We start from the raw sequence: 126,758 nt of genomic DNA on the forward strand, positions 1-126,758 counted from the left end.
TGAGCCGTTGAACTTTGAAGAAGCCTCTAAAGACAATAATTGGAAGAAATCAATGGATGAGAAGATTCATGCCATTGAGAAGAATGACACATGGGAGCTGACAGATTTACCAGCAGATAAGAAGCTGATTGGAATAAAGTGGGTTTACAAGACTAAGTACAAATCCAGTGGTGAAGTTGATCGTTTCAAAGCAAGATTAGTTGCTAAGGGATACAAACAAAAGCCAGGTATCAATTATTTTGAAGTATTTGCTCCTGTTTCTAGATTAGATACTATTCATATGATTATTTCACTCTCGGCTCAAAATAAGTGGAAGATATATCGAATGGATATTAAGTCTGCATTTCTAAATGACACTTTAGAAGAAGAAGTGTATGTTGAGCAACCTGCAGGATATGAAGTTCTTGGAAAAGAAGATAAAGTTTACAAATTGAAGAAAGCTTTGTATGAGTTAAAGCAAGCACCAAGAGCGTGGTACAAGAAGATTGATTTTTATTTCATTGAGAATGGTTTCAGAAGATGTCCATTTGAACATACTCTTTATATCAAGTTCGTTGAACCTGGAGATATCTTGATCGAATGTCTTTATGTTGACGATTTGATCTTTACTGGCAACAATTTGAAAATAATTACAGAATTCAGGGAGGCTATGATAAAGCACTTCGAAATGACGGATATGGGCTTGATGTCTTACTTTCTTGGCATTGAAGTGGTTCAAAAAGGTGATGAAATTTTCATTTCTCAGAAGAAATATGCAAATGATATTTTGAAGAATTTTCAAATGGAGCACTCAAAACTAATTTCTACTCCAGTCGAAGAGAAGTTCAAGTTACTAAGAGAAGATAAAGAAAGAGCAGTAAATCCTACATATTACAAAAGCTTGATTGGAAGTCTAAGGTACTTGACTGTGACTAGACCAGATATTGTGTTTGGAATTGGTTCGCTTAGCAGATTTATGGAGGAACCTTGTACCAACCATTTACAAGCGGCAAAAAGGATTCTTCAATATATCAAAGGTACTTTAAATGATGATATTTATTATGAAAATACTAATGAAGTGAATCTTGTCTATTACACTGACAGTGATTGGGCTGGAGATATAGAAACAAGAAAAAGTACTTCACAATTTGTATTTTATCTTGGTTCTGGTGCAATTTCATGATCATCAAAGAATCAACTAGTAGTAGCACTTTCTACAGCAGAAGCAGAATATATAGCAGCAGCAAATTGTGCAACGCAAGCAGTTTGGCTAATAAGAATTATTGAGAAATTGAACGAGAAACAAAATACTCCAACAACAATATTTTGTGATAACAAATTAGCTATTGCACTTTGCAAAAATCCAGTATTCCATGGAAGATCGAAGCATATTGATATTCGATTTCACAAAATTAGAGAGTTGGTGAATGAAAAAGAAGTTTTTATTGAGTACTGTCCCACTGAAGACCAAGTTGCAGTTATCTTTACCAAACCGTTGAAGACAGAGTCATTTTACAAGTTGAAGAAGAAGTTTGGAATGATAAATTCTACAAGCTTGATTTAAGGGAGGCAATGTTAGAAAATTAAATCAAGAATATTTAAGAAAGTAGTACAACTACAACATACTAGAACATTGAAGAAGTTCAAATCAAATTGAATTGGAATTGAATACAAGTTGCACTCATCATCTCCATATTAGAAGAACGAAGAATTATGAATTGGAAGCTTCAAGATTAATGATTAAGAATTTGAAGCAAAATTGAATAAGGAATTGACTAGTCAAAGTTTCTACATGTTTCTTGAATTATTACAACTAGTGCTTAGTTGTTATAAGAATTATTATTTTATTATGAAGATTTGCCAATATAAAGGCTTCATATGTATATGTTGTTATCCATCTCTCCATAAATCAAAATATTTAGTGTTTGTTTCAAAAATTCTCTCCTTATTATTATGAGTGTTAGTGAATTTAAAATATGAAAAATATAATAGCATCATTTATATGAGTGAATAATCTTAGAACCAATTAAGTGTGGGTATTATACTTGCAGAAAAATTCTTAAAGTAGCTTATGCACAATTCATATTTTCATTTGGCATTTCCATCAAGAATATCATCAACAGACAACCTCAAATAAACTTGCAACTACGTAAGGAGGTCAACAAATCCGGCTACATCTAACAGCATATTTAAGATACCTATTTTACATAAGCGCGAATAAGTAGAGATAAAGATGATATGGCACCGATGTTGTCCCATATCCGCAGTATGTAGTTGTTGTTGGTTGACACTTGAAAGTAGCTAGCTTCACTTGGAAGCGAGGGTAACTAGTTAAGATTAATTAAGGGGATACGCAGGATGAACTTAGAGCTAGCTAGCTTAGCATTGCTATGTTGGACGGTGAAACTTAATGTAATGACATTATCCAAAGAAATAAAGGAAAAAGCATTGCTTTATAATTCTACAAGATAGACAGGCATTAATTAACACATTGTTGAAACTTTTTTTTTTGTCTTTATGATCTTTTTCTTTTTTGTTAATATATTGACTTGATAAGCTAAGCTATTCTAAAAAAAGTCGAAATGGAACAGGGTATATCTAATTAATATCAACTTTGGTTGATGACGAATTAAAAAAAAATCTAAAATTTTAAAAATCGAATCGGTAATTGAACTGCTCTAATTAAAATAGATAAAGCCAAGTTTATTTATAAATGAAAAGGTATTGGATACCAAGAATTTATCTGTCAATTTTTTACAATAATAATTAATTTTAAATTTTTTAAATTTAAATTTAAAAATTAATTAAGTAAACCAAATAAAAAAATATAAAAACATCCCCCTTCTCTCCCACATAAACCACCCCCAACAACACATAGAGACCCTCTTCTTTACCGTAGTGCCGTCCACCATTGCAGAGCCATTCTCATCATGATTCACAGCGCCGCCGACCACCACAACGCTCTCCTCGTCGTGATTTGTAGCCCTGCCACCACCGCATTGCCGGTCTCGTCGTGATTTACCACTACCGTCGCAGCCCTCCTCTCCTCGCGATTCACAATTCACTGCCGTTACCATGCAGCCGCACAGACTGATCAAAGACACTTCCACTAGAAGACACATCCAGGAGACACATTCACAAAGACACTTCCATTAGACACAACCATAAAAAAGACACCTCCATTAGAAGTTCAGCCCAGCGTGCGTGGAGGCCAAGCAGGTGAGCACGGGGGAGGTGGCGTCAGGTGGCACTACAAGGAAAACACCCATTCAGCCACACTTTTTTTAAGCTACATTTGAAGTAGGCTACGCTTTTTTCTGTGTTACCATTTTATAGGAGAATAGGAAACATAGTTGTGGCATTACTTGAAAAGTGTCTCCTTAGATATTATAAAGATCGCTTATAAAGCGAAGCCTTTTCTTAATATCTATAGGTACACTTTTTTCACCAAAGAAAACGCTTTTCAAGAGTAGTCTAATTGTTAAGTTTTGGGTACGCAGCGTTTCCTATTGCAAGAACGCCAAATACACATACGACACTTGGTGAAAATTTTGTTTTCTTTTCACCAAATCACATAGCCCGCGCCACTCACCCGTTCGAAGAAAGGTTTCCCCCCTCACCACTTCGCCACTCACCTTCGTCCTTCTCCACTCACCATCGCTCCTCTTCCCCACTCACCACTCACTACTTCCCCTTCGCCACCACTCGTCGCTACCACCGGTCCTCATCCGCTTCACCTGCGTTCACCTACCATTGTACTCATTGTCGCCGCACCTTCGTAGTCTCTGCGCTCACCATCGCGGTCACCGTCGTCGTATCTGCGCTCACTGTTGCCGCTCAACCTCGTCGTCTCTGCGCTCACCGTTGCCTTTCACCTTTGTCATTTCTTTGCCGACCGTCGCCGCACGCTTAGCATCATCGTCTCTGCGTTCAGCATCGTCCTCTCTGCGCTCACCATCGTCAAGAAGGTATGTATTGATTTTCATTTGGTTCTGAAATTTGAGAGGTTTAGGGTTCCGATTTTAGGATTTTTAATATGGGGGTTTGGTACACTAATTGCCTGTTATCAGTGAAATCTGAAGTTTGGTTTAGTTCAAGTGATTCGGTTATTGTTTACTGAAATCTAAATTGAGTAGAGGTCGCTTGTAGTTCTAAACCATATTTTTTTGGATCATAGAAAACTGAAATCCAGTCACTGCCATCACATGAAACTAATTGGTTATGATTTTTTATTGCTTCCTTAATTGCCTCTAGTAAGACAAGAAGATCGAGATTCCTTAATATATTTCTGTCACGAATAATTCTATGAATCAAGGTTGCTTCTGTATAGAAAAAACCATTGAATAGTTCTTCTCTTACTATATAGAAACTAAAATGATTAGATGATTATGTCACCTCACTCAAGTGATGATGGAAATTGTAAATTAAATAAGAAGTGAGATGCTCTGAAAAATAGGACGATCGAGAAGATTTGTCATGTATGGAGGGACCAAATCCAGTTTCAAGTGCACAAGGAAGCATGCCAGGAAATTCAGGTTTATTCTTATCTTTAGTTGCTGGCTCAGTTCATTAGGCATCTTTTGCATCCCAACAGAGATCAGCAGGTCATAATTTTTTTCTTGATTAATTTTTTTCTTTGATTTTTCATTCATTTTTTTTCTTCTCTTCTTAATTTCCATTTCTACTGATGTTCTTATGCGTTACAACAATTTTTTGCTATTTCAATTTATTGTAATTTCTGTCCAAAAATTAAAAGAACTTTTGTTATTTGTTCTTATCATAAGTTGACCCCTTTATTGTATAATAGGACATGGTTTACCTGTTCTGAATAAAGAAGGTAATCTGGCATCTCTAGATACTGATGAAGGAGGTTAGATCTTCGATTCTTCATCTTCTGAGGTACAAATGTCACATCAAGTTATCCTATATTCCTTGCATCTACTGGTTTTATGGAGTATTAAATGGAATTGATTTCGAAAAATGATCTTGAATTGGTAAATAATTCTGGTATGACAGTGTTACAATACGCTGCTTATAGTTGGGATGAGAATATTAACATCAAGATTGCAAAATGTTGTGTTTGTAATTGAGAGGGAGTTAACTTTTCGATTCTGATTTCTTTTGTATATAATAGGTTCAATATCCTGGAGTTCAGGATATCATAATGACAGATATCCATAACTTGCAAGCATTTGCTTTGTACATGCAAAAGACAGATATCAAATTTGATCTATGTTCAATAACAAAAGAAATGGAAACACAGGTGAACTTCCTTTTCTGATTATATTGACACTTTGTTGGTTCACACCTCATATATATTCCACACATCGACAAAACTCTGCATTTTATCTTAGAATATTATAGAATTTCATTCGAGAGGTTGATTTAACTGGAAATTATCTATGTCAAATTTTTCTTTAACTTGGATTCTCCTTGGTCATTCAGATTTCTTTAAAGACTTGAAACCGATTCAGCAACTGTGAAAAAAAATTAGACAAGCGATTGACAACTAAACTGAAGTTACTGTACAACTCATTAATTATACAAAGACCAATAAGCAAGTCTAATGTTTCTGCATAGAAAACTACTTTAATATCTAGGCAAAGTTAATATAAAATGATAGGAAATGTTAGCAATTTTTCCCTTATTAGCACTATTTAGTTGATTAAAAGGAAACAAAATACTAAGAAGTATTGCCTACAAAATTTTCTAATCTCAATTGTCTTTCCTCTATCAATTGCTCATTGTTCAGATGAAGGTGCTGTAAATGGAGGAGGAGGAGCTATTTCAATAGCTCTTGTCCTGAATCAAAATGCTGCCAAGGTAGCTGTGGCTATTACTTTCACTGTCCACAAAAAAAATTATATATTAGCATTAAAAGTGGTTTGTTAGTCAAGCTGGATTTTTTTAGTGTAATCATTGATGCGTATATGCTTTATCATGCAGTTCTTTGCAAGGGAATGCCATCACAGAAAATATACTAAAAGAATTAGGAAATCTGACAAACTTGCATTGGGCAGGTTGGATTTGGAAAATAATAGATTAACTGGCCAAATACCATCTTCCCTTGGCAATCTAAATAAGCTCCAATTCTTGTATGACAATCTCTAATTACTAGGTTTTACTTTACATAGATATAACGAGTCTTAGCATATTACTGTGCGCTGCTTAATCATTTTATTCCTGCCCGAAAACCAGGACACTAAGTAAAAACAATCTCAATGGCACTATACCAGAGTCACTTGGCAATCTCCCAAGCTTGATCAATGTGTATGTGAAATAATTCTTTATACAATTTTGAGGTTACTGCTAAGTATATATTGTTATTTTATTAGCTGACTGGTTGTTCAAACTTCTGTTTGGCAGCATGTTCGATTCAAATGATCTTAGTGGTGAAATCTGGGAGCAGTTGTTCAAAGTAACTATGTACAAGTAAGTTCCAGAAAATCAAGTTTAATTCTTGTAGTTTGACTACTTTACATAATCTTGTTGCTTACTACTTAATGGAGCAATGTCTCATTCACTTTCCTAATTTAATTTTTTTGTACTTATTTTTCTATATAATTATGCAGGATAATTTTGGGGATGTTAGTGAAGATTAAGATGTTTATTATGATGGTTTGTTGGCAAAGATCGAGTAGTGTTGAAAATTAAAAGATGTATGGTTGATTAATGACTTTTATTAGAAGATACTTATATAGGATATATTTTAATTTTTGTAGTTTATTAGTAGTAAACTCTAAGTGGTCTTAAGTATATTTTCATGAGTTTGTTTAATTTAGTGTAAGATGTATGGATATTCAAAATTATGATCATCTTAATATTTTTGGTTTATTATAAATATATTTTGTTAAAAGATCTTTTTTATTATTTAAAGAAATTATTTAGTATTATTATGTATTTATTTTTATTTTATAATATTTAACTTATTTAATTAAAAATACAAAATTATATATGTAATCATATTACTAAATATTATGTTGTACAAAAAATTATTAGAATATTATATATATATATATATATAACAATGAGGGACCTAAGGCTACACTTATATAGAGTAGCTATGATATACAATGTGGCTACGCTTTAAAGGTGATGCAGTAGCAAGGATAAGTGTAGCCTATTCTGGTAAGCATGGAAGCTGAAAAGCGTAGCCTTTGGTCTTGAACAACATTACTTAAAAAACGCACCCTATTCTCAAAAGCCAAAAGCATAGCATTTGATACAGAAAAGCGTAGCCTTTGGGAATAGGCAACACTAGTATAGGCATCCCCACAAAAGCGTCTCCGAAGCCTAAAAAGCGTAGCCTTTGCCTAAGGCATCATTTTTTTAATTTTTGGCTACACTTTTCAAGTGTACCTGAATGAATATTTTTCTTGTAGTGTGGTCTAACAGAGAAGGTGACCCGTGAAAAAAAACATGGATACAGGACTCATGTTGGGAGGGTGGCAGTGCAACGACGAACAGCTCGGCAAGGATGAAAGTCGGCAACGACTTGGGACAGGGACGCCACCCAGAACGTGTGTGGATGCATCGGCCAAGGCGACGCCTAGAACTGGGTGGAATGATGGACTCCTCGGCGCAACGTTGACGAGGACGCGGAAGTCGCTCGGAGCGGCAACAACGACGTTGATCAGAATAGAGCTTGCGAATGGTAGCTATGGCAGTGGAAGCGTCGGTACTGGTGACCATTCCATGTCGTCGGTGACTTCACCAGTGGATGACGGCGATGCAGTAAGACCAGCAAGTGCGAGAGGAACAAGAAGGGTTCTATGGTGATTTTTTGAAATTTCTTGAAAGGTTAGGTTAAGGTAATTGGAAATGAGTGTTTGAGTGTTTTTTTTTTTAAATTGAATTTTTTTGTTATGGAATCCATTTAAATTGGCTGGTAGTGAGCAGATATTAAATTGATTACCTAGCAAGATTCTTTATAAAAGTACAAGTTCAACCTCAGAGATGTTCCTATAGCCTCCTACTTATTGGAACTAAATCATGGCCTTTTAACTACATTTATGAAAATCTTGTAAACATACATGCCCATACATGACATGAAAAGATTAATTATGTATTCATTGTTTTCATTTTATATAGATAACAATTTCCATATAACTGTCCGGAGATATGTGTTATTTGAATAATTGTAATAAAAGTTGTCAATGGATAGTAATTAATAATTTTTGTGTAAATAGTTATTAGCAATTATAATGTCTAATAATAATTCTTGTCATGTACATAAATTATTTTCAATCAATATTATTATATACTTTAGAATAAATAACACATAAGATTAAGGGTTAACCACCAAAAATGCTCCCGAATTATTCAAACGCTGACAGAAATGCATCCGAATTTTACTATTGACAAAAATACCTTTAAATAATTTAAAAACATAACAACAATATCCAACAGTAAATATATATTTTCAAAAAATGCCTTAGAGATTGAATTTTGATGTGATTTTTTACAAGAATAATTAAAAAAATGAGATATTATTATTCTTAAAATTTGATAATATTTTTCTGAGGATATATTTTTTTGTGATTTTTTAAATGTATTATTAGTTGTTAACAAAAAAATTACAAAAAATATATACACAACAAAAAATTACCAAATTTTAAGGATACTAATATCTCATTTTCTTAATCATGCTTGCAAAAAATTGTATCAAAATTCAATCTCTAATATATTTTTTGAAAAATACATATTTAATGTTAGATAATCTTGCAAAAAAACTAACATTAAATATATATTTCTCAAAATATACATTAGAAATTGAATTTTGATACAATTTTTTGCAAGCATAATTAAAAAAATGAGATATTATTATTCTTAAAATTTGGTGATTTTTTGTTAAGTATATATTATTTTGTAATTTTTTAAAAGTATTATTGGTTGTTAAAAAAATAATTATAAAAAATTATATACTTAACAAAAAATTATCAATTTTTATGTATAATAATATATTGTTTTTATAATCATGCTTGCAAAAAATTGCATCAAAATTCAATTTCTAAGGTATTTTTTGAAAATATATATTTACTGTTGGGTATTGTTGTTGTGTTTTTAAATTATTTGAAGACATTTTTGTTGATAGTAAAATTCGGGTGTATTTTTGTTAGCATTTGAATAATTCGGGAGCGTTTTTGGTGGTTAATCCTAAGATTAATTAATAATTTAATAAAAAAAAGACCATTATAATCTCTCAAAATAAATTTCATAATATTTAACAATGTAAAAATAATCATCATAGTTGTGATGATATTATACTAACATAATTCAATAAAGATAATTTTATATTTTTTATAAATTGTTTTATAGTCAAAAGTAATATAACAAAATTTTTTATAATAATTCATATTTGTTTTCTTCTATGAAATCTGGACCTCAACATATTTTTATCGTAAAAAAATTTTCATATAAATTTATTGGGAGGTGAAATTTCCAAAATTTGAAAATTGTTGGTGATTTTTAAAAAGAGAAATGTTAGGAAGTTATTATAATTTATTATTTTTTGTCATCACTTAACCATCAACTCAATTTATTTAGTTTAGTAATCCAACAATATCTTTATCACATACTTTTAAATATTGATGATTAATTGATAACTAAAAACGATAAATTTTAATGGTACTCTAATATTCATTTAAAAAATGAGATGTAAAAAAACTCGTCTTCGGCGGTAAATTATAAATTTAATTTAAATTTTTAAAAAGATAATTTGCGGATGCTCAGCGAATTTTTTTTTAATATTTTAGAAGTACAGTTTGCTGAGACAAATTATTTTTTATTTTTTAAAAATACAATACGTCAATAACAAATTCTGATCCCCATATTTTAATACATAACAATATTATATTACTCTTCTAAAAATCACAAACCCTAGAATTATATACAAATTAAAAAGTGATTTTTATCGTCTTTTAGGATTGGTGTAATAATCCATGCAATGTGCAAAAATGTTATTTTAATTATTGGTATGTAATAATGTCATGTATGTCCTAGAAGTTTGATAAGTAAATGCCTTAATGTACTTAGCTAGAAATACTTAAGCAATTAATGTTAAGATGGTGTTGCGGGTAATCTATATATACACGTAATAAAAAAAATGCTCTACATATATAATAAATCAATCTATGTATATTTTTATATTTAATTATTTATATATATTTTACGTATATTTTTTAACATAATAACTTAACTATAAAAAAATAAAATATTTTATAATAAAACAATCAAACCATTTCACAACACAATAATCAAATTTTTCAAAATACAAATAGTTAACTATAACAAATTCGGTAGATAGTGGCAGAAATTTTGCGGCGATTTTATAAAACCGCCGTCAAATGACATATTGCGGCGCATATCGCGGCGGTTAGAGACGAGGCTGCAATCAGGATTGTATTTAGCGGCGGTTTTTTTGAACCGCCGCCAAATGACATATTGCGGCGCATATCGCGGCGGTTAGCGATGATACTTCAATCAGGATTGTATTTAGCGGCGGTTTTTCAGCAAACCGCCGCTATCTGTAACGTCGAGTGATTCATCATGTTACATTTTGCGGCGGTTTTTACTCCAACCGCCGCAAAATGCGTATAGCGACATATTTCATTGGTTTCCTTTAATAACAACCATCTGGATATAATCTAGTTTATTTAAGACTACTATTTTAGCCTAAATATGGTTTAATCATTGTTACTTAATTTCGTAACACTTTTTTTAGATCCGTTTTACGTAAAAAATTTTACAAATTAAATAAGCTATATATGTTAACTCATGTGAACAAATTTACCAATAAGATTTCCTCATTTACTTTATTGTCATTTAAATTTGCATTCAAACATAAATGTAAAATAAGAAAATATAGTCATAGGCTGATTTTATAAAGTTAAAATAAAGTTGTAACGAGCATATATCAAAGTTACTCCTCTTTGAAGTTTTGCCTTACTAAACATAAATCAGAAAACTCTAAGAGTAGATAAACATGTAAACCTGCGACCCAAATCATTAAATTAAGGGAATCAACGTAACTCTTATAATAAAAAAATCAAAATTTCTCTCCAACATCGTATTGACCTGGCAAAAAATTAATAATTAAAAATATTTTCTACAAGTCATTAAAAATTCAAAACTTTATAATTTTACAAAATTATAATTTTAAATTTTAAATTTTTTTAATGATTGGTTGAGCATTTATTAAAATAAAAAATAAAAAATTTTTTTAATAACAATCTTAACTTGTATTCTTAGATATAAGAATTCATAATAACTAAATTCAAAATTAATTAATATTTTATCAAAATTAAATACTAAATAGAATAAAAATATTTTTATATGAAAACCAGTCAATCATTTGTATATTATCGCGGTTAATAGATTCAATAATGCTAACTGACTAACAAAATATAATATTTTTGGTAAATATTTCACTAATTTTAAATATTAAAGACTAAATTCTAAATCTTAATAAATATTTTTAGAAAATATTTGATTTTTAATAATTTATAAAAAAATTATTTATAATTATTATTTTTTTATTTATGATTGAATGCATTATAAATATTATTAAATGTACTCTTTATTGTACTCTTTGTATATGCTTGGGTCATATATAAATAGATGTAAATTAATACGATCTACTATGGTCCAAATTTCATTCGAAGTAGACCCATTCGAATTACTAGGGACGTCCTAGCGTGCATAATTTGAATCACCCTGATTCGAACTACCCTAAGACTACATGCAAGCATAATTCAAATTGGACAAATTCGAATTACAAGCATTACTACTACTTCGAATAGGACTAATTTAAATTAGTGTTCGTTTGTCTAATTCGAATGAGACTTATTTGAATTACATAAGAATATGCTTTTGGGAGATCCTGGTAATGTTTTTCAATTTGGTAGAATTGTGTAATTTGGTCTTCCATTTGATTTAATTGTGCATTTTACCCAATATATAAGGTGCCTATAATAACTATGATCAGATATAAAGTATACAACAAAAAATTGTGTGGCAATTAAATGTGTTCATATGATATATATCATTATTAGCGCTATATACATCGAAGAGTCATTTGGCTTGGTGGTAACATGACATTGTTAAAGCTTTTCCTTCTTCCAATTTCAGGTTAGGGCTCTTCTTTTATTTGCTATTTGCTATTTTCGTTTATTTGCTATTTAGCGGCTTTAGCGGCGGTTATTCTAGCGGTTGAATGAAACCACCGCTATCTGTTTAGCCGCGCCCCATCTTCCGGCGTTTCATTAAACCGCCGCAAAATATTTTGCGGCGGTTCAAAACCGCCGCTAAACGGCTCTAGGAACCGCCGCTAAGTGCCGCTTTTGTCGTTAGCCACCTTTGTATTTTTTATTTTTGTTTATATATATTTTAATTATAAGTATAAATAAAAAAGGTTTATCTAACATGTGTCCTGACACATGATAAATTTAATATTAATAAAAAATTTTAAATATTTTTATTTAATGAATGCAAAACAAATGCATTAAAAATTTAAATTTTTTATATTTTTAATGAAAACTTTCTTAACTTATAAACTTAACACGTGCCCTTAGAACACAAGATAAATATATCTTAAATATTATAGTTGTAAAAATTGAACTGGACCGAACTAATTCGACCAAAAAATTAGTGAACGGGACTTCCAATTGGTCCGGTCCAATTTAAGACCGTTTAATAATAAGAACTGGTCAAAGTCGGTCAAAACTGATAAAAAACCGATTCAACCAAACCGTTCGAAATAAAATTCAAAAATTAATGAAGATGTGATATGAACACGAGTCCTTTTTATTATTGCATGCTCCCCTTGCCACTAAATTAGTTATTCCTAGTTATTTTATATGTTAATTATTAATTATATAGTAAAATTACAAAATAATTTTTTTAGATATTATTTTAATTTTATACTCACTTATATTTAAATTAATTATATTTTTTATTATTCATAATTATTAATATAAATATTATTAAACATGTATAAATAAAAAATTAAATATTTTTATTAATTATAATATAATTATTTTTTAGATATTTATTAATATTATTTTTCAATAAATACATATAATATATAACAATATAATAAATATAAAAATAAAATTAAAAATTTTTTATTATAAAAAAATACTAAAATTTTATATACTTATTTAATAATAATCGGATTATAATTTGTTGATTTTAATTTGTTAAAACTTGATTATTTTTAAAATATTACTGAATATATGTATTTTAAATTTTAATTTTAAGTTTTTAATTGTTTTATATTTTTTATTTACATGAAACTAGTTTCTATCAATTCAACTAATGATTTATTTATTGGTTGAATTAATGGATTAATAAACTAGTAGTCTCACTAATTCAACAACCAACTTAGTTTTAACAACTATGCTAAATATAAATATAATTTGACCATATAACTTATAACATTTAATTATATTGTCTATAAAATTTGATTCTAAAAAATGTAAACTTATTAGAGATAAATTTACTACCGTGTAATAAACAAATGAAATTATCACGAGACCTAAAAATAATAATTGATAATAGTAAATTGTAATTACACTTTTGATTATTTCTATATTTAAGCGGTTCTATTTTGGATGAAAAATTAAATGAGTAAAGGTCAGCATATTATTAATTACCTCTTAATTAATTATAGATAGATAAATTATTTACAGTTTCGCTACGCATTCAATTTTTTTTTTTTACAATCAAGGGCAATTGAATTGGTTCAATCTCAATAAAATTTATTTTCATAATATGCGCATGAAATTACGTTGTTTTTATTCGTGTTCTTTTTTTTTTTTTATATATTTTTTCACTACAAGACACACGGCAGATAGTAGCGCTTTATTAGAGTCGGTTTTAAAAACAGCCACTAACTGCAGTTTAGCGGCCATTTTCATGGCAGATTTGAGAGAAACTGCTATTTGCTTTCTTTTCAGGGTTCAATTAGATACCCCTCTTTCTCAGATCTCTATCTCAATTCTCATTCTGATTTTCTTCTCATTCACTAGTTACAACACAGTTCTCTTCTCTCCAACTTCCATCATCATCTCTGCACCTCTCCAAAATTTCTACGTTGTGCTAGCTCTTCTGCTTCTTCTGCTTCCTCCTCTGTTCTGCCAGATCTACTAGCTATCTCATCCACGTAGTGTTGTGCGCGGTTCGAATCTGCGGTAGCGACACGAGCATCCTGTCACCGTCACCTCCACCACACCCGTTGTGGGTTCTTCTCCTTCTTCCTTTATTTCTTTATTTGGATTGTCATTTATTTATCTTCTTTTTTCTGCTAGATTTTCACGTTTTTACAAGAGGATAAGTGCCCCTCACCCATAGCAAAAGGGATCTTCTGTCCCAGATCTGCTCGCTGCTCGTGCCTCCTTCCTTCTGCTTTGCACCTTTACTTCTAGTTTACTCTTTATAGTTTTTTTTTTCTAATTTTTTGTGCATTCTAAATCCTGGTTCTGATTTTATTCTTAGGTTTTTCTACTAATTAAATTGATTGTTTTGCTTTATCGAAGAAGAAGAGAAAGCTCAATAGAAAATCTTTTTAGCATATTCAATTCAATATCTAAATCAATTTGTAAATTACAATGTGAGAATAATTTTTAGAAATATTTTTATTTGTCAGAATCAAGTGATACCTTTTGAGTTTGGAAAGGGGAGCTTAGAGGATAGGTCATGAATCTTGGTTGATATTGTGACTATTAAGCCTACTCATATTTTTAATGTTGATGATTTTACTAGTGAATTTAATTTGAAGTGGTTTGAGGCTAACAAAACAGAATCTATTGGTGTTGATGTTGTTGGTGTCCTAACATTGGCAAGTGCTTGTAAGGGCCATAGTCTCCCCATGATGAATTATGCATTTAGTGGTAATTTTGAACATAAACTAAATACTAATGTTAATTAGTTAAAGGTCTCATTGTGTCATGGGGTTCAAGGGAAGAGAGACGAAGAGCCTGGGACAAATGGACAAGAAAAAGAAAATTCATGTATTTTTTAGTTCAGAGGTGTCCTAGGTTTCTCGCTTTCTTCTATCAGCGAAGCTTGTTGTCAGGAAAGCATGGTGAGATTACTAAGTGGCTGTCATTGTCTCTGGGAAAGAGGGTAAGAAAAGCTTTGCTCATCCATTTTTGTCTTGTGGTCAACACAAATGTGTTTAGTATCAATATCAAAAGATCTACACTTTCATGTGATGTCCATGTTATGTTTGTCTTTCACTTGCATTCCAGTAACTTGGATTAAGCATATCCCCTCACGAAAGGTTCCTTGCAGGATAAAGCATTGATGGAAGATCCAATCTATGAGGAATTCTGGCAAAAGGATGTGGAAGAATCAATTAGGCAAGGAAATGCAAAGGAAGCTGCTCTACAGGTCTCAAACTGGGGTTTCAGCCTGTTGGACCTCAAGTTGCAGAAGAAAAAATAGAGTGGAAGTGCTGATTTGCTCATTTGGCTGAAGTAAATGTTCATTAAAGTTCAAGAGGAATACATAGGTTTTCTTGGCCCAATACATATATGGCAAGTGAGTGCATCAATGTTTAGAGTACTACACTACCCTCTTTGCAAGCTTCATTTACTAAAGCATTCACTCTTATTTGATAAAAATCTTCTGCAAGCATTCTTCTAAGGACTTTTCCCCCCAAAGCCTTATGAGCAATGGTGAAATACTGGGACGATATAATATTGTTTATATTATGAATAAACAGTACATTTTTATCTCAAGAAGCTTTAAATGTTTTGAATGGTTTAAATGTGATTTAGTCCGTTTTAATTTTTAAACAATTGAAAACCAATTAGGACAATTTCTAGCCAATAATTTGAAAAATTAAAGTTGTGATACCAGTGCATGCATACAATATCTGAAGTGGATCGGATCCAAGTATGGTGGACAATTTTTGGAGTATCATCTTTACTTTAGCATAATTATTCTTAACTTTGATTCATGATTTTTTAGTTTTAATTTTCATAAGCATTCTTCTTGTCAATAATGTGTTAGTGGGTCAAAATGCCCAAACCATTTTAGGCAAACTATCCTCATTTATTGTTATCAAAGCAAATCACTATGTGGTAAAGTTTATCAAAAGGTTACCACCATTACATGATAATTATAATCCATATGCTATATATATCTGTCTATCTTGGCCAACACAGACTTACATGTCTGTCTAATTGTATATTTATAAAGTGATAGTTGAAATTTATACATATATGCTTAACTTGTTCTTATACCATTTTTTGAACTGTTTGTTTGTAAGGGACATAATATTTTATATTGTACTATATCTTAATTAATGTTTATGGTATTCTTGCGTGTCATATTTAGGACCAATCTTGTATCCAGAGGCTTAAGGTTTGTATAGATGATTCCAAAACCTTGAGATAAGCTGCTCACTAGATCAAGAAAAGTTGAAGAGTTAATTGAATTAGCCCAACAAAAAAGCATGGAGATAGGTAAGAATTGTCTTTCAATTTTCTTTCATTTTTTCATTTAGAAAAATCCTCACTAAGTTAGTGTACTTGTTTGGTTAGATTTAATTACGTAGTTACTGCTCACAAAGTTGGTGTACTTGCGTGGTTAGATTCAATTTTATTTCCATATATTTTATATTCATCCTTTTGTGTTTTTAGGAGTTCCTTGTTTCACTTATTCGTTCCACAAGTTATTTTTTATTTCTTTTCAGGTTTGGCGGTGGTTCCATAAATTATGTGAAGAGATGAGTCATGACCCATGATCTGATTGGTCATTTATATATCAAGTAAATTTTTTGTACTTTTTGATCAATTGAACCATGTTTATTTGTAAGTAGTGCAGTTAAGTTTTAATTTGATTTATATATTATATTTTTTTTCTAAGATTGAGCAGTATTACCCTGAGAAAGGATTACACTAGAAAAGTTTTTTTTTCAACGGTGTTTTTCACTGGTCCTTTATATTAGAGGCGGTTTTGTGGTAAATATAAAGTGTTGAGTTATTTATTATAACTACTATAAAGGGGTTGAATGATTTGGTGCTTCTTTCCATTTGAACTACTACTTTGGTATGAGTTTATAAATGCGGTTGTTTTTTTTAAAAGCTCATGTATGAAATTGCGGCGGTTCAAAACCGTCGCATTTTTTTAAAAAGACTCACATAAATTTGTGGCGGTTTCAAAACTGTTGTAGATTTTTTTAATCCATTAAGCAAAATAGCGGCGGTTCTGCAACCGCCGCAAAATTGAATATCTGATTTGTTGTTTTTGTACCAACGGTTTCTCAAGACCGCCGCAAAATCAAATCTCCACCCCTTAATAGGCAACGCTTGTAGAACCGCTGGAATTTCGTTTCACGGCAGTTTTAAACCGCCGCAAATCCATAACAAACCTGTCGCTATTCGGCGTGTCTCTTGTAGAGTTTGTACACCTCATTTTTTTATTGGTGCTGTTGTTGTGTTTTATTTTTTTTCTCCCATCTTCCTCATTTGATATTGTCTTTTTTGTTTAATTTTTTTTATTTCTCTTAAGAGAGTAAAATAAGAAGAATTATGAGAAATAAAATAAAAAAAGATGAAAATAAAAGCAGCAGAAGATGTGGAGGAGGAAGAGGAAGAGTTTTGAGTTATACAGAGTTTATCAGAACGAAAAATATCGAAATTTTTTAATAATAACATGTAAATTTCTAAGTTTTGACTCCGAAATTTTGCTAGAAATACAAAAATATCTTCTTTTAATGCTGTATTTTTTTCTTTTTATTCTTCTTTCTTACTTATTTTTGTTTTTTATTGCTCTTATTTATTCTTTTAGGAGCATTGCTTCTCATATTATACTTTAATGAACATGTATGTATTATATTGTAATATTATATTGTAATCTTATTTAATTGAATAAATGTAGATTCTTCCTCTTCCTACTAATTTTGTAGTATTATGTATTTTTTTTTCTTCTTCTTTTGATTTTTTTTTGTTTTTATTCTTATTAAAAGAGTAAAATAAGAAGAATCATGAGAAGGTAAAATAAGAAGGAGAAGATGAACAAAAAAAGATGACGATGATAATGAAGAAGGAGACAGAGAACGAGGAGTTTTGAGTTATCATTAAGTAAATTGTGGTTGTTTTGAATTGAGTTTGTTTGTGTGTCGTCATCATTAAGTAATTTCGGTAAATTTTGGATTTAATTTTGGTGTATTTTGGATTCAATTTTAGTGTATTCTGGATTTAATTTCGGTGCACTTTTGGTCTAAACTTATTTTGAACTAAGTTTGTTTGTGTGTCGTCATCATTAAGGAACATTTTGGATTTGAACTGTTATACATATAAGAATAAGAAGACGTTAATGACCATAACGATAACGATGATGAAGATAATCATGATGTAGGAGGAGCCGAGGAAAAAGAATGAGGAGATCGAAAAAATTCAAATAAGAAGAGGAGGAGGAGGAAGAGAAGAAAGCGATGGAAGTTTTGGTGTGGTGGTGAGGAAGACTATTACGAAAAAGAAAGATGAGGAAAAAAGAGGAAAAGAAGGAGGAGAAGATGTAGCAACATAGTTGAGAGAGAAAGAACAATGCAGAAAAAAAAAAGAACACGAAGTAGAAGGAGAAAAAAAAAAAAAAAACGCGTGATATGAAAAACGGTTATAACAATTTGATTGGATTTAGTTAAATATTTTGCTAAAAAAAAACGTATATTAATTACATTATACATTTCAAAAGTTTGCTTTTTTTTTTTATGATAACTTGTATGTCTTTAAAATCTGGAAATCTTTTTCAGATAGGCATTAATAAATTATTTTTTTCTGTATTCCCTATTTGAAAGCGCATCAAAAGTTAAGATGGTAAATTGAGTTTGATTTTCTTATGTACTATTTAAGTATTTATTAGATGCTTGTATTGCATTTGGGTAATTGGAGTTGCAGTATTTGAGTAGTCCGTACGCATTGTTTTCGGACAAGACCAAAAGATAGAAGAGTCTTATAAGAAAATTCGAGTAATCTTATAAAAAAATCTATATTTTTTTCTAGAAGTAATCTTAATATAAATAAGGAGTAGAATAAATTTTCCGAAAGCTTGTACGCACTTGTGTGTATGTGGTCATTTTTTCTGACAAATACATTAGGCGAAATCTATAATATTTTTATTTCAATATTTAAGTTGTTTAATTTTTTTTAATAAAAAATTAAATATACTTGGGAGTGCACCCATAATTTCGTTCAGAAGTTTTGTCTGCTTTCTTCCGCCACTTGTTGATTCCTTTTTCATCGTAATCATTCATATCAATTTCATATAGAACTAGTGCAAATTACATGCCCTTTATCTAACATTTGATAATATTATTAGAAAATTTTCAACCGTTCTGGTATAACTATTGATTTTAATTAATATATATTATATATATTTTTTATATATAATTAAATTATTAAAATATTAATATTATAGAAATATTTAAAATTTTTCTAATATTATATACTAATATTTTTTAATGGTAATATTACTATAAATATGGGATTCAAGTAACACCAAAATTTATAACATTTTAAAATCATTTTTTTAGTTTTAGATAATGATTTTTTAAAATATTATTATTGGAGTTTAATTTTTCACTACATTATAACAATAAAATAAAACCATTCTCTTTGTCTATTTTAAGGAACGATTTTATAACTGTACAATGATTTGTTTAGGCAACGGTTTTTTATTGTTGTTTAAATATTTGTACAAAGGATACACATAAAAACCATTGCCAATATTGTAACACTTTAAAACCGATATATTAGATGTAACACTCTAACTTTTAGCACGTCATGATCGTACTAAAGATAAGGTATTACTAATCTACTTTCCTCGTTTACTATTTAATATTAAGCCTTTAATTCGATATTGCGTTTCAATTTTTAAGAAAATACCTGAAAAGTTTGCTTTTATTAATTAAAATCATATATCAAAGATCCTCAAGCAATACTAATCACATAGTTATTAATAATAATAAATATCATACAACATAATTCAAATAAAACTCAGTTACAACTCCTATCCCTCTATATAAAATAAAATCTTAAATAACAAGGGTGAGAGAATTCTATGAAAGCAACTCAACACATAAATTCAACTCAAATATGGCTAATATTCGCCCGCAACTTCAAACTGAATCTTCGAACATGTGTCACTGAAAGGGTGGAAGATTTTGGGGTGAGAACAAACCACACATTCTCAGTAGGGAATGGGAATGTCGAAAGAGTAATGAAATAGATTGCAAATAATTAACTTTACTCAATAAAACTATATTTTTATCAAACCTTTTGAAAATACTTTTTACTATTACTTTATATAATTAATTACCTTCTTTAGATTTTTGAACTTAAGACAAATCTCAATCAGAACCTCAGTTCTCAATCACCTCAATACACAAACTAACAGCACAGAAAACAGATCAACACACAAACAAATAGCAATAAGACAAACAGCACAATCACAGAGAGACAAAATAAGCAAACACAATCAAATGCAAATGTGCAAACAATGATGATGCATGTCTAGCCCTATCGTAGGTAATGAGCTCATTTGTCGATTTTGACCCGCACCCGACGCAATCCGACTCGCAAGTCAGATAAGACATTCCAGCGACATAACCTCTGCAAGTTTCTACTTCTTGTAGGCGCTAATTCTCCAGCTGAAGTATGCCGAATATGACTTCTGCAAGTACTTGCAGGCGCTGATTCTCCAGTTGAAGCATGTGCCACTTTCTCCTGGAAGCCATTCCATACACACGGGCATCCCTGCACAATCATTCACACATAAAGCCCACGGCTTAACGATCTCACATTGGCACCCTAGCTAGTTACTTTCCGTCACCCTCTCGTGACCTTTTATTCATTTCATAATCACACGTGTCGTGTTCTCTTTCCTCTTTCCTTCTTTCTCTTAACAAACCAAACTCAAATAATAACTTGAAACAAAATCTATTCTAAAAAAAACTGAATTGTAAAACCTTATACTTTCTTAATAAATCAAGCTAAAAATAAAACTTTTTGTAATAAATCGAAATCAAATAGTTTTTAGTAATTAAAACGTTTTCTTTGAAGCTAAGACACTTTCTATTTTAATAAAATTCAGACCTTTCAAATCTTATGTTATTGAGTCAAACTAATAATTTTTAATAAATCAAATCAATAATGTTTTAAAATAAGCTTATAAATCAGATTTTAAAAATGAAATCACTTTTTGTATATTTTTACAAAAATTGGACAGCATCTCCCTTTAAAATTGGATTTCACCACCCTTTTCGGGTTCCAACCAAACCATTCTCAACCTCTTTTCAAATATTTCCAAAATCAGAAATCATTTTCAAATCTCAGTTTAATACCAACAAATTAAATCGACTTTCCAACTCAATAATCAAGAAATCAAATACATTTCATCACATTCAGTCATAAATGCAATTCAAAATTATCATTCAGTGATTTCAAATAATCATAAATTATTTGTAAATATCCACTAGACTTTCATGGCATTCATAAATTAAAACAGTTAATTTCAACACGAAATCTCTTACCTTTGTACGAAATCAGAATCAACGAAAGCTCCAGAAAAACTTTCTGACCGAGTTGCTGAAGAAGAAAACGTCAGAAATTATCTGTGCCTCCGAGAACTCCAATTGACTAAACTCAAGGGTAAGAAAACTACGTCACTGTCAACTTCTGCCGATCAAAAGTGACGCCAACATGTAGAGGAAGAGGATACAAACACTTTTATCGGATTAGATTTTTTATCAAAGTTACGGATCTAAAAAAAATCGAAGCCAAAATCCAAAGAAGTGTCACGGCTCTCCTTCAAGAACACTCGGTCTCTCACTTCATTCCCTTTCCCAGTTTTGATTTCGGTGATGATATTGAATATAATGAAAGGCATGATGATGATTAATGAATAAGATTATGTGTCATGATAATATATATGTATATAAGCATTGCAAGCCACGTTGCCAATTCTTTCTTTTCTTTTGCCTTAATGGCTTTGGCCAAGTAAATGAATCCAAGTTAAAAAAATATGATTATATATATATATATATGTATAAGGCATATGAGCCATGTTTCAAATTTTCTTTCTTTACTCCCTTAAAGGCTTCGGCCAAATTTCTCTCTTTTCTTTTTTTTTTCTTAAATTTTATTATTAATAATAATAATAATAATAATAATAATAATAATAATAATAATAATAATAATAATAATAGTTTAATATTATTAATAATAATAATGATAGTAATAATAATAATTATAACAATGATAATAATAATAGTAATAATAATAATAATAATAACAATAAAAATAAACTTAATTCTTGTTTTATCAAATTATTTTTTTATAAATAATTCAAATTTAATAGAATAAATAATAATTAAATTAAACTTTGATAATTATAAAATTTTATTTAATTATTTTTTGTTAAAAATAGTTTTTTTAAAAAACTACGTCTCAATATAATATATTTATTCATAAATAGTTAATTATTTAATTTTCAAAAATCCGAGGTCTTATATTAGATGGTCTTAGAGAACGGTTTTTACAATGTTGCTGTTAAAGTTCAATTTTTCGTTACGTTATAGCAACAAAATAAAACCGTTCTCTTTGACCATTTTAAAGAATGGTTTTATAATCATTACATCAATTTTTTTATTAAAAAATAATTTTTAATATTGTTTAAATAATTTAACAAATATTATTTATAGAAAAAATAAATTTAAAACAAATATTAGTTTTTGTTTCATTCAATTTTCGCTCTAAAATTTAACATATAATATTTTTTTTACACCTAAAGAAAAATCCAAAAAAATAATCAGAGCCCTACCACAGACTTCCTGCTCGTTCTTTTTTCCTCCCTCTAGCAAGCCCTAACCCACCACCATAACCCACCATTCATCATCTTACATTAGCCATCATCCTAGAACTTCACGCAACCTTCACCGTACCATCGAGCCCCAACCCACCGTCGAAGGAAGCAGTTCGTGGTGCGTCGTCACTGCGTCTCTGACTCTCTCTTCGCCGCGCATACGTGGGTCATCTCTGCGTCTCTCCTCGCCATGTACATGGGTCATGTCTACCTCTCTCCTCGCCGTGTATGTGGGTCGTCTCTGCCTCTCTCCTTTTCTCGGCGTGCGTCATCGTTGTTGGTTCTCTCCTGGCCGTCGCTGCTCCTCCGCTCCTCGTAGTGCGTGGTCTGCCCCTGTCATCGTTGCTGCTTCTGAATCGCGCCTTGTCTCGCGATCCTCTATCTCCTCAGCTCGTTGTCACTACTACATTTTGAACATTTGGTAACATTTATTGCTTAATATTTGTTAAAGTGTTAGTGATTATTATAAAATTATATATAAAGTAAGATTTATAATGAAATGTTAGTAAAAATATATAATTTTTTAAAAAACTTCAAAAATGTTACCTATTCCTACAACACACTTGAAATAAAAATCGGAGACCTAACCTAATGGTTGGGAAGGAAGAAAGATCGGAGAACCTGCTAGCGCTCTCAATCTCACTCCAAATTCCATTCTCCTTCGCACTCTCTCTCTTTCAATCTCACTGGCGCTCTCGATCGTGCTTCTCCGCTCCTTGAATCTCTCTCTCGTTTCAACAAATTCTAGGGTTGGATTTGTTATTCTCTGTTTTAAGGTGAGTCTAATGGAGGAGAAGAAGAACCTCCTTTCGTGTTATTTCTTCTCTAATTTTCACTGCAGGATTGGGGAACCTACTAGCGCTCTCAATCTCACTCCAAATCTTGTTCTCCTTTGCACTCTCACTCTCAATCTCACTGGCGCTCTCGATCATGCTCCTCCGTTCCTTGAATCTCTCTCTCGTTTCAACAAATTCTAGGGTTGGATTTATAGTTCTCTGTTTTGAGGTGAGTCTAATGGAGGAGAAGAAGAACCTCCTTTCGTATTCTTTCTTCTCTAATTTTCACTGCTTCATTATTATTCTCTACAATATTTTTAAGTATTTTGTATATATTTGTTAAGATTTGATGGCCATGAATCGATTGAAGTCCTAATGTTAAGATCTAGAACAGAGAGAAGCAAAGTGTTAGTAGTTAGCAACTAGAATGAGAGAAGCAAGACTTGGATATGATGTGATATGTTATGACTATTGTGACATGATATTGTCATGCATGTTTTGTTTCTGTTTGTAAACTTAGCTAACTTGTAATTTCATTGCAGAGGATTTCTCAACTATTGGACCAAATTGGACAAATGAACGAATTACTTATATTCTACTTTATGTAGACATTATGATAAACCGATAGTATCCCTATTTCTACTAAGTTGCTCATTGTTGTAACTTAATGTTTATTTCACTTTATTTTCCAGGTTTCATCTTTATACTTTAATTGCAGAAGCCTGAATTTGAGCCTCTAGTAAATGTGACTATGTGAGTCTCAATTCTTCTATGACTTAAATTTGCTGTGAAGCACATAATAACCTCTAAATTCATTGAAGCTATAGAACTAGACTTATATACAGAGACATTATAACTCATGTTCTCCTCACAATTACTATTATCCTCACCACGAGTTACTAATTCACTATTTACCAACATCTTCACTCTTGACTAGCGTTGATTTGATTTCCGATTCTCCATTGGTAGGTATCAATAAAAAAATAGTGATGATGTTGCATTCTTCATACATCTAAGAAGACTTCAACTATATGCATGTTTATTGTTGACTACCATATTAAGTCTCATCTTCATTCTAAAGCTGATATTCTGGAATTTAACTCCTTTTAAATTTACTTATAGAAGGAGAAAAAATACGTAACTGATTGAAATTTCAAATTATTGTTATTCCACATGTTTAGGGAAGTAGTTAGGATATGGATATTATAAATAAGAAAGCTGAAAAGCTTTTAAGCAAGGGAATAAGTGGAGTGACTATTTAGTGGAGAGTTTGGCCTCTCGAATGCCAAGTGAATCTTCTTTCATTACTCATTCTTCTTCCTTCTTTTCTAAATAATATTTTCTTGAGAGTATCACCTTGATACCTCAACCTTTCTCTATCCTATCTTCTACCTCTCACCTCCTATTACTCTAATTGCTAATTATCTGCTACTGTACCTCTTGATATTCTGGAGTTAGTAAGAAAACCCTTAACAATTAGTTGTGCACTGATGTGATAGCCAATGCTGAAGGATCTGATATTTTTGTTGTCACCTTGCCTAGTAACTTCTTTAATTTTTTTTTGAACCTGTGAGTATGTGGAGGAAATACCACCAGTGTTGTAAAAATCGGACCGGACCGGCCAGTTCGACCAAAAATCGGTGAACCTGATCCTAAGCCGGTCCGGTCTGCTAATTGAACTGAACAAGGTAGAGAACCAGTACGAACCGGTCAAACCCAGAGTGAACTGATAAAAACCGGTCAAACTCGATAAAATCGGTCCGACCAAACCGTTGGATATTAAAATTTTTCAAATTCGGTAGGGTGGGTTTCGAACCCCTGTCCTCAATGTAAAAGGAGTAAGTCACAACCACCAGGTTGTCACAATTCTAGTTAATATATTTACAAATTATATTATATATAGATATCTTTTATCAAATAATTTACTTCTATTTAATTTATTTTAATTTTAATTATAAACTCACTTATTTTTAAATTAATTATATTTTTATTTAACAATAACTATAAATTTACTTATTTTTTCTTTTCATAATTATATAATATCTATTAATATTATTTTTTAATAAATACTTGTAGTATATAATAGTATAATAGATATAAATTAATTAATAAATTATTAAATTTTAAAAATAATTATTATTTTAATATAAAAACAAAATAAAATATTTATGATAGAGTAAAATTAACAAAATACTTATTATTCCTGTTTCATATTATTTTAGAATAGCTAGATATTCTTAAAATGCTAGTAAAAATATGTATTTTAAATTTTAATTTTAAATTTTTGACTATTTTTATTTTTTATTTACATAGGACCGGGTTAACCGATTCAACCAGTGACCCACCGGTTGAACCAATGACCCAGTAACCCAGTAACTTGACCGGTTCGATCACCGGTTCGGTTCTGACAACTATGAATACCACCCAAAGGATAAAAGATAAATTTAACTAACTACCACTCTCACGCTCACTCTGGCTCATTCCTTTGCATTACAAATTGTTTATGTCTAGTTCTGATAAGATGCGAATGCTTCCTTTGTTGGATTTGGATATTTTAATATGAAAACTGCAATAGCAATTTTGAGTTCCTCTATCTGCATTATCATGTAACTCAGTTTAGTGGAATAATTACAGGTTTCCGTTTGATTCTGGCCTTGTTCAACTAAAAGATTCAGGAAGCAATCGTGATGCTTTTGCACTTCTTGATGAGGTTAGTTGCTTCTTGTACCACATCTTTGGTATGAATTTCCCATAAAAGAGGATTTGTATGTTTCAAATTGAGGTTTCTTCTCTGTCTGCAAGTTGATATGCTCCAGGAAGAGAATAAAAGCATACTTGATAAGGTATTTTAATATTATCTATTTCTCCTTTTTGATGCTGATAGTACCAACCTTGGTTGAAACTGATACACACAGCTCAGAGTTGAGAAAGAGAGATGCAAGGAAGTAGAGGCCAGAGTTAGAAAGCTTGAGAAATGGGTACTTTCTTTATTTCTTTCTTGGTATATGATTGAGGTTTAATAGTATATATGACACAACTGCATTATGACATTGCAGAAAGGAAGCAGCATTGCGCCAAAGAGAGGTAATGTGGGAATAACTTGAAGTGTATATGCGTGTATCATAAAAGAAGTATGTATAACCAAATAGTAGCATGTACCATCTGTTGTTGGATACAGGTTGCACTTAAAAATGCCAAAGACTCTAAGGATGGAATTGATAAGGAAATCACATCTTTGGCCAAGGTGGGTAAGTTGTTTCTCCCATCAGATTTTGTGATTCTTGACATGAGAGACGATGAAAATGCCTCCATAATCCTAGGAAGACCATTCCTAGTCACTGGGAGAGCTCTAATTGATATAGAAGTGGGTGAATTAGTACTTAGAGTGCATGATGAGCAACTGGTCTTTCATGTCTTTAAAAATATGCATTCATCAGGTGAAGAGGAAAAGTGCATGCAAACTGAGCTTATTGTTCCAACCCTTCAAAAACCTCCTAATAATGCACAACGAGGTTTACAGCTCAAGCCTCCTTTGGTGACTATCAACAAAATTTCTCCTGACATCAAACCTAAGTTTGGTGTTGCGAATACATCATCCATTAAGGAGGAGAAAAAGAGGGAGATTGAATACGTCCCAGCTAGGCATGTAGACAATCATTTTCCAGTCACTCTTGACACACATCCAACATTACCTAAGGCTCCTGAGTACAAGTCTAAGATGCCATATCCTCAGAGACTTCAAAAGGAGACCAAGGACAAGCAGTTTTTAAAGTTCTTGGAAATTTTCAAAAAGTTACAAATTAATATTCCTTTTGCTGAAGTTTTGGAGCAAAGCCTCTGGTACGCGGAATCGTGATTACACTTTAAGTATGTAAAATTCATCGCTCTTTCTTTCTTTGGTAATGGCGCCAAAAACATGATGCCAAGACCACGGTTCACAACTCCGTGTAACTGACCAGCAAGTGCACTGGGTCGTCCAAGTAATACCTTACGTGAGTAAGGGTCGAATCCCACGGAGATTGTTGGTATGAAGCAAGCTATGGTCACCTTGCAAATCTCAGTTAGGCAGATATAAATTGATAATGGTGTTTTCGAAATTAATTAATAAAATAGGGATAGAAATACTTATGTAATTCATTGGTGAGAATTTCAGATAAGCAAATGGAGATGCTTTCGTTCCTCTGAACCTCTGCTTTCCTGCTATCTTCATCCAATCATTCTTACTCCTTTCCATGGCTGGCTTTATGCAAGGGCATCACCGTTGTCAGTGGCTACATCCCCTCCTCTCAGTGAAAAATATGCTCACATGCTCTATCATAGCACGGCTAATCATCTGTCGGTTCTCGATCATGTTGGAATAGGATTCACCCTCCTTTTGCGTCTGTCACTAACGCCCAGCACTCGCGAGTTTGAAGCTCGTCACAGTCATTCAATCATTGAATCCTACTCGGAATACCACAGACAAGGTTTAGACTTTCCGGATTCTCTTGAATGCCGCCATCATTCTAGCTTACACCACGAAGATTCTGATTAAGAGATCTAAGAGATATTCATTCTAGCTTATTTCATGTAGAACGGAAGTGTTTGTCAGGTACGTGTTCATAGGGGAGAATGGTGATGAGCGTCACACATAATCATCACCTTCATCACGTTCTTGGGTGCGAATGAATATCTTAGAAGCGAAATAAGATGAATTGAATAGAAAACAGTAGTACTTTGCATTAATCTTTGAGGAACAGCAGAGCTCCACACCTTAATCTATGGAGTGTAGAAACTCTACCATTAAAAATACATAAGTGAAGGTCCAGGCATGGCCGAGATGGCCAGCCCCCTAAAACGTGATCAATAGTCTCCTAATATGAACAATGGATTAAAACTGAGACCAAAGATTGTCAAAAAGACTAGTAAAATGTCCTATTTATAATAAACTAGCTACTAGGGTTTACATGAGTAAGTAATTGATGCATAAATCCACTTCCGGGGCCCACTTGGTGTATGCTTGGGCTGGGCTTGAGTGTTGCACGTGTAGAGGTCCTTCTTGGAGTTGAACGCCAGCTTTTGTGCCAGTTTGGGCGTTCAACTCTGGTTTTGGCTCCTTTTCTGGCGCTGGACGCCAGATTTGGGCAGAAAACTGGCGTTCAACGCCAGTTTACGTCGTCTATTCTTGGCCAAAGTATGGACTATTATATATTGCTGGAAAGCCCTGGAAGTCTACTTTCCAACGCAATTGGAAGCGCGCCATTTCGAGTTTTGTAGCTCCAGAAATTCCAATTTGAGTGCAGGGAGGTCAGAATCCAACAGCATCAGCAGTCCTTTTTCAACCTCTGAATCTGATTTCTGCTCAAGTCCCTCAATTTCAGTCAGAAAATACCTGAAATCACAGAAAAACACACAATCTCATAGTAAAGTCCAGAAATGTGAATTTAACATAAAAACTAATGAAAACATCCCTAAAAGTAACTAGATCCTACTAAAAACATACTAAAAACAATGTCAAAAAGCGTATAAATTATCCGCTCATCAGCCTCTCTATGTTAAATTCATGAAGGAGTTGAAACACTATGTTCAACCTCCACCTTAGCAGAACTAACCGTCAAGCTAATGACGGTAAAGAAGCGCTTGTTGGGAGGCAACCCAACTATAGTATCCTTTAATTTCAAGCTCATTTTATTTATTTTATTTTATTTATTTATATTTATCTCTTAATGATAATTCTGTAGTTCTCCTTTGTTTTACATGTGTTTTGGTCATGCAAAATGTTAAAAATAGGAACAGGAATAATCAGAAGGAATTTCGAACACCCTGGAGGAGTGAGATATGGCCAGGGTGGCACCAAACTTGGCTAGTCCATGTTTGGCACCACATAATGCGTGTAAATTGATGGAATCACCCTGGAGGGGTGGCACCAAACTTTGGATTTCCAAGTTTGGTGCCATAGTCGACGTAACTTGTGAAGAAATTGTGGAAGGGGGTGGCGCCAAACTTGGATTTCTGGAAGTTTGGCGCCACCAATAATAAAACAAGGCCAATTTTCACTCCAGGGTGGCGCCAAACTTGGCCCCCCTGGATTTTGACGCCACTCTCTCTTAAAAAAAAAACAAAAAACAAAAAAAATCCAAAAAAATTCTAAAAAAAAATAATTTTAACTTCTCTTGTCCTTTTATCATTGTTTTCCTTCTTTTGCAATAATTTTTGTTTTTACTCATCCGTGCAATTTTTTTATATCCCTCCCCATTTTTAGTTTTTCTTTGCTTGGGGACAAGTAAACTTTTAAATTTGGTGTTGTAGAGTGCGCTCTTTGTTTATCTTATCATCAATGGCACAAAAGGGAGGTGAACCATCTTCACGGAGGAGTAAAGCCTGAGGAATGAGATGGCCACCGTGATAACAGAGGTGGTTCAGTCCCTTTTTCACTTCCTATTTCCTTTTGTTCTTATTATATTATATTCCTGTTTTATGCTGTTTTGTTTGAGTGTCTGCATGATCTTTAGTAATTTTAAATCCTATGTTCTAGTTTAATTCTGTTATTTTTAATTTTGTTGTTTGTTTTAGCTTGAAAAAAACAAAAAAAAAAGTATAAAGATGTCTCATGTGTTGCTCACTAAGCCTGAAAAGAAATTCAAAAGAAAAGAAGTAGTAAAATGCATGAGTTGAGTTATATATATATATTGAGTTGTTCTAGTTACTTTGATGTGGTGGCACTATCTCTGTTTCTGAATGTATGAATTAACTGTGCATATTTGACATTGGAGTTGAGAATATTGGTTCTTGAGGAAAAGAAACCTAGAGAAGTATTATAGATTCTCTGAAATAAGAAAAAGATTGATTCTTGAAGTAAAACAAATAGCAAAAAGAAAAAAAAATCAAAAGAAAAAGGTCCATGGCTTTGAGCATCAATGGTTAGGAGGGTCAAAAACTTATCTAAAGCTCAAAAGAGTAGTTTTTCCTAACCTTATGCTTGTGGTGTGAAAGTGTCAAGCAACCCTTGAGACTGAGCACTTAAAGCCGTGACCCATTGCTGTTACAGAGTATGCCTAATGTTCTGAACACCACTGTCTGGGAGAAACAGAAAAAAAAATTAGAACTCAAATAATTCCCCAGTTAAGTGCTTATGGTGTTCATGTTTCAAGTTAAGATTGAAAACAAAACACTTAGAGTCACGGCTGAGCTCAAGGCGCGAAGCACTAAAGAAAGGAAAAGCTGTGTTCAAGAATCAATTAGAGCTTAAAGAAGAGAATCTATAATATCATCCAAGTTCTAGTTCTGAAGGATACTAATATTTCTGAGCTTCAAAGGATAGTGAAATGTCGAACCTATGCAAAATTAGAGTGTCATAAGTCCTATTCAATAACTAAACCTGAGCTTAAATGAAAACTCAAATCTCAGACATTTTCTCTTCTTGGTCCTATATCGTTTTAGTTGCTTGAGGACAAGCAACAGTTTAAGTTTGGTGTTGTGATGCGTGAGCATCTTTTCTATCTTTTCCTAGTGAATTTGCACTCAAAATTGTTAAGTTTAATCATTATTTAAGTATTTTTAAGCCATTATGGATGCTACTTTAAGTCGTGTGCAATTTGGTTTATTTCAGGTAGCATTCGGACGGATTTGACAGAGAAAAGGAAGAAAGTGGATGATATTATCAACCCTGACCTCCTTGCACTCCAACAGGAATAACTTGAGCTACAAAGGTTTAATTGACACGGTTTCTGTGGAGTTGCAAAGCTAACTTTCATAGCTTTTTAACAATATATAATAATCCATGCTTTTCTTCGAGAATTCTTGCCTTGGTGGCGCCAAACTTGGGATCTTCCAAGATGAAGAAAAATCAAGAAACACACGCGGGTGGAGTGGTGCTAAACTTGGCCCTGTCCAAGTTTGCCACCAGCCTCAGGAAAAGAAGTGGTCCCTTTTCTTACTAACGAGCCATCACGAGATTTTTTAGTTATTTTGATTAAACTTTATTTTATTGTACAAGAGAAAAATATATTATTTAGTTTTAGAAAATATATTTTACATTAATTAGGATTAGATATAAAAGGGAAAAGATTTAGCCTTTCGGGCTCTTCTCTCTTATGCACCTCATTCGACAGTTTACAGTTTTTTTAGAATCCTAGTTTTCTGTCTGAGTCATGAGCAACTAAACCTCCACTGTAAGGTTAGGAGTTCTATTTATTCTATGGATTAATACTATTACTCTTCTATTTTAATTCATGTATTGATTTCAATTTCAAGAATTTGTTTTCGTTCTTCATCTTACGAATTTGGGTAGATCGGAAGAATAACCCTTATTCTATATGAGTTCTTGTGAACCTTGGAAAAGTAATTTACTTGAACAACAACTTGAAAAATAATTTTTCCTAAATCACTAATTATCTGGACTTAATGGGATACATGATATATAATCCTCTTATATTTGGATAATTAGTGTTTTTGTGGTACATAAACTAGAATTGAACTTAACCCTCTAATTGAACTTAAGTGACCAAGGAATTGACAGTTAACTAGGTTAGAGGAGACTAAATTACTAAGAAATTAGGGTTTAGTCACATATAGTTTGCCATGAATTGAATCTTGCATGATTAAAATAGTTGGTAAGAGAAGTTAATCCGAAAGATAAATAACTCCGAAACCTTAACTATTTTCTCATACATTCTTCACATCAATTTACTGTTTGCTTTTAATTCTCTGAATTTACTGTTTAATGCAATTAAAACCACAAAACCACTCTTTTATGCTTTTCTAACTAAGTAAATCGCTTAATTATTGTTGCTTAGTCCATCAATTCTCATGGGATCGACCCTCACTCACCTGAGGTATTACCTGGTACGACCCGGTGTACTTGCCGATTTTTGTGGACTTTAAATTCTGCACTATACATATGCTTTCTCCCCCCCCCCCCCCATTATTGCCAGCATAAATAGTTTAGAAGCTAAGGCATTGTATTTGCTGCTTTGAATTCCCAATCAATGGTTGTCATGCATAACCTATCAAATCATTTTTCCTTTCTCATTTTGATTGCTTACTTTAGGTTGAGGATGCTATTGTGCAAGTATTATCCCAACAATTTTGATTTTTAAACTGTTCAAGTAGTTCTTATTCCCTAGAGTAGAACATTAGAGATCATCTTCAGCTAGTGGAAAATAGTTTAATTTTTGCTGCATAGTACATTAGTGATTTTCAAGTGGTAGGTAAGCTCATCTTTATCCCCTTTGTCTTCAGTTCGAGCCCTTGGATGTATATAAAACTGTATTGAGAGAAGTAGTTATAGTTCCTCCAGTCGGGTTAGTATACCAGCGGCAAAGACTCATGGTTTTCATTCTTACTTTAATTGTGCTTGTTAATGGAGTGTAAATAGAGAATATAAAAGAGGTTATAATTTCAATTCAGGATTGTTGTTTTTGGGATAGAATCAAGTTATCTTTTGTTATTAATATTGTCAAAACAAGTTTTTATTGACATGCATAAAGATTGAAAGAATAGATGTTGTCAAATGGATGGAGTATTGGAATATGGTTCTATGTATATGGAAGGAATGCATAAAATTTTGTATGTTTTATGTCAAAAATTTTCCCCTTATCACCGTACATGTGTTTGACAAGTGGAGCGTATGTATAGGTGATCCCATGTTGTTTTTGGCTTAATATGTTCAATTGCATAAGAAGGTAGTGATGGATTTTTTGTAGGTTTTTGGAGCTCTCTACGTGCTGCAGGAAGCTGGGGAGACTGAGTTGGTGCTTCAGATTGCCAATTATTTATGTTTTATGTACTGTGTATCACTTTTCTTTTTTTATATATGATGAAATATTCATAGAGTTTAATTTCTATAAATATTTTTTTTTTCGTTTTATTTGCATCACGAAGCAAACTAGTACAATGATTATTGATTAATGAAAGAGGTTATAAAAATTTCATTTTGTGAATTTGTGAATTTAATGAAATATTTTATATTGTAGTAATTAATTTTAGAATATTTATATTGTTTATAATATAAAATAAAAAATAGTATAATATAACTAAAAAGATGTTACTAAAGATCTTTTGTAATATTTTTTAAGTGTTACAAAAAAATATCTATGGTAATATTTTTCTATGTGTTACAAAAAATATATATGGTAACATTTTTCTAAGTGTTACATAAAATATCTATTATAACATTTTTTAAGTGTTACAAAAAATATCTATGGTAACATTTTTCTAAGTGTTACCAAAAAAGGTCTATTGTAACATTTTTCATAATATTACTATAGAAGATCTATTGTAACATTTTTATTAAATATTGTTAAATATTTAGAAAAATGTAAGTAAAATTCTTTACATAGGGTATATTTAACATTTGATAAAATGTTACTAACATACATAAGTAACATTTTAATATGATTTGGTAACATTTTTTAAATATTAGTAAAAGTCAAGTATGTAGTAGTGTGTGGCTCAACTTCTGTTTAGGTAACTCAAGTCTCTTCTTAATAATAACTAACCTTGTAACTCTTTGGATCTGGAATAAATGTCCCAGACCCAACTTTATATCTTGGATGCTCACCAAAACCAAATGGAACACTATCATAATTGGGTCCAGAATTTTGCATCATAAGAAGGAAGGGATGATTCTGACTAATGTCACCAAAAGAAGGTTGCATCATATTTGAAACAATCCTAGTACAAGTAAGAGGAGGAGATTTTCCCAGTAATAATTGTGACTGAAGTGGTGGTATTATAGGTGGACTAGAACAAGAAAATGGACCTTGCAATTTTCCTTCTAAACATAATCTTGCATTCTGCATGTTTTTCCAATGGATTGCAAAATCACCTTTTAAAATATCAACTAATAATGTAGTTTCCATGTTCATAGCCACAGGAACGAAAATGGTGTCACATTATTATTATTATTATTATTATTATTATTATTATTAATTGGACCAAGTAATGTGATTTTAATTGATTTGGATTTTGTTTTGACCTTAATATTGATTTGGTATAATGTTGCTCTATTTTGGTCACTGGTTCTCTGGAAATATATTTTCTGTTCTGGTCACTTCTCTGTGTTGGTCATTGATTTATAATAGAAAAATATTAATTCTATTTTGATTGGAACTATTCCATGCAAATAAAAGATTTTTTGTTGTTAATTTTTAGATATCATAAAGCAGAAAAATTTTTTTGTTCACAAAATATATTTCCAGAGAACCAGTGATCAGAATAGAACTGCATTATACCAAATCAATATTAAAATAAAAACAGAATCCAAATCAATTAAAATCACATTACTTGGTCCAATTAATGGTAATAATAATAATGTGACACCATTTTCATTCCCTGTGGCTATGAACATGGAAACTACATTATTAGTTGATATTTTGGAATGTGATTTTGCAATCCATTGGAAAAACATGCAGAATGCAAGACTATGTTTAGATGGAAAATTGCAGGGTCCATTTTCTTGTTCTAGTTCACCTATAATACCACCACTTCAGTCACAATTATTATTGGAAAAATCTCCTCCTCTTACTTGTACTAGTATTGTTCCAAATATGATGCTACCTTCTTCTGGTGACATTAGTCAGAAACATCCCTTCCTTCCTATGATGCAAAATTCTGGGCCCAATTATGATAGTGTTCCATTTGGTTTTGGTGAGCATCCAAGACATAAAGTTAGGACTGGGACATTTATTCCAGATCCAGAGAATTACAAGGTTAGTTATTAATAAAAAGAGACTTGAGTTACCTAAACAGAAGTTGAGCCACAACGAGCTGAGGAGGTAGAGGATCGTGAGACAGGGTGCGATTCAAAAGCAGCAACGATGACAGGGGTAGACCACACACTGTGAAGAGCGGAGAAGCAGCCATGGAGAGGAGAGAACCAACAACGACCACACACACCGAGAAGAGGAGAAAGATAGAGACAACCCACATATGCGGCGATGAGAGAGGCAGAGACGACCAACGTACGCGGCAAGGAGAGAGCCAGACACGACCCACGTACGCGGCGATGAGAGATGCAGAGACGTCCCACGTATGCGCGACAAGGAGAGAGTCAGAGATGCAGTGATGGCGCACCACGAACTGCTTCCTTCGACGGTGGGTTGGGGCTTGATGGTATGGTGAAGGCTGCGTGAAGTTCTGGGATGATGGCTAACGTAAGATGATGAATGGTGGGTTATGGTGGCGGGTTAGGGCTCGCTAGAGGGAGAGAAAAGGAACGAGTGGGAAGTCTGCGTTAGGGCTTTGATTATTTATACGGGTTTTTCTTTAAGTGTAAAAAAAATTATATGTTAAATTTTAGAGCGATAATTGAATGAAACAAAAACTAATATTTGTTTTAAATTTATTTTTCTATAAATAATATTTGTTAAATTATTTAAACAATATTAGAAAATTATTTTTTAATAAAAAATGATAGAATAGTTATAAAACCATTCTTTAAAATAGTCAAAGAGAACGGTTTTATTTTGTTGCTATAACGTAACGAAAAATTGAACTTCAACAGCAATATTGTGTTTCTAGCAAAATTTCGGAGTCAAAGCTTAGAAATTATTAAGAAATTTTGGTTTTTTTGTTCTGATAAATTTTGTATAATTCAAAACTTTTCCTTTTCCTCTCTCACATCTTCTGTTACTTTTTTTCCTTTTTCATCTTCATTTTTTTATTTTATTTCTCATAATTCTTTTTGTTTTACTCTTTTAAGAGAAATAAAATAAAAAACAGAAGAAAAAATAAACAAAAAAGATAATATCAGATGAGCAAGATGAGGAGAAAAAAAATAAAAATAAAACGCAGCAACAACAACACCAATAAAAGAAAGAAAATGAGGTGTACAAAAAAATACGAAGAAGAAACACGGATAAAAATGACGTAATTTCACGTACATGTTGTGTGAATGAATTTAATGTGTAGCGAAACTATAAATAATTTATCTATCTATAATTAATTAAGTCATTGGAATGAGGTAATTAATATGCTGACTTTTACTCATTTAATTTTTCATCCAAAATAAAATAACTTAAATATCGAAATAATCAAAAGTGTAATTATAATTTATTATTATTAATTATTATTTTTAGATCTCGTAATAATTTAATTTGTTTATTACACGGTAGTAAATTTATACTAATAAATTTATATTTTTAATCAAATTTTATAAATATAATTAAATGTTATAAATTATATGGTCAAATTATATTTATATTTAGCAAGTCACCAAAAAATATTTATATTTAGCATACTTGTCAAAACCGACTTGGTGGTCGAATTAGTCAGACTATTAGTTCATTGATTCATTAGTTCAACCAATAAGTCATTAGTTGAACCGATAAAAATTGATCTCATATAAATAAAAAAATATAAAATAATCAAAAACCTAAAATTAAAATTTAAAATGAACGCGCTCTGTGCCTCTCTCACACTCGGTCCAGAGCTCCTCTCATCGAGCTTCAGGTCCTCCCTCACATCCGTCCAGCCACCGCCTTCTCCCTCACTTCCCTTCCATCGCAACCTTCCTTCCCCTACATCGCACAACCACCGTGTGAACGTGGAAGCTTCCGTCGCGCAGCCACAGTCCCGTCGGTGCTAGCTCTATTCCACTGCAGCCACTGTCCCGTTCAAAGCCCGTTTGAAGGTGCTCATTGTCTTAGTGTCTCCCTCTTGAGTGCTCTGTTCAAGGAATTTAGCTTCTAGGAAATTTTTTAAAATGTATTGAATAATTTTTCATTACTGTAAAGTTCTGTGAACTGTGAATTGTGATTTTTTATTTTTCTGTGAACTATGAACTGAACTCTAATCTAGTTTTGCTGTGTCCACCTCTTTCCACCGCGTTGTTCTGTTGTGTTTATTATTTTTTTACTATAATTTTCTGTTATTGATCTTGTTACGTTGTTATTTTGCTAAATTGTTGGGTTGCTGTGTTTGAATTTGCTGGATTGAGATTGGGATTGTTCTTGTTTTTTATTGGGTTGTTGAATTTTCTATTTAGGTCTTGTTCTTGCTTATTTGCTAAATTCAATAAATTTTTGTTGTTGTGTACCTATTGTTGTTCTTGAGATTATTGAGTTGCTATGTTTTTGCTAAATTGTTAATTTGCTAATTATCTAAATTGTTGTAGTTGTGATTTTTGAGATTGAGATTGTTGGTTGGATTTGCTATTATATTGTTGTGTACCTATTGTTTGTCTTTGAGATTGTTGGGCTGTATTTTTGCTAATTTGTAAAATTGTTATTGTGATTTTTGAGATTGTTAGGTGGTTGTTGTCTTCTTCGCTGTTGTGGTGTGTTTTTTTGTGCTTTGCTGTGAACTATTGTGGTTTTTTGTGTTCAATTAAGTCAATTAAAACTATGCTTTGAGCTTAATTGTGCTTAGATTGTTTAGTTAATTCAACATGTGAATTTTGCCAGTTATGCATTTCTTAATTCCTAGATTAAAACTTGCACTAGTTTCTTTCCCAGTAACAACCTATGTGACTAATTTTGCACTATTATGAACTTATCCATTCACTTTGTAGGCATGCACTTGGTGGCTTTGATGGAAGCACAATGGTGTCAACCGTTGAAGTGTTTGATCTTCTTCATGAAGCATAGATAACCAGGGAACAAATGAATCATCCTAGTCGCGAAAGCACAATTGTGTCTACTAACATTAGTCTTAATTGTAATTCAGTGGTACCTGTTCTATGTTGTGCTAACTGAATGTGTCTATATATGTTGAGTTTGGAAAACTAATATTTGATTAAAATGATGAACAAATATTATTAGAGAATTATTAATTGTTTATATGATTATGTTGTGCTTGTGTGTAGGAAAATAATCAAGCCCATACATTGTGGTCCATCAGAACTAAAGCCAAGCCCTATCACAAGTTTATGAACCAAATATGAGAAAATAAGGAAATGAGTCCAAAATTCTTCAAGCCTCATATGGTTACCTACTCCCATACATGAATCCCAAGTTTAAATCACTTTAATCCTACTTAGCTTCCACCGAAAGCCAAAAGTCCTCTCATCTCTCTCCTCTCTCTTTTCATTTCGGTCACGTCACTCAACAAGGAAGAAAGAAAGAAAAGAAAAGTGCAGAAGATATGGTAGGTTGAAGGACAAAAGGTGTGTTTCCAAATCCAAGCAAGAAGAAAGGGCTACAACCAAGAAGCTAGTCACTCCTCAGTCAGAACACATCAAAAAGTTTCTTTCTCCTTTCGTGCTTCACCAAGGAACCAAGGAGAAATCAGCCAAGCACTAAGAACAGAACAAGAATCAATGAAGAAAACGAAGTCAACTATGGCCAGAAGCTTATCAATGCTCAAAAATAAAACTTGGAGTCAAAGCAAAGCTCTACGGACAAGATTGAAGAAGCTTGAAGAAAAAGGATGAGAGAGAATGGGCAAGTTGCATACAACAGATTCGGATTTCTCTCTCCTCACTGACGATGCTGCTGCAAGCTCTATGAAGGTGAAGAAGACATTATGAACCTTGAACTAGCTTCAACCTTGGAAGTTCACTCTTCTATAATAAGGGTGAATGGCCAAGGGTTGAAGGTAAGAGAGTAAGAACAAAGCACAGAGTTTGGTTCTCCTAGCTTTCTAAGCTTGTTGAGTTCTTCTCCTTCATGTTATTCATTTAATATTTCTTTTCTCAGTTTAATCTGTCTGAGTCTCATTGAAAAAGGCAAACATGGTGAGATTTGTAAGAAAAAACCAATAAGAGGTAAAAGGCAGTGAGTTAAACTTGAAGAAAAAGCCATAAGATATTTCAGATTTTTTTTGTACATCTTTCTATTTTGAGTCATGATCCTGTGAGAATTTGCTTGCAAGTTGGGTTAGCACTTTGCTGTTGAAAGCTAGATTGAGGTCTAGTCAAATTTAGATTGGGTTAGAATCTGGATTTGTCCTAGATAGGATTGGATAAATCCTAAGGAAACATTGGTGTATGTAATGTGTTGGAAAAGTTAGTAAAAACCCATCATAATTGTGATGGAGACTGGATGTAGGCTACATTGCACTAGGTAGCTGAACTAGGATACATCTGTGTGTCACTTCTTCTTCACTACTTCACTTCTGGTTCTATTACCCAGGAGACAAAAATAAAGTGTCTCTCAACTCATCACGAGACAAAAGCAAAAATATCTCCTAAATTTTTTTGAAAATACAAAAAGTAATATTCACAAGAAAAGGAAGCTAAGATTCAACCCCCTTCTCTTAGCCACTGATAACCATCAATATATAATAATCGATAGGTGGAGAATTACAAAGAAGTAACTTTCTAATGATGTTCATAAGCATTTTTATCTAATCTTGAATGAATGTTTTTTTATCCTCGACTCTAGATTGTCAACTGTAAAGAAATATATCAGCATTCATTTATTGTTTTTATTATAATACCTAAAATATTTTTTATTTTGTTATTGTTATTTGACTCTTGAATTTGTATTTGGATGATATTATAATATTGTGGTTGATGTAGTATATTTAATTTGGATGATATTTTAAAGTTTATATTAGACTATAATTATGTTTTAGTATGTCTATTTATATTTTATTTGTTATTTTATTATAAAATGGTTATTCTGGTTGGACTACGATTGAACCGATTAAACCAATAAATCAATGAACCAATAGCTAGAGCGATTCGATGACCAGTTCGGTTTTCAGAACCTTGAATCAAGAGATATTGAAAGTTACTGGTGATGATGTTGAGGTATCAGAAAAACATCGCCTAGACCAAACAAGCAATCATTTCCTTTTCTTCTTTTATATTAGTGGTGGTGGCAGTAAGCAATGAGAGCCAAGCCAGTAGACTGATTATAGTTATTGCTATTTTCATTCCTATGGTTTTTCCATTTTGGTAATTATTGATTGATAGAATTTTCTCCTTCATGTGTGCTGCAGGTTCACTATTATGAGAGGTTATCACCCTTAGTGTCGTTGAAGGTCCCTCTTGGATCCTATTCTAATATAAGAAATGGTGATTGCATTGTAACCTTTTCACGTTGAGACATTTACAAATTAAAGGTGAGATCTTACAATTTTTATATCATAATTTTTTTTTGTGAATTTACTTACATATTTCATTCGCTTGTCTTATATACACAATGGACTAACTAGTAAAAGTTGGCATTCATATTGTTCAGAAGAAAATTGAGAATCAAGGAAAGCATCTTTGTTCAGTAGTATATGGTTCGTTGCCACCAGCAACTCGAACAAGGCAGGTGTAGACTCTTACCTAAGTTTTAATTCTCTTGTTGACTTTCACTTGTTTCATGGAAATCTGATATTTGAATTTCAAGTTTTACTCTTTCCATACAAAAATTTATGCTATTTGTTTCCTTGTTTGGAAAACTTCACGTGTGTCAATAATTGACAATAAATATCATGCTAGCCAAAATCAGTTGTGCTCCAATGTTATTTATAATGGATTGTATTTGGATGTCAACCCTTAAGAATTTTCTGAGTTGAAATTTTAATTAGGACTTCAGGCAAGCATGTTCAATGATTTAACAAGCGAGTTTGATGTTCTAGTGGCCAGTGATCCCATCGGAATAGGTCTTAATTTAAACATATCTAGGATCATATTTTCAACCTTGAAGAAGTTTGATGGTTTTGAATTTCGGGACCTGACTGTATCTGAAATAAAACAGATTACAAGTAACACAAGATTCAACTAAGTAGATAGACACGATTTTGAAAAAAAGAAAAAAAAATAAAGTAAAGAATTGTACTTTATGTTATGTTATTAGAAATTAATCAAATTATATTTTTATATTCTATTCAAATTTGGAGACTTGGATATTTGAATCTTATTTTATTCTGGAGTTTTTGAATGCATATTATTGCAGGGAGAGCTGGTAGATATAGGTCAAATTTTCTTGTTGGATAAGTAACATGCATAGATGCAGAGGAATCTACCCTTGCTTCATTCATCTTTAAACTCCCCATCACCCACTTTAAAGGTAACTTGACTTCGATCATCCTATATGTATGTGTTCCTAGACCAAAAAAGTTGATGAAGAAAAAAAAATGAACAAGAAGGCTCACTTTAAGTATGAATCACTTTATGTCAAGCCTTTTGTTGATAACTTGATATGAATGAATTTCTTTATTTCAAGATTTCCATTTTGATGCTTTATGTTTAACGCTTAATCTGATGCAGTATGCTGGATTACTTCCTACTTCTTACTTTTGCTATTTTTTTGTTTTGTTTACAGGAAAACCATCCATGTTGAAGGGGAAAACGAACTTAATTAGGTCACAAATTTTGAAGAGCAAATGTTAGAGAGTAAAAGTCATGAACTTGTGGATGTAACAACCCAGACCACCCGCTAGCACGATATTGTCTGCTTTGGCACACAAGGCCTCACGGTTTTGCCTTTGACGATAGGAATGATAGCCGAAGCCCCCCACACTCACTCGTCAAAACGCGTCATGCTAGGGAGAAGTATCCACACCCTTATAAGGCATGCTTCGTTGCCCTCCCCAACCGATGTGGGCCTTACAATCCACCCCCCCCCCCAAGGAAGTCCAGCGCCCTCATTGGCACATCGATCCGGGTTCTGGCTCCGATACCATCTGTAACAGCCCAGACCACCCGTTAGCATGATATTGTCCGCTTTGGCACACAAGGCCTCACGGTTTTGCCTTTGATGATAGGGATGATAGCCGAAGCCCCCCACACTCACTCATCAAAACGCGTCATGCTAGGGAGAGGTATCCACACCCTTATAAGGCATGCTTCGTTCCCCTCCCCAACCGATGTGGGCCTTACAGTGGACATGATGATGATAAACCTACTTGCTACTTAGCTATTTCAACATTCTTTTGTTATTATATTTTTTGCAAAATTAGATGATATAGTTCGAGGTTATTATGACTTAGGCTAGTATTATGGTATTTTGAAAAATGATGATGATATAATTAGAAGTAGTTATGACTTAGACTAGTATTATAGTATTTTGCAATGATGATATAATGTGATTGTGGATCTTACATAATACTTTACAAATCAAATTTGATGGTAAATGTTCGATTAATTTTCTTTAGTAATTTGATTCAAATAGTTAAGGTTATTTATTGACACTAAATTAAAAAAAAATAGTTGGAACTAATTTCAATGCAACATGAGAAAACTATTGTAAATAAAGAATTATATAATTACAAAAAATCGTTGTCAAAAAGTTACAAAAAGTAATGGTGTTAAAATTGTTGGCAAAGGCAGCTACAAAATGGCAATGGTATTAAAATCGTTGCAAAAAAACAACACCGAAGGCGATGCTTTTAAACCATTGTCTTTGTTAATAGGGGTGTTTGCGTGCGGTTTGGATCGGTTTTGAGTCAAAAACTCATCCGATCCGAACACTAATTTTGCTTGCGGTGCGGTTTGGATTGGATGACTTAAAAAAAAATCCGATCCGATCCGATCCAATTTCAAGCGGTTTAGATTGGATTGGATTTGCGGTTTTGTAAATTAAAAAAATTAAATACATATAACAAGTCTTAACATCAAATTTTAAATAATCAACAATAATATAACAAGTCTCAACAATATTTTTAAAAGCCAACGATAACATAACAATAGAAATAAAATTATAAGTTAGTTAAAATAAATAAATAAATAACATTTTGAACATAAAATATTTATTAAATAATAATAATACTGAGTAATATAAAAATGTATAATAAATTGAACATGTTATAAGTATAATTGTAAATATAATAATAAAATAATAATATTATAGTACATTGTGCGGTTCGGATTGGATTGGATCGGTTATGAAAAGTAGATCCGAAATCCGATCCGATCCAACGGTTTGTAAAAAATAGAATCCAATCAAATCCGAATTAGTGCGGTTTTAATTGGTTTTCGATTTGGATTGGATTGGATGGGCGGTTTAATTTGGATCGGTTTAAATTTTGAACACCCCTATTTGTTAATAACAAAACTACAACAATTTAAAACTGTTGCCTATCCAGTTATGGTTTTAAACCGTTACATCATGGAAGAGAACAGTTCTAAACTGTTGGCTATCTAGTAACGATTTTAAACCGTTCTTTAAAAATGGTCGTTAAAACCGTTATCTATGCCATTAACTATGGCAACGATTTTTTGTCATTGTCTTGGATAAAAAACCGTTGCCTATAAACATTGGCAACGGCCGCATATACCACAGATAAAAAACTGTTGCCTAAAGATTTAGAAACAGTTTTTTATCTTTTTCGACTATTGCAAAAATCCTTATTTATTATAATATATTCATATATTACGCATGAAGAAAAGAGATAACATTTATTACTTATTATTGGTTATAAAATTTATCTCGTCTTCTGTAAACCATTAAAAAGAACTACAAACAATAAACACAAGGATAAAATCACAAAGGTATAGTTCATGTTTTCTGGGTGTTGTTCTTATGTTAGTGTTTTTAGTTTTTACATTTTTTTGTTTTGTTTTGAGAGACTTAGTTAATTAATACCAAAGACAACCTTACATCAGATAAAGTGTGAAATCTTGGCAGAACCCCACTTTAAGATTAGTGTGCAAAATAAATTCAAGTGATTAATTAACTTGGATCGTACTCATCCTTATTTGAGTGTATGGGCGTTTTTAGGCCACGCTCTGTTTTTGTTTTTTGTTTTTTTTGGTTCGGTTTTGTGGAATTTCAGCTTGTTTATCAGAAAAGAAATACAAATGCAGAGATTAAATACTTTGCATATAATACGAAGTCAGAGTCTTCCTAGAAGATTACTTAATAATCACCTTGTCTAATTTCAAAATTGATGGAGCATTTTATGCACTTTAAGAAGTGAAGTATAATAACCAATCTATTCACAAATGATAAAATTAATTTTTTACTTACGACAAATATTTTTTATGTGAGAAAATTATAATATTTAAACATTAGTTTCATTTATTTAGAAATAAATTTGTTAATATTTATTTTTTTAATAAAAATAGCAGTTGACTACTAGTTTACTGAACTATCATTATTAAAGAATGACTCCAGTTTACTGCAACCAAAGTTTTGGATGAGTGGTTAAATATGTTGTATCGGGTTCAAATCTTGACGATGGCTAAACAATAGATAGACTACTAATATACAGGTGCACTTTCATTGCCTAATTTTCTCGGTCGTATGGTTTTCTAAAGTCTAAACATGTAGTGACACCAAATATGTAATGAACCAACCATTTAGAACTTGTCAAGAATTTCATTGTATAACTATATACAAACCTATGCAAAAATTAATTATAATTGAAATGTGAAACATTATTGTACTTTATTCGGGGCCATCCTTGTTGTTGGTGTATACTCAAGCACATCATACATCAGTAGTGGCGTGCATTTCCATTCGAGGACTGTTATGATGTCTTCCATGTAAGAATGTTTGTGCAAATTTGAAATTGGTATATTGGTATATATATGGTGTTTGTATAGAAGGATCCATGGATTTAATGCAAACGCTTACAACTGTATGTTAATAAGTTGCTTGCCACGCGCCATTCACAAGCTATCTTCCTCGCTCATAACTCATAACCGTCATATATTTAGGCACTCCTCCACATACATAGTCTCAATTTTTTTGTTGCAAACTAAAGAAGCAATATCCATGCATCTCGCAATATTAATAAGAGTTTTATAATTAAAATTTTATATTGAAAAATTAAAATTAATTTGTGTTTTACTATATTTGTAATTTTGTACTTGGATGAGTAACTTTAATACATGCCTTTAGAAAGACTTTAATAAAAACAAACTGGACTAAAACGATGGACTTTGGGGGGGAGGGGGAGGGGGGTGTTTGAGGTTCTAAAAATTACATAAATATTTTTAGTATTGAGATTAGATTTATTTAATCAAACCTTTTTTTTCTTCTTTTGATTGGTTGTCTTTTTTTTTTTTTCGTCAAGTTATATCCTAAATTACTAACACACACTCGTCCAGTCGTCCCTTTATAAGTTTCATATGTTGGCCAATACTACTGTGATGAAGGATATATTTTTCTTTAGCTTCTGAAGAGACGTGGATAAGCAAACTGCTGAACATGTGTTATCTTGTTTCTCGAGGAGGCAAGGACGACACGTCCTGACTGAAATCAAAGGCTGCAGACTATGACGCATGAGGAAAAACGAAAATTAAATCAAGTAAGTATAATTTTGTGTTAATGATTATGATTATATTTTTGGACTTTTTTATTGCTTAGTAACATTTTTTGTTATGTTATAGTGTGAGCTATTTTGTTATTTTATTGTGTTATGGGTATTTGATTTTTAATTTTTATTCATTAGACCTAGTATGAATCGGAATTGTTTTTTTGTTGCGGAAGGTAGAAAAAAAATATTAGTTATTGTACATTTGATTAGTTTATATTATTAAATAGATTATCTAATAAAAATAAAAATTGTTCATTTTTGGAATTTTGAATTTTTTTTTTACAAATAAAAATTAATTTATTTTAGTTTTATAGTAAATAAATTGGTTAGTTTCATTTCACAATTCTATTTTTTTCTTTAATATTTAATAATGTGGTTAAATATTTTTTATTCGTGTTTTTTTATTTTGTTAATCATTTTATTCTTGATTTGTTGGTTTTTATTTTATTGCCATTTAGAAAATACAAAATAACAAAAATATCTATTTTTTTGTATTTACATACTTTCATTTTATGTTGTCGTGTTATACTTTGGAGTACCACAGATATACGAGACAAAAACAAGTAACAAAAATTCATATTGTAAGACAAAATGAATATATAAAATATATTAATATAGATTTAAGACTTAAGATGATGTGTATTTGTTTTTTTCTCAAAAAAATTAGTTTATAAATTTAAAATTCGTGAATATTAATTGAAAATTGACATAAAATTTAGTATAAATTAAATTATTTGAAAATAAGAACTATAAAAAAAATTAAATTTGATATTATTATTATTTTATTTTTTATTTCTCACAGTATCCCCAACCCAATAAGTCAATGACTAATCCGCTACGGTATTAAACTTCATCTAAGGGTTTGTTGTTGGCCAATGCGCTGCTGCATGTATAAAGCGGGATTCGAAATCTCGATACTTACTTAGGCAACTAGTGAACTAACCACTAAACCAACCCATTTTGATTTTATTCTTATTATTGTTATTGGTGTTGTTGTTCATATTTTAGATGGGCTATTGTTGTTGTTTTCTAACTAAAATTTATTATCACGATAAGTTTCACAAAATTTGAAGTCACAGCAAAAAAAATCAGCCAATTCTACTTAACCAAAAATTATCTCTACAACAACAAAAAAATCGAATTAATTAATAATCACATTAATCATTGTGTAAATCACCATTACTATGACACTTCCCACCAAATATTGTCGTCTAACACCAATGCTTTCATCTAACAGCAATCCAAACCCAAATATTGTCGTCTGCGTATGATTATTCGAACCAGAAAATATCACCAACGGTTTCTGATATTTATTTCTTTTTTGTAGATCAAATCAAAAGCAAGAACGTTTTCAAAGTATTGGTAATCAACCCTACTGCCACTGTCAGCCCAAAACATATTCGTTAGCATATTATCCTTAGTAACATTATACCTTGCCATAAAAATATGGTTCAGCCAAAGAAGATCTAGCTTTTTCCAAAAAAGTTACACGTAGTGGTGAGGAGTCTCCCTAATTTTCAATCACCATAATCATGCTATCTTCAGAAAGAGATTATGTCCATATAAAAACCTTAGCCATCTCTTCCAAATTGATCCCCTCCTTGTTCCCAGATACAACCCCCACCACACACACTCTCCTCCTTATTATTATTATTATTATTATTATTATTATTATTATTATTATTATTATTATTATTATTAAACGAAGCTTAAACTCAGAGAGAGAAGGGTTAGAACATTATAGTTTTATGGAGTGCAGACACTTTATTTTGGTCATCAACAAAGAGAGATCCTAAATTAATAAATGGTGTCTAAGCTATTCTTGACTAACTCATTTTTATCTATCCAAATCTATTTATGTGGCAAAAAAGCCCAACTACAAAAAATATTACTGGGCCTAAAATAAAGATGTCCAAAAATTATACTTACCTGATTAATTTTCCTTTATGGGTCACAGTCAACAGTTTCTGCTTCCAGTCACGTGTTTAGCAGCTTATTTCTTCTTGTTTCTTCAGCAAGTAAAGAAAAATATTTTTTTGGTCACTAACTTAATCACCATTGCTAGAATTCGAATCTGTGTGACTTTAGTTTGAAGCAAATAATTTTGTCACTACATCATATGCCTCAGCCACGTTATAACTAGGATTCGAATCCGATATATTTGCTAGCAAGACATACTTAGTTGCCACTAGATTAGGCCTGTTCATTGTCTATTTTCTTGTCAGGAGTTTTTTTTTTCTTTACGGTCGTGAAACTCATAATGGATTGTTTTTTTAGATTTTTTTAGCATAGCTCATACGGCCCACTCTGTTTGGGTTTAATTAACTAATTAGTAGCAACCAAAAATACAAAAACATGTAGCTCGTCTCCAAAATAAACCCCACCAGCCAGTCCCATACCACAAAAAAGGAAAAAAAAAAAAACACTAAATAGGTGCGTATTCCTACTCAACAATTTTCAGTAGAGGTTGTGCTTCATGAGCCTATATACTATAGAAGGTAGGTATAAAATAGACTCACTAACTTTGACAACGGTTTACCGTTGATCTACTCTATCCAAACCCAAACAAGCCTAGGATCAATGGTTCAGTTTATTTAATTTGGCTAGGATTTTTTTCTTTTTTGGTTTTTCACGTATTTTCTAATTCGACAGGTCAAAGATTAATTTGTCGTGGATATGAACTCCATTTAAGGGTTTGTTGGTGACCAATTAATTACTGCATACACAAAGCGAGATTCGAACCCCAATACTTACTTAAGCGGACAAGTGAGTTGACCACTCAACCAACTCAAGTTTGTTATTTCACTACCAAAAATAAGGGATTTAGCCACGGAAAAATCTGTGGCTAAACTCTAAAAAAACTGTGGCAATTATGCTTTAGCAACAAATGAACATCTGTGGTTAAAGAGGGCGATGCGTTTTTAATTAGCCATGTTTTTTACTCCATTAGCCACAGTCTTAACACCCGTGGAGACATTTTGTTAGCCGCAACCTTAGTACGTTTAGACACGCTCTTTTCTATGGCAAAATGAAAAGATGCATAACGAAATAATTGTTTCTACCACACTTTATCCGTGGCAAAATTGGCCAGGCTGGACTTTTTTGCCACACTTTTTTTCCGTGGCTAACAATAAAAGTTAAATTAAAAAAAATATCATAATAAAAATGCTCCTTAATATAAAATTTTATCAGATATGATTAAAAAAAATAATAATAACATTCCTATACATATTATCCATAGTATAAAAATATGAAATTAATTAATACTTAGTATTGAAAAGCAAATATCCTAGATTACATGGGTTTAATGTTAAAAAAAATATTCAAATATAACTGTTACAAAATAAATATCAGACTTTGCTAAAATGATACAAAAAACTGAAAGCCTAAAAGTACCAAGACAAAATGAATTTATTAATCTCTACATTTCTTGTTACACATACAACCCACATGAAATGTAACTTCAGCCTACATCCTGTCGATACTTCAGTTGTTTTGTGTGCTCCAATAAAATTTGCTAAGAAAGATAGAGATTAGGAATCAAGCTAAGAAATTAATAGGCCATGAAGAACAAAATGATGCCAAAAAAGAAATATAAAAAATAAAATGATGCCAAAAAAGAATTAACATGAAGAAGTGCAACTTTATTCAAATTTATCCAGCATTGCCTTCTACCTAGTTCAAATTTATCCATATTCATACAAGTTTCAATAATTACAAAGCCACAAAGTTAAATCAAAAGTTTAACAGTTTAAAAGAAAATACAAACTGGAATGGAGATCTCAGCATCGACAAGAGCCAAAATTGCAACATTGATACACGCAGATCTAGTTCCTGCATAGGAATATTGGGGAAGAGTTAGTAAATGGTAAAAAAAAAAAATAGTCTTTTAAATTAAAAGAAAAAAGAGTAAAGATCCAGCAAAGAGAGAATATTAAATAGACATAAAAATGGGCTGCTTAGGATTCCTTCCAATCTTCTTTGTGATTTAGGATTAAGATTGCCTGTAAAATCTTGATTTCCACTATTTTGGGACCCTTCTTTGGCGACTCAATGCTGACTAAGGATACAGAAAAACTGAACAATAGACCTGTGAGGGAGTTCTTCCGATTTTTCAGTGAGTGGGCTTTACTTTGGTGTTAAGTGAAAATTACTTTTAAGTTTTTCGCCCAAAATTTTACTTGTATTATTGTAAAAGTTCATTTAAATTTATTTCAGTCAGTAATTGAGATTTTTAATTTAAATTAATAGTTAACTATAACGAAAAAAAATATAGAATTATAATATATACCATATTTTAAAGACGGTGCATACTAATTACTGTTTCAAAAATAAACCTACGTTAATTTATGTTGGATATTTTTTTTACTAAATTAATAAAAAGATAATAAAAAATAAAAAAATTAGGAAAACTAATGCATATTGTGAATTAGAGACAAAAAAAAATATACTCTTTTTTATCATAAATTTTATATATACTTTTAACATTCATTCTCAATTAATTAAAGTAATAAGTATGTACTCTTTTTATACTATTTCAACTAATGCATCTTTGATTACTCAATGCTGAATTTACTAAGGATACGGAGAAACCTGAACAATAGTTTAAATCTGTGAAAGAGTTCTTCCGATTTTTTAGTGAGTGGACTTTACTTTGGTGCTAAGTCAAAGTTATTTTTTTTTTCGCCCAAAATTTTACTTGTGTTACTGTAAACTTTCATTTTAATTTATTTCAGTAAAATAATTGAGATTTTTAATTTAAATTAATAGTTAACTATAAAAAAAATATAAAATTATAATTATATATCATATTTCAAAGACGTTACATATTAGGATTATGAATTTTGACTCGCATTTTAAAAAATAAAAAAAAGATTGCCAGAAAAAATATTAAAATTTTGTAACTATTTCAAAAATAAACCTATGTTAATTTATGTCGAATTTTTTTATTAAATTAATAAAAAATATAAAAAAATAGAAAAATAAAATTTGGAAAAATTAATACATATTGTGAATTGGGGACAAAAAATATATTTTTTTTATCATGATTTTTATACTTTTAACATTCATTCTTAATTAATTAAAGTTAGAAGTATGTACTCTTTTTATATTATTCCAACTAATGCATATCTTATCAATTGAAAATGGCTGAGAAGGAGAGAAAAAAAACCATCGACAAACTAGATAAGTCTGCACCCTTAAAAATTGAAACTTATTATTAAGGTTTAAATTTGGAAAAAGTAGAAATTGCATATAAAATTTTTGAAAGAGATGAAAGGAAACACTAGAAGCGCGTAATTTAAAAGTAGACATCGTTTAATTTCGCCACGATGAGTATTGGGTCTGTGACAATTGAGAGAGTCAGTTCAAATTGACCACAGACAAATAAAAACGTGAAAATCGCACAATTTAACCACAGACAAAATATTGCAAGAGGTTACAACTAGATATTTGCCACTACTTCTTGTTCGTGAGCATTTTCTCATGATAAACTACCGTGTTTCTGGTAGTATTTGGCTCGCAATTTTATTAAGTCAATTTATTGAGCTTATAACTAATCGAATTTGAGATTTCACTCGCTTCCAGTTTTATTTGTAAGAAATAAAATTTTATCTAAATAATGATTTATGAGAATTTTAAAAGGAAGAGTTTAACTAATAATATATATCCTAAAATAAATTATTATCAATTGAATTTTTTAATAAAAAACATATAAAAACCTTCTCTGAACGAAACTTGTTATCACGACTGAAAAGTATTTTGTGGTCAACTTTATGTAAGCATTTCACGTCTTTCTGAATTATGCTTTTTCCCCCTATATGCATGCTTTATTCTTGTGTAATTTACAACCAAAAACATAAAAGGCTCTCATCTCACAAATAATAAGAAAAAAAAGGGGGCAATGCTATAATTTTCCCAATCTCTTGGTTTGGCTTAATTGAACGACATACAATAACATAAAAAGAGGAAAAGATAAATCGATTTTGCTATATTCTTGTTTCATTATGCAGTTTTAGGCATGTTAACATGAAATTTAAACAAACAACTTAAAGGCGATTACTCACTGTATACTTGTTCTCGTATAGAATTAATAATTAAAAATAGTTAGATAATAATTTAGTCAAATATATTAAGCCGTTTTTAATTTTAAATTTCAATCAACGATAAATACACGAGAGTTTTCACTTAAATTAAAAACTTTTGATGAAGAACCAACGAGAGAGTTTTGTGTTAATCTTGTTCTTCTCCTTAATGGTGTCCAAGCTAGGCTTCCATCCTTTCCCGGACATTTGCCTACTCAGATAATATTCCGGCCTGTCTTCAATGATTTCCGGCACTAGTTGCTCAATATTATTCCCCGCCATGTTTTCCTCCTTTCTCTGCAACATTTCATTGTTCCGCCAAAGCCTTGCGATCCAAGGAAGAAGCCTTGGAGAACACACCGCAAGATCGTTGTACTTGCAATGAAGTGTGGCAGAATAATTAACCATCATCACAATGCGGCGGCACTCTTCGCCGCTCAGTCCCACCGCCTTCCCTCGCTTCACCGGAAGCATCACGTACATTTTTCTCATCTCTAACTTCTTGTCAGCAGGCAATGGAGTTGGCCTTCTCTCCTTCATGGCGGAGTCCATCTCCACCACCACCTGTTGCGGATGCTCTAACATGAGCTCCGCCGCCGTTAACGGCTCGTCGAATTCTTGAACGGATCCATCGCAGAACACAATTTTGCCCCTTACATGTGAGGCGCCAAATGAGACATGGTTTCCCATTGTTATTATTATTATTATTATTATTATTATTATTATGGGAAGTGAGATGAGATAATAGCTACTAGGAATAGAAATAGAATGAGAAATGAGAAATGAGAAGACTATAGTTTTAATTTAAAGTGAGTTAGAATGTGAATTTAGTTATGTACGTAACTAGATGTAGATATACTGATGGTGTTGGTTAAACGGCTCCATCTTGTGACGGATATTAAATGGTGGAATTGGTAGTTTCATTTTCTTTGTTTGGGTCGTTGGCTTTCTAAGGGGAGTTACAAGTACATAATTACTTATTCACCATTTTTGACTTGAAAATTGGGCTGTTCCCCATATTTATTTATTAAATCTTTTTTTTTTGTTTGAAGAATAATGATTTTGATAATTTTTTTATTTAGAGATTGTGAGTTGATGTATATAGGATGAGGTGGTGATGGTGGCCCATTTGTGTGTTCTTAATCTCTCCAATTACCTAACAGGAGATGAATTTAAGGGGAAAAGGAACCGTTCAACTACAACTAAGTTAACTAATTTTATTATATTATTATTGGTGGTGTGTGATGCACTATATTTTGAGCTATTCCATTTATTTCAATATAATAATAATTTTTTAATTTGTCTGTATTTATTGTTGATACTAAAAGTACATTTAGAGTTCTGCTCAGTAGAATATTGTTTTCAAGTGTAATATAATGATATTTAAATATAAAGGATTAGTTTAAGTAAAATTAGTTTGTCGCAGATCAAGATTTAATTAAGTTGACAACTTTGTATAAGGAATCTGTACGCATAATGCAAGAATTTAGATTCATTAAATATACACTCTAATTAAAATCAAAGCAATATTTAAAACCCTTAGAATGGAATAATACTTCATTTTAAAAATAGGAACAGAAATATTGTTAAAAATTATTGTCAAGTGCCCTTTAGACAAAATAGAGAGTGTTGAGAAAGGATGGAGGGTCAAAGATGGTGTATTAAATCTACTTGTTAGGTTTGCAAACCTAACTTTAATGTGTGGCATATTAGCAGGATGTATATCAATGGTGGAAAATAAAATTTGCAACTTAAGAAGAATGATAGCAACCATTGCAAAATGCAAATGACGGTCATACACCACAGCAATATGAAATGTATTACATTTTCTTCTGCTTTTGGGCCCCCCTTCTCTTTCTTTCCCTACATTTTTTTTGTTGGAACTGATAGAAGTCCAACTGAAGTGGGAGAAAATAAGAAAGAACCCTATATCTGAGATTTTTTTTCCGACTTTATCAGAGAGATTTTCTCACGGTTTTAGCAACATTTTGGGCTGTTGGGGAATAAAATAGTGTTCGGCCCCACTACTATCTTTTGATCTGTAAATAAAAAATATTATTAGCATATTAAAAATTAATTATTAGTATACCAAAAAAAAATAATTATTATATATTTATATATAAATATATTTATTATTCACATATTTTTAAGTTGACATATATTTTATATTTTAATATATAATTAATTTAACCATTGGTTTGTAGCGTTCATTCTTGATGTACGTTTTTTAATTTTTTTTTTTCTAATTTTCATCGATAATTGTTTTTGTTTTAGAAATTTTCAATTGCTTGATTTCTGTAAGAACGAATGTGAAATTTCTCGTAGTTAGTGTTTTTGAATTTTTTTTTTATGATTATTGTCAAAACTATTCTAAAACTGAGCTTGGTTTTGCTGTTTATTGTTTTGCTCGTTGTATAAAATTGAGTTCAAAATTATGATTCACAAATTGAAAGTGTTAAAATTGAATATTAGTTATATGTAATGGCTAATGGTCGTTGCCTTTTACTCAGACCAAAGAAGATATACAAAGATCTAGATGATGACAGTAACGACTTTTGCTTGAGTTGGAATTTGTTCAATGCCTTGCTAATCCCACGCTCTGATTGTTTTGTGATGGAAGAAGAAATTTGAGGAGAAAAATGGGAAAGAGAAAAAGGGTAATTAAATCATTTTGTTTAATTTATTTTCTGTATTTATCTCAATTCAATTCTACATACTTTCCACTAAACATAATACAATATGAGAAAGTCTAGGGCAGTAGATTTTGTGGTTTTTAGCTATCAATTAGCCATCAATAATGTTTTTAATGGTATGAAATTGCATCTAATGGTGTAGAATCATTCAATTTCTTTTTGATGATTAAGTGCTGGCCAAAATTTAACAAAAGTATTGGCTTCCTAACACTCCTCGTACAATAAATTTATTTCGGTCTTTGTCTCTTAATTTTTATATCTTTCAATTTATGTCTCAGTCTTAGTGTCTCCTCTAAATGCAGAAATAGATTGAAAATAGGAACAAGTGATTCACGTAGTGATAGAGTTTGCACGTTATAATTCTGAAAAGAATTATCTGAGTAATGTATTTTGTATTATTCTTAAATTTGAGGGAAGTAGTTGCCATTCTAGATGCTTTTGTTTTTGACTAGCATCTGTAGCTTTGATCTGTGTCAATGAATGATTACATAATGTTTAAGGGTATATTCCGAAAAGAAAATGTATAATTGAGTTGATTCTAGAAGTGACAAGAGGATGAATGGGTAAATGAGGAGTGAGTCTAACAAATACGTACTACTCCATCAAATAAATAAGAGAAAGTGTACTCCATAATCCATATTTTACTGCTTAAGGGTAGTTAGATTCTCTAGAAGATTCCAGAATAGGGTCCAGAACAGGATTCCATCTTCTTTTCCCTTGGTACCCTAACCCCACACCCACAGGGGTAATTTTGTCTTGTCCGTGTTCCGTTGCCATCTTGAGACTCTTGTGGTTCTTGATATGAGTTTTGGCGATCTCCGATGGCGAAGCCTTTGAGTGCACCCTACTCGCCGGAACCAGCAGGTAAAGCTTTCCCGGTAGGAGCTCCTCGTCGGCCCCCAAGGGCGAGATCCGTCGCGTTCTTTGGAGTACGTCTGCGGGAGTGATGACGTGGCCGATTTGCTCGATCATAAGCTCCCCGGAGTTGAGTGGCAGCTTGATCCGGTGAACATTCCCGCTTGTGTCCACCACCATGGCCGTCGTGTTACTAGAGGTACAATAACAATTCCCCATGTTTATATGATTTTGATTATTAATTAAACCTAATGGTATATATAGGTGTTGATAGGGAACAGGAGTTAGTTACAAGTTGATGAGGGTGTTATATGAGTGTAAGAAGAGTGTGTGGGTTGGGTCAAAGCATGGCCATTAACCACTTGATTTTGGAATGACGTGGAGTGAGGACAACTTTTGAATTAGTGCAAAAAACGCGCACACTTTATTCTTGTATTATTCTCCTTTATTTAATTTATAACTTGCACTACTAACCTTTATGCAACGGATTTAGTTTAGTTTATGGGCCAATCATATCACAAATTGGTTGCTTTAAATACTCAAGAAATGGTGCAGCTGAGAGGTGAGTGCATGGTATCTTTCCTACTTTTGAGTTTTGAGTGATTGATTGATGGATTCCAATTCCCAACATATACCCAACTGTCACTACCACAAAACACGCAATCCGGTCATCCAAAGCTTTCATTTCAATTTTGATTCCACATATTCACTGCGCTTCAGATTTTGTTACCTTAATTACCCTCTGATTTTTTTACTATATCTATTGGACTTTCTAGCTTGTGGTTGTGGATGTAAACACCAAATTTTCTAAACTGTCCGTTAAAGCAACTTGGAATAATACGTATCAATAAGAACTAGTATTTCTTAACATGAAATTAAGCATAAGTATCATCAGCCTATGCTTTAGATATATGTACATATACACAAAAAAATCCATTCTTCTTGATGCTAGATAGTTGTAGTTGTAGGTATGCCCTGTAACCTGCTTCCAAATATGAGAATCAAGGATGCTTGACGATTACAACAGGACACTTGGCATGCTTAGCACAATGATCACTAACGCTTCCAAGGAGTGCCCTGCAACAAGTTTACCAATACTCTTATTCATAAATCATAATCATAATCACATCTTTTATATATCCAAATTATACCTCTTAAAGAATCCATAACTATGGGTTCCCATGACCAAGGTATCAGCCTCAAGTTTCTTCACAGCACTGCATATCACATTCTTGGCATCTCCACTACCAATTACTCTCTCCATACTCATCTGCATACCAAACCCATCATTGTTATAAAGTTCAAGAACAAAAATACAAAACAAAAGGGTACATGCAAGAAGGCCTACATACATTCGTAGTGTTCAATTTTCTGCAAATATCCCCAGCTCTTTCCATTACCGAGTTAGCCAAATCCTTTCCGTACTTTTCCATAGTTGAAACAACATCACTTGAAAATATGTACCCTGTTAAAAAAAAGTCAGCGAGATTTTCCAAATTTATAGTAATTATTTATTTAATTCTAACTAAAAAACTAAAGTGGGAAGAAACTAATTAATTAAGAAAAACCTGCAGCATCTAAGGGGTAAACGGAAGGGGGTGGCTTGACATAGAGGAGGACAAGTTTAACGTTGTCGACGTTGTCAGAAACAAGGTTGCTTAGACACCATGACAGCGCATACATACTCTCTTGGCTCTCATCGACAGCCACCATAATCTTCCTCTCTCTTTTCTCCATTTCCATTCCTCTATTCACTCTTCACTACCAGTGTTTGTTTTGGCCTTAGAATGTGGATAATGCTGAACCAAATGGGATTGGATTATGTATATATAGAACCTAGAACCTTGTGTTATTTCTGGATTTAATTTCTTCGTAGTAGTTAGAAATTAATACTATGTCAGTTGTCAATCAACATCGCATGGACTAATTAGCTTCTTGAAAAAAGTGGAACTTAGAATGTAATTCTAGACTTTTGGTTACTACTTACATTTGTGATTAAAATATATAAATATATTTTAAAATATCTCTAAGTATGAGTTTAATAACATATTGACTTGGTCTTTGGCTTGCGAAACCAAATATCTAACGATGCTACGCCAAGTTATAATTTTGTTATGTTGCACAAAAGATCAACAAGGAAACAACCGTGTCATGTTCAGAATCCAAGTGAGGGAAAGCCCTATATATGTTTTTATTATACTAGGATTAGGATTGAAGAAGAACCAAACAAATTAAAGTTTAGAAAATTAAGTATTTTAATTTAGTGGGAAATTCGATACAAAAAAGTAGAGTGGAGTTTACTATGATTAAGCTAAATGTCAATGTCCAGTGTGTGCTGTTTACATCTCAGGCAATTGAATTGGATGTGGCTGTCTATTTCATATCCATAATCCATTGAATGAGTGGTTAGAATCGAAACTCCAAGGCATAAACTACCTCCCACAATAACGTAGCTTAAGGGATCATGAAAAAGCAGACAGAAAACTAATGTATAGAATGACACATATCTACTTGATCTTTAGGTAGGGACACAATAATATCATCGTTATTTTATTATAATTATAATTATAATAGTTATTTCACTCAGGTTAATTTCTTACTTTGTAAAGTAGATTGCATAATTTGAAGTATCTCAATCAGACAAACTAGCTAACTGCATGTGTACATGTTGCGTTTTCTCCACAATTTCGAATATTACGTGTCAAGCCCTTATATATACTTGCGAATTGTTCGTTTGTGTGAAATCTATTGAAGAGATTAGAGATCCGTTAATATTTAAAACACGTAACTAGTTCTTTGACATAATAAAAAGAATAATTTTGTGAACATATATAATTGAGCCAATTTAGCACATAAAGAATTGTGTGTAGTGTAAATATCACATTATTGCCCTCATCTCTTACGGTTGATGGGTGAAATTGTAACTACCACTTAATCCAAGCAACCTGGGAGATTATATGGGAACTGTGTGACTTGTGACTCTTCAATCTCCTCTTGGAAGAGCTATCAGCTATGCATATGCCCTATGTGCTTTCCTTTTCTTCTCAAGACATTCTTTATCAACTGGACAGACATTTTCATTGTTCTTTTCTTCATAGTCAACGACATCTTCATTGTATAGAGCTACATTATTTTTCTTGGGTCATAACTCATCAATTGGTGGTAAGCTTAATAGAGGTCTAAAAATTAAACTTAATGAGACCTAAGCCCATGTTTAGGTGCCTCTAACTTTTGAAGTGATCAAACCCAACAAAGGCCCAGATAGAAATAACCCTACCTAACTATGATACTGGCCCATCCTTTTTCCCCTTTGGGAATAAAAACATATTATCATCATCATAATTTATTATTCTTTTCCCTTGTTTTTTTTTTATTCATACATGACCCTCAATCTTATATGATTTTTATCCATGCAAATTATGTACTTTCAAGCTAAGACATCAACGTTCACAACTATAACGATACCTTTCTAGCTCACATTCCTAATCAAACAAATGATAGAAATTTCCAAATTTTAGGTTGATTTATTGCATCCTTCCCTCCTTTATTCACTTTAATTAAAGACTTAGCTTAAACACAACTCAACAACGACAACATGCATTAACGGAACTAACTTGGTTACCAAACCACCACCACCAAATGGCTCCAACCCCTATAAATTACAATGTTTATAAATTACTATAGCTACACAAATAAATAATAATTAGATTCAGTTTATTTTATTAATAATATTATTTTTTCTTACGCGGCTTTGGGTACTTAGCTAAGAACATTAACAAGATGAGTGGGTGGGGTCCACTTTTCTGAACGTAAGGCTCTTGTCCCTACATAATCCAATATTGTACCGACCACTTGCCCATAAAAAATGTCACCAGAAAACTTTAATCCCCCTATGAATTTGTGTGCTGCGATTTTGTGAATTTGTGATTAGTGAATGTTCTAAATGACAAGGATTGCAAATAATTGTTGGATAAATCCAGAACAATTTGAAAGGAGGCGATAAGAACGAAAAAACTAGAAAGGATAAGCACTAAGACCTAAGCATTAAGTAACGTGTGTCAGCTTCCTCCCATACAGTATGAAATGCAATAAATATCATAGCTTTATTTTCTAATCGCAGGACACAATTAAAGATACTAATTGCACAATACGCAATAATATTTATATGTACATAGTATTTGTCAAACATGTAACTATAAGAATTGAATTATTGAAGAATATGTTTAACTTGTGTGTTATTTCGTTTATGGATCAATCATGAAATAAGTTAGGAATTGAAGGATTTTAAAAAGGCGAAAAGGAGGTTGGCGTGGAAAGGAGAGTCACCGAATGTGGCTAATGATGCATTTGGGTGAGCGCGTTTTGGATTAATCTAACTCTATTATTCTAATTTTAGAAAAAGAAAATAATAATTAAATAAATAGAATGGGGCCCATCAATTCAAATTTCAGTTTGCTATGAACGTTTGTTACTTACCGTTGGCGAAGAAGGATCGTAGGCCCCAGATTTAAAACTGAGGAAAGTGCAGTGTTGGAACTGTAAGCGGAGGAGCACAGGAAAAATAAGGTACCTATCTTTCTTTCATAGTTGCAATAATTTGCAATTGTGCCCCCCCTTCTTCACTATAATAAATGAATACAAGTAAAGGTGCACAGGATCATACCATTTTGTTTTCTGTTTTATTTTTTTATTTTTATTTTTTAAATCTTACTAGTAAGTGTGCTAGGAATATTAATTAAGAATGTTATAAATAAAGTATTTTAATAAGAAATATCATTTATTTTTAAAAGTTTTATACGTATTTTTTCTCAATTTTAACATTTTTAATTAATTTGTAAGTTAATTAGCATTAACTAGCTAATAGATCAGTTGTGTATAACAAGTAATTAAAATCTAACTTTTTAAACTAACGCACTAATCTCTCTAATAGATTTTGTGAATTCATGAATAATATGTAGGTTTTGCTTCGGACAGTAGCTTAATCTGGTTATCTATTTAGAGACAAGAAAAAATTGAATTCCTGATTAAGCAATGTCGCCAACCTTCGAGATGTTTAATTGTCAACGGAAGAAAATTTGATCAAAAAAGGGGAAAGTTGAAAAGATCACCGATAAATGAAAACATAATTTTGAAATGTTGGGGTGGATGACATATATGGTAAATAATTTTAATTAAAAACCAAAAAAGAATATAATTTTTTTAAAAAAATTATTATACATATATTAAAAATTAACTACTAAAACAACCATCGTATATTTATATATAATATATATTGTGTATTTTTTTTAATATATATTAATTTAATAATCATTTTTAATATAAATATCACCTCTTTTTTTGAAAATCTCAACAGAAGATGAAGAAAAAGGAACAAAAGACTATCCTCTTGTAATAATAATAATAATAATAATAATAACAATAATAATCACCTTCTAAATCGATTTCGAGCAACATATAAAGGAAAATATCCTCATACTGTTACGGAGGATAAAGGGGATGGTTATCTTCAAATGATAAATTTTTAATATTTTAAGAAAAATATAATATCTCTTATAACTTGACTGAATAATTTAAGGAAAATATTGAACACCGCGAATGTCTTTGTCAACATATTTGACCAAATAAATGAACACTACGACTCCCTATCGAGATATAAATACTTTGTACTACTATTTTAATTAATTATAATAGAATATATTAATACTAACTACTAAAATTAATTATTAACTTAAAATATAAAATATATTAATTAAATAATAAAAAATAAATATATTAAAAATCCAAAAAAATATGTTATAATTTTATATGATTTTTAAATATTATACATATATATATAATGATTAACTTTAATAATTAATTTTAATATATAAATATTTTTTTATATTTTGCTATATCCAAACAATAATTCAATTTTTATAAAGTTCATATTATTACTCAACCATTATTTCAAAATTAACAATATTTGAACCTCACAAGCCTGAAAGCTAAGGAAGTTAAAATAGTAATAATAATCTACTTACTAATCTGACCCTGCAAAGGGTAAAAGCGACCCTTCATAATTATGGTATCAGAAATTCAGTCACATTAATAATATTTCTATCTTAATAATTTCCCCCTTTTTCCTTAAGAACTTGCAAGGGCATTTTGGTAACTCCAAAGTTTTGCCCTGTATTTATAAACAAAGTTGAGATTCGAGAAAGAGAGAAAACAGGGGAACCCAAAAACAGAGTATCAGAAAGAATTCGAAAACAAACTTGAAAGAAACAGAGATCATAGGAAGCAAGAAAGATGGAAGAGGTTGTGATCATAATCAACGACTCGAAATTAATATCTGCGGTTGTTCCTCACTGTAGAATATGTCACGAAGAAGAGTTTGAGAGCTCAACAACCTTGGAAGCACCATGTGCTTGTTCTGGAACTGTTAAGGTACAAACACATCAAAATTTTCTTCAGCTTTTGTTCTTCTCAATCGATTATTTATTTATCTACAATATTATTCTTCTTTTTCTTCTCAAGTATGATCAACGACTCTGTTTTTTTTTCCTTTACTATTCAGTTTGCTCATAGAGATTGCATACAGAGATGGTGCAACGAGAAAGGAAATACGATATGTGAATTATGTCTTCAGGTATGAACCAACCTCGATCATTCTTCTTCTTCTTCTTCTTCTTTATTTTTTTATTTTTTAATTATTGGTGATAGCGTTGTTTTCATATCGTTTTTAAAAAGTTACAGTCAGAATTTACTTTCCTGACGCTAATTAATTTTTTGGAATATTCATTTTCTTTTCTTCAATAAAGAAAAAGGGGAGAAAGAAAGAGAGAGTTTTAAGTTATGCATTTGTTGATATTAATTAATTTACTTATTTATTAAGTTAAGAGCGAAACTAATATCTTGTTCCTTTCATACTTTTCTAACAATATCAAAAGAGAAGAGAAAGTTTAAAGTTACCACTTACCACCGTGTTACTATTTTATTCATTATTATTATTATTACAATGAAAATTAACTTTACTGAATACTGATGCTATTTAAAATATTTGTCGTGTGTTACTATTTATTTATTTATATTTGTTTGTCGGTATCGAGAAAAAAAGGGTGAGCTTCTCTAATCTCTATCCGGTTTTGACGTAATGGCTATAGCAACAAAATGATATTAACTTGCTTTTATTATTATTATTATTTTTATTATTATTATTATTATTATTATTTCCCTTTCCCATTATTTATTTGGATTGAGGTGCATTCCTTTTGTATTTAGCTGTTTGGCTTATATAGTTATATGTAAGCTCAATGTATATAGCTTTCCTTCTTAACTATTATTATTTATTAGAAGTCCCACCGTATTAGTATTATATTTAGTTAATGTAGGAATGTTTATTTGTTGTTGGGGAATAGGATCACATACTTTGGCTCTTGTTCGGTTTAATATTAATTTCCATTTTGAAACTATTCTAGTAAAATAATAGGGCCTCTATGGGACGGTTTTGAATTTTGATATAATATAATATTTTTGTTCTCACCGACGTGGCGACGTGTCGCCACCCAATTTAATATTTTGTTACAAGAGATGAATGTATTTCAGGTTTGTTAATTGTGATCGAGTTCATTTTGTTTTGTTTTTTTTCTTTGCAGCAATATCAACCTGGATATACAGCACATCCTAAGAAGTCTCACATAAATGATGAAGCAATGTCCACTAGGTATTCTATAACATGTATATATCCAACTATTAATGCGAACTTATATTAGGACTAAATTAAGATGTGTTTGGATATTAAATTTGGAGAATGTGTTGTATTTGTGTTAAGGATGGAGGAAGAAGAATCAAACGGAAGAATAGAGATAATGGATGAAGTGGAAGAGCAGCCAGAATGCAATGCTGCAACTCAAAGAAGCGCGTCTTGCTGTCGAACAATTGCATTAGCTGTAAGCATTTACGTGTTTTCTTGGCGGCGTTAATAAATTCGAATCTTTATTTCTTGCAGCAGCTTCGTAGGTGCCTTAGGTTGTACTTTGATAATACAACAAAATCAATTAATCAGTTTGGCTGGATTTGGAAAATTTAACGAGTCAATGACTCACATTGATTCTTTCAATATTGCCAACTAGATTAGCCGGTTCTATTTAGAAAGGCTTGAATAATAATAGTTTATGTTCACATTTTCACTTCAAGACATAGGATTTGTGGACCCTCTAGGCCATTTCCTTGAGTTTGTTTAATTTAAAGTATCTTCATGTAATAACTCTCTGGACTTATCTTTGCAGTTTACATTTGTGTTGCTTGTAAGACATATATTCGCAGTGCTTTCAAGTGGAACGGAGGATTATCCATTTACACTTGTAACAGTAAGTCCATCATATTTGATACCCAGTATTCCTCATATATGATATTTATGCGTTTGGCTATGGAAATTTCAACTGAATGGAACTTGTCTTTGATGTAGGTTATTATACTAAAGGCTAGCGGAATAATTTTACCTATGTACATAATTATTAGAACGATCGGAGCCATTCACAACAGTGTTCAGCGACACTACGGGGATTATGAATATGCAATATCATTGTCTGATACAACTGACGAAAGCGAGTCAAGACGACTTGATGCATATGCAACAAGTATATAAACATTATTTATGTATATTAATCAGGAGCATTATGAAGATGCTTCTCGTCAATTTTTTTATTTTTTGGTTGAAACATTGAACATAAGTTCATAGAAAAAGCAATTCGAATTGAAACGAAGTTCCCATTTACGCATGCAGCATTCATACCTTGTAGTTTGTATCACCCACCGACCTAACAATACCGAATAGGGGGGAAGAAAAAGCCCAACCGAATTCGCCTGTTGTATTAACTTTAAAAACAAGTCTATTAGGAGAACTCCTAAACATGTACAACGGGTCAGGCTTCAATTTGTTAGTTGTAACCAATCACTATCGCTACAACTATTTACAAGCACGCCATCAACAAAAGTGGTATGTTGGACAACCAACATGAAAAGCAAGATGGCCCTTATCCCATCTGGATTGATTACTACAGAATCTGGCCACCAAAACCTTGTTTTTCAAAAAAATGAATCATGGCAAATATATCTAGATTCTCTACAGCAATTAACATCGCTGCATAAGTTCTCTTGCTCTACTCTTAAGTTCATGGAGGGAGCTGTCACAACCACCTTCCTGATAACTCAAATTTGCAGCAGCCTTGTTCAACATTTTCATTACAACTATCATCTCATCAACCCATTCCTGATTTGGAGAGTTTGTTTCAAGAGACGCATTTCTAGATTTACCATAAGAGGCCTCAAATTCTTTAGACTTAGCAGCAGCCTTCTGAAGCACGGAAGTTGGAAGCCCTGCAACAAATTTAATGTACTTTGTTATAACAAGAACTGGCTAAGAACTATTTAACACATTAAAAAGAAATCGCAGACAATTTTCAAAGTGGAAAAGAATAATACCTGCCAACCGTGCAACATTAACACCATAACTCTTGGGACATGCACCAGGGGTCAGCCTATAAAGAAAGGTGACTTCATCCACGCCAATTGTTCCACTACCAACTTGGCATGCCATATGGCAGAGGGAGACCTTTACAACAATATATGAAAGACAAACTAAGAACTACTAAACAAAATAGAAAACTGGAAATTCCATAACATATAAATAATAATGTAAGACTTCAATAGCATAAGGCTACTTGTGAACCCATGGATACACATAAACCAACACAAATGAGCTCAAATATCTCTTTGAACATAGGAGGATGGGTTTAATTATTATGTATGAAACACACATGGAATACCTTGGGATCTTTGTAATAATCGATAGCTAATCGATGATAATGTGTAGAAAACAATCCACGACACTGAACCTTCCGCACAAAATGTTCTAGAACAGATTCCCTGCATAGGTAAGAAATCAAATATCAAATATTAATAAAGACATCATAGGGGATAGAAGTATTCCAGTCCCACAAAAGACTTACGCAATGGCTTGCCCATCAGAAGTTGAGGTCCCACGCCCAAGCTCATCAAGAGCCACCAATGAATTACGAGTGGCTGAAGACTGTATTCATCATCAAACACATTTAGAGTATGAATACTTTAATCAGATTAAATTCATATACTTAATAGATCTAAAATATGTAACAAGCCAAATAAAAGGGTTCATAAAGCTTGTCCCAAGTCTGTCTTATTATCGTGCCTACTTAACCCTTATTTCACGTTATTAAAGTTGATGCCAGAGGGGTCTCACCAGCATTGTTGCAGTTTCTGAAAGCTCAGTTAAAAATGTACTCTGGCCAGCCATGATATTATCTTTGGCACCCATGCGAACAAAGATACGGTCCACAGGTGACAAATCAAAACTCTCTGCTGGGACATCAGCCCCTACCTGCAGAAGAAAACATGTTATTAAATTATCAAATGCTCTGCCACACTCTTTTGCACCTCAGCAGTTTCCAAAAAAAAAAACTCCAACACTTCTCCCTCCCAATATATATATATAAAGAAGAGATCAAAGGAAGCAACATGACTGAAAAAGCTTCACCTGGGCCAAAACCACTGCCAAGCAAACTTGGCGAAGGAGAGTTGACTTTCCACCCATGTTAGGACCAGTTAGAAGAATAAAGTTGGCATCGTGTTGACCACCAATTGATATGTCATTGGGTACAAAGGCCCCCTTTCCTAAGGAATCACTCCTAAGGACTGGGTGTCCCAAACTTTTAGCAGAGAGGTAAGGACTGTCTTTGGTAGATAGCATGCCTAAAAAACTTGGTCTGCATGTTGGCCCTTCATAGTAATCACGAGCAATAGCTAAACTGATCAAAACATCCAACTCTGCAATATGTTGATGGCATCCAGTTTAAGCCATAAACAACGAAATGCTTTTGATTTTCTATTTAAATGCATGGAAAATTTATCTTGGAAAAAATATCCTAAAGAAAAGGAGTGTATTGAATCAAGATAAGAAAGGCTAAAACAAAGAGAATCATTTCAGCAGAAGAAATATAGTGAGCAAACAATAGGAACAATACAAAATTTGACAGCCGAACATGTATGAGACATGCATCTTTCACATTTTCATTTAATCTTGTTGTAATCTTGTATTGATCAAATGGTACCACGTTAATGTTTGTACATTCCCCCTCCATGGGCAATAGGAAAGTCATTATTTTAAAAATACTAATTTTACAGTTTCAATTCATATTTCTGGTCGTAATACAATAAAATGACAACCTTGTCACTAATGAGGCTTAAGCAGGAGTGCTATTAATTGGGTTCAGAAGAGCAATAAGTACCAGCTGTAGTAGACACCAATTGCCTCCACTTAGTATGATTTTCACAAAAGCGTCCAATTAATCTCTGCAATGTACTTTTCAATAAGGACTCCTTTTCAGATTCAGCTTGGGAGAGTTCTCCCAGGAACTTTTTAATAGCAGGAGTCCAGTACCTAAAGAAGCCCTGCATGGACCAAATGAAGAAATCAAAAGAATGATTAATTCATGTTAGAAGGACATATTTCAACCCAGAAGCAAAGGGTGAATATTGTCGAGCAATAATAAAAGCTATCTTACCATATCCCTAAGTAATGTAGGACTTCTAATAATTCACTTCTGTTAACTGATATAAAATACCAAGACCCACCAGCATAATAAATGGGCTAAACTAAGGCAAGGATACTTAGAACTAGAATCCAACAAATTAATACCGCAGACTGTTATATTCATAGACATGAGAATCAAACAGATAGTACTAAACAGTTTCCAGTTTTGTTCGCATTAAATTGTCAAAACATTGACCTTACTTTTTTAGATGAACGCAGCTCATAGTCCCGAGGAACTTTCCCACGCAAATTTTCTGGGACTTCTAAAAGGTATGTGTCCTTTCCAACAGTGACATAAGTGATCTGTAACACAAATAGGAGCATTCAAATGTTGATTTTATGCACAATAAAAGGACTAAACTCATTGTTTCCATCTGAGGTCTTGGTCTTACAGATGTGTCTCCAAGCAATTTCCTTTGTTCAATAAGATGTTTTGATAAACTGGACTCAATTTCTTTAACTGCCTTACAGGCTGAGTCATACTCAGGGTCAACTCCTTCATGAGGTATTACACGGCCTGAGTTATTGGCTTCCACCCAATCAAAGGCATCCTTGAAATGGTTCAGAGCCAAGCAGACATCAGGAAGTTCTTTTCCTACAGTTGACAACATACTACAGTACCTCAAACAGTAGCCCAGAGTAATGTTATAGCATATTTCATTGAGATAACCATACCAGGTGTTAACAGATGATGGAGTAGTCTAGATTTGACATCATTCAGAATAACGCCAAGAGAAGAGCATGCTTGCAACATTAGTTCACAACCACGAAGAGCAGAAATAAACTCTTGTAGTTGTTTCTTTGCTGCATCCTCATACAGAACCACTTTATTAGCATTCCTTCCATTAGCTTCACTACATTCATGAAAAAGAAAAGTGAGTACTTACGAATATGATCAGTGAGGCATGTATAACTAATTAAATATCACACAGTTGCATAGATATCTTTTACCTAGTGGAGAAGATGCGGGCCAGCAATCGCTCCATGTCAGGTAGCCTTGACAAAGCTTTTCGAAATTCTAGTGCATAAGGTAAATTAACTCCCTAAAAAGCAAATCATATATCAAAGAAACTATTATTTACTAATATGTATTGATTCTGAATCTGTTGATTATGATCAAATCAATCTTAACATCTAAATGGCATAATATTAAGCTCCACTAGCATAAAATCATGAAGGATCATAAAAACCAGAAGTAACAAGGATGGCCAAGAAAACCCACCTTTAAACCAGCAATGGCTTCCTGGCGATCCTTAATTAACTCTATATGACATAATGGTCTTGCAAGCCATGCCCTTAGTAGTCTCTTTCCAAATGCGGTAACACAATGGTTTAATTGGGAATACAGAGTGCTGTAAGATTATCATCATTTCAGTTAAAATATAAACATAAAATATTCCCATTGTATTAAAATAAAGGAGTAACGATATTGAATGTGACAATGATAAGCATACCCTGAAGAATCTCCATTTCTGCTATTCTCAAAGATTTCAAGATTCTCCAAGGCTGCTGCGTCAAGAACCATGTATGGTTTTGAGGCAAGATCACCGAAGCCAGAACATGGAAGTAATTCAAAGTGTGCAAATCTAAGCAATGCCTCATCTAAGAAAGCCTGTTTCAGATAATATAGAGCACCCCCAAGAGCTGAAAGTGCACTATTATTGTCATTGACAGTTTTCACCAGCTCCAGCAAAACATCTGGCAAGCAACCTAGCTCATTATCTTCTAGACTAACTTCATCAGTGTGCCTGTAAATTCTCTTCAATTGATCCACGGTTTTTTCAGCATCCCAAAACTCCACATTAGGAACTAATTCATTCACTAGAGGATTTCTAGTATGCTTCAGCAGTACTTTCTCTGTTTCAGCACTGAGCACTTCAGCAGGTTTCACAATTTCAACTGGCCTAATCTCAGACAAGATGCAGCATAAAGCACTACATTCCAAGTCATCCTTAAACTGTGGTGCAGAGAAGCAAACCCATTATTGAGATTCTGAGCAAACATAATTAACAAACATAAAGTAAAAATGCATCCTTGAAATAAAAATCTCCACCCCCAAAAAAGATCTTAAGCCCTATCTGCCTCCATTTGTCTTTATTCCCAATAGAGGTAAAAGGATTGGGTGCTTAACCAAATTACGACATTAGCAGAATTCATGTAAGATTTTGACCAAGTCAATGCATGTGGATTTTTCCAGAGACTCAAAATTGTAGAGTCGCACCTGTCCAAGAATGATTCTGCTTGTGGCAACATCGACTATACAAACTCCATAAATGCGCTCTGAAACCTCATTTGCGTTGTTTTCATGTTGCTCTGTCAGTGCCATCAAATACGCAGCTTCTGGGTTTGCTGACAGCAACTCCCCATCAGTTAGTGTGCCTTTTGTAACCACTGCACATATTTCCCGTCTCACAACCTAGAAGAAATAGATATCTAACTTAGAGAAATATTGTTCTTCTATCAACAATAAGGTACTATCAAATGGAATCAAATGTGAGGAAAAAGAGAAGTAAAATATAAAACACTATTTGAAAGTACATGAAGCGTGCATTACTGGATAAGAAAGAATTATTTTTCTAGTTATTGTGATATAATCAGACCTTATCTTTTGAGCCATTCTTGCGACGAAGCTCTAACTGTACAGGTGTTTCAGTCTGCTCTATAACAAGAACTCGGTAACCCTGCTCCACCAAAACAATTCAGTAAGTTCTTAAACAGCAGACATTAAAAAAGTAGCAATGCAAAAAAAAAAAGGGTAATTTATGAGGCTAACCTTCCTAGCAAGTTTCTCCACATTCATTGAGAAATTCCTCTCCGGAAAACCACAATGAGGTTGTTCCCCCTGAAAATAGCACATGTAATGATGTAAATCAACATGAGAGAGGGAGTATAAATGTAGTATTGACCAGAGATTAATCTGCATGATTCAGTATAAAAAATTTGAGATTCTGAAGTAGGTCTACAACTCTGGAACATTTATACTTACCTTCATATACTGCAAGTCAAGCTCTTTCACTCCTACATGTGCATCCATCTCAAAAAGTTCATAAAATTTACCCATCTGTACCAGCAAAAAAATATGGAAACTGAAATTCATTTGGTTGTAGGGATGAGTCAACAGCATCAACAAAACTTAACCAACTCAAACCTTGAAAAATAAAACTTTGTCCATATGCTTTGACTTGAACTCCCACCATTGTTTCTGCATTCATTAAATGACCACATAAATAACATTCACCCTTGAGAATTCACCATAAGACTTTAGCAGTAATTACCTGGCCATCTGACAAACTCCTTAAGAAATCAGGAGGCAAATAGAGAGTTCTTGGATCATAATTTTCATCAGTAGGACGCCTTCGTTTAGCATCCCTGCGGTCTCTGTAAGAAGACCATATTTATCATAAATCTTTAAAATAAATATACAAATTAAGATACCAAAAAACATAGTAATAACAATTCTGATTAGAACCAGTTGCACAGAAAGAGTAAATGACAACATTCAACACTCACTCTCTGAGAAAGCGAAATTTCTGAGCATCCCTTGTCGCAAATCTTTCAGAGGCATCATCATTTGCCACATTGTCAACGCCGTTAGATATCTTTTTAGCTGCAAAGACATGACCCAAATTATAAATTACAAAATATATTGAACTTGGCAGTTCAGTTACCCAGTGACAATACAAGAAGCAGCCTCTCAAAGCTGATGCCACTGAAAGGGGAAAATTACCTAACAGGTTGCATTTGACCGTTAATCTTCCTTATTTGAAGGACAACCACAAGCAATTTACTTCCAAATTTGAAAATTACCAGATTTAACGGCCACAACCCCACCCCAACTTAAAATAAAAACAATAAAAAATCATTCAATAAGGAGCTGCATTAGTCACATAACTGCAAACTGGGTCTCAAAGTACATAGATTAGTAATAAATAAAACCCAGAAATAATCACTCACTATCCGGAGTACTTGTAGGCTCCAATACTGAGAACTTGAAAGCTCCCTTAACACCACCAGCTTCCCCGGCGTTCTTGCTCTTTTTTGCAGGCTCCGGTTTCTCTGCTCCACTCATTTTCCGTTTCTTGGGCTCCACCTTCGCACTTGACTTTCTTTTAGACCTCTCTGCAGCACCATCTTCATAGTCATCTTCCTCGTTGTCTAGCTCCACGTCATCTTCCACCTCAGCGCCTTCATCCACCGCATTCTTCCCCCAATCTTCATCCGAATCATCACTGCCACAATTACCATCATCAACACTTTTGGGACTTCCATCACTCTCATCGTCGTCAATCACCATCTTCCTAACAACAGGGATGTCGCAGCTGCGACGCAACCGTTTAAGCTTCTTGACAGACGATGAAGAATCCTGAACCCATTCGAACTTCTCCTTGGAAAGGTCGAGCGATTCCTCTTCGTCATCGTCGTATAACACTAAATGCTTAGAAGTGGCATTATCGAACGATTTGACCGTACCTTCGTACCATGCTTTATCAAGAGGCCAATAAACCTTGATCCTTTTTCCAATGACGTCATCGGAGTATAGAGGAGAAGAAGCTCCGACGAGAAGAATGGGTTTGGGATTAGAAGGGGAAGGCGTGGGAGGGGTAGGGCTCGCAGAGGTAAGTTTAGGGTTAGGGTTTAACTTAGAGGTTTTATCGTTGTTGATGGATTTGGAATCGGAGAGAATTGGAGAAGGAGAAGGAGAAGAAGAAGTGGATTTGGAGAAGAAAGCAGTGATTTGGCGCTGTTGATTCACCAGCGGCGATCGACCGTTGGTGTTGCGACGCATCTTAGCGATCAGTGTATGTGTGTGTGAGAGAGTGGTGTTGTTGAACAAACACAGAAAATGACAAAGTAATGTAGTATCAACTATCAAGTATGAAGCATGCGTATTCAGAAGCTTGGGAGATTAGTGGCGATAACCAATTAATAATTACAAGAGGTGGCGGGAAATGGTTCTCCGTTCTGGCGGGAATTCTCTCCGCTTTGTTACACTTCCCCTTCACTTTTTAACCGGATTCTTAATTTCTTACCAAAATTATGAAAAAAATAACAATAACTTTTGGACAAATTACTTAAATAAATTAAAATATAACCAAAATTACTCAATTACAATTTTTTATAATTTATTACACGAATAAACTTTTTTATAATTTTATGTAAATCGCTACAGAGTGTCCTAATCTACAAAACACAAAAAAAAATCGCGACAACCTAACGCAGATTAAGAAGATAAGCTGATTGACTAGAAACCGCTATCCTCTATAGCGGTTTTTGAAAGAGAATAAACATGTGTTAAGTTAAGAAATTAACTAAATCAATTAGTGATGACAAATATTATTTTTGGGCAAAATAATAATTTTTGTTGATTAATTATAAATGCATATTACTAATTATTTATTGTTGCAGGCCAAAATTCAATTTTATAGCCCAAATGGAATGAAAAACAAATAGCACGGATGGTGGGCTGAAAGCAAAAACAGAAGCCCAAGGAAAAGCAAAGGAAGAAGTCAGATAGGCCAAACGGGTTGCTTAATGGATATCCGATCCAAACCCAACTCAATTTCAAATCCTTCCAATTTGGTCTCACTACCAAAGTAACGTTCTTCTCTCTTCTGTCTTAGTCAAATCACAAACCTCAGAAAAGTAAGAAAGAGAAAGAGAAAGCTTCCTCACTAAGGTGATCATCAAAGAAGCAAGAAAGAGAAAGTCCAAACTTGAAACACAGAAGTCTAATCAGCAAAATTCAAACCATATCAAGCTTAGATTAAAGGTAACCCATTTCCTCTTACATGCAACACACTTTCTTCTCTTCATCTTCAACTCTCTGTCACTCCGTTTTGAGCTATATGGAAAAGAGAATTTCTGTTCTTCTCTGCGGTAAATCAACGGTCTCAAACATGCCTTGGGGACCAAGTTGGTTTTCAAGGGTTCAGATTAAGTTGACCATTGGAAGACTCTTGTGGTTGTTGCTTTATGGCTTTCGGTCAGGATAGAGAAGTCAGAAGCAAAGTTTTTATTTTGAAGATTACTGGAAAAAAGGTGAACGGCTGGGTTGGTGAAGCTCAAGGCTCAAGATGTTGACCTAGGAAGGTGAACCCAGCAACATGCAAGGAGATAAAAGAGGCTTGCTACTCATTCAGAAGTCAAGGAGAGAAAACCAGTGTTCTTGAGGTGTATGTTCTGAGAAAAGGTTTTTGAAGAAGTTTATCTAACTGGACAGTGTTTCCTAGTCAAAGATGCATTCCGCCAGTATGAAGAACTGAATCAAAGGCTTGCTAATCTGGTTTTTCACATAGCAAAGAGGCTGTTGATGAAGTTAATCTCCTTCATGTTTTACTGATTGTAATGTACTTTTCAATGTTTATCTTTCTGTAATTTTTTGAGTGAAAAGGCATAATAAGAGAGATAAAAAAAAGTCATGAGTGAAAAAAGGCTGAGTGATACACTTGAGAGAAAAGCCTAGAGTTATTTTCAGATTTCTTTAGGTATGTTCATGACTTGTATCTTGTACCTGTAAGGTATCCCTTTCTTAGTTGGGTTAGCACTAAGAGTGAATGGTTAGGTATTAGCATAGCCAATGTCAAGTTAGGTTAGAACTTGAGTGTGAAAGGATTGTGTCAATCATGTGGAATTGGTGTATGTAATACTGTTAACTATAGTGGAAATTCCTCCATTGTTGTAGAGGAGACTGGACGTAAGTTGCATAGTACAAGGCAACCGAACCAGGATATATGCTGGTGTTAGCTATTTCCTTCTCTGCACTGTTCTATTTTCTGATATTCATGAGACAAAAATAAATTGTCTCATAAATTTTTGCCGCTGAGTTCAAACAGAATCAGAATTCAAACATTGTGTTTAAACTTTAAAGGGTCAGTTCAGTAACTTAAAAGAAAGGCATAGATTTAACCCCAATTCTCTAAGCCTACCACAACCTTCAATTGGTATCAGGAGCTAAGGTCTCAAGAATCAAGCTTAACCGCTTGGAGCAAAGATCCAATGGTGAACAACTTGGGCACAACCATAGTTGCTTACACCCTCACTGAAGGCCAATCAAACAACCGGCCACCTTTCTTCAACGGAAAAAACTATGCCTACTAGAAAGAAAGGATAAGGATCTTCATCCAATCCATTGACTACAACATATGAAAGATTATTGTGAGTGGTCCCAAGATCCCAATAAAAACAAGTGCTGATGGAGTGGTGACTCCAAAAGAAGAAGCTGAATGGAATGAAGACGATAAGAAGAAGATGGAGCTGAATGCTAAAGCAATCAACCTTCTTCACTATGCTATCAGCTTTGAAGAGTACCGGAAGGTGTCTAGATGCAAGACAGCCAAAGAAATCTGGGAAAAACTCCAGGTTACACACGAAGGCACTAAACAAGTCAAAGAAACGAGGATTGATATGCTGCGAAAAGAGTACGAGATGTTTAACATGAAGGATGGAGAAAGCATTGATGAAGCGTTTGAGAGATTCTAAATCATAATCAACAACCTTGATGCTATGGGTACAAACTATGCAGAACAAACCTTGGTGAGAAAACTCCTTAGAAGCCTTATAAAATAATGGTAAACCACTGCCACTGTCCTAACCGAGAGCAACAACCTAAGTCCCATAACCTATGATGAGCTGAGAGGAAAATTTCTTGCCTATGAAACCACACACACAAACACAGACTCAAAGAAAAAGGAAATAGCCCTCAAGTCACAAATAGAACCAAAAGAGAGTGAGTCTAGTAATGGTATTTCAAATGATGAGCTTTTGTTTTTTGCTAGGAGATTTAGAAGGACGATGAAGAACAAGGGCAAATACAAGGGTTCAAGCTCAAAGGAGCACAAGATCGACTTGAGCAAGGTGACGTGCCATCATTGCAAGGAGGCTGGACATTTCAAGCTAAACTGTCCAAAGCTCAAAAAGGAGGACAAAGGAAAGAAGAAAAGGAAGAGAGTGCTCATGGCAGCTTGGGAAGATCTTGAGAATGACTCAAATGAAGAAGAAGAATCTAAAGGTGGAGATAAAGACTGCTTCATGGCTGGAAACAACAATCTTGATGAGGTAAATTATTATGATTTGACCATTGATGATTTACATGCTATTATTGATGATCTCACTTTAAACACCTCAAAACTGCTTGACAAGTACAATGAATGCAGATCTGAAAGAGATGTGTTAAGAGCTGAAAATGATTTTTTAAAAGAAAAGGTGAAGAAAACTGAATATGCTTTGGACATCATTGAAGAAAACAGATTTCTAAAATCTGAACTTGAAAAATTAAAAGGAAAACACATTGTGGATCCTTCTCATGAGTTAATTGCTGAAAATGAAAGATTAAATGATATGATTAAAAGGTTGAATGGTGACTTAGCAAAATTTGCTTAAAGTTCTAGTAACTTGGACAAATTACTTGCAAGTCAAAGACCATTATTTGAAAAATCTGGTTTAGGTTACATAGCCAAGGAAGATGCAGTTTTTAATGATTCCTCTATAAAATTTGTGGCTTCTTCATCAAATATTAAATCCACACCAATCAAATCTGGTATTGGATATGTTCCAACTTTTGAAGAAAAACTTGATGAAGTATACACAAGTGAAACTGAACCTTCACCAAGAACCGAACCTGGTTCAAATAGGCCAGGTTTGGGGTACATTTCGAAAAATGAGGTTGCTTTCAAGAAACCACCATTTTACAACAAAATCTCATATTCGAAAAGTCCAAAAGTTCAAAAAAAATTATGGTGAAAATGTTTTAGTTAAGAGGAACAATTTTAATAAAAATCAATTTGTCAAAAGAAATGCACCTCTTCCAAAAACCAGAAAATTTCAAACTTTTAATCATTTCCAGCAAAGCAACTCACCTCAATTTCAGCGATACACATCAGAAAATCATTGTGTAAATTGTAAGAAATTTGGTCATCATATGCACAATGTTTCATTGAAAAGAGAGTTGTGGGAAACAAAATTTACAATGTTGTTTGTGATTTCAATGCACTTGGGCAACCAAGATGGATTAACTTCAAAGGATCCAAATTAATTTGGATACCTAAGGCTACTTGAAACTCTTCATGCAGATTTGCCTAGCATCCAAGAACAAAAAGGACATGTGGTACATGGATAGTGGATGTTCAAGGCACATGACTGGAAGGTCAACTTACTTCATCAAACTAAATAAGTATGATGGAGGTTTTGTGACCTTTGGAGATGATGGTAAAGGTAAAATTATTGCTGTTGGAAAAGTAGGTAATGAACAATCTACTTTCATTGATGATGTACTTTTGGCATGTGGTTTGAAGCACAATCTTTTTAGTATAAGTCAGCTGTGTGATTTAGGATATTTAGTGACTTTCAAAAGACTTGAATGTTGTGTTATTAATGAAAAGACAAATGAAGTGATGTTTGTTGTCAAGCATTTTAATAATATGTATGGACTTACTCTTAATGAACTAAAGGATCAAAATGTAGCTTGTCTTCAGTCTAAAGAATCTGAAAAGTGGTTATGGCACAAGAGATTGGCCCATGCAAGTATGGTTCAAATAAACAAACTTGTAAAGAAAGAATTAGTAAGAGGCCTTCCTTTGATAAAATTTGACAAAGACATCACTTGTGATGCTTGCCAAATGGGAAAACAAACAAAAAGTTCTTTTAAACCAAAGGAAGACATCTCTACTAAAAGACCACTTGAGTTGCTACACATTGATTTATTTGGTCCAACAAGAACTCAAAGCCTAGGTGGTAAACATTATGGTTTAGTGATTGTGGATGACTATACTAGGTTTGGTTGGGTTTTATTTCTTGCACACAAAAATGAAGCCTTTTCGGCCTTTGAACCTTTTTGCAAGAAAATTCAAAATGAAAAGGATTTAAAGATTTCTCCTATAAGAAGTGATCATGGAACTGAATTTGAAAACAACTTATTTGAATCCTTTTGTGAGGAATTTGGAATATCTCACAACTTCTCTTGTCCAAGAACACCACAACAAAATGGTGTTGTGGAAAGAAGAAATAGAAGCATACAAGAGATGACAAGAGCTATGCTTTGTGAGAGTAATGTTCCAAAAATTTTTTGGGCTGAAGCGGTTAACACGGCTTACCACATTTTAAATAGAACAATCATAAAGAAATTTTTGAAGAAAACCCCTTATGAACTTTGGAAAGGTTACCCACCAAACTTATACTACATGCACATCTTTGGATGCAAATGCTTTGTTTTAAATAACAAGAATAATTTGGGTAAATTTGATCCAAAGGCGTATAAGTGTTTGTTTGTAGGATATTCCACAACTAGTAAAGCATATAGGGTTTATCATCAAGATACTAGGATTATTGAAGAGTCCATACATGTTACATTTTGTGATACTAACTTGGTGCAAAGTATTTTGGAAGATTGTGATGCAGGAAATCAAGCTCAAAAGGAAGATGAAACTGCTCAAAATCATGAAAAAGAAAATTCTGGTCAAGCTGAACCAGAAACTGCAACTGCTGAAAATTCGAGAGACAATTCCATTATGTCTCATGAATCTGAAGGAGATCCTGGAAACAGCAACACCCAGAATCCCTTGGTGACTGAATCTGCCTCCAAGTCCACCAGACCTCGTGAATGGAGATTTTTGAAGAATTATCCTGAGGAATTTGTTATTGGGGACGTCTCTCATGGGGTTAGAACTCGATCTTCCACAAGAAAGGCAAGTGAAGGAACAAACATTGCCCTTCTCTCTCAAATGGAGCCTTAAAACATCAAGGAAGCCCTTGGTGACCCTTCTTGGGTAAAGGCAATGGAAGATGAGCTCCAAGAGTTTGAGAAGAACCAAGTGTGGACTTTAGTTCCTAGGCCAAGTGGAAAGAAAGTGACCGGCACCAAGTGGATATTTCGGAACAAGTTAGGAGAAGATGGTAGCATTGCAAGAAACAAGGCAAGGCTGGTGGCACAAGGATATGACCAAGAAGAAGGAATATACTTTGATGAATCATTTGCCCTTGTTACCCGAATGGAAGCCATAAGACTTCTCTTAGCTTGTGTTGCATTTTGTGGTTTTAAATTATATCAAATGGATGTGAAATGTGCATTTTTGAATGGTGTGATAGATAGAGAACTGTATGTGGAGTAGCCTCCTGATTTTGAAAATAAAGAGCATTCTAATCATGTTTTCAAATTATCTAAAGCTCTCTATGGTTTAAGACAAGCTCCTAGAGTTTGGTTTGAGAGATTTAGCTCTTTTCTTTTGAAAAATGGTTTTCAAAGAGGCACCACTGACACAACTCTATTTATCAAGAATTCTAATGATTCTTTTATTTTAGTCCAAATATATATTGATGACATTATTTTTGGATCAGCCAATGAATCCCTTTGTTCTGAATTTGGAAAACTCGTGACAAGTGAATTTGACATGAGTATGATGGGTGAACTTAATTTTTTCCTTGGGCTGCAAATTAAACAAACTGAAAATGGTATTTTCATTCATCAAGAGAAGTATGCCAAGGAATTAGTTAAGAAATTTAGTATGAAAAATGCCAAACCCATGGGAACTCCCATGCATCCTAATTCAAAATTAGATAAGGGAGAAACTGAGAAAGATGTTGATGAGACTAGGTATAGAGGAATGATTAGTTCTCTTATGTACTTAACTTCCTCTAGACCCGATATTGTACAAAGTATTGGATTGTGTTCTAAGTTCTAATCCAAACCAAAAGAGTCACATCTTTCTGCATTGGTTATTGTGATGCAGATTTTGCCGGTGATAGAGTTGATAGAAGGAGCACTTCAGGCCTATGTTGCTTCCTTGGAAAGTCATTAAATGTTTGGTCAAGTAAGAAGCAACCAACAGTGGCCTTATCCACTGCAGAGGCTGAGTATATATCTGTTTCTTCTTGTTGTTGTCAGCTTTTATGGTTAAAAACACAGCTTGCCGATTACAAATTAAATGCTGAAAATATTCTCTTGATGTGTGATAATATGAGTGCCATTAATATTTCTAAAAATCCAGTTTTGCACTCTAGGACTAAACATATTGAAGTGAATTTTCACTCAATAAGAGAACATATCTAAAAGGGGGATATTAGCATTCAATTTGTTAAATCTGAGGAGCAATTAGCAGATATTTTCACAAAACCACTTGCTGAGGACAGATTATACATGCTTAGGACTAGTTTAGGAATTTTGAGTTATGATTATTTGTTTAATATTTGCTGATGTTTCTGCTGGAGCATTTTGTCTCATAAACAGGTATGAGACAATTCTGGGCAGAAGAAGAACGTTCCCCTTAATCAGCGTGTTCTGAGCTTGTTTCAAGTGAAAGTTAATCTGGGCCAACCTAAAAAAGTCAGATCTAGAGTGGTCCAATGTGTTTCCTTAAATCCAACCATCTCTGGGCCCAAATATGAATATTACATTTTTTGTTTGGTTGATATTTTTTTTTTGCTTGTGTGTGTAATTTTTTTGAAAGGGATTTCATTTAATGTCTTCTAGTCCAAAAAGGGTTTCAGTTTGATTTTATTTTTTAAGTTTTCAAAGTTTAAAATTAATTTTCTGTTTTATTTTAAAATCAAATAAAATCTTTCTTTTATGAGGTCATGTCTTTTCAAGTCAAATCAGTGGTGATGCAGTTGCATGGTTTGAGAAATTTTCTTTTGGGTACGGTTACCAACACTCCATCTCTTCCCTCCATAACTTCTCCTCAAACCCTTCGGTTTCTTCCCACTCACTTTACTATTTCTCTTCCCTCAAAAGCCTAAAACTTACCAAATGAGGACGAAAACCCTGGCTAAAAGGCCTCATCGTGAGAAAATCTTCAAGCGTTCCACCAAACCATCAACTCGCTCCCAAGACCAAACCTTCACACCCTCTCCTTCTCCTCCTACCTCCCCTCCAAGAACTGCTCCCATGGCGCGGACCAAAACCACACCAAGATTCCCTGCCTCTGCCAAGCCGACGCCACCACCAAAGGCGACGCCTTCCAAACCAGGCTCCTCAAAACCTGATTCTTCAAAATCAAGCTCTTCCAAAGGCAAACGTCCGGCGGCTGAGGAACCAGTTCCCGAGCCAACTCAACCTAAATCCAGGTCGGTTCCTATGTGCTCTCAATGAGGTAAAGCTCGAGTTCCTCTTAAATCAGTTAAAGAACCAGACATTGGCCTTTTTTATCACAAAACTCATTTTTTGACCTCTCATTCTAACTATAACCCCTATAGATTCAAATCTACCATGAACAGTGATTTTTATGAAGGGGTTATTCAGTACATACCCTGTGTCCATCTTTTCTAGCTGATTTGCCATCTTTAAAAAGAAAAGGTTTTCCGTTTGTGGATAACTTGATTTTTTTTGGACTGGAATCACCATTTTGACATCAAAAAGCCTATTTATCCCTTATTGGTCAAAGAATTTTATGCCAACATGACATATCATGAAGGCACTGCTCACTCATATGTAAAGGGCCGAGACATAGTGTTAAACAATGAAACTATCAGTGATGCATTGAAGTATACTGATGTTGGGCCTTGTGCTTACACTTCAGTTAAGTAGGATGATGGTGTTGGTATTTTCTACAATGATGCATTGGCTCACATCTGTGAACATGTTTCCTTAATTGATGGCATCACACCCACTCACAAAGCCCTGGGATATGAGCGTGCTCAGTTGCACCGAATGGTCAACCACATTATTCTTCCTCAAAGTGGTTCATATCAAAGGGTTTCCTATACTGATACTCTTGTTTTATATGCCCTTCTCACCAGAACTGAAATTTCATCTGCATATTTGATGGTTAGATACATGTTTAACTTTGTTAGGAGTGAAAAAGATAAAGCACTTCTTTATGGCATGTTTCTAACTTGCATTTTTGAGTATTTTGGTGTTGACTTGACCAATGAGGTTTATCAAAATAGACATTCCTATCTAAAAGGGGGTGGTGCAGTGAAACAGCAAAAAGGACCCACTAGATCTGAAAGGGTAGTCTTAGATGATGAAGATGATGACTTTGTCCCTGAGGAATCTCCTACTCCTTCCACCGACGGTACTTCCATCTCTACAGGGAAGAAATCCGCTCTGCTGAATGTGGTCAAGGATGTTGTTCAGGAGTTTGTCTCCCAATCAAATCATATAATTGCCATGAGCAAGGAACAAAGGAAGCTAGCTAGCAAGCATGAGAATTTCCTAAGGAAATCAAGGGATAGAGTGGCTGTGTTTATGACTTTCATTGATAACCTTCAAAAGGATGAAGACCCTGCCACTGATGTTGAAGAGGAAGCTGATTCGGAGGGGAATGGTTCTGACGCCTAGATTTGTCTCATGAAAACTGCTGCTGCTCTCTTTTTGTCTCATGAACTCTGTTTCTTTTGCTACTGTTGAACTGTTTTTTTATCTTGGATGATTGTAATAACTCTAAATACTACTGCACTTTTTGATAGTTTAGTTAGTACTTTGAACTGTGCTCTAACTCTTTCCTGCAGGATTCACGAAGTTGTTTTTGTTGATCTTACTTATTATCCGCCCTTGATGACAAAAGGGGGAGTAATAGCAATAGGATAATAGGGATATCAATAGGAGAATAGGGAATGGTGAAATTGTCCTATGAATTTTTATTGAATTTTTATTGGCATTGCTACAGCTACTATTATTCCATTTGCTACTATTATTCTTTTGGGATTTTTTGTCTGATTACTGCATTAAAACTTGTTTTCACATGTTGAATTTTTTGTTGCTGGTATTAGCTTGATGTTGGGATGATTATGTTGTGTTGTTTGTTTGATATCCCTTAGACAAGATAAATGTGTGTAGCTTTTTATTGTGCTCTCTTTAAGTACAATGTAAAACAGGAACAAAGAGGAAAGCATAAATCCAGGGGGAGCTACTCTTGAAAAAGAAAGGGGGAGCAACACAAAATCAAGTAACTTCAATCAAAGGGAAGTTTTCTAACTTTACTAAAATTCAATTCCTTTTGGTTATTATTTGATTATGTTTGTCATCAAGGGGGAGATTGTTGAGTTAATTAACTAAATCAATTAGTGATGACAAACATTATTTTTGGGCAAAATAAATAATTTGTGTTGATTAATTATAAATGCATATTACTAATTATTTATTGTTGCAGGCCAAAATTCAACTTTATAGCCCAAATGGAATGAAAAGCAAATAGCACGGATGGTGGGATGAAAGCAAAAATAGAAGCCCAAGAAAAAGCAAAAAAAGAAGTCAGATGGGCCAAATGGGTTGCTTAATGGATATCCGATCCAAACCCAACTCAATTTCAAATCCCTCCAATTTGGTCTCACTACCAAAGCAATGTTATTCTCTCCTCTATCTTAGTCAAATCACAAAACTCAGAAAAGTAAGAAAGAGAAAGAGAAAGCTTCTTCCCTAAGGTGATCATCAAAAAAGCAAGAAAGAGAAAGTCCAAGCTTGAAACGCAGAAGTCTAATCAGCAAAATTCAAACCATATCAAGCTTAGGTTAAAGGTAACCCATTTCCTCTTACATGCAACACACTTTCTTCTCTTCATCTTCAACTCTCTGTCACTCCGTTTTGAGCTATATGGAAAAGAGGATTTCTGTTCTTCTCTGCGGTAAATCCACAGTCTCAAACATGTCTTGGGGACCAAGTTGGTTTTCAAGGGTTCAGATTAAGTTGACCATTGGAAGACTCTTGTGGTTGCTGCTTTATGGATTTCGGTTAGGATAGAGAAGTCAGAAGCAAAGTTTCTATTTTGAAGATTACTGGGAAAAAGGTGAACGGCTGGGTTGGTGAAGCTCAAGGCTCAAGATGTTGACCTAGGAAGGTGAACCCAGCAATATGCAAGGAGATAAAAGAGGCTTGCTGCTCATTCAGAAGTCAAGGAGAGAAAACCAGTGTTCTTGAGGTGTATGTTATGAGAAAAGGTCTTTGAAGAAGTTCATCTAACTGGACAGTGTTTCCTAGTCAAAGGTGCATTCCGCCAGTATGAAGAACTGAATCAGAGGCTTGCTAATCTGGTTTTTCACATAGCAAAGAGGCTGTTGATGAAGTTAATCTCCTTCATGTTTTACTGATTGTAATGTACTTTTCAATGTTTATCTTTCTGTAATTTCTTGAGTGAAAAGGCATAATAAGAGAGATAAAGAAAAAGCCATGAGTGGAAAAAGGCTGAGTGATACACTTGAGAGAAAAGCCTAGAGTTATTTTCAGATTTCTTTAGGTATGTTCATGACTTGTATCTTGTACCTGTAAGGTATCCCTTTCTTAGTTGGGTTAGCACTAAGAGTGAATAGTTAGGTATTAGCATAGCCAATGTCAAGTTAGGTTAGAACTTGAGTGTGAAAAGATTGTGTCAATCCTGTGGAATTGGTGTATGTAATACTGTTAACTATAGTGAAAATTCCTCCATTGTTGTGGAGGAGACTGGATGTAGGTTGCATAGCACAAGGCAACCGAACCAGGATACATGCTGGTGTTAGCTATTCCTTTCTCTGCACTGTTCTGTTTTTTGATATTCATGAGATAAAAATAAATTGTCTCATAAATTTCTACTGTTGAGTTCAAACAGAATCAAAATTCAAACACTATTTTTAAATGGTCAGTTCAGTAACTTAAAAGAAAGGCATAGATTCAACCCCCCTTTTCTAAGCCTACCACAACCTTCAACATGTATAAATTGCGGTATAGTGGTTTATGCGAAAATAGAGGTTTATGAAATATGTGGGAGGAAGTCACGGATTATACATAACTAAACTCTTATATACAGTAGGGAAGGCCAATGTGAAGTAATTGAGTGTCATTCTTCGCAATAAAGGGTGAGGAGAGTTTTCTATTTTTACAACAGTTAAATATTTAACTTAATCATAAATAAGTTCCGAATTAAAGAATTAACATATTTTATTTTGTCAAATATTACATTTTCTTATATCTTAATATATATATTAAGATATAAGAAAATGTAATATTTGACAAAATAAAATATGTTAATTCTTTAATTCGGAACTTATTTATGATTAAGTTAAATATTTAACTGCCATAAAAATAGAAAACTCTCCTCACCCTCTTGTGAAGAATGGCACTCAACTACTTCACATTTGCCCTCCACTGCTGTATATAGAGAGTTTAGCCATGTATAATCTACAGCTCCCTCCCAGAAATTTCATAAGCCTCCATTTTCGTATAACACCCTCCAACGGTTTATACATGTTTATGCTCCTTCAGAAACTGTCTGCTGCAGTTTCTTTATGTTTAAAATATTTTTTAAGTAAAAAAATTTTAAAAATATGTTTTTTCTTTTTTTTTTTTAATCTTGGATTAAGGGTGTCCTAGCTAATGGGTTGCTGTACAAAGTGAAATTCAAACCCTTAGCTTTTGCTTAAATAGACGAGTGCATAGTTGTAAAAATCGGACCGAACCGGCCAGTTCAACTGAAAAACCGGTGAACCGAACCTTATACCGATCCGATTTAGTATACTGACCGCTTAAAAAAATGAACCGGTCAAAGCCGACACGGACCAGAACCGATCAACAACGCAGTCAATGGTCATGCGGGTTGTGAAATTAGAAAAAATGTATTGCAAGGAGTGGGAGTAGAACTTGACTCTTTTGAAAAGAAGACCAAGTTGACAACCACTGAACTAACCTAATTGTTTAGCATTTTGAATGCTTTTCAAAATATATATATATATATAACTCATTTTTTAATTGAAGTACAAATTAATTAATTTTAAAATAAGAAAATGATAATGAATAAAAAAATAAAATAAAAATTACTTATTCTAAAAAAAATTATATAAAAATATTTATACCTTGAAATTATTCTTTGGATATAATTCATAGATTGTTATTCTTATTGTGTCTAATTAAGATACTATATAGTAGTATGAACAAATTATATGTCTATCTTTGTATTAGTTATTTATAGAATTTGACTTAACTGTTCTTAAAATGTTAGTAAAAATATGTATTTCAAATTTTAATTTTAAGTTTTTGACTATTTTATATTTTTTCTTTACGTAAGAGCGGTTTTACCGGTTGAACCAGTAACTCATCATTGAACCAATAAACCAGTAAACCAGTAACTTGACCGGTTTAGTTTTGACAACTATGGACGAATGAGCTGACCATTCGACCAATTCAAGTTGATTTAATGCTCTTACTTTTATTATCAAAATTTTGCCAAATACACTAATACTTTTCCTTAAAAAACTCTTTTTCTAACAATTTTTTTTCTAACAATTTAACTGAAACAAAAGAAGGAGTTAATACTTAATTTGACCTTTGAAATTTGAAATTGGATTTAATTTGACCCTTAAAATTTCAATGGACTCAAATTAGACTTGAAAATTTATAATCATAACTTACATTAAACTTTGAGCTAATCCTCGTTAACGACGTGTTGATTTAGTACATTAACTTGTTGTGATTTGGATTTCTTACCCAAATTCTATATGATCAAGATTTATTAGAGTTTCAAAACCTTGATTGTTGCTCACAAAGTTACAAAATTTTTAAATTGAACTTGTTATTATCATCTTCACAAAAATGTTTTAGAGCCAATCAAACTTTTAGAAAGTCTAATAGATCTTAGTCACATAAAACATAAATAAAAAGTCAAAATCTTAACAAGTTAATGTGTCAACATGTCATTTACAGAAATTAACTTAAAAACTAACTTAAATTAGGGACTAAATTAAATCAATTAAAATTTTAAGAATTAATTAAATCCAATCTTAAATTTCAAGAATCAAATTAAATATTAACTCCTAATAAAAGTGTTATGGCCTAATTCCTCAACTTAGCCTAGGACTATTACTAGCCCAAGAATCGTGTTTTTTAAATGGTGGTTCATAAGAAGTAATATCTGATACATATCACAATTAGATTAGTAATAAATCCAGAGAGATTTCATTCAAATTTTATTAAGATCTTTCATTCACTCGAGCACTATAAATACACATTCAGAATATATTATCAAACTCTAATCCTTATATTTCTCATAATTTCTTGTAGGTAGGCCGTAGGCTACCATCAATTCTTGGAACGAAGATTCGAAAAATTGCCATCCTCTTCCTTAGAATTCTCCCTACTTAAAATTCAGGCGAGTTCTACTCTAGAAAAAAAAATAAAAAAAAAAGTTTATCTCCTTTTAATAACTATATATATATATATATATATATATATATATATATATATATATATATATATATATATATATATATATATATTTGTCATTTCAGCAATTTTTTTTTAACATTCACAATATTCTAACATGAAACTTTGTATAAGAGAAAACATGCATGTATAACTAACACATGCTCTAAATTAATCTCATTTTAAAAAAGTTATATAAATATTTAATAATATCAATTTAATATAATAAATTGTTATTTTTGCCTCTAAAAAAATTTAATTTTTGATAAATATATAATTTTCTCATAAGTGAAAAAACTGCATGTACAACTTAAACTAATCCCTTAATTGTCATATACATGCTCTAAATAATCTCAAAAAAAAGTTATAGAAATATTTAATTTTATCAATCTATTAGAACAAACAATCGTTTTAGTTAGGGGTATTCATGAATCGGATGAAATTAGGTTTATCTTGATCTATATTCGACACAAAATATACACTGGGTCTATTTTTTAGACTTTAACCCGGCCTTAAACCCGATAAAACCTAAATATTTTCGGGCCACAACTATATCGAGTCCAAACCGGATAAAAATCGAACTTTAAAACTTTAACAATAATTTATAAAGAAATTTATTTATAAAAAAATTTATTTATGATGCACTTATTTATAAAGAAGAAACTTGTTATCGAAAAGTTGATATCTATATTTGAACTTGAATTTGTTCATAAATTCTAATTTGATGTTTTTTTGATCTATTTTCTAATTCAACAAGTGTGATTAAAAATAAAACAATAAGCTTATAATTAATATAACATAATACTAAAATTAATTTAAAACATATATACATTTTTTAGTTCCCTTAGAGCGCATATGGATCAAATGAAGTCGGAATTGTCTTGACTCAGACTTGACCTGAAATAATAATCGGGTCTATTTTTAAAAACTTTATCTGATCCTAAACCTAATAAAATTACACCAAATTAGTTTCTAAGACGTTCTAGGTCGGGCTGGGTTTTGGGGGAAGCCGGGCCGTATGCCCCTTTAATTTTAGTATTTCGAGTAGCTATACCCTTGGGACACTTTTGGAAGAGTTATGCATTTTGATTTGATCAGCTTTTCTTAAGTGGGCGTTTCTTTGTTTCTTTCTTTTGTTTGTTCATTATTTCCAGTAAAAAGAAAAACGTTTTAGTATTAAAAAAATTAATTTGGAGGAAAAGTTTTATTTGTATATTTTTTTTATTTTTTTATTTATTGTTCTTTTTCATTGTAGTCTCTAGACATGATTTATGATAAAATTTAATAGCATCATTTGATTTATGTAATTGACTCCACTTAATTACATAAGATTTTGTTGTTAGTTTTTTTTTTTAATTGTTATCTTTTACCCTTCACTAAAAAAAATTGTCATAAAAGATTCACTTAAAAATTAAAATCATCATATTTAAAAGATAAAAAGATCTAATTTTTTTAATAGGCTTGTAAAAATTTTTGAATATTTCTTCCTATATTTAGTTTATTACTTTATTTTGTCAAATTGAGATCATTATTAAATTAAAGAATCAAAATATTAGTTTTTTTAAAAGCTATTTTGTCAAAAATTAAATATTTTAATTAATAATATAACAATTTATTCCAATCCAATAGTAGAAATATTTTTATGTAAAAATAAAAATCATATCTTAAAAGCTATAAATTGGGAAAATATCATATTCTTCCTAATTATCAAGTTTTTGTCTGAATCTAAGATGTTAATTAAAAGCTAAAACACAATGATGGTTTTAGAGGGGAAAAAAAAACAAGAAAGGTTAATACCAATGGCTTAAATATTAATGTTGAACAATCTTGAGTAATGAAGCTGCATGTGATATAAGCTTCTACTTAAATTCTAAACAGTTGTAAAAGAAGACAAAACATATTGAAGGAAAAAAAAAACTCCTTTTTGCAGAGATCAGAGGAAGCATTCCTTCATTGGATTTGAAGTTTTGAACCTCACTCACAGGGAGGGATATAAGGGGGCGAGTGGCGGTCTCGGCCCCTCAACTTTTTTTAATAGTAATAAGTTATTATGTATAATTTATTTTTTTTTAAAATATTTAGTATTTAGTCTAATATAAATAAAAGTTCAGTCTAATTTAAATATTAATAATTTTTAATATTTAAAACATAAGTAACAATATTAAAAAAATCTGAAAAAGATATTATTACTAATATTTTTTAATTAAATAAAAAATTTTAAATCTCATAAAGTGAATTCTTTTTCTTCTTGTGGCTGTTTTTTTTATTCGTTTGGTATTAATTCTCTCTGTTTCAATTGCTATAATTAAGAGACTATGAATATTGTGAAAAATAACTTAGAAACAAAATAAAAGATGAATTTCTTGCTAATTGTCTTTTAATTATATTGAAAAAAAATTGCTAAAAATTTTGACACAAATTCTATTATCGGTAAATTTTATGATACGAAGAATCGATCACTTCGTTAGTAAAAGTATACACATACTTTTTTTACTTTAAAATATATTCTCTATCCGTATATTTTTATAATACATCTTATATTATATAATTTTTTTACATAATTTTTAATATTATATGTGTTATTGGCCCTCCATAATATCATTTTTGGATCCGTCCCTGCTCACTCATGAGCATAAAATAATTGAGAAACTGAAAGGTGAATAGCTTAATAACAAGGAAAACATGTCAACAACAACAACAAAGCCTTGTCCCATTAAGTGGGGTCGGCTACATGAATCAAACGATGCCATTGTGCTTTGTCATGTATCATGTCTACAGAGAGACCGTTTACATGTAGATCTCGTTTGACCAACTCATGGATGGTCTTCTTAGGTCTTCCTTTGCCTTTCGCTCTTTGTCCATCTTCCATCTCATCCACCCTCGTGACTGGATGTTCTATCGGTCTTCTTCTCACATGTCCAAACCACCTGAGACGCGATTCAACCATCTTTTCCACAATGGGTGCTACTCCAACTCTCTCATTTATATCTTTATTCCTTATTTTATCCAATCGCGTAAACAAGGAAAACATGTTAATAAAAAAAAATTATAATCAATATTTTAAGAGTAAATGTCCTTTTTGATCCATAACCATTTGCTCGATGGACTTCCCACTTTCTAAGAAATTTAAACACACAAATTGGTCTCTATTTACTTTGATATATGTACGTTCCAGTTCCTATCTACTTTGAGTAAATGCCCTTTCCGGTCCCTAACCAGGGACTATCTTCTATTTGGGACATATACCAAAGTAGATAGGGACCGATTTGAATGTTTAAATTTTTTAGAGAGTGAAAAGTCCATCGAACAAATGGTTAAGAACCGAAAAAGACATTTACTCATATTTCAATAGTAAGTTTTGGAAACTATCTTCTATCTCTCTTTTATATTTTCTATATATATATATTACTTACTCTCTTATATAATTTTATTAGTTTTATATGTTAAGCATTTTGTGGTAGATTTTTTGTTGTGAATTTTGTTTTTTGTTTTTTTTTTTTCGGCTTATCTTTAAAGTTTAAATACTTTTTACTAAATAATATGCGTTGCACTTCTCGTTAATTAAATAAAATTTAATTATTAATTTATTATATTTTATATCAATGACTCAAATTTAAAATGTAGAATATAAAAAAAACCGATGCACTTCTTATTTTTTTGCGGAGCACATTAATATATATCTTAAGTTTGATATTTAATTTTTAATCTAATTGAGGACCTTATACTATGTTATAGAATTTCATCTCTATAGCCGTTGTTTCATTTGTATGTATCGTTTGAATTAAGTTGAACTTAACTTATCCAACTACCTTATTAATTTATTTTAGGTGATATGAGTATTGTTTAAGAACTTAACAACTTAGATTATACTATTAGAATATAAAATCAATTATTTCAGTTAGTTAATTGTCACAAGATCTGGTCCACACATAAAATATTTTCTAAAATCAATCAATCAATCATATCATATCAAATAAAGAAACAAAATAAAAAAGATCTTCTCCTATATTTTTGTAGGAAAACTTTCAGAAAAAATCTATCCTACATTATAATTATTTATATTTATATATATATACACGTGAGTGAGTTGATGAAGTTTGTAATTCACAGAACAAAGATACACATTGTTCCTCATTACATGACCAATGAAGCCGTCTTGTTCATTTTTTCTCATACTGGTATTTTACTACCACTTAATAATTTTTTGTTAATTATTTACCATTCAATTGATATTTTTTACTAAACAAAACAAAATGATAAAGCTTGTTATTGCTTAGTTTTTTTTTTTAAGATAATATACTTATATATGTTTTTTTTTTTGTGACAGACATACTTTATTCTACTTGTGTCATTGATACTATGTTCATATGTATTGTTTACACGCTTGGAGTATCATGTGAATTTAAATTCACATAAAGTTCTCTTTCAATTCCAGTCAGAAATTGAGGCATTGACAACACTCATACAACCCATGAATTATTCCTCCAAGAATTTAGCAAGATTTATAAATTCAGCTCTCCATGCTACCAACATCTCATTTTCTGACATTAAAACCAAGGTTAATTTAATGTTAATCAGTACAAATATTATTGTTTCAGCATTTTAATCTAACCTTGTTTGTTTTATTTATTTTCTGGTGTAGGTTGCTCCATTATTATTTGAATCATTTGAGACAGTTCCTCAATTAGCCGAAATCTCATACATAGGAATGGAAGGTTACTTTTTTTCATTCTACAATGGTGATCATGGTCAACCTCTCGCAATATACTCAAATCGTTCAACATCTTCTTCCATTATTTCTAAGCATTATTATGTTCAGCCGGTGAATCCTGACAATGGAAAATTATATGGGAATGCAACAATATTTGATTCCTATGTTAATACAACTTGGGTTGGGAAAGCACTAAATGGTTCGAATGATGGATTTGTCACATTGGGAAAAAAGTTTAGCAATGATCAAGAATTCTTGTTCATTAGTTCATCAAGAATCACAAAAACAGGTTCAGTGATCTCTCTTGGAGTTCAAGCAACAAAAATAACTGGTTTTTTCTCTAGTGTTATCAGTCATCACCAACAAGGTGCCATGTTGTATCTAGCTACAAAAGATGGACAAGTGCTTCAAGAAGGGATCAAGAATACTCATATGGTTGTTGCTAAGAACAACACGGTTTCGTTTCAATATGTGAATAATCACACTAGTTATTATCAGGGTTCAGTTACATGCAAAAATGATGGTGAAGTTGTTGCTTCTACTTTGAAGATTCAGGGCGTTGAGTATTTAATGCACTGCTCCTCAATTCAGATAATGGGGATTAAATTGGTACAACTTCTTAATCTTTTTTATTGATCATCTTTTATATAATATAACAAACACAAAAAACAATTATATTCTTTTATTGATTATCTTTGAACATGTTTATCGGAGCACAAGTTTTCTATATTCTTTAGTTTCTTGGTTGATTATTTACATATAATGTGTTCAGGTGTATGTTGTGGGAGTGCCAAAAAATGGAGCAATGATCAATTTCATAAAGGAATTTAAGAGATATGGGTTGATGGTACTGAGTGCCATGGTGATTATGTCCTTAATTGGCACAATTAGCATTGTAATTATGAAAAAGGCAGTAAAGAAGCAAAAAGAAGCAACGGAGGAAGCTGAGAGAAAGAGTAAGAATAAGAGCATTGCTTTTGCGACAGCATGCCATGATGTTCGTGCTTCCCTCGCAACCCTGACTGGTTTGATAGAGTTGTCATCTTCACAACTTGTCCCTTCTTCATCAGAACTAAACTCCAATCTCAAACAAATGGACTCTTGTACCAAGGATTTACTAGGTAACATTGCTTAATTATTTCTCTTAATTACCCTTATTGCAAGTACTTGATTTATTTTATTTTTCATCTTACAAGAGTCAACAAGACACCTGCATATAATATATTAAAGTAAATTATATAACAATCAATACTGTTAACATTCCTCTGTGTTACTGTGTTTGCTGTCATTTGCATTAATAATAAGATAAATCCAAAAAGGTTCATCTATAAAAAGATTTTGCTCATGGAAGATGCAACTCATTTCAATATTAAAATCACTTCCTAAACTTTTTGACCTTGCAAATCTATATTACTCATATTTTATAAAATATATACTAATAAAATCTGATGAAATTATTTCTTGTTTCTTAGAGTAGCATCTATATTTTATATGTAGATATAACAGTTTCACAAAGACATATTTATCATCCATGTGTAATGGTATATTAACTTGATTAACATTCGGTTTTATTTACTTCTCATGGCACTGTGAAATTAATTTTCATTGAAATACAATGAATAGGAATGCTGAATTCCATATTGGATGCAAGCAAGATTGAAGCAGGGGAAATGCAACTTGAGGAAGAAGAATTTGATGTGTTCCAATTCTTAGAGGAGGTAGTTGATTCTTACCATAACGTGGCTATGAAGAAAGGAGTAGATATTGTATTGGAACCCTTCAATGACTCAGTTCACAGATATTCACACACAAAAGGTGACAGAGTTAAACTCAAGAGAGTCTTATGCAACTTATTAGACAATGCTGTTAAATTCACTGATGAAGGACACATAGCAGTTAGGGTAAGGGCACAGAAACCTGTATTGCAAAACTCAATGTCAATGATGAGGGTTACTAACCAAAATAGACCTTGGTCATGCTTATTCATCAAAAGAAAAAATAATGAACGACGGAATGATGATGACATAGAAGCTTCTAATTCAACCCAACCAGATCCTAGTAATACCATGGATTTCATATTTGAAGTTGAAGATACTGGCAAAGGAATTCCCAAAGACAAGCATGAGTCTGTGTTTGAGAATTATGTCCAAGTCAAAGAAACTGCTATTGACCATGGTGGAACTGGTTTGGGACTTGGCAGTGTGAGATCTTTGGTATGTAACCATTTTGCACCTTTCTATAGTCACACACGTATTTTGATATAAATTATGTTTAGGTACATTGATTTTTTTATGTAACAATTTTGTCAATTTGAGTATTAGACAGTTATTCTTGGAGGGAGGGAATAGCTCTTAATAAGGAAATAACTAACATGATTTTTTTTTCTCCCTATCTAGGTTCGATTGATGCATGGAGATATTAGAATTGTGGAGAAGGATAATGGTGGAAAAGGAACATGTTTCAGGTTCAATGTGCACCTCACTGTATGTGAGAAAAGAACAGATGATATCACAAGAGAAAGTGAATCTAAACCAGTTGACAGAACTCAATCACACAGGTCAACCATTCATGCTACTAGTTCTGGTTCAAGCATGTGTTCCTTGAGTCCCAAGATACCTATCTGCGGCCCTAGCACTTCTTGGCACGAGGGATCTCGAGTTGTTCTCTTGATTCAAGGAGAAGAGCGCCGAAGAGCAACACAAAGGTTCATAGAGAGAAAAGGGATCAAAGTTAAGGTTGTTAAGCAGTGGACTAATCTGTCTCATACCCTCAATAAGATAAAAAAGAAGGGTCTGAATAGCTTAAGTTCAGGTTCTAGTTCTAGTTCTGCAACACATGGTTCTACTAATGCCCCTTTGAGTGCATCCATGGATGAAATCGAATCTACCCAAGGATTCGTCCTGATTGTGATTGATGCAAAAGCAGGACCATTTCAAGAACTATGCAGGGTGGTATCTGAATTCAAGAGAGGCATTTGTATTTCTTGTAGAGTTGTTTGGTTAGAGAATCCAATTTCTCCTAATCTTGATTTCAATAGCCTAAATGAGGATGATTATGACCCCAATGACATTGTTCTTCATAAACCATTACATGGTACCTCTTTGTTCCAAGTTTTAAGTCTTCTTCCAGAGTATGGTGATGGATCAATGAGAGGAAGTGGGTCAATACTAGCTTCCTCAAGTACAATTCAAAGAGCTGAACTAGAAAAGTGCGGCACTTCAAGGTCAAGGAGTGGGAAGGAACCACAACAATCCATTGGAGATCAATCTCATGATCAAGGAGGAACAAAAGAGTGTGAAGTTCCAAGAAGCAGTGACAAGCCCTTGAGTGGTAAGAGAATTATGGTGGTTGAAGACGATAACACGATCCGCAAGATAGCTTCTGCTTCTTTGGAACAGCTTGGTGCTTCTGTTGAGAAATGTGAGAATGGTGAACAAGCTGTGGAGCTAGTTAAAGAGGGTCTAGCTAGAGATTTTCCAAATCTTCCATATGATTACATCTTTATGGACTGCCAGGTAATTAATTATAGTCACTGCCAAGTTTTCTATTGTATTACTAGATATCATATGGGTACAATGAAGCTGATTAGTGTTATTCTTTGTGATTTAACAGATGCCAGTGATGAATGGATACGAGGCAACAAGGCTAATAAGAGAGATAGAGAAGGAGTATAACATTCACATTCCTATATTTGCATTAACTGCTAATACTCAGGAAGAGACAAACCCATTAGAAGCTGGAATGGACCATCACTTAGTCAAACCCATTGACAAAAAGGGTTTGCTTGAAGCCATCACAAAAGTACACGATAGAGTTGCCATTAGAGAGTGAAATTTATGTATTTCTTGGTAGTTTCGTAGGTATATATTTTGGGGTATATAATATATTTTTTAGGTAGGATTTACTAGCTAACCTTGTTGAAGTGCATATGTTATTTGTAGAAGCTCAAACTTCACTGAAGTAGCAGAGATATACAAGAAGCCCTTATTTTATTTTATTTTTTAGGTCAAACTAGGAAGGCCTTAATAAACAATTGTTTTTGACACTGAAAGGCTGAAACCTAATGGAACAGAAGAGACTAAGGTTGTGGATTTATCATAGTTTCTTTTTCAATAGTCAACACTGAAACTTGGATTCTTTCTCCATATTTTGTTATGTAAAATTTGCACAACTCCTTTATAAAATGTTCTAGCTTTTCAAACACATACTTCCTCCGTCGATTGTTATCTTGTTAAGAATTAAGATATCATGACAATAAGCTCATTTACACTATATTATTCTTTCTTTTCTTTATCGATTGTTATCTTGTTAAGAATTAAGATATCATGACAATAAGCTCATTTACACTATATTATTCTTTCTTTTCTTTATCGTTATTTTCCGGGTCCTCTATTCTTCTCTTTAAATCTTTTGCTACGGCCTGATTCTTTATATCTTCCACCAAAGAAGCGCAAGGATGACGAGGGAGACGGCCATCCTTGATGAAGTAAATTACTGTAGTTGAGTCAGATTCTACAATCACATTCCCATGATCATTTGCCACAGCTGAAGACCACAAAGAATTCCCCAAAGGTATGCATGAACTACCAAATTATCAAGGATGAGTCAACCACAAGCAACGCTGCCCAAGCTAGCTGTGAAAGAACCATCAACATTCTATTTGACAAATTGACAATTCTGAGGTGGTGGTGTACAACGGATGAGCAGCATAGCACGGACTAGACGCAGTAGGGGAGTGTTCAAAAGTTCGTCGCTCCTGATTCCAATTTGGTTGGTGACACAAATTGGGTGCATTCTATCACCTTCGAAGACAAATTTGTTCCTGATAATGTAGAGATTGCAACTACAATGGTGCACAGCCAAGCCTTGGAATTCTGCATTCCAAACCCTTCGCAGAGGTTTCGGGACAAGGAGTGTATAATTTTTTTTATTACTTTTCATTTTGTATGTCTTTAAAGAATACTTTTAGATTACTTGTTAATCCCAAATATAGTCAAATATCTCGTCTCCATAAGATAGCTAACTCAAATTATTAATTTAAACCTTGTGAAACCTACTACATAGTTTTTCTTTCCCCAATTCCTGCCTTCGTCTGTTACAAAGTATCAACATAATCCGCGTCAAATAGTTTGTCACCTTAATAGATTTTACAATGAACAAGCAACTAATGTGCTTCTAATTTGCACTAGCCCTAACTTAGCTGTAGCATAAAAGTTTTAGAAACGGGATGAATAAATTAAACCAAAATAAAATAACAACTCTCCGTAATAAAAGGAACTTACAACGGGTTGGCAAAAATCAAACTACGAGTAAAAGATATAGAATACCGAACATGATTCCCAATAGTGCGCCCAGTACTCTAATATTAGCTTCTTGAAACCAGATTGCCTCATCAAGCATCAATAAACTTGATATCAAACGAGGGACTTATCTGCCATACATTTAGCGCTGCGTACTCCTCTAAACACTCTTTCAATTGAGCTTCGCTGTACCCCTGTTCCAAAGCCAAAAAAGTAATGCAGTCAGGCTTTACAAGATTAGAACATGATCTTTAAAACAAACCCATAGGCTTCATATTGAAGATTGCCTACACTCCTCATAACGTCAATGCTTTTGTAGTGTACGGCCCTTTATTCAATAAAGTAAGATTCTTTTTGTTATTATTTTTAGGGTCCTTTTAGTTTTCAACCTCACGTGTTAGCAGTCAAACTTATAGCCCAAATAGGGTAGTATGAACTATGAACTGACCTTTCTAGATATCCAATTCAGTGCATCACCATAGCTGACATCCGTTTTGCCACTCCTTGCAGCTTCATCACGCAGAATGGAATAAATATCTGATATGGCATCCAGACCAGATCTTTGACGTTCATCGGAGTACAAAGAGAATTTTGACATCTGCATTAACCTCAGTGCCTCGTCCACGTCACTCTGAGCAACAGTTTCAGAGAAACGGAGTCTTGCAAGCGCCTGTCAAGAAATTGGAGACAATCTAAGCATACACACAGACCACTAATCCATCCAAATATATATATATATATATATATATATATCCCAAATGCTTAGTTATTGATCTCCTTTACCTCATCTGAACTTAATTTTTATTCAACATGTAAAGAAACTTAAATTATCAAGCAGAATCAACAATTAAAAGAAAAAAGGACTTACAGCTGATACACGGAGAATACTGAGCAATGTTCTGACAGTTGTGTATGAATGGGGAGTACTAGACTTGGCTTCTTCTTGTCGAATGCTGGAGTATGCACTTGCAATATACTCTTCCAGATCTCTTGGGACACTGGGAGATGATCTTCTTGCAGCAGATATATAGGCACTGGAAAAATGCCAAGCAATTTACTTTGTAATAATTTTCTTTTACAAGCAAGAAGAGCATACTTGAAACTGAGAGATGTCAAAGAATCATGCAATCAAATGGACATCATATATGCAATAAACTGCAATATGACAAAAACGAATAAATAAAAATCAGAGCAGTTAGTAATCCTTCTGTAATTACCGAAGAACAGAGGGATCAAGAGGAGTAAATCCTAGTGCAGGGGACTCTTTATTTTGGTGGACATAGACAACATGCCTAGCCATTTCAAGATCACTATCCATATCAGCTCGATCAAGGATTAACCACAGCAAATCAAATCTTGATAGGAGGGCAGGGGGAAGATTAATATTTTCAGCTGGAGTTCTTCGTAGATCATATCTTCCCCTTCACAATAAAGTGTAGATAAAATTAGATTTTGGGAACCACATGCATGACCATCAATAAGAACCTGTCACCACCTAGTTGAAAAGAAATAACAATACCAGGCGGGATTAGCTGCAGCAAGCACAGCAGTCCTTGCATTCAGTGAAGTAGTGATCCCAGCTTTGGCAATGCTAACAGTCTGCTGTTCCATGACTTCATGTATAGCTGTTCGATCTGATTCATCCATCTTGTCAAACTCATCAATGGCACATATGCCCATATCTGCTAGCACCTGAAATCCAGAATATTCCATCATACATTAACAGCTGGATACATACAGTTCAGAGGACATTGATGTATTGATATAGGAACTATGGAAATAATTTAGAGAAAACAATCATTCACCATTTTAATTTTGCAGGCACTAACAGCATTGCTTGTGTTTAACTGTTTTACCACATTTTTTGCTAACTTAAGTGCAACATAATCACAATAGGGAATATAAAAAGAAATTGTATCACTACAAAATGGAAGCTGGCATTACCAATGCTCCACCTTCAAGAACCATCTCATTTGTCACTGGATCTCTCTGAACAGCAGCAGTTAGACCAACTCCACTACTACCTCTTCCAGTGGTGTACACCCCCCTTGGAGCTACATTGATTATATGCTTAAGGAGCTGACTCTTGGCAACACCAGGATCACCCATCAAACATATGTGTAAATCTCCTCTAATCTGCAATTAAATGAAGACTGATAAGTAGTAGGTAAATAACATACCATAGGAACTATAAACTAAACAGAATACAAAATAAACAAAACCAAAATGTACAACCAAAATCATACAAACTTAGTCGTATTTACAAGTTAGAAATTGGTAAGTGTCATATGAAAACATAATTTCTATTCCCTACCAACTCAACATGAATATCCAGCAAAGAAAAATACCCCACTTAACATATTTGGTTCAATGTTTACATAGTTACCTTCATTCCATCTTTCAGCTTCCGATGGGGAGCACCAACAAGAAGAAGAAGCAGTGCTTTTTTAATATCTTCATGTCCAAAAATTTCAGGAGCCAATGATCTTGCTAATTTATTGTAGATGTCGCCATCTTCTGCTAAACGTGCAATCTGCTCCTCCTCGTCTCCTCTAAGTTCATATCTGTGAAAGAATAAATTGATTAGGCAGCTGCTGTTTCCCCAACTACTCAAATTAACAAGGATTTCATTTTGTACAAGTCATAAAAAGCCCAATCAAAGCTGGTTATTTATAAAAAATAAACATATATTATTAAAAAATGTATTTTTTTGGCAGACCTGACAGAAACTAATTTATTGGAAGTGGGATTAAAAAAAGTGCCGGCCATTATCAGTTAAGATTAAAAAAAAGGCAACTCACTCCTCATATTTTTTCTTGAAATGAGTTACAGACATCGCCTCTAAGTAAGTGTCAGCAACCAGACCAGCACGCATTGCTCTGAAACCAGTGTAAGGTATAGGAAGAAAAATCCCAGATAATTCAACCACATCGCCAGGAGCCACCTGACAACGTACAAGAAGCAGGAAAGGGTTAAAAACAGAATCAGATAACTAGCCAGCTAAGCTTCCATAGCTGAAATCATTTATCAATAATTCTCAGTATGCCCATCTATTTTCAGCAAAGATTTTATTCATGAGCTTTTAAGGAAATATAAACAGTAAAGGAAGTCCAACTATGAAGTTAACACAACTATCACATGCTTGATAAATAAAACCATGTTCTGACTGTTAGTTTAATGTCAACAGGTAGAAAATAACACCTTTCTTGTGAGCTCTCCCCTGAAATGAACAGTCATTGTTCGTGGAATATGGCCCTTTGGAACATGTTCAGCTAATTCTTGAATTTTTGCCTGCAGTTGAACCATATCTCCAGTTACTTAGTTAAAGTAAACAAGTAATTGTACAGAAAAATAAGAAGTCCGCACATTTTGATGACTGAGACAGAATAGAGTACAGACCTCTTGAAATTTTAAAAACTTTGAAGCTCTCAGCTGAAGGATAAGGTTCCCCTTATTGTTATTTATTTTACAGCGAGTGGATGGACACTCAAACAAAGGCATGAAGACTCGAGCTGTTACTTCCTGTTTGTGGAGGGGAAGGAAAAAACCATGTCAAGATTTAGTAGATTCTAGCAAATAAAAACATAATGAGAAAAAAAAATTGGGAATAGAGCAGTTGGTGCAGCGATTTCCCAAATTACCTGGTAAATTTCAAAACCACAATCTTCACATGTGTATACAGCAACCTTCATTAAAGGTTTAACATCTGAGCAGCGTGTCACTATACCAGATATTCTTACAATCTGACCAATATATGAAGCCTTCACCTCCCTAATTGTATATGGTCGTCCCTTTGAAGATGCTTTAATATAAACTTCACTGCAATGCCCACAAAAATAAGATAACTATATGCAGTGTCACATATAAGTCAGGGCAGGCATAATTTGCAAAATCTAGTCATTTTTTTTGCCACTTACAAAAATAACACTAATGACTATCGAATTTTTTGCTACAACCAAAACACAGGAAATTGCAATGACAAGCTAAATTGCAGCATTCATAGTGCACGAAGCCAATAGATATTTAAAGGGGAAGAGGAGAAGCGATACTCACTAGTAGCGCTTGATTTCAGGAGGCATCCTCTGCTGTGGGTCTGAACCATCTTCACCGTCTGCAACTTCGTCTGATCTCTGTGTCATCAATATGTCATGGTCATCATCTATGAAGGCCTCAGTAGGTTCCGGCATGATCTCATCAATGGCATCCGAAAAAATCCCAATGTACCTCCTAGTATTCTCGGTTACACGCCTCAAAAATTCCTCGTCTAAATCCTTGTACTGAAAACCCCCAGAAATCAACAGGTAAACAGGCACGCATAAATAGACAGAATATCAGATCAACAAGAAGCAAAAAAGCTAGAAGTAAAGGGAAAATGAAGTAACATATTTACATTAATTAAATCGTCGAGATCGATCTGGACAGCACGAGTTTTGTGGTTTGCTACATCTTGCTGAAACCAAAAAGACGAACAAACAAACAAATAAATAAAACGAAGCGAACTAGGGTTAGTATTCTTTGAAGTTGGATAAGTTAGGAGGAAAGAAATAAGAGGCAAAAACGAAGCTGGAGAACTTACAAGGATGTTCATGTATTTTGATTCGCCATTGATGTCAGCGAAGTTCTTGAGAAAGTCACTGGCCAAAACTGCCGGTAAAATAAAAAGAAGGAAATGGTGTTAACGAAATGACAAAAGAGAAACAACATATGAGAGAGAGAGAGAGAGAGGGGGGTTTACGTTTGTCTGAGTCGAAATCGAGGACCGTGGTGTTCATCTTGCACTTCGGAGGAGACGGCGACGGAGAGAGAGTGCGCGTGCGAGAGAGAAGTGGGTAGAAGAGTGAGAGAGGGTAGAGTGGGAATGAAATGGAATTTGGGCGCCAAACTATAAAAGAACGAGGGAGGTTTTGGCGGGAACGACCCCCCTTGGTAAGGGTATGGAGATAAGGTGTGGTCGGGTACACGGTACACCCTAACGAATATCAGATAAGAAATCAAAAAGCACAAAAATTGTGTGGCTGCTGGGATTCGAGCCCAGGTCTCCACGGCCACAACGTAGAATTCTTACCACTAAACTACAGCCACTGAACACGTTGTTGCTTCTCTATAGATAAAATCAATATTATTAGTTTGTTCTATATATACATAAATGACACTTTATTTTAATATCTACCATTGAAAGTTTTTGGTAATATACAGTTATACACAACGTTATTATAAATTTAACATGTACACTAAAGTCAGCCGCCAGTATAAAATATATATTAAAATATAAATACACATTAAAAATAAATTAAATTATATATGTATTTATACACAAAAATATTGGTGATTGATTTTAATGACTGATTTTGATATACAAATCGTATTTTTATAAATTTAAATCTCATTATCTCTCATAAAATTTCTTTTTAATTATAAAAATCCAATTCCAATCCATTTTCAATATTTAACAAAATAATAAAATTACTTAAATGTGTATAACCTTTTATAAGAATATCAATATTTGACAATGCACATTGAAGAAACTGTTCTCGAGAGAAGGAAAGTTTTTGTTTTATTCTGTTGTCATTTAGATGAACTATTTAAATTTTCAACGGTTTTTAAATTTTGTTATCTTTTCTTCTTTTTGATGTAAAATTATACAACTAATTGTGTGTTATACATGTAATTTTCTATTATATAGTTTATAAAACCTAATATCATCATACAATAATGTACCAAAGATTGCTGATATATGTAAATAATTCCGAATTAATAATAGGTAATGTTTACGGCATTTCAGATAATGCAACGAATGCAGCCTTAATAATAAAGTGAGAATTTATTTTGGAAAATGCATCCTTCTCTTTAATCCTACTTATAATTTGGACAATGAATAACAAAAAAATATCCCCCTAAGAACAGAATGTATAAAGTTTTATGAAGAGGATGTGTTCTCCTCCAAAGATTTTGCCAGCTTTGCTTGAATTAGTTTGTCCAGAATGGGGGGCTCCAATGGAATTGGATCAAGGCACCTCTCTGTAGCAGCAACAATCACCTGTGTCAACCCCCACAGAAAGAAAAAAAAAAAAATATTTTAAACCTGTTATTTTCATGAGCATATAACACTGCATGAGAATGTTATAACTAAATGTAAACTACTTTTCCAACCTCATCAAGCAAGAAATCCATTGCAGCTTCATCTTCAACTATTTCCCTTAAAGGAGTCCTTAAGAACTGCATATCCAATTGAATTTGCTGAAATCCACTCCGGTTAAAAGTCTGAAGCCTTACAAATTCTTGTAAACTTTTAAGGGATAATTTAACTATGGTCATTACAACTGATTCCTGCAGTTTATATAAACAAAGGATAATGAACAATGTTTGCAATCAATTATTCAAAAGTTTAATTATTCTGTCAGTCTCTATAGTTTTACTGAATTTTCAATTAGGTTCCTATATTTTTTTTTATTGAGTTCGTATACTATATCAGATTTTGTAATTAAGTCTCTACCGTGCGTCGGAATTAACAGAATATTCCATTAGTTTCAATGTTTTTGTCACGCTAGGGACTTAGTTATAAAATCTGATATGGTATAGAGACCTAATTGAAAATTCAGAAAAAATATAAGGACTGACAAAGTAATTAAACCTTATTCAAATTGTGCACCACTAATATGATATATCAATACCTGGGTGTGTTCTACTTTTGTGAAAATTTCAACTTTTTGCTTAAACAGTTTGGCTAAATGTGTTTCCAGAAGCTGGCTCCTCGCCCTTTGAGTATTTGAGCGGTGCAATAATTTCTCCTCTCGGAAGGAATTGCTTTTCGATGAAGCACTGCTTGCGTTACTTCTACGATGCTTTCGCATATCTTGAGGCAAAACCTGCTTCACTTCATTGACTATGACCTTGAGCTGGAACATCATATACAAGTGGAATAAGAATCTTACTCTATAATGCTTCAATTAATGAATATACAATATAGATAACCAACCTCTTGTAGAAATAGATCAACAAACATATGAACTTCTCTTGGCTCCTTATGCTGCTCAAAGCAAAAAAAATGATTTCATATAATTATAATCAAGCCCTTTCAATATGAGCTTTGTGTATGTAGAACCTAGAAGTGATATTACGTGTGGTGAACCTCTTAAACACTAACAAAATAGACATAGCATTGCTGACCTTAACCCATTTAGGTGTGGCAAATCTCTTCTTCTGGAGTAGTGATATTCGTTGAGTTCGAATATTTATGTACTGAAAAGAATCAAATATGTAAACACTGCTTAATTGTGAACTATTTTTTTATACAAGAAAACATTGTTAAAGAAATAAAGTCACAACAGGGAAAATAGGGAATAAATATTTCTATAAAAAGAAAAGAAAAAACCACACTGTTCTACTAACCAAAAAGTGGCACAATGTTGACACAGCCATGTTATTAAGTATTAAAGTAGAACTGGACTACAAACACTAACAGATGATAGATAGCTAGATAGGCTTGAAAGCATACCTGCTGTAGGAACTTGTCACCAGCTGATCTAAATTTTCGAGAGATCTCTCCCGGAACAAAGGCCGGTCCATATTCATATGGACCAGCAGAAAAAGAAACTGCTAATTCCTGACCATTTGGAAGAAATGAAGGCATCCCATCATGATACAAAAAGGAATAAATTTTATGGAACCAATGCAAGTTTGTTGAGTGGATCTTTACCTCGTTGATCTTAGGGATGGCAGTTTGTTCAATGAAAGCAGACAATTGAGCCAGCACTAGGACAAGGCCAGCAAAAGCAGCTGCCTCTGTCAGCCCATGAATTTGTGTAGCTGAAGAATTATTCTTCCCTGAAAACGATTGGAACTGATCCTCAAGTTGCCTGAAAAAATCTTGTAACCCTTCTTGTACCCAATCAATTATTGGCTCTCTTAGTTTATCTATAATCCCTGAGTCATCATCTAGAATCTTGCAAACATCCTGAAATGAACAATAATTGGAGAGATAAATGAAATCACATCGGGAAATTCTGTTCATGTACATGCAACTGATCTTACATCTAAAAGGTTAGGTATGTAAATGTGTTTACCAGCAAGAGGTTCCTGCCTCCTTGGAGAGCAAGTTTTGTGCTAGCATCTAGAGCAGTTTCCAGGGAGTACTCTTCTGTTTCATCTCGTTTCAAAATTTTTAAGAGGCAATCTAAGAAGTGGAAGCTATGTCAACATAATCATACAACAATTTTGCAATTACAAATTTCGTAACTAGCTCAAACATATCTAATTGGCAGGATACTTTGAGCTGAAACTAAAAACAGACATTTTCTGCATTAACCTGAGATATCTAGCAAAAGTTGAGAAAATGCACTTTCCACATATAGCTTGACAGCAACCTTAGCACCCTGGAAATATGTAGGACCAGTTGATGAAAATCCATTTTAAAAATGAGCTTCCATGAGATTGAATTGTGAAGAAGTTTGATGGATGACCTCAAGAAAATGATTAGATAGAGCTGAATCCTGCAAGACCTCGTCCATCAGGAGTGATTCATTCCAAATAACTCCTGTGGCCAGGTGAAGTGTAACAGCATATTGTATCAGTGGTTAATAGCAATTTAAAACCATGATATCATAGAACTACACTACTTTTAACTAAGTTGATATTGCACATCTTTTGAAGCATAATAAATTGCATCAAATGGAGATTCTGGCGAGCTCCTCACTCCTATATGCTCATACATGTAGTGCATTGCAATAAAATGCTTCCCAAAAGACATCATAAAACCAAATAGATCAATACAGTTATGAAAAGAAAATATTATTACCATATCCTTATACTGATTAAGTTTTGATGATAAACATTTAAAAGAAAGTATAGGAATATGGTCAACATTTATTACACACCATGTATTCAAAACCTTTCAGTTAAGGGAAGAACTTAAACTAGAAAAGAAATTTCATACTTGTTCATATAAAAATTTACTCAATAATCAATATCATATCACATCACATCCAAGATATAGGTGTCAAAAGATAATGATTCACATATCAAGGTATGATCAGAAAGTTTCTATAAGGGTCACCTGGATCTAGAAATCATGTTAATCTCTCAAAAGGACAGCAGAGTCATATACTTACGAAGAACACCTAGTAGATCTGCCGCACAAATTCTAGTCGTTACATACTCCTCGGTAATTACAAAGTCCCTAGAAAACAAATAAAGTGGTTTGTATTAAATAAAAAATGAAAATTTCGAGCACAGAAATTAAGAAAACTTCTGGCTGCAGCAGACCTGGTAATCAAGCCTTTAGCAATTTTAACTAATTGAGTTTCTGAATCTGGGAAAATTACTCGAAATGCACGAATAGCCTCCACAAATTCGAGAATAGCTACCTTTGTTAAGAAATAGCAAGAAAACATGATCAAGTGATCAATCACCTAATCGTAACTACCAAATAAGATATATCATATATATGAAACTGAAAGTAAACAAAATAATATTTTGACAGTACTACCTCACGTGCAGAGGGTGAAGCATTCTTTATCTCTTCAGGTTTCAGTTGAATGTCTCTAAGGGAATGTTCCAACCTCTCTAACAGCTTTGTCTTCAAATTGTCCACCTACCAAAAGACAAAAGTAGAACACCATGGTATTTTTTTAATTAAAAACACCAAATATGATAATATGATGATATTCATCTAAAGGGTGGGGATGGGGGTTGGAATTGGGTTTACATCAAGAAGAAGATAGTTTATAGACATATAGTAAACATCTAGAAGAAAAATATTCAGCAGTTGATAAAGCTCCATCATGATGCAATAATTAGGATAGCATGTCAATGTGAGAGAGGGGGGGGGGGGGGGGAGGGGGGAGGGAGGGGAATTAATACAAACCGGAAAATCCAACTGCTTAAGCAGCAATGCAGCCTCAGCTCTCACTTGTATAGGTTCAGAATCTGAAAACAGCTTTTCCTGGTTGGAGAAGAGAATGTTGATTAAGATGACAGGCTTCTCAATGACAAATTGAACATTAGCTTTTTATTCAACATATTATCAAAGAATTGAATGAAAATTTTCGTGCTTAGCATATATCTAACATAGCCCTCATATCATGAATGCCAAAGAACTATACCTGCAAGTTTTTAACTATGATAGCTATTGCTTCATCGGATGCTCGCTTACAATCATGGAATGAAGAGTCTCCATATGCCTGATAAAGAAGGTAAAATAAATAAATAAACTAAAACTAAACTTAGAAAGATATGCCATATAAGGCCTAGATGGTTTGCATTATGAAACTATTTGTATGCGTAAAATGTGAAAATTAGACAAATAATAAATTGAATTAGTTAATAATAACAACTATTCCTACATATCCAACCTTAAAAATTGGCATTGCACCAGTGTAGAATCTGACAGCATCCGCATAGGCTTCTGATTTGATGCACTTGCCAAGTCTATCAGGTAGATCATATATGAACTACTCTTCCATATCAGTGAAAAGTATAAGTTACATGAGAGACAAAATCATAATGCTTAGAATAATATATATAAACTTGATGAACATTATTTAATACCTGAACTTTTCGAAGAAGATTACAAGTGCGATGCAATTTCTCAATGTGCTCCCTCTTCTCAAATAAAGAAGTGTTAACACTGTCACTCCTGGACTGTACAGACATGATCTGGATTTTTTTTAGGGAAAAAAGAAAGAAAGACGTGATTAATTAATTGCTAATAAACTCTCAAGCCTCCTATATATTCTTCTTTTTGTTTTTGCTAATGATCAATAATTATTAATTTAATGCTAGACTTACTTTTTCAAGAAGGTACTCCATATTTCCCTCCATCCCCAAAATATTACTTTTCATCCTGCTCAAACAAAGCATGCATATAAAACACTACAGGATCATATAAGATGAATGATATTAATATACCTCTTGATAGTATCAGTGGCACTGATGAACTTGTTGTAATTCTCGTAAACAAGCATCTGCAAGTCGGTGTCGAGATTCTTGATCTCAGCGGCCATATCAACGTGGCGCTTGAGAAGGCCTTCCAAGTTGGAGTTATTGACGAGAATGTTCATGTAATGGTTGGGATCGAAGGAGGAGGAGTTGATATCGTCGGGTGTTGAATGCTTGGAGGAGGCGGTGGGGGAATGAGACAACATTGAGGGGTTTGGAGCGTAAAAACTGGATAGCAGATCCCTCATTCGCTTTGCTTTGTCGTCCAATAATGGTGCATCACCGTCGCCATCGCTCCCCATCATTCTTAATTTAACTTTCTCTCTTGCTCCGATCAGGGAATCATATAGAGATTTGGAGGCTTGTGTATGTGTTTCCAGAGTCGGAGTTGAGCTCTTTTTTTCAGCTTATCAGTGATTGCTGATGCTATTTTCCTGGTTTCTCAGTGTACATCACAATATAATCCATCATACTCTAGAGTCTAGATAGTTGCGTTTGGTTACAGTTACTTATCAATGCAAAACATGTATAAATCAAATTAAGTATATCACATAATATGTTTGGTTTGTTTCATTAAAATACGAGATAATATTCAATTTATTCCTGATACCAATGATTTAAGTTAATATAAGACAATACTCAATTTGTTGTATTAAAATATGAGATAATATGCCATTAAAATTTAAGTTTACTCAATTTAATCTTATACCAGTTATTTGAGTTAGTTCTTTGACTATTTTTTTATTAACATAGAATATGTTGATGTGACATGTTGATCTATACGTCTAAATATGTAATAGAGTGATGATGTGACATGTGGCATGTCGACGTAAACGACAGTGTCACGTCACAAAACATAATTATCCACGTGTCAAAACATGATTTGTTTATATTACTAATTCTCATTATTACAAGTGACTTGATTTAATAATTGAATTTTGTTAAGCGATTTAATGTAGTCGGTGAGTTTTACTAAATGATTTAATTTAGTCTCTAAAATTAAAAGTTGTACATCAAAATAATTCCTAGACCAATTTTTTTTTTTTAAATCTACTAATTTTTCATTTATTTTTTTCACATAATTTAAATAACATTCTCATAATAACATAATAAAATACTATTTTAAAAAACATATGATATAACAAATTATTTTATAAAAATAATAATAACATAACTTATATATTTAAAAATATTAAAAAATTATTCTCTCTGTATAACTATTATTCTGTTTTGCTGTCAAACTAAATAATTTTTATTGTTGCTTAGATATAAAAATATTGAATAGTCATTGTCAAAGTGATACCACTTCGTCAATGAGTGATAGCTCAAATGGCATAGACTCTAGGGATGGCAAAATTCTCCGAGACGCGGGATCCCTGCGGGGACTGCCCCGAATGGGGATCCGATTGTGGGGAATTTTCCCCGCGGGGATGGTGATGGGGGACGAAATTCCCCCGAAGCAGGCGCGGGGACCCGAGCGGGGATCCCCGCCCCGTCCCCGCTATTCCCCGAAATTTATGAATTCCTTAGATTATCCTTAATAGTTTATTTCTCATATATGTTTTTTAGTCATTTCTCACACACACATATATAGAAACCCAAAACTCCTAATCTTTATTTGCATAACCCTTCTTCAATTCAGAGATCCCTAAGGCTGTCCATACTCCATCTAACCTCTCTGCAGCCACCCCCTCGTCACCCTTCTCACCGAAACGTCACACCTCACCGTGCCATCACCCTTACCGCGTCGTAATTTCTATTTGCGGCGTTCTTTTTCATAACTCTGCCGTCGTGTCCATTCTCCTCTCTGTTGCCACGTCTCTTACCTCGTCCACTGCTTTGTCCTTTGACTCGTCGTTGCGTCCCCCTATTGCGTTATTTCGAGAGAAGTCACCATCGTATCATTTAGACTTTTTGTATAAAATCTTGCAGTTTTTGTATAAGATTAATACTTGCAGCTCTATTCATATAGAAATTAATAATTAGTTAGAACTATTATGTAGATGGGGAATGGGGTCCCCGCGGGGAATGGGGCCCCGTGGGGAATGGGGATGGGGAGCAAATCTGAGGGCGGGGATGGGGAGCAGGGAGGCATCCCCCGCCCCCGCCCTGCCCCATTGACATCCCTAATAGACTCCCCATACTCAATTAAGAGGTTGCGGGTTCGAGTCTCCTATCTTTCCAAATTTATAACCAATGAGTAATAGCTCAAATGGCATAGACTCCTCATACTCAATTAAGAGGTTGCGGGTTCGAGTCTCCTATCTTTAATAAAAAAAAAAAAAAAGTGATACCACTTCGGGCAATATAATACATAATCAATAATTAAGTTAAACTAAGTTTAAAAATAGATAATATGATGGTGATGGCGAATGAAAATTTACCTTTCTTTAATTTGTTATGTCCATTTGTTTTCTTTCTGGATGAGATCAATAATCCTTTTCAAATTTTAAGAAAAATTTATTATTTTTTCTTTCAGAGATGCTAAAATAATATTTTTATTTTTTTATTTGTAAAATATATATTCTCTTCTTTTATAATTTTAAAATTTTTTTAAAATTTATTTTAAATTTTTTGTGTTAACTAATGTTAACTTTATCCATTTTTCAAAAAAAATAAATTATTTTTTTACAAAAATACCCTTTTGTAAAAATTTTACTTTTTTTTCATTAATTTTTTTGTTTATCAAAATACCTTTTAATAAATTATTTTTTATTGATTAAATTGTATTTTTATTAAAATATTCTTTTTGAAAATTTAATAATTAAAATTTTTTTCTAAGAAACCCTTTAATAATTTTTTGATTATTAAATTGTGATTTTACCAAAATTTTTATTAATAATTATTTTATATTTTACTATTAATTTTCTGATATCAATATATATTATTTTAACATTAAATAAAAAAATTTTGGTAACATTATTTTTCGATATCAATATATATTAATTGTTATATATATTAATGATAAAATAAAATAAAATATTTGTTAAAGGGTATTTTTGTAAAAAAAATTAAAAATTTGATAAAGTTAACATTAGTTAACATAAAAATTTTAAATGGATTAAAGATAACGTTTTTTAAAAGTTATAAGGGAAAGAAATGTAAATTTTATAAATAATAGAAGAAGAATATTATTTTAGCATCTCTCAAAAGAGGAGAGTAAAATTTTTTCAAATTCTCTAATGATATATAAGGGTATATGAACACGTGTGAAAGATATATTTATTCTCTCTATTTAACTATTTTTCAAATAAATATTTTTTAATAATTTTTATATACGTGGTTATTTTTATTAATTAATTAATGATAATGATTCTTAATAGTACGATTCTCTTATTGAAATAACATAATTATATATTGTCAAATTTATTGATATTAAATTATTATAAAAAAGAAGTAAATATTAAATTGGTATTCGAAAAATTATAGCGCTGATGAAATGGTACCTGACTTTTTGTTATTGACAAATAATCCCTAAAAAATTTTAAAATTTGACAAGCGTGTCCCCAAACTCGCCGGAGCAAATCTCTAGCAAACACAATGTTGACATGGCCACTACATTTTGATGACATAAACCCTCCCCAACTCTAATCCTTCCCCTCCAACACACTTCCCCTTCCACGTACTCCTCCTTCCCCTTCTTGAATGCCCTCTCCCCCCTCTCCAACCCTAATTCATCCCTACTCCCTCTCCCTAATGCACTTCCCTCCTCCTCAATCCAAAATCTCCCTTTTTAAACCTTAATCCCCTTCTCTTGTTCTTTTGAATCCTAATCCCCCTTCCCAACGCACTATCTCACATTCTCAACTCACTCTCCCACAAAATGGCAGTGGAGCTCAACCTTCTCAGTCTTACAAAACCAGTGTCACCAACATCACACGGTCGCCATCTCGTCGTTGAGTCTTCTGCGTCTGCCAGCGTCGTCTGTCTCCTTTGTCGGTATTGCGTTGTCTCACTCATCGGCCTCGTCTCTGTCCCCTCTGCTTGCTGCTCACCGTCAGTTACTGCTTGTATCTGCTTGCTGCTTACCCCCAGTCGCTGTCATGCCTCCTCTGTCTGTGTTTTATCTTGGCTCCATCGTGCTGTGCCTCATCTATCTATGGTATTCTTCGTCTGGCCCTGTCTAAATTTGCTTTTTGTTTCGGTGGTATCTGTATTAAGCTTTATTTTATTTTATTTTGATTATTGTATATGAATTTATTTGTTTTCTCTGAATTTTACTGTATATGAATTTGTTTGTTTGGGGCAATTCATGGTTGAAAGAGTGATAGAATATGGTGGGGAAGGGAGATCTTTTGCTGGATTAAGGTTCAGGAAGATTTTCAGATTTAGGACAACTCATGAGTGAGAGGGTGCGCAGGAAAAGGGGATTAGGGTTCAAAGGGGGAAGGGAGGGGGAATTAGGGTTGGAGAATTTTGGATTTTTCAGGTTGGACTGGGTAATTAATTAAAAATTCTACCTTGGATTTTTCGGTGGCCACCTAAGCATCTTTCTCATTGGGAATGTGCTCCGTCGAGCTCAGAGACACACTTGTCAAATTTTAAAATCATTCAGTGTCTATTTTATTAATAACAAAATTCAGGTACTATTTCGTCAGCGCCAAAATCTTTCGGGTACCAATTTGATATTTACCTCTATAAATAATTTACATTATCAAAATTTAAAATTTTAAAATAATTATAAAACTTTTGTTTTAAATAATACGTAAACAATAGAAAAAAATTAATATATCTAAAAATGTAAAAATTTTGGAATTTATAAAAGAAAAAAGAGAAACGTTAGTTCATGGACTAATTTAATTTATAACCTTTAATTTCAGGAATTAAATTGAAGTGTTGTCACGGTCTAAAATGAGCCATAACCGGCATTTAGAAAAACAATCTCATAGCAAGCCTAACGTACTCAAATATAAGTTGAATAAAGGTTACAAATATTTTACAAGTTCTAAAATAAATAGTTATATATTTTTAAAAAAAATTAAAATAATTAAAAATGGTTGGATCCTGCCTGTGACATATGAAGCAGATGACGCCTAAGAACTCAACAAAGAATAGGTATCATTTGCATATCATTATTCTTGAACAGAAAGGCTCTCATAATCAAATATGTATTCCTGAAAAATATTTTTAGAAAAATAGAGTGAGTTTTGTAACCCAATGACTATACAGCATCTATAATTCACATGAGACCATATAAACATTATTATAAAAATAATTTTAGTAAAAAAATAATAATTCATATGAATAAGTGAATCAATAAGGGAATTCTCATACAAAAATCAAATCAAAAGTTTACACTTGGGCGGCTCCACCTCTATGGGTAGCCCTTTCCTCTAGTGTGTCCGCACAGAATAACAGATCCAATGTATGGCCTACACGTTAGGCTAGCAACGCCCCTGGTAGCTAAGGTCTAAGCCAGATGCATCTAGGTTAACGTCATAACCGTCGCTAACTACGGTTTTCTAATACGAGCCTCCCAAGCCAATTCAAAATATATCATTTTTGAATATAACAAATTCTTCGGTCTTTCAAACATATAAGGTATCAAATCAAATCAAATAATACTTTTTCATTTAAATCCTTTTCAATCATACTTTCTTAATCTTAAGGCATTTCAAACATTGCACAATTTTAAAATAACTACTAACAAATACTTCAATGCTTCACAAAATACATATTCGAGTAAAATCGAATGTTTTAAAATAATATAAAGCTTCATCAAACATGCTTGTAATCTCATAAAACATATAGCTTCATGTGCATATTAAAATTAGCTTAACGAGGATAAGTAGAATTATAAGTTTAGAGAACTGTATATCAAAATAATTATAGATGCAAAGTCAAACAATTATAAATGTAAAGCCTACTCACAAATTGGTCTTGAAAGACCGAAAAGACCAAACCCGGAATGCCAAATTAAAGGGTGAGGATGGTTGGAATAGAATGAATCGAAAGAACGCATATGCATAATTAGGCAATGGTAACAACTTTGACTAATCCCGCAGCACCAACATTGTGATCTTCACAGTTATGGTGGCTGAAACAGAACAGAACGGAAACAATATAGCATAAATGAAATAGCAGCAGAGCAAAAGTAGAAACGAGACAAGTTTAAGGAAATGTGACCTAGACTAGAATAGAGGCACTTCGGCGGCATTTTTCTAGAAACCGCAACAGTGACGGTGACAAAAGCTCTGGTAGCATGCTTAAACTGGAAGCAGAGGCAACTACCAGCAGCGGCGTTAGCAAAGAACGGCTCTGACGGCGGCGCACAGCTCGACACTGACCTCCTTCTCCAGCAATGGCAGCAGCAGCAACAGCACACCAACGGTACCCTCTTCTCGGTGACGAGCTCTATCACGTTCTCCTTTCTCTTTCGTGAAATCTCTCTCTTTCTCTTTGACCTCCTTGGCGGCACAATAGTTCGACGATGGCGAGGCTGGCTTCAACGCTAGCGGCTAGGGCTCCGACAGTGACGGTGACAGAACCTCCCTCCGACGTTCATCACGCCTCTTTCTGCCACACGTTCTCTTCTCTCTCATCGGGCTCCCCTCAACGATGGTGACGGTCCTCCATGTGCAGCCACCACGACGACAGCGACGATAGCCTGTCCCTAACCGGCGTCGTCCGCCTTCCTCCTTCTTCTTCCTTTCTTCTCCCTTTCCATTTTTCCTCTCTTTTTTGCCTTCTTTCATTCTCAGCCGCGTGTTTGAGTGTGTTAAAAAAGGGTTAGGGTTTGGTTTGGAAAAAAAAGGAATAAGGGTATTGTAGGAATTTCACATTCTACCCTCCTTATAAAAATTTTCGTCCTCAAAAATTGATATAATCTTCAAAACTTTACCTGGTTTTAGCACACTACCTGACATGATAAATAAGTATAACGAGGTGCAAAAGTTACAAGATAGGTTCCTCTTAGAACAATGCCATTGGCATTCCCCTACTCTCGTTCCCTTGACAACTCGGATTTACATAGCACTCTTCACTTCGTTCGTCAATCTTTTCAAAATACAATCTTGGTTCTGTAGTACATATCTATGGTAGTAACCAGTCTTATGTCAAGTATTTGAATTACAACTTTTGAAGTTCAGCATCGATAAGCGGTGTCCTAAAGAACTAACGTATCGCTTGCTCTATCTGGGTATCCCACACGACATCGAAACAAGCATGAGTTTACTTAAAAGAATTCAAAACTTAGGAAGAGAAGAGAAACATCACAAATGAGGTTTGCAAGAATTCAGAAGGATGCGTAGGATCACAATTAAGCAATGATGTACAAAAATAATGAAGTGTGCCATAAAAAGAGTCAATTACATCCTAACAAGGAAATCTGAATCAAAGAACTTTGATAGAAACAATAAAAGAAAAGATGAAGTATTAGGTCGAAACAAGTTCCAGTTGAATCAAATAAGTGCAAAATTCACAAGAGATGGCCACTATAGTCCATGACAATGTTCACAAAGATTTAAGAAAATGACTAGGAACACAATCAAATAAGACACAATCTTTTAGAATCAAAGAAGAGAAAGAACATACAAGGCCTAAAGTTTATAATATTTATAGACCAAAATAATAACACTAGGACATACGAAGTTAAAGAAAACAATAGGAAGCAACAACACTATAGGCAAAGAAAACTGAACAACAACAAACATACAACGTAAATAAAATACACACAATAGTTGTAAATCAAAACCCCAAGCAACAAGACAAAGACAATAACCGAGGAGCAAAGCAAAACAACAAATTGAAGATTTGACCGCACCTTTTAAAAGACAATTGAACAGTTATGAAAATTAAACAATACTTGTTACAAAAATTAATATGCTCATTTTCTCTTATTTAGAACTCTTTGACAAAGACCATTTGAAATAATTATTGCCATAACCTTGAATATTAAGTATATCAGAATAAAATTTAATAGCTTTTGACTATAAATAATAGATAAATAATGTAAAACATAACGACAAAACGTAAGCAATAATCTCATTATCCTCAAAACTAAAATTCACCTGTAAATTTATCTTATTATTATTGTAAAATATACTTAAATGTTTTTATATGATCATACAATTATAACTTAATTTATGAATAACGGACATGTAAGATAATGAAAATAAAACTAAAATTTGACGTAATGTCAATTAACATAAACTAATGTTAGTTATAACAACTTCTACTTTTTATTTTGTCTAAAATCTTAAAACATAATTTAGCTTTCAGCATAATTCAAGCACATAGTAAAAGAATTTTATGAAATTAATATTGGGATCATATTTTTTATAAAGATGAAACACTAAAAAGAAAACTCATCTTCATAAATAGTTAACTGAATTTAAAGCTTATGAACTAAAGACACCCCAAATATATATATGCTCTTGGCAGCAAAGACTAATACATGTAGAAGTTAATAAACTTGGACGCCAAACTCGTAGTCATGAATCTCCATGTTCATTTTAATGTGCATCTCTATTCACGCTGCATAACTGATATTTTTAATCACATCCACAATGCTATTGTCTTGTGGTATTCTCCTTTATTTTTTTTGGTAAAAAGATCCACCAATAAAATTGAATACCATGAGAAACCTTAGTAATTTAAAAGCTATATTTTTAAGAAAATATCTTTTATTAACATGATATAATAATCATAATAGTCATAATTTATTTATTTATTTATTTTTTTGTTAATCTAACTATAAAAAATATATCTCTTAAATCCTTGCCTTATTTTAAAAAATATAGAGAAAAGGACAAATAGGTCCGTGACCTTTTGTCCCGCGGACATTTTCATCCCTGACCATTGAAAAATACTTTTAAGTCTCTGACATTCACAAAACTTGGACGGATGAGTCCCTGACGGAGGCATTTGGACGGATAAGTCCCTGACGGAGGCATTTGGACGGAGGGACTGATCCGTCCAAGTTTTGTGAAGGTCAGGGACTTAAAAGTATTTTTCAATGGTCAGGAACAAAAATGTCCGCAGAACAAAAGGTTATGGACCTATTTGTCCTTTTCTCAAAAATATAATATCATGAGAAAGTTTTTTTTTTCCAAATCTTTTACTCATTTTCAACCCGAGAAGGAACCTAACAAGCATAAAAACAACAGCTACATACAAATCAAGAAACCCAAAAGTTCAATCATAAAACAGTACCACTACTCACTACTAACTACTACTAATAACAAAACTAAATCAATTAATCAAATTTAAAACACTACCTACAAAGTCATCATGTAAAAATAATAAGAAGGTGATTTTTAATATCAAAGACACCTAAAGTATCATGCAAGGCGTATTGAATTGAAAAAAAATATGTTATGTAAGAGACCAATGATAATAACAATGAGACAAAAAGAGAAAGATAATAGAAAATCCGACAAAACATTACTGAGTCACTATTGAATAGAAAATTGAATTCTAATTATGTCAATATGTAAGAATTTACTATTTACAAACTATAATATTGATCAACACATAATGATGACTTGAATAGCAACAACAATAATAACATTTCATCGGCAACAACCTATTCTAATGGCTAGAGATAAAAATTTCAGCAATAATATAGTATGTCATAATAGAAAACGAAAAATTATATCTATAAAAAATTGTAACATAAAAATACTCAATAATATGAATAATAAAAAAATAAAAACTGTTATTAGAGCACAAACATTTTAAATTATCAATCTTCTAATATAAAAAATCCTAACTTGCTGAAATATTTACCAAAACAGTCTTTATATATTATGTTATGATTATTCTAATAAAATCTTAAATTATTTTAATATTGATTTCCGCTTTTAATTTAGAAGCAACAAAGTTCACAAAAATTCTATATTATTGTATTAAGATAGCTAATATCTTTTCAATCCTAGTAAAATCTTACTTCAAAGCACCATTGTATAGATTAAATTAGTACTTTAATACATAATTTTACTTACACTATTTTATTTCACGAACCTAACCAAATGTAAATCATGAAACATTAGGTCTCGTTGAGAAATTAAATAATTTAAAACTAGAGTTATTAAGGAGTTCATAAAAAAACATGGTTTATAATAATTAGTTGAATGTAATAAGGAGAAAAACTCGTATAAAGAATTTATTCACCTTTAAGAAATTAAATATCTAGTCCCTTTTGTTGGAAATTGTCAGCAATTCTTTTCAATATTTAAGATCTACAATCCCAATCTCACAAAGACACTACAAACCAAGAAAACAAATCTTCTAATCTCTAAAAATAAGAATAATGGTTGAAAACAAGAGACTATTCAGAAAATCAAAGGGTTAAAAAAATTCTCAAGTTTTATATCTTAGCCAAAAACAAAATTCATCTTATAATCACCAACCAAAAAGCAGGCGTTCACAATCTTTCTCTCAACTTATCAACCTAAAAATAGTTCTGTGACAGAAAAGCTATGTTCAACAATAAAGAACGGATCATCAAATTAGAAAAGTACAACCAAACTTCTAGATCAAAAAAGACCTTCGATCAAGCTAATTGATTACCCAAATAATTCACTATACATAAGTAAAGAAAATCACCAATCGATCAAACAATAATAACACTCTATTCATATGTTTTATCACGTAGTCCTTCTTCTTGAGCAAATCAAAATTATGTTATAACTTCAAAGATTATCAACATAAGAAGGAAAAATTCCAATATCACTTATCGAATCCAGAACAAAGCATTTCGATCAGAAACTCAGCAAATCCATGCAATCCACAAATCTAAATACAGTTCTATAAGGGAATCAGATGGTAATTCATAGCAAACATAGATCGAATCTTCTAAGTAACTCATGAACTATTGACATTAGGAATTATAGAGAACAACCCAAAGACGAAGAAGATTAAAGCACACATTCACAAAATTGGAGAAAATTAGAACTAGCTAGGAGAGAAATCGTGAACCGGAACCAAAGCTGAAACCATTACAAAAACACACTCGAGAAAATCTACCAAAGGATATGTCAAGATTGAGTACAAAAGGACAGGAGTAGTAAGAAGCGGCAAAGGACGCATGATTTCAAAAATCAGAAGACAACAATGACATAGAGGACAAAGAGGACATTCTTATAGGCCTTTGATAGTGCCACAATTTGTATAAATAGGCGCGCTTCTATTTATACAATTGTGATCCTACCATAGGATACTTGCTCCATATTATACAGAATAAACTTAAGCTCTAATACAACTTTGTCACGGCCCAAAATGAGCCATAACCAGCGCTTAGAAAAATAATCCCATAGCAAGCCTAACGTACTCAAATATAAGTTGAATAAGAAGGTTACAAATATTTTACAAGTTCTAAAATAAATAGTTATATATTTTCAAAAAAAATTAAAATAATTAAAAATGGTTGGTTCCTGCCTGTGACATATGGAGCAGATGACGCCTAAGAACTCAACAAAGAATAGGTATCATTTGCATATCATTATTCTTGAACAGAAAGCCTCTCATCATAATCAAATATGTATTCCTGAAAACTATTTTTAGAAAAACGGAGTGAGTTTTGTAACCTAATGACTAGTCAGTATATCTATAATTCACATGAGACCATATAAACATTATTATAAAAATAATTTTAGTAAAAAAATAACAATTCATATGAATAAGTGAATCAATAAGGGAATTCTCATAAAGAAATCAAATCAAAAGTCCACACTTGGGTGGCTCCACCTCTATGGGTAGCCATTTCCTCTAGTGTGTCCGTACAGAATAACAGATCCAACGTGTGGCCTACACGTTAGGCTAGCAATGCCCCTGCTAGCTGAGGTCTGAGCCAGATGCATCTAGGTTAAAATCATAACCGCCGCTAACTACGGTTTTCTAATACGAGCCTCCCAAGCCAATTCAAAACATATAATTTTTAAATATAACAAATTCTTCGGTCTTTCAAACATATAAGGTATCAAATAAAATAATACTTTTTCATTCAAATCCTTTTCAATCATACTTTCTTAATCTCAAGGCATTTCAAATATTGCATAATTTTAAAATAAGTACTAACAAATACTTCAATGCTTCACAAAATACATATTCGAGTAAAATCGAATGTTTTAAAATAATATAAAGCTTCATCAAACATGCTTGTAATCTCATAAAATATATAGTTTCATGTGCATATTAAAATTAGCTTAACGAGGATAAATATTTAGTTCTAATAAATCGATTATTCAATCTAATTTAAAATTATTTGATAATAATCTTTGTAAGTATAATTATAAGTTTAGAGAACCGCATATCAAAATAATTATAGGTGCAGAGCCAAAAAATTATAAATGTAAAGCCTACTCACAAATTGGTCCTGAAAGATCGAAAAGACCAAACCCGGAATGCCAAATTAAAGGGTGAGGATGGTTGGAATAGAATGGATCGAAAGAACGCCGATGCATAATTAGGCAGTGGCAACAACTTTGACTAATCCCGCAGCACCAACATTGTGATCATCACAGTTATGGTGGCTGAAACAGAACATAATGGAAACAATATAGCATAAATGGAATAGCAGCAGAACAAAAGTAGAAACGAGACAAGTTAAAGGAAATGTGACCTAGACCAGAATAGAGGCACTTCGGCAGCATTTTTCCAGAAACTGCAACAGTGACTGTGACAAAAGCTCTGGTAGGATGCTTAAACTGGAAGTAGAGGCAACTACCAGCAGCGGCGCTAGCAAAGAACGGCTCTGACGGCGGCACACAGCTCGACACTGACCTCCTTCCCCAGCAATGGCAGCAGCAGCAACAGCACACCACCGATACCCCTCTTCTCGGTGACGAGTTCTGTCGCGTTCTCCTTTCCCTTTCGTGAAGTCTCTCTCTTTCTCTTTGACCTCCTTGGCGGCACAGTAGTTCGACGACGGCGAGGCTGGCTTCAACGCCGGCAGCTAGGGCTCCGACAGTGACGGCGACAGAACCTCCTTTCGACGTTCATCACGCCTCTTTCTGCCGCACGTTCTCTTTTCTCTCTTCAGGCTCCCCTCAGCGACAGTGACGGTCCTCCATGTGCAGCCACCACGACGACAGCGACGGCAGCCTGTCCCTAACTGGCGTCGTCTGCCTTCCTCCCTCTTCTTCCTTTCTTCTCCCTCTCCATTTTCCCTCTCTCTTTTGCCTTCTTTCATTCTCAGCTGCGTGTGTGAGTGTGTTAGAAAAGAGTTAGGGTTTGGTTTGAAAAAAAAAAGGAATAAGGGTATTGTAGAAATTTTACAGGTGTCTTATAAAATTAAAGAGCCAATCTAAGTCATTTTTAACGATGACATATTAGTGAGACAGACAAATAATGATATGATATGTGATACTAAAATAACTTGTGGACAGACTATATTTTACTATGTGACACTATTATCTATGTTAACATATCACGTGTCACTAAGTAACACATTATCACCCAATTAAGCATGTTTGAATAATATTCTGACATATGACACTGACAGTTCAAGTCAGCATATTCCGTCAGCATATCATTAACAAAAAATAATCAAAGAAATAACTTGAGTCACTCTAAGAGTTTGTAGTGATGCATTAAAATTTTCGGTTTTTTAAAAGGAAAATTCACTCTAAGAGTTTGTTTTGATGAACATTTAAAAAAATATATTTTTAAGTTATTTTTTAAAAAAATTTAGAAAAAAATCATATTTGAAAATCTCATAAAAAAATATTTTTATCGATTAATTATATTTAGGTACAATAATATAAAAATACTTATTATTTATTTATTACATAAAAATATATTTTTTAGAAATATATATAAATTATAATTTTTTTAAAAAGATATTTTTTATTTTTCTAGTATTTTTACTTTTATTATTAAAAATTTGTCAAATATATTAAAAAAAACTTTTTTTTGTTAAAAAATATATTTTTTTATTAACTTAATCACACCTAAACAAATACTAAAAAAATTACTAGCAAGAGGTAATTAATAAAAAAGATTAAATTAAATCAAAATTATTAAAAGAGATGTATTTAAATAAAATTTAAGAAGAAAAATTAAATAATTATTTTAAATAGATAATAATACTCTTAATTAATCTTTGGTATTAATTAAATAATTATGTTTAAAATTTTAAATCCTGAAATTTAGTAACTCTAAATTTTATATTCTTCTTTTATTAAGAGGTGGTGTTTTTCGTGACAGTATGGAAGAGGGATAGAAAAATCCAAAGATCAGGTGATAATGATTTGATAAATCACCAAGTAACTTGAGACATAGACGTAGTTTGATAAGAAAACCAAAAGCACATTCCACTAGATCATTATAATATAGAATCTTATGCAGCAGAATACTTAACTAAGATTGACGAAGGGTCATCTAGCATTTTCCGTTCAAAAAGCAACAATGAGATTACTAGAGGCATTTACTTTGTGGACATAAAACGTGTTCATTAAACCTGGTTTGTTTCTGAGAATAGAATAGGATAAGATACTGAGAATAAGATATAAAAGTATTTTTAATGGGTGATTTTTATTCAACTTTTTTCTGACACTTTGAGGAACTTACTGTTGAAAAAGCAGAGAAACAAGTTCCCTCATGGAGTTTAAGGTAGATGAGTTCCTCCTCAGAGGGACTCAGGAGAACCAATAATAACTTATCACATGGCAAGTTACTTTTTAAATAAATAATTAAATAAAATTATAATTAAATAAATAATTAAATAATATTCAATTTAATAATAATTATTTAAATAATAATTAATTAAGTAATTAAATTATAATTAATTTATTAATAATTATAATAATTAATTAGATTAAATAATTAAAATTTTTTTAATTAGTAATTTGTATTAATTATTTATATCATAATTAATATTAAATATTATTTATATTTATATTATTATTATATTAAATTAGCCGTTGTAAAATTAGGCAGCATACCATCAATTTCTCCAAAGAAATGCCCAACTTCGAAATAGGCAGCAACATAGACAATTGAAAGAGGACTTGATTGAACACATATGACAATTTCACAATGCTTGTCATCAACTATAAAGCTTAATTATGTTTTTCTTTGTATTAAGTAATTTTACAAATTAGTGTAACCCCGAATTATATATTGTGTATTATTATTATATATGAATTTATTTAATATTAATATCTTTTAATAGTGAATTATTTTTAAATTTATAAATTTAAATTTCATTATTGAAAAAAATTAATTACATTAATTTCAAGTATTTTAATTAATTAATTAAGTGGGACCACAATAGGGACTAAAGTTAGTTCCTCCTAATGGAGAAGAGAGAGATGTTTTGAGTTCCTATTTACTGTTTATGACGCAAAAACTGATGTGAAGTTACTTTTTATGACAGGTGGGCTATAAACAGGAATTGGGATGAGTTCCCTACTGGAGATGGTCTAAGGGATAGAAATATAAAATTTTGTTTTTTCGTATTCTATTTGGTGATAAACTAGAACAAATTATGAAAATCCAATTTATTCTTATTTTTTTCATTCAAAAAATTTGAGATGAAAGATATATAATAATAAAAAATATAATTATGAAAAATTAACAAGAATAATAATAAAAAAAAAAGTTGTATCCTTTGTTAGTGTCTATGTGTCCTTTCTGTTAGACACAAAATACACTAATTCAATGTCTTTAGACATATTATCTCTATCCATGTCTCTTCTATCAAATACAATTTTATATCTCAGTGTTCTGTCTCAGTGTCTTCTCTCTAAACAAATGCAACCTAACATAATTTAACTTTTGGGATATTGAAAGGCTCCGAGTTATTTCATTGATTTATTTAGGAACCGCATATGCCTCTCCGGTGTGTACTCTTGAAAAAAGCTCTCCCAACATATGTATGTCTATTTAGTATTCACTTTTGGCCTTTTATGGCATGGGTGAATTCAACTCAAGAAATTTCAATGGTTACACTAATCAAATTTTAATTTGCTAGTGAATAGTATTTTGCACATGTGAGGAGTCTTACTGCCAACAATCATACAAACATAAATCGCCAAAGGGATATGATAGGTGACTTAACAAATTAGGTGAATTCTATGATGTAGAAAGAAAGATTCTTCTACATGTGTATGTTTGTGTTGTCAAATGAGTAGTGTGATAAGTGTTTGGAAAGAGAGTAAATGAAGAGACAAGATTTGACATGTTGCAAGTAAAATGTAGTTTATTTGTCTTATGTAACATGTAAATGATGTATTGATTAAATAGACTAATTATATTTATGTTAATTAATTATTAAAAATAATATTGGACCTTGTATGTTTTTTTATTTTTGGATTTTTTGAATGTATGCTCTCTCTCTCCAAAAATATTAACTTTACACACAAAAATTTATTAATATTTATTTATTTTAATATATTCTTTTTTTTATGACTTAGATATATTCAGTTTCACAAATATAAAAATGTATTTACATATTTTAACCAAAAAAAAAAAAACATATAACTTTACGTATTTACATACATTTAAATTAACGGTAATATTTACATATAATTAATTTAAATATTATATCAATATATCTGTCAATATTACTCTGGGTACATATAGATATTTATAAAAAAATATTATTCAAACACCACATATTCTTGACATCTTATAAAAATAGTTTGTTATTAATTATTTATATATTTAATTTTTTTTAATTAATAAAAAAAAATTTATATTCAATTGTTTAAAAAATATTGATGTCAAAATAGCATTTGTAATACTGCCATTTTTATGGTGCAGAAAGAGAGAATATATATTTTGGGAGAGTTGATTTTTTTAAAGAATAAAAATTGTTATAAGAAATTTTGCTTTTTGTTATAAAGAAAAATTAAAAATAAATTTAATTTTAATGTAGTGTTAGTATAAATAATTTTATATTTATATCTAATGACGTAACACTACATTAACAAAAATAATTACTTTTTATAGACGGTGTGAATTATCATCCAAAAGACTAAATATAATTACACGACTATGTAAAACACATTTGACACTGTCAATCCATCAAAATTAAACTCACTAAAAATATGTGCACCTAAAATTTATATAACACCAGACATATAGGAAAACATGGTAGACACAAAAAAAATATAAGAAAATATAGTTATTTTTTGGTATTATGTAGAGGAAATCTTGTTATTTTATTTGCATTAAAATATCTATTTACAGTTGTTTATAAAAAATAATTAAAAGAAAATTTTAAATACTAAAAAAAGAAAAAAATTTAATAATTAATATTTAAAAAAATTGGCTAAAAAATTAAATCCTTCAAGTTATTATTAGAATATTTTAGATGCAACCTATTATTTATAATTAAATTATTAATTTTTTACGATGAATAAACTATGTTATTGAGTGAATATTTAATATTTATTATTTTATTAAACGAAAAAAAGTATGTCTGAACAAATTTAATAAAATTATATGATTAATTTCTCTTTGAGGACATAAAAGTGTGTTGAAAAAAGATGATAATTTTTCTAATATATATTATACATTCATTAATTTAATTTAAAATAAATATTAATAAATTTTTGTGTGTAAAAATTAATTTTTTAGATGATATTTATTATGTAAATAAAAATAATTAATTGAATTTTCTTTTTCAAGTAACATGAGTTGGAAGAAAAATTATTAACTTAGATGAAAAATTAATGAAAAAGAAAAATTCAATTAATTATTTTTCTTTTAACTCATGTTATTTGAAAAAGAAAATTCAATTAATTATTTTTATTTACATAATAAATATTATCTGAAAAATTAATTTTACACACAAAAATTTATTAATATTTATTTTAAATTAAATTAATGAATATATAATATATACTAAAAAAATTATCATCTTTCTTCAACACACTTCTATGTTCTCAAAGAGAAACTAATCATATAGTGCTTTCAAAGAGAAACTAATCATATAATTTTGTTAAATCTATTTAGACGACATACTTTTTTCGTTTAATAAAATAATAAATATTAAATATTCACTTAATAACATAGTTTATTCATCGTAAAAAATTAATAATTTAATTATAAATAATAGATTGCATCTAAAATATTCTAATAATAACTTGAAGTATTTAACTTTTTTAGAGAATTTTTTTTTGAAATATTAATTATTAAAAAATTTTTCTTTTTTTAGTATTTAAATTTTTTTTTAATTATCTTTTATAAACAAGTGTAAATAGATATTTTAATGCAAACAAAATAACAAGATATCGTCTACATAATACCGAAAAATAACTATACTTTCTTATATTTTTCTTGGTGTCTACCATGTTTTCCTATATGTGTGGTGTTATGAGTCACCAAAAAAAATATGTCTGGTGTTATACAAATTTTGGGTGCACATATTTTTAGTGAGTTTAATTTTGATGTATTGACAGTGTAAAATGTGTTTTACACAGTCGTGTAATTCTATTTGGTCTTTTGGATGACAATAAATACTGTCTATAAAAAGTAATTATTTTTGTTAATATAGTGTTACGTCATTAGATATAAATATAAAATTATTTTATACTAACACTATATTAAAATTAAATTTATTTTTAATTTCCCTTTATAACAAAAAGCAAAATTTCTTATTACAATTTTCATTCTTCAAAAAAATCAACTCTCCCAAAATATATATTCTCTCTTTCTACACCATAAAAATGGCAGTATTACAAATGCTATTTTGACATCAATATTTTTTAAACAATTAAATATAATTTTTTTTGTTTTATTAATTAAAAAAATTTAAATATATAAATAATTAATAACAAACTATTTTTATAAGATGTCAAGAATATGTGGTGTTTGAATAATATTTTTTTTATAAATATCTATATATACCCAGAGTCAGGGGCGGAGCTAGATGAAATATTAGAGGGGGCCAAAAATATTTACACAATAAAATAAGATTAAAATAAAATTTTAAGGGAGGCTAAACTGAAATTTACATATAATTTACATGTAAAAAATTAAAATTAGAGGGGGCGATTGCCCCCCTTTTAATGTATGTAGCTTCGCCCCTGCCCAGAGTAATATTAACATATATATTGATATAATATTTAAATTAAATATATATAAATATTACCGTTAATTTAAATGTATGTAAATTCGTAAAGTTATATGTTTTTTTGTTAGTTAAAATATGTAAATATATTTTTATATTTGTGAAACTGAATATATCTAAGTCATCAAAAAAGAAAAAAAAGGTATATATTAAAATAAATAAATATTAATAAATTTTTGTGTGTAAAATTAATATTTTTGGAGAGAGAGAGAGCGTATATTCAAAAAGTCCAAAAATAAAAAAATCATACAAGGTTCAATATTATCTTTAATAATTAATTAACATAAATATAATTAGTTTATTTAATCAATACATCATTTCCATGTTACATAAGACAAAATACACTATATTTTACTTGTAACATGTCAAATCTTGTCTCTTCATTTACTCTCTTTCCAAACACTTGTTACACTACCTTTTTGACAACACAAACATACACATGTAGAAGAATCTTTCTTTCTACATCATAGAATTCACCAACAAATTATTATGAGAAATACTATTCATCTTTTAATAATTATTCATTAATTAGTTTTTAAATTTAATTTATTAATTATAATATTTTTATATAAATTTATATTCTAAATTTGTCAAAAAAAAATAGAATACATCATGTAATTTTTTTATTAATTAAAATTGTTATATTTTTTTCTCATAAAAAAAATTACTTTTTAAATTTTAATTTATGACATCTTTGAATTTTTTTGTTT

General features: G+C 32.3%; 8 protein-coding genes and 1 non-coding gene across 9 annotated transcripts; 2 read left to right on the plus strand and 7 right to left on the minus strand.

The window, feature by feature from the left end:
* Window positions 1–51,919: 51,919 nt before the first annotated feature.
* On the minus strand, window positions 51,920–52,583 carry LOC107648050 (uncharacterized). Its single transcript, XM_016352074.3, has one exon. The coding sequence runs from the start codon at window positions 52,520–52,522 to the stop codon at window positions 51,941–51,943; it is 582 nt and encodes a 193-aa protein (XP_016207560.1). The 5' UTR covers window positions 52,523–52,583; the 3' UTR covers window positions 51,920–51,940.
* Window positions 52,584–55,173: 2,590 nt separating this feature from the next.
* Window positions 55,174–55,599, minus strand: LOC148554581 (uncharacterized). The gene has a single exon (XM_088490383.1). The coding sequence runs from the start codon at window positions 55,597–55,599 to the stop codon at window positions 55,174–55,176; it is 426 nt and encodes a 141-aa protein (XP_088346509.1).
* Window positions 55,600–56,048: 449 nt separating this feature from the next.
* On the minus strand, window positions 56,049–57,373 carry LOC107646084 (universal stress protein A-like protein). Its single transcript, XM_016350274.3, has 4 exons — window positions 56,949–57,373; window positions 56,733–56,845; window positions 56,532–56,650; window positions 56,049–56,457 (listed from the first exon to the last, which is right to left on the minus strand). The coding sequence occupies exons 1-4, from the start codon at window positions 57,121–57,123 to the stop codon at window positions 56,382–56,384; spliced, it is 483 nt and encodes a 160-aa protein (XP_016205760.1). The 5' UTR covers window positions 57,124–57,373; the 3' UTR covers window positions 56,049–56,381.
* A 4,197-nt stretch (window positions 57,374–61,570) lies between these two features.
* Window positions 61,571–64,143, plus strand: LOC107646083 (uncharacterized). The gene is made up of 6 exons (XM_016350273.3): window positions 61,571–61,806; window positions 61,937–62,008; window positions 63,015–63,082; window positions 63,191–63,308; window positions 63,648–63,728; window positions 63,827–64,143. The coding sequence occupies exons 1-6, from the start codon at window positions 61,669–61,671 to the stop codon at window positions 64,004–64,006; spliced, it is 657 nt and encodes a 218-aa protein (XP_016205759.1). The 5' UTR covers window positions 61,571–61,668; the 3' UTR covers window positions 64,007–64,143.
* A 65-nt stretch (window positions 64,144–64,208) lies between these two features.
* On the minus strand, window positions 64,209–72,025 carry MSH6 (MUTS homolog 6). The gene is made up of 21 exons (XM_016350272.3): window positions 70,943–72,025; window positions 70,499–70,595; window positions 70,264–70,366; window positions 70,137–70,190; window positions 69,975–70,049; window positions 69,762–69,830; window positions 69,589–69,669; window positions 69,210–69,404; window positions 68,443–68,945; window positions 68,211–68,340; window positions 67,940–68,031; window positions 67,664–67,842; window positions 67,381–67,583; window positions 67,190–67,291; window positions 66,684–66,846; window positions 65,933–66,222; window positions 65,639–65,776; window positions 65,370–65,449; window positions 65,187–65,286; window positions 64,843–64,972; window positions 64,209–64,737 (listed from the first exon to the last, which is right to left on the minus strand). The coding sequence occupies exons 1-21, from the start codon at window positions 71,772–71,774 to the stop codon at window positions 64,493–64,495; spliced, it is 3,861 nt and encodes a 1,286-aa protein (XP_016205758.1). The 5' UTR covers window positions 71,775–72,025; the 3' UTR covers window positions 64,209–64,492.
* Window positions 72,026–90,226: 18,201 nt separating this feature from the next.
* LOC107646610 (histidine kinase CKI1) lies at window positions 90,227–94,623 on the plus strand. Its single transcript, XM_088490384.1, has 7 exons — window positions 90,227–90,259; window positions 90,409–90,639; window positions 90,724–91,401; window positions 91,565–91,913; window positions 92,416–93,005; window positions 93,189–94,307; window positions 94,405–94,623. The coding sequence occupies exons 1-7, from the start codon at window positions 90,227–90,229 to the stop codon at window positions 94,621–94,623; spliced, it is 3,219 nt and encodes a 1,072-aa protein (XP_088346510.1).
* A 1,176-nt stretch (window positions 94,624–95,799) lies between these two features.
* PRL (Minichromosome maintenance (MCM2/3/5) family protein) lies at window positions 95,800–100,946 on the minus strand. Its single transcript, XM_088491676.1, has 15 exons — window positions 100,828–100,946; window positions 100,669–100,736; window positions 100,483–100,542; window positions 100,146–100,369; window positions 99,734–99,911; window positions 99,492–99,614; window positions 99,294–99,383; window positions 98,894–99,036; window positions 98,479–98,656; window positions 98,037–98,228; window positions 97,612–97,784; window positions 97,310–97,513; window positions 96,961–97,126; window positions 96,541–96,762; window positions 95,800–96,286 (listed from the first exon to the last, which is right to left on the minus strand). Exons 1-15 carry the CDS (start codon window positions 100,862–100,864, stop codon window positions 96,185–96,187), a joined length of 2,160 nt encoding a protein of 719 aa, XP_088347802.1. The 5' UTR covers window positions 100,865–100,946; the 3' UTR covers window positions 95,800–96,184.
* Window positions 100,947–101,102: 156 nt separating this feature from the next.
* On the minus strand, window positions 101,103–101,174 carry TRNAH-GUG (transfer RNA histidin (anticodon GUG)). The gene has a single exon. It is a non-coding gene; the product is annotated as a tRNA-His (tRNA).
* An 835-nt stretch (window positions 101,175–102,009) lies between these two features.
* LOC107646081 (Vps51/Vps67 family (components of vesicular transport) protein) lies at window positions 102,010–107,332 on the minus strand. Its single transcript, XM_016350271.3, has 19 exons — window positions 106,998–107,332; window positions 106,878–106,932; window positions 106,638–106,745; window positions 106,442–106,540; window positions 106,193–106,270; window positions 105,955–106,032; window positions 105,577–105,681; window positions 105,354–105,454; window positions 105,200–105,267; window positions 104,552–104,625; window positions 104,398–104,464; window positions 104,156–104,265; window positions 103,789–104,046; window positions 103,588–103,695; window positions 103,260–103,331; window positions 103,069–103,119; window positions 102,764–102,988; window positions 102,243–102,419; window positions 102,010–102,129 (listed from the first exon to the last, which is right to left on the minus strand). Exons 1-19 carry the CDS (start codon window positions 107,330–107,332, stop codon window positions 102,010–102,012), a joined length of 2,289 nt encoding a protein of 762 aa, XP_016205757.1.
* Window positions 107,333–126,758: the final 19,426 nt, after the last annotated feature.

Source organism: Arachis ipaensis, chromosome B6 (assembly GCF_059453495.1).
Source record: "Arachis ipaensis isolate K30076 ecotype BB chromosome B6, ASM5945349v1, whole genome shotgun sequence".
Classification (NCBI taxonomy): domain Eukaryota; kingdom Viridiplantae; phylum Streptophyta; class Magnoliopsida; order Fabales; family Fabaceae; genus Arachis; species Arachis ipaensis.

Coding starts and splice junctions, on each gene's coding strand:
- LOC107648050 (XM_016352074.3), bottom strand. CDS start 52,522: ATGGGAAACCATGTCTCATTTGGCGCCTCACATGTAAGGGGCAAAATT.
- LOC148554581 (XM_088490383.1), bottom strand. CDS start 55,599: ATGGGGAATTGTTATTGTACCTCTAGTAACACGACGGCCATGGTGGTG.
- LOC107646084 (XM_016350274.3), bottom strand. CDS start 57,123: ATGGAAATGGAGAAAAGAGAGAGGAAGATTATGGTGGCTGTCGATGAG. Junction 56,846..56,948: donor TTACCCCTTAGATGCTGCAG/GTTTTTCTTAAT, acceptor TTTTTTTAACAG/GGTACATATTTTCAAGTGAT. Junction 56,458..56,531: donor AGTTATGGATTCTTTAAGAG/GTATAATTTGGA, acceptor AACTTGTTGCAG/GGCACTCCTTGGAAGCGTTA.
- LOC107646083 (XM_016350273.3), top strand. CDS start 61,669: ATGGAAGAGGTTGTGATCATAATCAACGACTCGAAATTAATATCTGCG. Junction 63,309..63,647: donor GTCGAACAATTGCATTAGCT/GTAAGCATTTAC, acceptor TTATCTTTGCAG/TTTACATTTGTGTTGCTTGT. Junction 63,729..63,826: donor ATCCATTTACACTTGTAACA/GTAAGTCCATCA, acceptor TCTTTGATGTAG/GTTATTATACTAAAGGCTAG.
- MSH6 (XM_016350272.3), bottom strand. CDS start 71,774: ATGCGTCGCAACACCAACGGTCGATCGCCGCTGGTGAATCAACAGCGC. Junction 68,341..68,442: donor AGAAATGGAGATTCTTCAGG/GTATGCTTATCA, acceptor ATAATCTTACAG/CACTCTGTATTCCCAATTAA. Junction 64,973..65,186: donor ATTATTACAAAGATCCCAAG/GTATTCCATGTG, acceptor ATTGTTGTAAAG/GTCTCCCTCTGCCATATGGC.
- LOC107646610 (XM_088490384.1), top strand. CDS start 90,227: ATGAAGCCGTCTTGTTCATTTTTTCTCATACTG. Junction 90,640..90,723: donor TTTCTGACATTAAAACCAAG/GTTAATTTAATG, acceptor TTTCTGGTGTAG/GTTGCTCCATTATTATTTGA. Junction 91,402..91,564: donor AGATAATGGGGATTAAATTG/GTACAACTTCTT, acceptor TAATGTGTTCAG/GTGTATGTTGTGGGAGTGCC.
- PRL (XM_088491676.1), bottom strand. CDS start 100,864: ATGAACACCACGGTCCTCGATTTCGACTCAGACAAAC. Junction 100,543..100,668: donor CAAAATACATGAACATCCTT/GTAAGTTCTCCA, acceptor TTTTGGTTTCAG/CAAGATGTAGCAAACCACAA. Junction 99,615..99,733: donor GTGGTTTTGAAATTTACCAG/GTAATTTGGGAA, acceptor CTCCACAAACAG/GAAGTAACAGCTCGAGTCTT.
- LOC107646081 (XM_016350271.3), bottom strand. CDS start 107,332: ATGATGGGGAGCGATGGCGACGGTGATGCACCATTATTGGACGACAAA. Junction 106,033..106,192: donor TCATAGTTAAAAACTTGCAG/GTATAGTTCTTT, acceptor TTCTCCAACCAG/GAAAAGCTGTTTTCAGATTC. Junction 103,696..103,788: donor CCATCCCTAAGATCAACGAG/GTAAAGATCCAC, acceptor CCAAATGGTCAG/GAATTAGCAGTTTCTTTTTC.